The sequence below is a fragment of the Serinus canaria genome, chromosome 2 (assembly GCF_022539315.1).
Source record: "Serinus canaria isolate serCan28SL12 chromosome 2, serCan2020, whole genome shotgun sequence".
Lineage (NCBI taxonomy): Eukaryota > Metazoa > Chordata > Aves > Passeriformes > Fringillidae > Serinus > Serinus canaria.
In genome coordinates this window covers 8,262,395-8,390,684 of record NC_066315.1, presented here as the reverse complement: position 1 = coordinate 8,390,684, position 128,290 = coordinate 8,262,395, and the positions used below count along the sequence as shown (strand labels likewise).

General features: G+C 40.2%; 1 protein-coding gene across 5 annotated transcripts; it reads right to left on the bottom strand.

The window, feature by feature from the left end:
- Positions 1-15,314: 15,314 nt before the first annotated feature.
- On the bottom strand, positions 15,315-118,160 carry RBM33 (RNA binding motif protein 33). Of its 5 annotated transcripts, XM_050970315.1 has the most exons (20): positions 118,059-118,160; positions 117,915-117,947; positions 106,170-106,248; positions 101,152-101,200; positions 99,241-99,317; positions 96,448-96,739; positions 95,250-95,360; positions 88,315-88,486; positions 83,233-83,438; positions 81,126-81,432; positions 75,897-75,955; positions 59,810-59,969; positions 58,535-58,866; positions 57,793-58,035; positions 56,722-57,009; positions 48,144-48,782; positions 34,812-35,015; positions 33,246-33,434; positions 22,250-22,338; positions 15,315-22,067 (listed from the first exon to the last, which is right to left on the bottom strand). In XM_050970315.1, the coding sequence occupies exons 2-20, from the start codon at positions 117,940-117,942 to the stop codon at positions 22,019-22,021; spliced, it is 3,573 nt and encodes a 1,190-aa protein (XP_050826272.1). In that variant the 5' UTR covers positions 117,943-117,947; positions 118,059-118,160; the 3' UTR covers positions 15,315-22,018. The 5 variants fall into 5 exon arrangements, with proteins under 5 accessions (XP_050826272.1, XP_050826273.1, XP_050826274.1 ...); XM_050970316.1 differs by having other exon boundaries at positions 34,812-35,012; positions 117,915-118,152; XM_050970317.1 differs by having other exon boundaries at positions 81,126-81,282; positions 117,915-118,152.
- Positions 118,161-128,290: the final 10,130 nt, after the last annotated feature.

Below are 128,290 nucleotides of genomic sequence, written 5' to 3'. Positions count from 1 at the left end.
TGTGCCATGGGGTTCTCACCTGGGGCTCAGGCTCTTGTGAACCTGTAGCTAAAGAAGATTGCAGGGTAGGACCAAAGTGTCCCAGATATTCAAAATGAGAGAAAAGTCAGATTTCATCCTACAGGGTGCCTATAGGGTGGTACAAATTGTTCCTTTACAAATTGCTACTTTACAAATGTAAAAAAAGGCCAAGTTGGGACTCCCCTTTGAGTTTCTCCTTGCACCAGGGAAGTGTTTTGCCTGATCACAAGGTGTTCCTTTTTAGGGATGTTTTTTTCTCTTAGTAAGGTATTGTCTGTATTTTATTTACTGAACCAAGGAATGAAATACACCTAAATGTTTTTCCTCATTTGGGTGTAACTGAATGTGCAGGAAAATTGGAATATCTTCTCGTAGATTATACATCTGAGCTATTTTTTTCCTATTTATATGGATCTTGACAGGACAGAACTATTTATTGAGAGTTAAATAATGACATCTGCTATCAGGAATATCAAATCCAGTAGAAGATGTTTCATATTAAAATAGAAACTCATGGCCAAATTTCCTCTTGATGAATACAGACACAGCTTTATAAACTTCTTCAAAGTTTCACTCTTACACCAGAATAAAATTCAGCTCAAGGAGATTCCATTAACACTTATCCACATGTGCAAAAAGGGTCTGCTTTTAAAAAGTGTCTCACAACAACAACAAAAAAAGGCAGAAACAAACCCTCAAACCTTTCAGGCTTTGTTGCATTCGGTGGAATCAAAGTGACCTCTAGTGATTCCCTGCTAACCGTGCAGCTTGGCAGCTGCCTGTGCTGAGCTCAGGGGTGAGAGGGGATGTGTGCTGCTCTCTCAGCTGGTAAAAGTGCAATCAATACCTGATTAATGCAAAATTATGGCAATTGACAGCCTTTACAATAGCAATTCTTACAATTCAAGTGTAGAATATTTTCCCAATCTCTACCGTTCCTTTTCATGCGAGCTGTGCATTGTTAAAGGAGTGTTTTTATCAGTCTGTTAAAAATCAGCAACACAATGAATTTATTAGGAACTTATCATCCATGTGTCTTCTGGCACTGCTGACGTGCTGTTCTGTAGGAATAGACAGGATAGGAAGTGCACTGGATTTGGGAATTAACTCATTTGTTCCTATTTTTTGGAACAGTCACAGGCTGATCACAAAATTATTACCAGTTGTGTAGGGAGTGTGGAGTGTTGCTGTGGGGCTCAGCCATACCCATCCCCAGGTTCAACCAGAGGGATTATCACCTCTGCAAGGTCATCTTTCCCCTCCCAGACTATTAAGGTTATTTTTGAAAAAAGAGCATAGAGAGAGAGGATGTTACAATTCATCAGCGGTGGGGGAAATGAAAATTGTGTATCAGCCAAATTATGTCAGTTTACCATGAAAATCAATACCAAAGGGGGTTAGAAATGGGATGTCATCATTCAGAGGCAATGCAGGAGGAGATCTGTCAGCAGCAAGACGGCTGTGTTCTCTGTCCCTGTATTCCCCAGGGATATCTCAGGGTTGGGGAAGGCAGAAAAAATCATCGATTCCTCTGGCACAGGAGATTGGGATGGGCACAAAGGAGATGCTCAGGAGATGCTGAGCTCTGCTGGGACTCAGAATGTAGATATTTAAAAAACAAGCCTTTTATAGGTTAGATGTGTCAGTCTCTGAATGAGAGCTGGGTGAAAACCAGGACCCTATTCCTAACAGAGAGAAACCCACCCAGCTGCTTTGGTTTCCTTCATGTTTCAAAGAATTAATCTCTGACCTCTGATTCTTTCCTGCCCTATCTCTATGTCCATTAAAAACCACGAGGTGTGACACCTGCAGGAAGGAGGACAAGAACATTGTTTCTGTCTTGCTCTCTCTCCCTGCTGTCAGCTCTCCACGATGGCCATGCTGAGAGCAAAATGCAATTTAAATCATTCCCAGGGCTGATTTTGCATTCCCTGTAATTTTCACGGAGGCTGTGCCACAGCCACTGCAATGGAATGAGCTCCCCTGGTGTGGTCAGTGCCAGGCTGATCACCCACTTGCAATAAAGATCCTTTTTCCCTGGATGTGTCAGCACCTTCCACTCCCACCAGCCAGCACTATTTGGGGCATTCCTCAGGCACACTTCAGAAGGACTTCACATGGAAATGAGGAGTTCTGCAATGGGTGTTTCTTGACTCACTGTCTCAGCCTGAGCCTCTGCCTGCCCCACCAGCCCTGTTAGGGATGCTGGGGACCCTCCTGCCTCTCTGGGGTGTCCATGGTGTAAAACCAGGCTGTATTCCTAAAAATCTCTGCATTCTACCCCTAAATGCAAGGCTGGACCTGAGTGTTGGGTTATTGTCAGAGCATGATTTTACCTGCCACTGCTCAGGAACATCTCAATTCAGCCTCCTCCATCCTGAGGCATGAAGCAACTTGGAGTAAAATGATGCTTGTGTTTGTCCAGGGCCAGAAATCAGCCAGAGAAAACTTATTTGTCTTCCAAAAATGAATTCAGCCACCAGAGAGTCCCAGCCCAGGCTCTGCCCTGCCTGGGCAAACCTCCTACAGAGCCATGACTGGGGGCCAAGCAACAGGTCCCATCCACATTTCTGTGTGAAGTCAAATATGGCCCAATCTCTGTTTGCTTTTAAGGCTTAGAGCCTGAAAGAAAACATTTTTATTTGTTGTGAGCAGCAAAACCAATAAAAACAGGTGGATGAGAAAAAGCAGGGGGCTCAGCACGGGATGGTCTGGTGCTAACTGTGAATTATCTTTTAGGCTGAGGCATCTTTATTGGTGTTAAACCAAAAGAGAATCAGTTAATTTCTTTCACAAAGAAACATGCACATTTTATTAAGCTCCTTATAAATTTCATTTTCATTTTGGATTAAATGATATAATTTTAATGAAAGGCAGCAGCTAGAAAAATGCATTTTGTCTTGAAAGAATCACTTTCTGGTAAAGCACCATTTCCTATTTTTTAAAGCCAGGACTGTGATAATCCAAATACTTGCATAGCCTTTGGTTACCAACCCTGAAAGCTGTAAAAATATGATTTATTTTACACATGCATGCTGTGGGTTTACTTTTCCAGCTAAGGAATGAGAATACAGAAGCTAGTTTCACTTTTGTGGTCTAATAGGTCAGTGCAGATTTACCATTTTAAACATGTGCAGCCATAAATACAAAACAAAACAAATTGTTGCTGCTGCTGTGATCCAAACCCCAAATTAAAAACAAATACAAATTAGAAATCCCCTTTAGAAATCTCATCTGTCTAAAGCTGCTGAAATATTGTCTTGATGACAGAACTTCTCACATAACAACACTGCATAAATAGGTTGACCATTTAGAGTATTTTCACTAAACTTTTGTTTGTTTTGAATATCCTAAGAGGCATTTTTAAATTTGACTCTGTGAGCATGTGTTTGCATGTCAGTTCCAGATTGTGTTGTTTTTTTCCAAGTTATCTTCCAGCCTTCATTGTCTGCAGCAAAAATGTTAAACATGTGAACCTGAAATGTTAAAAAAAAATGAAATAAGGAAATTTAAATAAAACTTGCTCTTGTATTTATGCCATAGTAAATTTTGCACTGTTGAAATTGGGATCAGGAGATGATTCAAAAGTAGCAGAGTGGAACATTTAAATTCTTGGATTCTGGAAACCACAGAAAAGTGTAAAGCAGCCAGCTGGGTACCAGCCCACCCAGCTCAGCCTGTCCACAGAGAGTCTCACCCCAGCCCTCCACGGGCACTTGCTTGAAGAAGGAGAAACATAGTGGTGTTGAATATTTAATAAAAGGCTCACTGCTGCCTGAAGGAAAGTTTTCCTAAGGGAAGGAGTTTGGCATCCTGTTCCTTAGAAAATATCTGGCTGAATTCATTGGGACTGGAAGCAATGGTGGGTGCAGGAACAGAGGCTGCCCAAACAGCCTGGAGAAACCAGAGCTGCCCAGTGTGCACCTGCAGATTCCTCACAGCCATCTCTGGAGACCTGGGGTTTCTGCCTTGGTACCCCAGAGTGGGTTTAGAAATGTCAAGGAAGAAGCAGGAGAGAGGAGGGGCAGCCCTGGGGCTGAGGAGTCCCTTCAGCTCCTCCCCAGCAGCTCCTGCAGGGGTTTCCAAATGGAGCCAACCTCCAGACTTCCCTCAAAGTGAGTCAAAATATGATAACTACACAAGGTTCCCTGGTCCTGGTGGAGCTGCACAAGGTGCCAGGCACATTTTGGGTCCAAAAGAAAGAAAAAAAAAAAGTGTTTACCAACAAAACCTAACAGTAACAGAAAGGACAATGCCTGAAAACAGAGTGAGGCCCTTTGAAGGTGTTGAGATTAATGGCTCTTCTCCCTGTGTCTGTGGTTTAGCCAATTTTGTGATACCTGTAAAGTGTTGAAAATTCATTTCCAGTCCTCTTCAGGCAGCCTTGCACAGGGCAGAACCTGACACATGACTGCAGTCAGACTTCACCCCTGGAGAACAGCTGGCAAGCCCTAAGCAGCAGAGAAACCCAAATCTTTTTGGAGGTTCACAAGAAAAATGACTATAAACCAAGTTTTGTAGCTTGACTTTGCATAGGAATAACCTAAAGGCTGTTGGAATGCCCAAGTAAAGATGAAGCTGTGCAGGGATAGCTTCATTCACCCTGCAGAGAGGAGCAAGTCAAAGCTAGCTGAAGTACAGCTTGAGCAGCACTTTGCTGTGGTTTCCAGGAAAAAGCTGATACTGGACATGGGAGGAAGAGAGAAATGGCTCATGGATACATATGGAAAATCACTGGATCCACCACATAAATTCAATTTGTCCCTTTAAGCCCCTAACCAAGCTGCTCTGCACCCAAGAGCAGACAGGAAGCAGCACTTGGGATGACACATCCAGAGGGGATGATGTGACACAGCTCCATCCCATCAGCTGTGTTGGCAGGGCACCTGGGAAAGCAAAAACTCTGATTTGTGGCAGGGAGCAGAGTGCCTGAGCAAGCACAAGCCAAATGTCTTGACCCTGGTATTGTGCAAAAAACCAGCAGGTTTTAGATGAAAAAAGGATCAAAGCTGAGAGCCAAAGAAAGAATGGGATTTATAGTTCCAGAGCGGGTCAGTTAATGTAGAACTGTTCTTTGATAAAGTCAGCGATTTTGTTTTATTTTTAGAGAGAACAATTGATCCAAGGTGAGTTTGCAAGGATGCTACATTAGTATGTGCCACCTCAGCCTGAGAGGATGGAGCACAGCAGGGCTGATGTGCAGGCTGAGGGTTTGGCTGGGAGGGGCTCTGAAGAGCTCACTGTGAAAAGGGAAGGAAGAGACAAATGGATTTCCTCACACATTGATTGTTTCACTTACCTGCTCTAATGTCCTGGCAGAAATTTAGGAGTGTGTGATGGTGGGTGACAAGAGCTGACACAGCCAATAAATGTGACAAAATCCTCGCCAGCAAGCCTGAGACAACCTTGACCAAATAACAGAAATTATGCAAAAATGGTAATCAGAGGTGTTCCTTGTGGGTAAAAACAGTTATTCCTGTTAGAAATGGAAGGCAAGGAGAGAGACCAGAGTCCCTCAGGCATTAACCACATCCATGTAACCAGCAGGAATGTAGCATGCCTGTGCAAAAATCCAGCTTGATGGAAGGAGGTATCAGGTGAGGCATTTCCACCAGAGCTGGGGGGAAAGCTTTGGGAAGAAGCACATAGGAACAAGAAAAAAGGAGCTTTGAAGTTGAATTGCTTTGCTTAGGATTTGAGTGAGTCTGAAGATGATGGAGATGTAGGAAGGAAGTCAGGGGGTTGTGTGATCTGAAAGAGGAAGGGTTAGAGATGGGCCCTCTGCTGGAAGGTTGCTCATCCTTTGTGCACATTTACACTGGTCAGTCACACCACCCATGGAAAAACAAACATGGAAAAACACATCACATCTCTCCAGGAATTTCAACAGGTTTCACACATCCCTCTACAGCTCATTACTTGTTATTTACAGCAGTGTTTAGCTTGCACTTCCATGTCAGGAGAGGTTTCCAGGGCTGACCAGCCTGACCTAAGGGTGTTGGAGCAGCAGGCAGGAGATGGGCAGAGGTCAGGGTGACACTGCAATACCCATCCCAACCCAAGCTCTGGTAAATCAGGCATGTCCAGCCTGGGGGACAGGGGTTGGGCAGGAAAGAGCCCCAGGACAGATGTGCACACCTGGATGGGCTGTCCAGGTGAGGTGCCTGGGAGCTCTCACTTATGGCTGGTGGTGTTTTTGGTGACTGCACTCAGGGCTGGTGTGATGTGAGCAGGAAGTGGAGCTGTGACCTCAGCCAGTGTGGGCTGCTGAGGCCAGCCTCAGGCCAGCTCTGCTCCTGCCCAGGAGCATCACCCCAGCACAGAAGGGTGCACAGGGCAGCCCCTGGTGTGGGGTCCAATTTTGGGCAGCTCCTGCATGGACAAACAGAGTGCACAGCTCAGAGCCAGAGCTCAGTTTCCTCCCAGTATGATGAAGGGACTTTTGCCTGGCCAAACCTGGAGCCCACACCCAGCTTTTCCCTTGTCCAGTTTGGTGCCCAATTCACTATTTCTTATAGCAAATTTCCTTCAGTTCAGGAATCTGCTCCTTGATATATCCACAGTTATTATTGAACTAAAACCTTCCCTTTTTCCAGCTTCATTCCAGGTAAAGAAACTGACAATTAACCTGCTTTGGTTGTGAGTTAATTCATTTTATCTCCAGGTGCCTTTAATCTTGAAATTAATACCCCTAAAACATGGCTAGGTAGCATTCAACCTTCTTCCTTTAATTAAGTGTATAATGGAGCTCATTTAGAGAGCAGCCAGCAGTGTGGAGACCACATTGCAGGTATTGCCCCTCTTTCCCACCACAATCCCCTTTTCCAGGTTAGTATGAGTCAGGACTTCACTCAGCACCAGCTGACAACGTTGGTCCTAAAATGTCTCACATGGCTCAAGGGCCTGGTGAGTTTTGGTTCTGTGAAATATGAAGAAGAATCAGTGTCAGAGGACCCAGCTTGTGGTGTGTTGTGGTTTTTGCTGCCCTCTGACTGCAGGTAAAGGAGTTTCAGTGGCTGCAGTCTCCTCCTGCTCCTCCCACCTCTCCCTGCATTGATCTTCTGCTCTGCCAGAGGACCCTGGCATCCCTCAAATGCTGCAACTGAGCAAGAAACTGGAGATAAACTATTGTTTTCTACCTGACCTCCTGAATCTGGAGGAAAGGAGGCTCAGGAGAGACCTTATCACTCTCTACAACCACCTGAAAGGAGGTCACAGCCAGGTGGGAGTCATTCTCCTCCCAAGGAGCAAGTGGTAGGACAAGGGGAAGTGGCCTCCAGTTCCTCCCAGTTCCACCAGGGAAGATTTATACTGGAATTTAAGAAAGAATTGCTTCACAGAGAGGGCTGTCAAGCACTGGAACAGGCTGCCCATGGCAGGGGTGAAGTCCCCATCCCTGGAGGTATTTATACCACATGTAGTGTAGATGTGGTTTAGTGCTGGGTTAACACCTGGACTCAGCATCTCGGGGGTCTTTTCCAACCTAAGCCATTCTGTGGCTCTGTGACACTTTGATTTACACCAGGAGGAGGGCTGGCATGGCACAGGAGTGTGGCAGGAGCTGTGTCCTGCAGGGAGTGCCCTCCCAGCAGCCCAGACTGCAGCAGGCTGCCTTTCCAGAGCTGCAGTTTCCTTACCTGTTCTTTCTGCTCCTGTATAAAGACTGTTGGGAATGCCAGGAGGAAAAGAAAAATAAAAAACCCTACCCAAACCAGTGGTAATTAGTTCCTGTAAATGGGTTTCAGTCTGGTTACGTCTCTGGCTCAGTCTGATGCAAGATTTTTTCATGCCCTCTCCAAAATCACATGTTAAGACTGGTTCTCTGGGAATATCCTGGGACATTTGGTGTAAACAATTCTGATGTAAAACTGCAACAAGGTGTTCTTTGGGTTTTTGGTTTTTTTTAATTTTTCCTTAGGGTGTTTTAAATCATGGTACAAGGACCATGCTCCTGTGGGAAACATGATCTTGCTGTCCCTACCCTCTGCTCCCCTGGGAAGCTGGGCAGCTCATCCACCCCAGCACAGCTCCCAGCACACCAGGCCCCTCTCCTGGCACTTCTGGCCTTGGCATGAGCAGCCAAAACTCCAGCACAGCCAACACCTCCTTCAAATCCCTCCTCCCCAGTGCTGGTGCCCACCCCACTGCCCCAGGAGGGTCCACGTCCCTCCATCACCAAATCTCACTGGAGACAGGAGGAGGAAGGGGAAGGTGAGCCCTACCAATGGATCTCATAAAAGGGACTAGAGATGGGCACAGGCTCTTCCTGGTTCCCTTCTGAGGTGGGTCCAGGCTCCCCCATCCCTTTGGCCAGGCTAGAAGAGGCAGCACCAGGCAGGTAGAGGGTCAGGGAGGGGACTGGGAGGTCCTGGGGAAGGATTTCTCAGGGAATTGCACCATGGATTGCTGGCCTGGGGATGGGCAAAGGTGTGGCTGGAGGACGTGCACCAGACTTATTTAATTTTATGAGGCTGAGAAAGAAGAAAAGCCCTTGTGCCTTCATGCCCAGCATGAGTTCTGGTAACCAGGGCCAAAAATATCACAGAGCTGGCAACATCTCTTCACTGTGTCACACTGGCCCATCCTCCTTAAGATTTACATAAGAACATAAAGAAACCTAAAAAATCTGAGGACTTTTGTGGCACTTGGCTTTCATGTATCTTGTCATGGGTGACTTCACACCTCCACTCAGGAAGCAACCCCAATATCTTGTAAATCAACACCACCTTCAGGGAGAAGGTTCCCATCCACTGTGCCCTCTCTGCACTTTTAAATCAAAGCCAGCAGATTTGACTAGAACGTGCCAGCAATTTTTAAATTTGTTTTGATCTTTCTGATGTTTCAAAAATGCTTGCCTTCAACACCTTGGCCCCATGGCCTGGAAGGCCTCCTCACCCTCCCTCAGGTCTCCATCTTGGGGTGAGCTTCACCTTCAGCTGAGGCCTCCCTCAGCCTCCTGCCAAGCCCCGTTGGATGGAGATCCAGGTTTGTCTGTGCTAAAGGATCAGCTGCTGAATGCTCCCAAGTCCATGGGACCTGCTGGGATTCATCCTGGAGTTCTGAAGGAGCTGCCAGATGTTATGGCAGGACCCTTCACTGACCAGAAGTCCTGGAAGTCTCTCCTGATGGAGCTACTCAGTATGAAAAAGGTGTCTGAGGGAAGACCCAGGTGGCTACAGACTCTGAGTCCAACATCAGTTCCTGGAAAAGCTTCAGGGAGGATTATACTGAGTGCTCCTGAGAGGCATTTAGGGAATGAGACAATCACCAGGCCCCACCACTGTGTGGTCACACGGGGAAATCCTGTCCTTGGTGCTCGTGTTTCAGCAGACAGTGAAGCTGGGAGAGCTGCTGGGCCACGCTGGTGACCAGGAGCTTGTGAGGGACTGATGGTGGCTGGGAAGACAGAGGCCTTGCCTGGCTGGGTCTTTTCATTTGATGGGTTTGCTGGGTTTGCTTGAGGGGTTTTTGGGTTCTTTTAGGGTATTTTTAGGATTTAGGGGGTATTTATTGACACTATTTTGGTACTTCTGTGCTCAGCAAATCACCTGCTTCACTAAAGTGCCATGAGAGGAGGGGAAAGTGAGGATGGAGCAGGTGTGGGGTGCTCAGAGGATGCTGCCTCTGGGGCTCAGCAATCTCCTACAGCCTGCCTTGTGTGCCCACCCTGCCGGGAGCCAGGACATTCCTCTGGCTGCCCTGGGTGATTCGAGCCCCTAGCAGAGACCTTGGCACAGAGTCAAAACCACCTGTGCCTTGGATTTTAACCCATGGAAACAATTACCAACTTTGTGTGAGGAGTTACAAGCCACAAGGGTTTGAGTAGAATGATAGTGAATTTGTCACAGGGGGAAAAAGTAGAATTTTGGGGATTTAGAATGGGGGTTCAAGAGGCAAGATGGAGGGATCTGGGTGTGTCCTGTCCTTCTTCTCCTTCTTCTTGTCCTCCATCTTCTGCTGTGATGGTGACACTTCTGGATTGGTTTAGAGTAGAGACAGACTGTCTAACATGGGTGATAGGTTTTGGAAAATTATTGTAAATAAAGTTCATGTAGGTTTTAGTATAAAAAGCCAACACCACCCCAAGGGCAGGAACTGTGCCACAACCCGACCTGCTGGACAGACCTCAGCAGGGCAGAGAAAGAATGGAATAGATAAGAGAAAATAAACAGCCTTGAAAAGCAGAACTGAGGAATCTCAACTTCTTCTCTGGCTGTGGGGCTGGGAAAAAAGACTTTCTGACACCTCAGGGGTCATCTCAACCACAGACACCCGAGACCACCCCATCTCCTTGGGGGCCAAACTGAGGGGGAGAAGTCAAGAAGGCAGCACCTCTGAGCAGGAGAAGCCCAAAGTGGGGACACCTTGCACTCACAACCCACAGCACCTCGATAGTTCATGGGTTAAATTCTCATCTCAAAGGCAGAGCCTCACCAGAAACAGGCACAGGAAAGAGGAGGAATGAAACAGAGACTGATGCAGAGCCTCACTGGGCTGCTCCCTCACTGCTGAGGCTCCACCAAGCCCTGCTTGCACCTTGGTGACTCACAGCAGCCATTTGGTGCCCACAGTCATCACCTTCACAGACAGGTGAGGGATGGCAATGCAGGGACAGAGAGCTGTCAAGCTGCCAGCAGAGCCTCCTCCCACCCTCCTGAGCTGCCCTGAGAAGGTACCTGTTTCCCTCAGGCAGCACAGCACAACCCTGGATGGGCTCTTGCACAATAACAATTAATTAGAATTTCAGATACATCATTTTCAATGTATCCAAAGTGTTTGCATTGTCAAACCAGTGACAGAGCTAATAAAGCCAGGGAAATAGAGAGGCATTCAAGCCATTGCCATCATGCTCTTCTGTTTGACTTCATGTTCCTTGCATACTCAAAACATTTTGGGTTTGGTTTGTGTGTGTGTGTTTTTTATGGTTCCAGCACAATCTGCAAGGATGCAGGTTTAAAACTGGAGCACCACAAGCTCCTTTTTCTCCCTTCCCTTCCCTTCCTGACATGCCCTATCGGCACTGGCCGTCCCTGTAAAGGCCCGGCAAGGCCATGCACGGCCCGGACCGGACCGTCACGGACAGGCACTTCACTGCAACTGAACGTCCCTGGCAATGCAACGGCCCTTCCTTCCCTTCCCTTCCCTTCGCCTTCCATTCCCTTCCCTTCCCTTCCCTTCCCTTCCCTTCCCTTCCCTTCCCTTCCCTTCCCTTCCCTTCCCTTCCCTTCCCTTCCCTTCCCTTCCCTCCAGCTTTCAAACAAATGCACTCATCATATTTGTTCCTTGCAATTGATTGGACAAGAATTAAAAAAGGGCAGGTGCTTTTAGATCTTAATGCACATCTCTGCAATAAGAGATTCTCTTGCTTTGAAATAAAACAGGCTGAGAGACACGTGCCAGTTTTCATCAATAATGCAGGGAATATCTTCACTCTGGACTCATCCCTGCAAGAAGTTGTGTCGGGGTTTTGAACCTCCCCGGGAGCAGAAGGGCAGGAGGGATGTGCTGAGTCACTGAAGGACATCACCCCTGTGCAAGAAATCCCTGGGCCAGGATGTTGGCACGGGGCTCAAGCTGCCAAGATGTGCCACAAAAACTGCCAGAGAGGATCCTGCCCGCTCTGGGACAGCCCCTTCATCAGCAGCATTCGCAGTGTGAGGACCCATTTCACCTCCCTGAGAGGGGTAATTATTTCTTGTCACTCAGACTCAATCACTGAACTCCCCCCAGCTGCTGGCAGAGAACCATTTAGCCTCATTTACCACCCTGATGGCCTTTTAGCTCTCCCACATTTCACACGGGCTCTGCCATTCCGCCCATAAATTCTTCTTTAAAAAAAAAAAAATCATAAAAATTTATGAGGGAAAAAAAAAGGCATAAAATGGAGGCAGCTAAGAGAAAAGGTACTAAAATTTTCAAATGAAGATGAGGTTATGTACCCCCAGCTGTTTCAAGTGCAGTGATTGAGGGGCTGCCTGATGAGGGATGATTGCATTCCCCCTGCCCCTCACCCCCATTAAAAGCAGTGTGCATCCTCCCTCTGGGTAGGGCTGATTAACAGGGGCACAGAGAAGGCTTGGAAACAACCACATCTTCCCCATTTTGATGCAATCTTTGAATTGTCCTCACCCAAATTATTGAACACAAGCCCTTTAATAAGCCAGCACCTTTAAACAGTCTGAAAGTTTTAAGGCAGGAAGAACTGTGGGTATCACTTGGCAAAGAGGCCCTTTTGTGGCAATATTTAAGATGGAGAATATATAGAGAAATTATTTCCTCATCAGTTAATTGGGATTTGGCTTCCAGGACTGGTTTTGTCACACAAAACTCCAGGCTAGAAACAAAAAAGGACATATTTACAGTGCCAGGGTTCTCAAAATGTATCCAGTCCCCATGACTCAGATTTTGCATCCAGCTACTGTCTGCAGAAGTGCCAGTTTCAATGTTAATGTTAATAATGATAGCAATAATTAATTTTTTTAATAGGCAAATGATAAAAAGTGATGAAGAATTGACTGAGGGCTGAAAGAGCAGCCAGGCATCCCAAACCCCTGCATACCTTTTGAATCTTACCAAAACAAATGAAAGAGCTGCCTTCCACTTTGTTCCTTTGAAGTTTTTAGCTATTTCCCCATTTCTCAAGTCCTGCAGTGGGATCCATGGTGATGAAGGCTGTGGAAGGCACCTGACTCACTGCATAGATAAATGTAGGAAAAAGTCTCCCAACCCCTCCTCCCTCTGCTCTAACTGCAAGTAAAGACTGTGTGCTGCTGTACTGGAGCTCCACAGTTACAAAAGGCACAGCCTAATTTGTTTGAGACCCAAGAAAACATTCTAGATCCTAGAAAACAGGATTGGAAAAGGCTGTGGGGCCATTCAGTCCATCCTCATGCAGTCTAAAAATCCTTCTTATCAAATGAGAATCCTCTCATCAGTAATTTAATTGAAAGATTGTTAATTAGGTAACAATCAGTGGCACACAAGACTAGAATCAGAAGAAATAGAAATACTTAACTCCCATGTTCTCCCCACAGCATCCCCAATGCCAACAGCATCTCCACAGAACAATTTTCCTGGTCAGCATCTTTAATTTTTCACCAGTTGAAGGCACACATTCCCCTGGGATCTTTTCAGAACAGCACAGATGGGTGAAAATATTTAATGTGTATTCAGCAGTTACCAGAATTGACATCTGAAACCAAGGAGCAGTGGAATTGTGTGAGCAGTCAATTCTCATTGAACCCAGCTAAAGATGTTTTCTGCAGCTTAAGTCCTGGTCTTTGAAAGGCTGAATGTGTAGAGCAAAAGCAGAGGAAATCTTTGATAGATGAAGCATTCAAAAAATCTTCCCAAAATAAATATTCACAGGGTGTTACTCCTTAGGGCAGTAGGGAGGTGGTTGATTGGGCTGCAATTTTTGAAGTCCAGCATTAAATCTTCATGCCACACATACACATGCTAATAACTGAATTCTGGAAGTGCCTGATGCATACAGCCTAAACAGGCAGTATCCTTTTTCCTCATAGATCACCCCATCTACAGCTCAGATATCTGCAATCAATTCACTGCTCTAACTCCTCTCTTACAGCAAAAATCCTTATTTATTAATACCAGAGTGCATAGCTTTGCACTTTGCAAGATTAAATTTAATCTCACCTCTATTATTCTAATTCTCCAGCTCATCCAATTCCTCTAAGCTACTCTGATCCTCCTCCTCAGCTGAGCCCTCCCTCCTCTGCCTCCCAACACGCTTGGTGAGCACGCTCCAGCTTGTCCTGCTCAAATCATTACAAATTAATTAAGGTCAATCAAGACCAATTTCTGAAGCACACAACTAGGCATCTCAAGATTTGATTTTAAAGGTTTGTTTGCACCTCCCTTGGTCACTCCCTTTTCATCCTCTCAGTAAGCATTTTCTAGCCATGTTGATTTCATCCCTCTCTCCCTGGCTGTCAGCCTTCCAGCTCCCAAAGCACATCACTGCATGAATCCTGCAGTCCTACAAAATTACAAATTAAACATTTGTAACATTTTAACTTCTGAAGACCTACAGACTTCTATGCCCAATCCTCACCTGCCCTCTTGTAAAGGGAGCTTGTTCTTCCCCTGTGCTCTGCAATGTTCAATCTGTTCAGTTAAGGACAGGAGTGGATTGGAGTCAATCTCAGTGGTGCTTTACTAAAACACAAATTCCTGCCCCAAGACTACAGACTGATAGGGGCAGGGAAAAGTGGTCCAAGGAAGAGAGGAGATAGGACTCATCAAGTTTGTGTTTTGAGGGATATTGGTGAGGTTTACTTAGGTTTGGAGCCTTGTCCAAAGGAGGAGATGTGGAAGAGGAGATGCTGCAGTCAGATATTTACAGTGTGCCCCTACTGTTCATACATGACAAAATCACAGGCTGAAAACTGTAAGCAAAGCTGTGAGCTTTGCTGTGAGCAAAGCTGTAACTTTTCTCATAGAGGTGGCTATTCTTATGCATTTTTTCTGAATGCATTTTTTCCCTATTTAAATCACTGAATCAAAGGCAATTTTTTAACCCTGATGAGCCTCCTGAGGTCACTGTGTTGCTGGTTGCTGGTGCCCTCCATCAGGCTAACTTGGGCTGTCATTATTCTGCCCACATAACGAGGTTCTCCTGAGATGCACCCCAGTGATTATGTGACAAGCTAGCAATGCTTCCCTGGAAATGTACACACTGCATCACAAGTGCCACTTGCAGTGATGCCAGGATTTTTACATTTAACTTTGTGAATAATGTTAACAGACTACTAAGAAACCCCTATGAAGTGCAAAACAGCTGATTCTGACCTCTTTTCTGGATCTACAGCAGACCAGTGGAATTAGCCTCCATTTATGTTGATATAATTATGTTCAGGAAGAAACTGATGGTTACCAAACTCAGCTTGCCAAGAGCTCCTCTTTATGGCATGAATTAAGCAATATTTGAAAGTAGAGATCTTTCATTAGACATGTCAATATGGCTAAAAAGCACCAGAAAAGCTTTAACACTCACAGGCTTTCCTCCTGTATGGATGTTATCTCTTTAAAAAGAGACCTCTCTTATCTTCCAGACCCTTTGAACCAGCCACACAAGCATAAGTTCCTTTTACCCTCAGCCACTTTTTTTTCCCATCTGGGGCACCTTTGCACAGCTGGTGAAGAACCCTGTGCTACACTGCTGATGTAAAGTAAGCCCAGAGATGACACCATAATAAAAATGGTAAAACAATTCAGTGTGTGAAGCCTTTTTTGACTAGTTGGAAGTTGTACATGAAGCAACAACAAGCAGGAAATGATAAAGATCAGGTTTTATTGACATATTTTCGATACAATAAATATATTTACATGTTCACATTTCAAACATGGAAATACATGTAAAAAAACTTGTACACGAGATCATCTTTGTGTTTCCATTTTTACATTCACCCAAACAGGTACGACAAAGATCTCTCATCTTTGGAGGATTTGGTATAGTCCAGTATTACACTCAAGCAATCAGCAGTGCACACCTGGTGCAGATGATGCTGTAGCAAACACGAGGCAGATGCACCCCCAGTGCAGTCAGTATGATACAGTCGGCTGCTGAATTTATATCCTGAACTGCTAATAAACAAACTCTGCAATCCAGATTAGAGCAGTACATTTGAAATGATTCTCAGAACACCCAGCTACAGATAAATATGTATGTATATATATACACACACTGCTTAGGACTTTACAGGTTAGGAAGGATCACATTCAGTAATAGTAATAGGAGGTAGAATCGTCTCGACAGTGTTGGTATTTCTACGTGGCAATAACAAAAAGGGCTATTACTATCACTGAATTCAAGAACAGAGCTCCTGAAAAAGTGAAAAGGATAAAACAGTTGTTAATCCTGTTTAGCCTGGCTAAATGCTCAAGCATGTAAAGGAAATGTCTACATTCCCCAGCATGGGTAAAACTGCAAAGCAAAAGTGTTAAGTGGTGCTTCTCCAGTGCTCTGGGATGGGCAGCACGGCCTAAGGGGTGACACCTGTACCAAAGCAACCTCAACTTCAGGCACCAGAGTCTGCAAAGGAAAGTATGGTAGGGTGGATTTCAGGGCAGGACATCTTGGGTTCAAGTACCCTCTAAAGAGCTGGAAGTACAGAAAACAGAGCAAAAGATTAAATGCAATGCACTCAGGAAAAAAAGCAGAGAGATGAACAGGGAGTGAAAAGGGCAGGAACATAACAAGGATACAAATGGAAATGGAAAAATGAGGGCAAATGAGATGAAAATGAGAAAAAGCATAGCAGAGAGGCAAAGGGTACCACAGGAAAAAAAGAAGGTTGACTTATTCCAAGGGCTCCTTCATAAATAAAATTATATGCAATGGTACAGAAGATCAGCTGTGAATAAATAAGGGTTAGCATCTGGTCTCTGCTGGATCTGTAAGTAAAAATGTCTATTAATTAGAAGTTAAACTCCTGAAAGAAGTTTCATCATCTGAAAAAGAAAACCTGCAAATAAATGGTTTTGTTATTCTCAAAATAGAGATAAAACTGTAAGGTTCCAATCTCAGCCTGACAGACACTAGGAAAAAAAAATACCATGCATATTAAAATCCATTAGATGCACACAAAGAAAATCCTGAACAAACACAACATCAGTACAGAAGTGTTTGGAACTGTGATCTTCCATGTGACTACACACAACATTGCAATACAGCTACATTTAACTGTACACAGGTTCTTTTACAAAAGTATTTTTAATCTGCAATACTGTTTGAAGTTTAGATGCTAAAAACCACTGAACACCATTGCTGTTACATAAAATAAAGGCAGTGTAACCTGTTGAAAAAGTGTATCTATAAACCCCATTTCCAGTTAGTTAGAAAAATCAGTGAACCAAGAAAGCAGAGAGGAACACAGGCACCTAAAAGACCCCATGAGATTAACCTTCCCCTCGAGGTTTTCTTTAGTGCAATAAGGACCACACTTTCCACCAAAGCAGAGAAGTAGAAAAGGGAGTTTGTTTGTTTGTTTGAAATTAAAAAACCCAACCCTGCCAAAAGCAGCATTATAAAGAACAAAATGATCCTTCCCAACCATTTGATACCAGAAGTTGGCATACGCAAGGATCCAATATGAATCTGGTTTTGTACACAAGCCCCTGTGCTCATGTGGACAGTAAGTTATCTCCATGCTTAAAAATCAGGTTACAAAAAAACCTTACAGAAAATCCTTAGGATTTGTTACTAATTTAAGATAAAATACTTTCAAGTATTATGTTTATGAATTAATTAGAGAACAAGGCATGATTTAAGGTAACATTGAATCAAGAACTCTATGTTACCCTAAATGACCTTCATAATACAACTAACTTTCTGCAATCTGTTTAGGATTTGTTTTCCTTACATTTAACTTCTCATCTATCATGATGCTAAAAAAGAAAAAAAAACCACAAAAAATGCATTAAAAAAAAAGGTTTATGTCTCTCTGAACAAAAATGCCTTTTTGACAGTGAACAGGTGACACAGATTTCTACCTTCAAGTACCTTGACTTGAATCACAGAGACAGTACTACAAAAAGGACAGGAAAAGCACAATACTATGCCAGAGAACAAATCCAGGGTATCTCCCAAGCAGACAAAAAAAAAAAAAACAAAAAAAAAAACAACCAAAAAAACCCCACAAAACCAAAAAAAAAAAAAAAAACAGGAAAAGAAAAGAAAAAAGGCCAAAAAAACTCTCAAAAGAGCCCCCAGAGCCTCCCACCCCCCTCTCAGCCCAGGTACAAGGGTGACACACCCACACACACATACAGCCACACAGTTAATGAGTGCAGGGAAGAGCCTGCAGCAGCTTCCAGGGAAACTGCATCATTTCAAGCTACACAGATAAAAAATACTGTGCTTAAAAAAAGATAAAAAATACAGCACCAAGTAAAAGGTTTTTTCTTATCCCCAGTAGCTGATGTTAAATAAAACCAACTCCAAGGACCTCCAAGGTTATTCTGAAATAACCTTCAGTTTTACTCTCCTCTGTGTCCTTGCAGAGGAAACCTAACATTAGTGAATTAAAATGCTCAGTCTGCTTGGCATTTTAAAGGCTAGAAGGACTTTATAGAAAATCAGAAACCTGAAGCAAATCTTCAGATTTAAACAGGGAGGAAAAACTGGATATCCAGGGATACCATGCAGAGGGGGTGCCTGGATCCACTCCTCCTTCCCTAGGTCACACTGGACATGTGTGGGCTGAGGACAGCATCCCCCTGGCTATGGAGATGCTACAGACCTGTCCTGGTCCCCCTGCCTGCAGCAAGGACCCTGAGTGTCCCCAGCAGCACACCAGAGGCTGGTGTGGCACTGATAAGGTGTGGCACTGGTAACACTGGGATGCACCAACGTGCCACCAACCTGCCCCACATGTGAAACCCAAACTGTGAAACCAAAACAGCCCCAACTTTTGAGGACAATATTACACCACAGACCTAATTTGTACCTGCAAACAGCACAATGGAACAAACCCAGAGAGACCCCATGCCTTGGTCTGACAGTGTTTCCCCTCAGGAGTTAAAGGACAGAGTTGTTTTAGGGTTTTTTTTAATAAAAAAAAAAAAAAAAAAAAATAGAGCATTCAACTAAAATACCACAGATCATATGGGTACTTCAATATTTTAGTCAAGGCAAAATATGAATAGTTATAAAGTGAATTTTCCAGTGGTACAAGATGGAAATGAAATAATTTGAAAAAAAAAAAAAGCTGACTTCATATAACCACCTACTGGAGTTGCCTATTTAAATAATTATAAAATTATGCTAATAAAAACTGAACAAATAATACACAGGATATATGTATTGACTTACTAGCATCTTTATAAAAATTTGAAGATATACACAAAAACACATCAACATTTATGGAACCATATCCATTTAAATTTAGATAAGACAACACAAAAAACTAACAAATAGCTAAGATGTGGTTGACTGTAAGCACTTTGAGTAGCATTTTAATTTTAAAAGGTCAATATTTACATACTACATTAAATGCCTTCTCTTTTTTTTCCATTTTGCATTGTATTGTGAATTCACTACAAAGAAAGAACAAGATAATGGTTGCAACAGATCTTCCAAGAAAGTTAACTTAAAATGCTCAGATTTAACTCTGTGCTGGAAGAGAACACATCAAGAACACGTCTGTCTAGCTTTACCTCTACTTCCTCTGGGTTTTTTTGGGAGGAGACAACAAATGGATCTAAAGAAGCTGTATCATCCAAACCAGTCAATGCCAAGAGATCCACTTTTGTTATGATTTGAGAAATAAGAGAACACAAACATTTTAAAAAATGACTCACCTAATTGCTACTTTTGCTACTGAGTTTTTCAGGACATTAGAGAGATATGGTGACAACACAGGGTGTGAGTATGTATGTATGTGTATAATAAAACAAATATAGACATACATACATATGGTAGGTGTACATGTAGGAAGGTAACCAGGTACTGCAGTAAGCAGCTGAATTAATCCCCAGCAATCCACCCATACCCTGTCTATGCACCAGCATAAATCTCCTGCAACTGCTGTTAAAGAGGATGCATCTACTCATTAAACAGGCATTGCTCACGTCACTCCTTCATTTAAATAGATATGAGGCCATTTCGTGTCTTTATTCCAAAGCCACACATTTGTCTCAAAAAAAAAAAAAATTAAAAACCCAACTGAATAAAAATTTTTAAAACTTAAGTTGGCTGAACCTCAGGCTCTTTGGGATGGATTCAAAACCCAAAGCAGGAGCGTTTCTACAAACTTCTTTGACTTTTGAATCAAACCCATATTCTTAGGCTCCAGGAAACCCTCTAACCCCAATAATGTTTGCTTCTGACAGGACAGCTGATCAACTGCAGATGTTCCTAATGCTGAACTCAGCTGCTGGCCTGTCTGGAGTTTGCATCTACCCCAGATTTCCAGGCACGCACTACTGTAACTCCAGAGATGTCTCCTTGTCCTGCTCACTGCAGAGAAGCTGCTCCCTAACAGTGGGATGAGCAACTGTTTAATGCCTTGTTTTAAAGATCACCAGTTATTTCTTAGGAATAAAAGTGACATAACCTGAGGAGGCAGTGTGGGGGTCCCAGAGCTAATGGTGTGAGGAGTTAAACAGCCTGGGGCTGATCACTCTGCAGGTCTTTGAGGTTGGTCCCACTGGGCATTTCCTATCTGCAGCTCTGTCCTGGGCTTGGCTCTACCCTGAAGCACTAACAGCACTTTATGTACAGCAACTGTGGCTGTCATTGAACATTATGTATGAATTTTTTTATACAGGTGGGTGTAAACCCCACCTCAATGAAAAGATTCTCATTCTGTTACTGTGTCTTGTCACTAAGTTTCAAATGGACTTAAAGAATATTTCCTAAGCACCATGTTATTCTATATTATTTAAATGAACAGAGAGTAGGTCTACCTAGAAGTCTTTTGACAGTACTCATTCCCTCATTATTTTTGGTAAGTTTTACTTAATTGAAAATCGGGATCAAAAGTTGAAGAAAGCCAATTAGGTTTCTGTGCCATTAAATTGTCAAAAAAAAAAAGATACTATTAAAAAAGGTACTATAAATTTGCTTAGCTCATTCTTTCCAGCCTGGCATGCCTATTTTGGACCCCATTTGCAACTCTTTTATTTCATACCCATAGCGTTCTTCTGCAGTTACTCAGGTAACAACCTACATTTCTGCAAGTCCCCCCTGCCCCCTTCAAAAAGTAGGTGGAGTGCTTAAGAGTATTCCTAAAATAAAGCATGAAACAAAACATCATGGTCTAAAAACTAAGGAAATGTTCATAAAAACTGGAATCCAATATAAAGATGACATTTTAATAAGTTTATTCAGAAGTAACTGAAAAAATTGTTACTTTGGCAACCCCGTCTGGATGGCTCTAACCAAAAGGAAATATTACGAATTTTACTTTGAATAAAAGATAAACTCCTTAATGTTTGCATGGCATTTTTGGGAACTGACACGTTCATCAGGAGATTCACAAGGTCCTATAGTCCTTTATGTATCAGGAACACCACATCAAAACAAGTCCCTTCGGGTTTCTTACGGTTCAGCATTAAAGACAAAATAAATCTCAAAGAAAAAAACCTGATCAAAATAAAACACGAGGCAACCATGAAACACTAGGCCAGAAGAACTATCAGGAATGCACCACTCTTCCTGCATAACATTTTTGAAGTGACCCACCAAATATACTTCTTTTTCCTTTCATCTGGCAGAGTTATTTAAAACAACCTAATTACAACTCGGGAGTTCACTACCCCACGATGCTACTGAAGGGCAAAGATCCTTGTTTTTAAAAACCAAGGGAAAATACAGCAGTGTTATTCCTCCTACACAGGGGTTTTATGGAATAAGTGGAGTTGGAAAGAGAAAATGGAAGTCTATGTTGAAATAGAAAAATACACAGACTTATTTACAAAGATCAAAACTACAATTTTCCAGTGTCACCTCCAAAACTTCTCAGCAAACTGCTATTCAGCAAAGCAGACCATGTTCAAATCTATGCAAAAATACCTTCTGTGCTCTCAGGTATACAATGCAACTAATTTGTTTAGAAAAATGAGTTTTCATTCAAATACCTTGCACTGAAGATAAGAGCAACCATTATCAAATATTCTTTGCTATTCTTTGAAAGTTTTTCAAATCTTTTGCTGTAACCGTTCTCTCTCAAGTCACTGTGGTCACACAGTAGGATCCTGAAGAACAATGTCTACATGCATCAAAAGCATTTTGGGAAAAAAAAACCTCTATAATTCCATGTGGTTACAACAGAATGTGAGGAAACTGAACAGAAATTCCACCTTTGCAGATCCTCTTGAATTCACCTCTCCTGGAGGTCACCTTGGTGCTTTCTGGAGTTCAACAGAGCAGTTACAGACTGAGCTGACAGGGTTCCCAACCCAATGGATTCTCCTCTGTGAGTCTGTAGCTCCACAGTACACTGAGGCTGGTGCAGGGATTTCTCTGCAGACATCACTCCACAATCAGTGCCACGTTGATGTGGGACAGATCTATCATGTGCCTGTTAAAAGTTAAAAGAAAGTTAAATGTGGTGCTCAGAGTGATTCAGGCATGGAGCTTCCATGAAGGTCACTAATCAACAGATGCTTTATTGGATTAAAGAAACACTGAGCCAGAGGAGACTGATTTTATCTTCTGAAAGGAGGGAAGGAACCATGGTGGCAGCAGTGCTTAATTATTTACCTGTGGAATTTCTGTTGAAATGCTAAAGCATGTGCTGGCTCCTTGAACTTTGCTATGGCTTTCCGTTGCTGAGGCAGCATCTGTAAACTCTGCAGAGAGAAAAGCCAAAACGTATTTTTAATATTCAAGAGATCTATTTCACAACAGCCCCTTATTTTGCATGAAACCAACTGCAATTTTGCTGTATTCTTTATTCAGAAACAGATTTCTGTTCTCTTATTTGTTGCAATAAAAGAATAGACTGGAAAGAGACTTCTGAGACTGCAGTCAGGGTCCCAGCTGATGGTGTCTGACTTGGTGTTTTAAGCAACTGTACCACCTGGAAAACCCAGACTATCATCACTTGTTAAGGAAAGGTGACAACTCTTCAATCCATGCAGATGAGCCAAACCCCACAGCCAAACTCCCACCAAGTAAGAAGCATTCAACTGGTCAGGGCTCAACTGCCCACACAAACACCTGGAGTCATTTACCTGATGTACATTAAGGGATCAGAGCTTTCCAAAGGTAAAGCAGGGCAGAAACATTAAAAAGTGCTAAGTTCTCTCAGCTGCACATCCTCATGCTGTTTTTATAAAACAAGCGGCCAGCTTTTGGCAGACACCACCACAAAACCCCACTGAGATGGGTTAGGTCACCACATCCAAGTCCTCCACACAACACACATCTCCCCAGACCATCTGACACGTGCCTCCCATACCATGAGAGCAGCAGTTCACAAAGTTCACAAAGCTTTGGCTGTGACAAACCCCCTACATACTACTGAGTCCTCCAAAACCACAGCACACCTCAGCCAGGACTCTGGAGAACTCATGTCCTGATTCCCTGCTGGCAGAGGTCAGGCTGACCCCAGAGAGCAGTCCTGTGGCCTTGGCTATGAGGTGTTATCACACTGATGAAGATTAAAGCTTATTATATTAAAGCTTGTTTGAGTTAGCACTTCAGTTATAATAGAATAATTTTCCAAAAGACACTTGAGAAATTCAAGAAGATGAAGCTTTACACATTAAATAGCTACATATCCAACAACCAGTGAGAACATCCAGCATCACAGAATACTCAGGATGGAAATATGATCCTGAAATCCTGCTGCCTGTGAACACAGGCCAGAGATTTCAGAGTAATGAGGTTAAAACAGATCTGAAGGCTTCAATCGAAATTTCACAGTACCACAGTGATTCCAACCTCTCACAGAAAGTTCTGGATGTTTAATAGCCTATGCAGCAGCACATTAAAGACAGAATTTTTCTGATTCAGCTTCCAGTTGTTCTTACAGCTTTGGATGCAGAATAAAGAATTATTAACATTCTACTTTTCTCTGAGTTTCTACAGAATGGCAATACAGTTTTACACTGAGATATACACACACACAGACAAATGCATGTATATGGACACCTTAAAACTGTTCTAAATTATCACTTCCTGATGGATAATATAAACATAATTCTTTGCTACAGCATTTTGCCTGGAACTCAGCTGCATCCCCCACACTTGGATGATTCCAGCCCCCTGATGGTCAGTCTTCAGGATTTTAAACTTTACCTTCAAAAATTCTGTATCACCATCTAGACTGTTAAAAAAGTACCACAGATCTTTGGAGAAAGCAAGGATTCCTTGGGAAAAAACATACAACCCCACTCAACACATGTTGAGGGTGACACACTTTGGTATCTTAGTGAAAGAATTTTTAATCCCACTAATCTGTTCCCTGTTCATTCAATCTAATGGAGAATTTAGGCAAGATGTCATATGCCTAGAGGAAATTTGTTATTAAAATTGTCTACTTCTATCTTTTTTGAACACATAAGACTCTCTTGGTAAATGTGTATTTAACAAGAGCCATGGCACCTGATAAGTCCTATTTCTTTGTATGTAAGCCTGACAATTCAGCTTTGCCACTTTCTGTAACTTACCTATCTGTGATTTTGAAGCAATTAATTTTGCACATTCTTCTAACTGACAGGAAACATTCCTCTCTCCAGGAAAATCACAGATGTTTAGTATTTCCACCAGCCTGTGATTTCAAAGTGAAAGCTGAGTAAAAGTTAAAGGATTCAGCAAATCTGATAAGCATCAGTAGGGTAATTTTCATTTAATAGTTTTTGGAAAGCTGCTATGATGAAAAGGTATAGCTAAGTCACTGCTGGTAGAAATAGGATTTAACTTAAATAAAAACCACTCAGAGGATGATATTTATTTCTTTTTAAATCAGAATGCTCTTGACACAGTTAAGCACATTTTACCAACAAGAATGAAGTCATGCTTCAAAAAGCAGTGGTGAAAGACCCTGGATAAAGCTGAATTCACCTGCAGGTTTATCTGCAGGAATAAGTGACAGAGATGCTGAAATCTGTGTTCTCCTCCCTTACTGATCTCACTTTTTTATGATTTATAGAACTAGATCTTAACACATGGTTTCTTGACACCACTTTTCTTGCTAAAAAAGAAAGAACCATGAACTAAGTAAGACCTATCACTGAGGACTGTGCTTTGATAACTAAAATTTAAACACAGCCCTTAAATAAGATTTGGAAAGAACCAACTTTAAGAGTTGCCAACAAAAGTATCTGATTTACAACTAAAAACAAACAAACAGAAAACCTGTTCTGTTCAAAGAAGTCAACACTTTTAATAAGAGAAAAACCTGTCTGAATCACTGAAAGGATGAATATTTCAGTGAACAGTTCAACAAGAGGAGCTTACAAGAAGCCAGGGATGCACCCTGCATGTCCTGCTGCCAACTGATCCCCCCCACAATGTCAGGTCTCACTCAACTACCACAGCAGATCCTCCCAAAGCTTTATGCTCCAGACCCTTGTTGTGATCAACTGGAGAAGCTGCTTTTGGTGACTTTTCCCACAAGAACTGAGACATTATTGCATTAATATTCTTGAGAGGTGCAAAAACAAAATTTGATTTTGCAGTTTATACAAGCATGATGATGAATTATTAACAAGTTTCTCAGTAATTAGCATGTAAAAAATTGACTAAAGGAAGACATTCTGGTGTAACACAGACTTATTAACAAAATTAGGTAAAGCATCTAAATATTATTATAGATAACTTATTTATACTTTCTTATGAATTAATAAGCTTATTAACTGACTAGGTTGGGTACTGTGTTCTTACCTGTATTACTGCTTTATTTTCCAAAGCAAAAAAAAAAAGCAATCAAAACCCCAAAGCAATCAAAACCCCAAAGCAATCAAAACACTACATGCATTTTAATATTCAACTGCTTTTGCAACAAGGCATCAGTTCTTGGCTAAGTTTACTGAAAAAGCATCTTTATCAGATTTAATTTCACTGGTCAATACAACTATGGAAACAAAAATCCACCCATCTGATCCTTCACTGAACTGCCTAAACATGACCCATCACCCAGCTTGGGGTAAGGCAGCATCTTCTACTGCTGCAGTTACAAATGCCTGGATTTAAGACTGAGAATTAAGGACTGCAAAACAAGGGATAAACTAATGCTGCACAAACAACACTGCTCCAGTTGGAAACTGTATGAAAAATATTAATTTAAATGGGTTTGATTCAAATTCTCAGCCTCTGCTGCACTCAGACTATGTCAGCAAAAATGATGCATAATCACTTCATGTTTGTTAAGGTATATGAGGTATATACACCTTCCTTGGGTGTAGATAAAAAAACCCTTCTGGTTCTGTTTTAACACGAGACAATTACTAAGTTAAGTTACTCTGAAGATGTGACCAGAGTCTGAAATGCCACCATCTCTGCTGTGTTTTCAAACAAATCCTCATCTATCATGACTTGCAAGTGGGAACATTATGCATCCAGCTAACAAAGATTTATTTATGTTCTGATTTTGGGCCAATACCTTCTTGCTCACTTCACTACCTAAGCCCTGAGCTGTATGTTTTAAGAACACTGATGATAAAACACACAACACATTTGCCACAGGTGCAGGGCCTGAGCTGCTGCCATTCCATCCTGAGCAGACAGGCTATGGGCTGGGCATAGAAATTAGCAGCTCCACTTCAGCAGAAACCTGAAGTAAAATTATTGCATGCTTATCCTACTGGATTATTTCTGTCTTTTTGAATTTGGGGTGATTTGCAGTTTAGAGCTGCTTCTACATTTGGAAGATGTCAACAGTTACAGTCAGGAGAAAACATTCCTTGTGTACCCTGTGGTATTTTATTACCTCAAAATATTCAAGGCATTATCTCAAAGACTTACTCCATCAGCTTCTGCTTTTGTTGATTCCAAACAAACAAGCTAGGAAAATACATCCAAAAATTAATTCATTTTACAAATCTTAATCATGTTACCTTGCTAGTTTAACACACTTAAACTTCATCCTTTTTGAATAATTTGGCAGCTGTTTTGGGGTTTTTTTACAGTGATGACATTCAATAGCCCCTCTCCCCTTCTAAAAACACATTATTATTTGAAAACACAGAGGCACAAATACCACTGCTGATGGGCTCAGCCACAGCCAGTGGTGGGTCCATCCTGGAGTTGGGTGGTATTGCCTCAATCAGACACAGGGGAACCTTCAGGCAGCTTCTCACAGAATCCACCCCTACTACAAAAACACAGCCATGCAAATCCAACACCCATTTCTCAAAAAGCAATTCAGTGTGCTATTCTTAGACCTGAGGCAGCACCACACAGGACTAATGCCAGCTGCTCCCTCCTTTTCAAAGAACAAACATTCCTACAGCAATCCTTGGTCTTATGATCTCCATTGTAATAACAAAACACATGGTTCTATGTTTCCCAAAGCATGATACCTCAGTAGGAATTTGATCTGAGTTTGGTATTATTCTGTAACCTACAGATTTTGAAAGGCCAGTGGTGGGAGGCAGGGGAGGAGGCAGCTCTGCCTCTGGAGACCAACTGGTTCTAGTGAGCATTGCTTGATTTACTGGGAGGGCCCCCACTCTTCCTCCACAGGAGACTTCTCTACTGCAACCCCAGAACCTCCTATCATGAGCCCCTAGACTGAAATACCACAATCCTCCCAAATGTCACAGCTCTGAGAAAACAACTTCATTCACATCTTCTCTTTAAGTTGACCTAGTCAGATGTTCACCAGAGGATGAAAACCTCTTCTGGGACCCACTCAGGTGGAAAGGATTGACAATATACACAATAACTTCCAAGGGATTTCAAATGACTGGTTACTTCACAGATTTGGCTGTACATGTACTGTGCAGCAGCTCCTGATAGCAGCCTGAGGTCACAGGTATTCTGAGCATGTTTGACTCTGGAGGACAGAGATTACATTCTGACATATTTCTAGCATTAAAAATAAGAAGCTAGTTTAGAGTGAGGAAGAGTATTTTACATGGAAGGGATTTAGGAAGCACAGAGCTCATATTGATCTTGATTGTCTTCTTTTTCTGCTGAGGAACTGCCATGGAATGATGCAGATCTTAGGCTGAATGGAAAATTCAAGAAGCTCAGTATTTCATAATCATACTTTTGATTGAGAGCTTGCTTACAAGCTGTTATAAAACACACTAGTTGACTCAAAAACTTAAAAAACAATCAGCAACTCTGGCTTTTTCTGCACCTGAACTACTATCAGTGACTAAAGCATAATTATCATAAAAGGAGCATTCCTTCTCTGAAGGTATTTCCTTAGGCCTGAAGATCCACACAACCCTCAAATTTCTCCTCTAAGCTCTGCAATTAAATTTGCACTTACCTGTACAATACTGAAATAGCCACAGTATGATCAGAGCAGCACATTAAGGTTTAGTAAAGCTTCACTGCAAAACCAAGGGCCTTGAGAGAAACAGCAGGACATCCTCAAGTACAAAGCAAGAGACTGCAGAATACAAACACCTTGGACACCAGAACTCCCAGAGGTTACACAGAGTAAGAAGTGAAAAGGGAGATAACAGAGCACTGGGAGATGGAAACCAAGCAGGTAGGAATGAGACTGGAGCAAGCACTTGTTTCAGCCATAGGAGACACATAGGAAATGAAAGTTTCCTCCTTCACTTAATTTCTCTCACTAAGTAAATGCACTGCCCACCATACCACACATTCAGTTCACCAGTGGGTTTGGGATTAGAGATGCCAGTTCATACAAAGCTGCTAAAAACCAGGTCTGTGGAAAAAGAAAGCAGAGTTCCCCAACCAATATCATCTCTAGTGTGTGATCCAAGCTGTTCTGTAACAAGTGAAATAGCAGCACAGCAGGTACTGAACAGAACAATCAGATTCTATTTTTGCTTCCCTCCCATCAATAAATGCAGACATGTTTTTATTGTCCTCACAGTCTCCTGATACCTGAAGCATCTTTCCTGGCAGTGACACTTCCCAGCCACTACCAGCAGGCACAGAGGCTGGGACAGAATGTATTTATTTCACCCTCAGCTGTTGCAATTGATCTCTTCTACCTTCTGTTCCTCCTTTTTGCTTTTCTGACACCTTTGACTTCCTACTATTTGCCCTTTAAAAGTACTCAGCTTTCTTTTTCCATATGCAAGGTGTCATGAGGGGAAAGGCTGTTCTGTCCCTGAGCTGGGCATCTGTCACTCCCACACAGCTCTACAGCAAGGCTGAACTGGACAGGTTCATGATGGAGCTGCCCTTCTTTTCCCCCAGCCCCAAGGATGGAGCAGGACTGGCCACATCTTCTCCCATAGCTTCTGCAACAGCTGAAAATGTTTTCACAAGCAGAAAGACCACAGTGGTCCCCTGGTCAGGCTGACCTTCTGTCAGAGCAGAACCCCCTGCTGCCCTGCAGAAGCACCCTCATTCTGGGTGTGTGCACCCATGGCACTTCCCCTGATGCCTCTGTGAACTCAGTTAAACCCTGGGAATGCAGGCAGGGCAGGCCTGGCTGGGGCTGCCTTTACAGCAGCCCAGCACTAGGTAGCACTGTCACTCCAAGAAAGCAAAACCAGGCACATCAGCACTGCAATTGCTTTTCCAGAGCAGAAATGACAGTGTTAGCAGAGCAAAACCCTCATTTGTAGAACTAGTCAAAGTACACCTACAATCCCAACATTCTCCTCACCTCTGATATAAACAGAGGTGCTTTCCCATTTCCTCTTTTTTTAAGCATTAGAAATTATCATCTTAAATCTTCAAATACTGATGCTTTATGTTTGCATGTAAGAAAACATGATCAAAGATTATGATGATGATGGAATACCTCCATAGAACAATTCCCTCAGTACTCAAATTATCTGAAGATCTAGAAAACAGTCTATTCTACCTGCCACCATCCAAAAAAAACTCAATTCATCTGAGGATGGCAACAGCTAGCTGAACACAACCCTCTTTAGAAAATATAAACACTAAACCTGAATTCAAGAGCACAAAAAAAGAAAAATACAAGTGCTGTTTCTCATGACCTTTGCAACTTATTAGTAATCTACTTTATCAAGTGGTTCTGGATGGATGTGCATTGAATGTCACTGCTCCACCACCATCCTCAGGAGGCTTTAGTTTGGTGATGTGCACAGAATCTCCTGTACTTTCCAACACTTTGGAATACATAATTTTATTTATAACATGTAATTATTTTAGAATCAGCAATGAAATTTTATTGCAGGTACATTATTTGCTTCTGAAAGCTCATCCTCTCCAGAAAGAGTGTGACAGCAGAGTGTATGCTGGAAGGAAGCACTTCTAATTTCATCATGTTTGAGTTGTAAAAGGCAGCTGTAACAAAGGGGATGTTCCTGAAGCCCCAAAGATTTTCTTAAAATCAATGTCTTCAGAATCTTAATGGTATTTTTTTTTCCTATGTTAATAACAGAGCACCTTTAGTGAAGTGGGGATGAGAATCAGAATTAGTGATTAGGCAACAGAAGGTATTTCAGAGGTTATACATGGGAAAAGATAATTTTCTCCCATTTCTAGGGTATGGGAAGGGAAAAATGCCAAATTTCCAACTTCAGCTCTAAATATCCCCCATCCTGTCTTATGCATGCCCAGTTATTCCCAAACTGTGACTCACTGACACCTCAATGAAAGCTGATGGCAAAGCTGGGAGCACTGAACATAACAAACTGAGGGAAGTTTTTAACTTCCCTTCCCAAGCTTTGTGCAAGGTGCTTGTACCTTGAAAATGATACTGACAAGAAAAAGCTAAAAATAAAACCCCAAACCTTTTGGACCAGAAAAGCAAAGTAATCTCTTCCTCCTTAATCCATTGATAGATTATAGACTTTTCCCACAACTTTAAACTGTTATGCCAGCAAAGATTCACTTTCTGAGGAAAGACACACAGGATGATCACACTGTAACAAATTCAGGATATTTGGAACCAAGAGCTGGTGTGGGCTCAGTTGCTTTACAGATGTCCCAGCATGGAAGGCGAAGATGAAGCAGAGGTCCTCTACCAGGTGGGACAAGTGCTTGTGGTCTGTTCATCTTGTAAAAGAGCAAGGAGCTCCTTGGATTTCTTCCTCCCCTCTGGGACCTCTGTCTCAGCCACTCCCACCTTCAAGACACTATCCAGGCATGAAGAGAACTCCCTAAGTTTTGATTCAGATTTAAATTTCCTTTACAAATTGCAAAAAATAAGCATGAGTTCAACACGCTTATTTCCCCTAGAGACAAATAAAATGAAAAATCTTGATTTCAAAAGAGTTTAGTTCCTTAAGCAAAATTTTGGTGAAGATAGTCAACAGCTGAAAACAGGATATTCTACACCTCAAAGACTGAGTCAGATAGAACTGACTCTCCTTTCCCTTCCCTTACTATTTCTTCAGCTCCTTCAGAAACCAGCTAAAAACCTGGGCATCTTGGCCTAATTTCAAAAAAAGCAGCTAGAATTTCACACCTTGCTGTCTTCTCAACACTGCCATCTCCCCAAAGCCCTCCTATTTCAGTTCATCAAGCTGCAACACTTCATCTTAGAGGACCAGAGCTCTGCACTCCCCAAGATCTGTTTGCTGTGGTCCATGCCTCCCACACACACTGTCCTCCCACAGGAACCCCCAAAGCCTGGGAAGAGTCCAGGCCATGGGAAGAGCCCTTCCAGCCACTGCTGGGCTCTCTTCAGCATCTCCCTTCAGCACTCCTCCCTGCAATGTCCCTTACATGAAAACACATATACAAGGAAGAATGAGGAAATAATTGAGTCTCCCTTTGCTATCAGAGCCTCCTGACCCTCCCAGCTGCAGGGGATTTTGTGCAACACTGAGCACAAGCAAGAGTTAAAATATTCATTTACAGCCAGGAGAAAATCTACTTTTGTAATTCAGGATAATGACCTCTTTGAAAATCTAGCACCACCTGTATAAAACTAATTGCTGTGGGCAGCAACAATGCAGATTTTCAAACATTCTGTTTTCCATTCTTGTCCTCCAAGTCACTTAAAATTGTTACTGCATCTCCTCATTTGGTGCATGAACACTTCAGTGGTGCCACTTGTCAGGGTACCATTAAAAAACAAAATAAAAAAGCTAAGTATTACAAATGGTGGAACCAGTCTCATATTCCTCCTACAAAGAGCATCACTTTTTTCCTGCATATCTCACCATCTGTATTTGTGAAACATCATTTAGTCTCACACAAGCCAGGAAATTTCTAGCCTTCTACAAGTCAGACTTGAAATTCAAGTGCAGAATTAGCACAAGAGCATTCTGCATCATTAGCCAATTTCAAGCATCTTGTTCAAGCACTGCTTCCAGATTTCTTGTAAGGAAAATGGATGATGATTCAGAAAGCATAACTTCCAAAGGTACAGTTGATGCTGCTGCAAGAATACAAGTTCTGGAGGGAACAGATATGCATCAAATCCCACTAGAAAATTAGTCATTGTTTTTTCTCCTGTAAGTACATCCTCCTAAATTGGTCTGTGACATTGAATTGAGAGACCAGGGTTTGGAGTTTGCTATGAAACAGCAAGTACTGAATAAATTTTTTAGCACATTCTCAATAACTTCTCTCAGTTGTGAGATTTCATTGCAGGGTTTCTATTAATCTCCTTCTAATATTCTCATGCAAGATTTAGCAAGTAAACACTGAATAATTTCCTAGAGTACTACAGAACACAAAGGCACAAAGTATTTTGTGAGGGTAGTTTTGCTTTCCCAAACAAATTAAACATCTCTGAATTGATGACTTAAATAATTCAGCATTATTCCATTTACTAAATTAGGAACAAGTGAGGCAGAGTGTTCATTTTTAAGAGAGCAGTCTGTTTTGCAACAGAGAGATGATCCCAGTAATAAAGAATTCTCACAGAACACCTCCAATTCATGCATTACATTTGTCTGAAAATGTTGTTCCTCTCAAAAGGAAAGAAATTTCTCACCTGTATTTTTCATTATTCATTGACTGGTATTTTTAAATGCAATAAGTGAGAGAGGGCCTCCTAAGCCTTTCACTACTTTGAAAACCTCCTGCTTTCCTCCAGTCATTTAACTGACACATCAGTTCCAGGAGGCAGTTTGTGAACAGAAGCTGCACAGCAGATACAAGTGTGTGCATGTCATAACCTTGCCCACAGGCCCCTACCGAGGAGAACCTTCTAAAAAATTAAGGATCAGTAAATTCCTCCAAAGAAGACTGAAAAAGTAAAGGATGCTACACAGTATGAAATGTCCTCTGGGTCATTAGGTGCTTGTACCCCAGGACTGCAGTGACAGGAAAAGGTAAATGTCAAAAAGGAGAGTAGGTGCAAGTCAACAATAAACAAGGACAGCACCCAAAATACATCTGCTTTGATATGACCATCTGGCTCTAACAACCTCACAGAATGGACAGGCTTGTATTGCCTACAAAAACAACACAGATAGCACACAAACTCCAAAATGAAGGAGGATTTTGCAGCAGGAATGTGATGGTTAGCAAAATCCTACTGTGCCTCCTGTGCTGCAATATCATCACGTGCTTGCCTTTGCTACCAGGTGTAGCTTGGTGGGTGGGGGTGCCTTCAAACATAAATTACCAATAAACACACATTGTATTTAATGTCAGGGAATTAATTGAGCTTTCCAGAATGAAAGCCTTTTGGCACAAAAATGATAAACCAAGGTTGACCTACCTGAATGGGTCCCACTGACATCAGCAGGTTTTTCAGTTGGACATCAGTAGTTGATGAAGAAAGCCCTTCAACTGACACAATACAGGGCTGAGGTTTGCACTCCACCACTCGCAGGTTCTGTTTATTTGGCATCAAGCGTCCTCGGCCCATCTGGCCTGCTACTCCTCTGCCTCTGCCGTGCATAATGACCTGCCAACAACAAAAGTAACAGGATTTTGATTTACTTAACCACGGACTCTGTGTGCTGCACTTGACAGAGGATATAAAAGTTGGCTATTTACTTGAAGACTTGATTAAAGTCTTATTTAAAACAGCTTGTTGCTGTTCACCAATTTGAAAGGCCACTTACTAACATATTCCTCTGCTGCTTATGCAAACCTCTTTTAGCAGGATAACAAGGTATATATTGAGTTATATATACTGCATTCATCCTAGAAGCCTCAGCTCTAGCACAGATTGATCAATCACACAGTGGAGGATCTCAGACAAAAATATATAACCTAGTTTTCAACACTGATCAGCAGCATGTGTTCAGCTTACACATTTTGAGGATGGACAAAAAAGCCCAACAGGTGATCCCTCTCCTTCTATTCTTAACCCATAGTTAAATTTAACGTACTCAGGATCAGCAAAGTGCTTCAAGCACCTTCAATCTCTACTGCTACCAACTCTTGGTTTTATTGCATAAGGCTAAATAACTTTAAAATAACTATTTTCAAAGTTTCTCTCCCCTGTACTCTGGAGCAGGAAACGCATGGATTTAATTCTTGCAAATTAAATGTTGAACAGAGAGAGAGTGGAAAAATAACAGTGACACAGAGTAACAAACATTTAACAGAGTTAACACTTAACAGTGAGTCAACATTCAACAAGAGTTTCTTGATTCCTACTTGGAAAGCCTATGATGGGTGATAACTTTTCATGCCCTTCAACATCTGCAACAAAACTTTATTCTTCTATGAAGCAGAAAGATTATGGCCACCAGTTCAAAACCAAGAACTAACTTAAAAGCCAAAATGCCAGCTACCTTCAAGGAGTGTGCCAGCTTGCAAATGCAGAGAAGGCACACACTGCAGTCACCCTGACCCTTCCCTGCCTCCTACCAGTGCATGATCAGGGCAAAAATCAAGTTACAAGATCACCAACTGTTTTGAGTGGAACCAGCTTTGGGGATCCACAAAGAGCATCCTGAAACAGTTACTGTGTGCTCCTACATAGGCAGGAAACTTCCAAAATAAAATCTTAAGCACAATTTCAAAAACCCACTTGGTTTTAAAGCTAAAAATGGTTGGTTACCACCTCCTCCAGTAGCTGTCTCAGGACACATGCACTTCCCCAGGGAGTGCTGAGTTGGCCAGAACATCAGCAGATGAAGCAACCTGCAGGCACTGCCAGTCTGTGCTGGGTACAAACAAGTCTCTCTAGATTAAAAGCTTTATATGCAATTATGCACCTCCTGGGTCATGTAGCCCTGTGCTAGCAATTGACAAACAGAATGCTGGTTATTAATAGAGCAACACAGCTAGACAGTGAAACTTCTAGCACCAATATGCATCTAAAAATCACCTTTTTAGGTTGATGGATTCCCTGGATGTTTTTGACTCCTTGAGGAGCTGGTGAATGGATCTGTGCCTGCTGCTGCTGTTGGTGCTGCTGCATTCCCTTTGTCAATGTGACCTTCCGCACTGGCGGCTGTTTCGGCTCCGGGGGTTGCTGAGGCCGCTGGGGTTGGCCCTCTGGGTGAAAAAAGCCAGCATCCTCTCCCCCCTGCTGAAATCAACAACACAACAGCGGCTCAGTGTCCAGGCACTGCACACCCTTGCCCTGAGCAGACTCCTGCCACATTCAGCTCATTCAGAGAGTGTCCAGGGCTTTGCCTGCTAAAGCAAACTGGTGGCTGTGGCAGTCGCGTGCAAAGGAAATTGCACTTCAGCCTAAAATAAAGCCATGCTAGCTGAAGAACAGATTACTTTGTTCATGTTTTATTATAACTACAATGGTCAATCATGTCTTTTCATATACAAAGCAACAGGATGTTTTCACTTCTCTTCCCAAATCATTCTTCCTTCCAGGCTACATACGAACTATGGTGTGTGTTACATTTTTATTACTTCTCTTTTTTTTTTTTTAATATAATGAGAGACATACACATTGCAGAATGAGGAGCAAAGAACTGTGAAGAAGTTCCTGAACTACAAGAATCAGGAAAATGCTCTTCTCATCTTTAAGCCTTCAGCCCTCTTTAGTTAAAAACCTATTTTGAAGTGCATACTCCTTCTCCAACTTCTATACCACCAGCTTTTTAAGCAGTCCCTTTCCTTGGATACTGTCTGTACTTGGAACAGTTCCTCAAGGTGTTTTTTTGTTTCCCTTACAAAGCTCTTGTATTTGTAATCATAAACACAGTGAAACACCATCTCAGTGTCTCTCTCATCCAAGGTAACTCTTGCCATAACATCTCTTGGTGCAATCAGGCACAGTAAAACCTGTCCAGATTAGAACAATCACTGAAAATTCCAAGGAGCAAGAACCAGCAGAGTCTGACAAAGTATCAGGTACTTTTGCATCCATGACCTGCATTGTATTATTGCATGGTTTCAACAGCGGTATCTATACCTTGACAGGACTTCAACTTTAGACCTTAAATACTAATGAACATTTTATCTGTAGGGGGAAGGCTTTGACTAACTTCCTAACCAACCTCTGGTAATCCCATGAAAGCTCTCAAATAGAATGCATATCTAAGGGGAAAAAGTAAAATATTATGAAAGCACCTTTATTTACACAGGATTTTCTTTTCCCCTTCCCTTAAATATTCACAAGCCAGAACTCCTTTTGCACCTGTAACACATCATGAACCAGAGGGTTTCATGCAAACTGGCAAATTTCTTGAGGATAAGGAGACAAAACACAATAACACAATAGCAAGATAATTTTCATTGAGAATACAAATTAGTATCTCTCCATCAAAGAAAAGCAAAAAAATATCTAGTGAGGACTGTTTACTAAGCCTCAGTTAAGATTTGGTAAGAAATAATCTGCGGTATGTGGGTCAGTCTCATGTTTGATAGTCCAGTAGTTCAGAATTTACACCTCAAAATCAAGGCCTCTGCATGATAAAGTATATGCAGCAGACTACAATTTCTCAAGAACTCAAATCCCAGACAAATGAGCTTCAAACCTCCTTGCACTGCAACTCTAAAGCACAATTTGTCACAGGGAAAATCCTAAAGCTCAAGCTCATCATGGCATTTGTCCACAGTGTCCAAAACAAGAAAGCAACAGAAATGTGCATTTCTCTTTTCCACCTCTAATCACAAACAGGTTTTTTTCTCTGCTGAACTGAATGGCACCAAGTCTTCATGGAAAGTTTGATATATAAACCTTTGAGAGCAGCAATTAGTGAGAAATTACAAAGTTTCCCTTCAGTTTTTTTTCAACTTGTATTCAAAAATACAAAAGCAAGAGCACTCCTGAAAAATCCAAACACATGCACAAAACCTTACCAGCATTAAATCCTTGTTTTAATATTAGTTCTGATATCAACATCACCATAAGCTCTATGGCTTGATCAGATAATTTCTTTTATTCAACCCTACAGCAGCTGGAAGATGATGAAACTAAAAAGAACAAAAAAAAATTCTAGCAGGAATTTAAATGCAATAACTGGGAGTTAAAATCTAATCTCTGCTAAATGCCTGCTGTGAGAACCATAAATATTTGCAACCATTTCTTTCCAAACCAAAAAAGGATCCCAGCACATCAGAAGAGCATCTGAGAGCAAAGCCCTCAGGTACAAAACACATCCAACATGCTCATTACTGAAACTTCAAAAGCAAACAATAATTTCACATAAAAGTCTAGGATGGCCAACAGCCACCCCATATTTAACTACCAAGCTCAATTATCACCAAATAAAACTGTATAAACTGAACAGAGGCATTAGCACACCACATTGGTTTGCACTGATGAAAAATCTGATGGGGTTTGCTCCCTGCTGGGGTCTCAAATGCCACTATTGGTCTTTGCTGCTACCAAGATGCTTCTGTGAGCCTGAAAAGGTGGAAAGCTCTGGACTTTTCAATGATTTGATCCATTTCAGAAATAAGAAAACCTACAGAAAACAATAGAGGAAAGGGATGGAATGAGTTTTGCTTGTTCCTGCAAAAAGAATAAAAGGAAAGGCAACTGAACCAACCAATCCCTTTTTTAATATTACTGCTCTGAACATTTACTGGTTTTGAGATGACTTGAAGAGGGGAAGCAGAGACAGAACTGCAGCAGTGCTTCTCCAGAGAGGTCTGTGAGTCAGACATGGTACCCCAGGTCTAACAGATCTCAGAAAGTCAGCAAGACATTAATTCCTGTTCCAGGCAGTCTGGCTTCAACTGAAGATAAAAACCTGGTGGTTTTCACAAGAAATAAAACCCAAATGTGACTGCTAAGTGACATGTGCCAACAAGCAAAATGACCCAGAAGAAGCATTTCAGCAGTAATTCCTCTTTCACTGGTTAAAGACAGAACTGTGCAAGGACAAACACTGTCCCAGCCAAAACAAACAACCTGTGTAGTACCATGTAGTGGTGAATTACTCTCACCACCACCATTCTTTACACTTCTATGCAAGACAAGAACAAGTGGCCTTTCCAGGTACAACAATGAAGAACCAAGTCAAGCAAAACACCTGAAAAAAGCTTTTTAACTTCTGGACTTAAAGCTACAAAACCTCAGAATGTTATGGACAGGTCACCTGCTCATTGGACTACACTGCCATTTTGGAGGAAAGGACATACAGCTGTAAAGATGACTGTACATATGCTGACTCCTGATGTTCCCTCATCACACAGCAAATCACAGGCAAGCAATTAAGTCCACTAAAGCTGTACTGCAGCAGCTACCACAAATGACATCTAAATCACAAAAACTAAATTGCTAACATCTCTTCTACTTAAAATGTCTCAGGTCTCAGTCATCCTAAATCAATTTTTGGTTTTCCTGAAGACAATTTCTGTATTGTTATTTTTCATCAGCTTACATCATTGCCTTCCCCAGATTAAAATATGCAGCAACAGAAGGAGGTATTAAAGTTTTAAGCCTTCTCATGTCAACACACATTTTCTTTCCTAGAGTATTTCACAATGTACAGGGCTGCAATAAATCTTTCAGAGATGCATCTATTCATCATCATGGCCTGTCTCACACAATTTGATGTACAAAATGCTGATCCCAGGTAGAATACCTTAGTCGACCACACAAACCAGGGACTGATTGATATAAGCTCTGATTTTATACTTCAAATTTCTTCTAAAGTCCTGAGCAGAAAATGAATTTTCATTCTTTGTCTGCAAATCAATGATGGAAGAACGCTTTCCTCTTATTGTTTACTCCTTAATTTCTACATTATAAATCATCCAGTTTCAAGCTCCGAATTTTGAAGTTTCACAAAGGGTCTGCCTTCCTAAGATCTGGCCAGGAAAGAGTTCTCTTCAATGAAAAAGAAACTTTTCTATTATTCAATTAAAGCTGGAGCAATGAAAACACCTTTTTTTAAGTTGCAGGAGTTCTGTTCAGGGGAAGGTATAGAAAGTATCATTCAAATTTCAAGTACTGAAAATTGTGAGCAGCACCAAAACAAGTTAATTTCAAATACTGTGTGTATATAAACAAAGCTCAAAAGATTGAGGTAAAAGGATTTGATTTACATGGTGAATGTTTTTCAAGCCTCTGCTCTGGAAGAATCTGTAGTTTGACCTAAAACTAGACTAACAAGAAGAACTGATGCCATTCAATAGCCATGACTTTTAGAACCAATCCACTGATACCTATCAAGGCTGTTTTTCATCAGCCTCTCACTATACAGATGTATATATAGTCAGGGTTGTGTTTTGAGCAACTTAGAAAGAATTCTGTCAAATATGAGATCACAAATTCTAAAAGCAGAATTCTTTGAAGGACTGCTTGAATTTAGCAAGCTGCAGCTTCTGTCATAATCATTATGACAGTTTTATGATGAAGTTTATTTGCCACCAACATTAGCAGGACAAATTTATTTATAACAAATGCTTTAAAATGTACTGATAAAAATGCCTATTGATACTGTCAGAGCTGCTTGCAATTTGACAGATCAAATCTTATTTTCATTCTTAAACCCCATGAAGGAATGGTATCACCAACTTGCATTCTGTAGTGAGCAAATTGATTAATCCCCCTCTATAGAAATCTCAACTCTTGATTACACCTATCAGACGTTAAGCAGCATTATTCTAGAGTGACAACACTTGACAAATTCCCAAACCATTTTTCTCAGCCTTTGTGGCCCTGCTAGCTTGTATTAACCCTGATGAAAAATTAATTTTCCTTATCTTCTGCTAAACCCCAAAATCCAAATCCGCCAAACTGGCAACTCTTTCTGTAAAGGTATTATGAAAACCTCTAAAAGATTAATTGCATGTCTTCAGGTGACATTAAATTAATTTCTGTACTCGTGACAGACATTTGATACTCCGTACTGAGAGGACAGATAACATTGTCAGGATACACAGAAGGACAGTGGTGCAGTGTCCCAGGGCAGCCTCTTATGAATTCTCCTTTCGATAAGGCCATACTTCACTGTCATTGGCACTGTTAGTGATCTTGCAGCCCACAGACCTCACTGCACAGGTTTCTATTAACCACCACAATGCTGGCTCTATCCATGTAATCTTTGTAAAGCTAATTCAAAATCGTCCAATAGCAAAGGGATGTGCATGCTGGATAAGGGAATAAATAAACTCTGGTTGATTTGTGTAAAAATAACACAGAGAAGCAAAATGTTGTCAGCTTTTCTGAGATGCTTTACAACTCAAATTCTCTGTAGCACGATGAAGACTTAAATCTTGTAGGGAAATCTCAGTCCAAAACTGTACTGTGATTGATTTCTTGTAAGAAAGGAGGAACCCCTCATCTGTTACCAGTTTAAGTCAGTATTTCTAGAAATTAGTACCTTTAAAGTATCACAGTAGTTGGGGAAGGAAAACATCCTTTTGGTTATTAAATTCACCTTTACTTTCAGGAGAAGAGCTACATAGGTTTGCATAGGTTAACTTGTATTTTACTGATACTGCAACTGACTGTAGTGAAACAGACATCTACAAAGACAGCTGTGATCTCCACATAACAAAGAGAAAGAAAAGGCAAAAACCACACAGAACAACAGTGACTTTCATCTAATATATACAAGTATTTTTTCACTATAATTATCAGGAACACATATTAGAACAAACCCCTAATAACGTGCTATTTCTCTTTGGTGCTCCAAATGCTTTACCACTTTGATACAGCTGGCTGACAGACTGGGGACCTGGGAATAGGAAGCCTAATCACTTGCCAAATATCCCACAACCGAGTGACATGACCAAGCACTGTTTCTGAACACTTGACGATCTGTTTTCAATCTGTCAAATGCCAATGAGAAACACCTGGAGACCTTTTCTTTTTTTCCCAGGCATTCTAGGACCTTTAAAAGGTTCTTTTTTTTTCTTAAGAATAGCAGTAGTTAAGAAAACTGCTCTCCCACCAGGCTAGAAAATGCCACTCTATCAATAGACAACTCATCATTAACAACTGGTTTAAGACATATTAATGGGCTAGTTTTGACTGAAGTACACACAGCAATAAGCTACATCAGACTACCAAAGTGATGAAAGAGCCAAATCATTCCCAGTTCACACCAGAGAAAAAAGACATTTCTGATGCTGGTCAGTGATTCAGTTACTTTTCCCAGCTGAAAATTTTTGTATAGGCTGAACTTGACCCAAGCGAGAGCACCCAGACTAAGCAATAAACAAATATAATGCAGAAATAGTCCCCTTCCTGTGATAAAAAGACACTGCTACACTGCTTCAGTGAGCCATGATGTGATGAGCATCTTCTGTGCCTAATGGTGTATGAAAAGCCAGAACAGGAAGAAGAAAATGTCTTGCAGAAAATGCAGCTAATTCCACTTAATCCCATGTACTAACATAATTCTTAACTGAAGTAGCCTCTCATCCACCTGAAAGGAGAACTAAGGCATGGAGAAGGACTGGCCAGCTTCATGCACCCATGCTGCATGAAGTTTCACTGGGAGTGACAAAAGCACAGTTTCTGTCACATTGAATCAGTGTTGAATCACAACTGCGTGGTTTTTAGTTAAAGTACCCACCTGCTCATTATGAAAAAAAAAAAGAAAAAATTGTATGTCAAACCTACAGCAAAATCAAGGTTCTGAAAGGACATGTCTAATACTCTCAGAAATACCTTCATTTTTATGTGTCATCTGCAAGATATATAACGCAGCTAAACAATGTTTTAAGCAAGGTTTCCTGGTTCACTTTTCAGCTGCCAGTCTGAGAGGTTTCTGAACTGGGAATTTTAGCAAACACTGGACATGCAGAGAAAGACCAAGAGAAAAAGCTCCTGTTGGAAAACATCAGTGATACAAAACTTGTAAAGGCCCAAAGCTCCAAGAGGAGCACTTCCCAGCTGGACAGCAGCTATTGCACAGAAAGCCAGTACTGGATATCAGAAACCTGTACAATTAGAACTTCCCTTCTTGTGCTGTGTCTGGCCTTTCTAGTTCATGTTCCTTGAAACTACTGGCAAGTCAAATTCCTCTTGTGTCCTCCCTGAAGCTCCTGGTAAGTCTTAATAAAGACAACCCCTACTCCCTCCCACCCCAAACACTCCTGACTCAAGAGCCAAACCTCTGCCCTAAAGGCCTATTCCAAGTGGTCCAACTTCTCAACAGAGGGATGCGACTTCTCAAAATATTAAACTCTGCAACTCTGCAAGCTTGCCTCCCAAGTTAAGAGACTGCATTTTCATATGAAATCTGACTTTCTCTTTGTAAAACACTTCAGTGGTGTCACAGCTATCTTTATCAGGAAACTGGGCTCCAAGACACTCTGTAACACCAAGATCTCTGTAACACAGACATGAATTCTGCACTGTAACATTTACCATGGCAGAGAAACTCTCCTTTGAGACTTAACAAGAGTGACAAGCAACAAAGCTCTGCTTTCTGGGTGTTCAGGAGCAAGCTGCACTCTTCTTCAACATACAATTTAAAAGTCTCCTGAGGAAAAGGAGAAACCTGTTCTGCAGTCTACAGTAGAAAATACTTTACTGCACTTTAGATCCATCTTATCCATAGCAAAGATTCAATTTAGGTAAGTATCTCTTCTCCCTTTCACACAATTTATGGGAAGCCCATAAAATGTATTATCTGTGTCTGGTTTGGCTGTCACCTCAATTCTCATGTTTTAAGTGTGCCCACACATGTCCCTTTATTTCCTTTTCCCAGTAATGGAATATGTCCTAAAGAGTAGAGCACAGCCCACCTCCTGACCCCAGTGCATGAAATAAGAGATTCTGTCTCTACAGGGACCATCTTCACTGGAGGTCTGGGAGCACACAGCTTTTTACTCAATTCAAATCCTCCTGCCATGGGCAGGGACACCTTCCACTAGACCAAATTGCTCAAAGCCCTGTCCAATCTGGCCTTCAGCACTTCTAGGACGGGGCATCCACAACTTCTCTGAGCACCCTGTTCCAGTTCCTCACCATACTCACAGGAAAAAAATTCTTCCTAATATCCAAAATAAATCAACCCTTATACAGTGTGAAGTCATTGCCCTTGTCCTGTCACTCCATGCCCTTGTAACAAGTCCCTCTCCAGCTCTCTTGCAGCCCCTTTAGGAAGGTTCTGTAAGGTCTCCTTGGAGCCTTCTCTTCTCCAGGCAGAACAGCCCCAACTTTCTCAGCCTGTCTTCAGAAGGGAGGTGCTCCAGTCCCCTTACCAACTTTGTGGCCTCCTCTGGACACATTTCAACGATTTCATTCAACCAAGAAATTAATGTCCACTTGTCAAACATTTCCAGAGTGCAATCTTGCAGGTTATGGCAGGCAGCATCCTTCTTCAATAGCACTGACATTAATGCTGCTTCAGAGGCCTTGCTCAATTTGCCATGGTACCTGGGCACTCAGATAAGGCTCCTGCAGCTCCCCCAGCCCACTCCTAGGTGGGCTCTATCCATGTCTTCTTCAAACTCTGGGATACAAATGAACACCAAAGTCATTCTCCATTTCTTAAAAAGTTATAGGACCGCACAGGGCAAGAGTTCCTTTGTCAAGGGTTGGGGAAAGGGCTTCATGAACTTCCCACACAAATGCCACAATTCTTATGTTTGCAATTCCTGACATATTTAGATGAAAGGCGCTAAAGAGCTTTCAAGTCAAATATTTTTAATTAAACTTGAACACATACATGCAAGTAGAAACAAGTACAAACATTAAGCAAAGTTGGTTGATAAGGTTACATTATCAAACAACAATCATCTCAATCAGTATTTTTTTTCCATATTTAGAACTCCATATTCATCTCACACTTCCCAGTTGCTTGAAACATGACCGAAGTTGTCTATCTTCCATTTCCATCTTGGTTTTTGCAATCCAAGGACATTTTTTTGTGACAGGCTTTTCAAACAGAAGAACTTGCCAGCTCTTTTTTCAAGCTCTTCATACGAAGCATTTCAGGTTTTCAGGAATTAGGATCACTTTCAAGATACTGCTTGTAATGCAACAGGGAAAACCAAGATTTTAATGTATTTTTATCTATATATGCATTTATGAAAAAACCCTCATTGTGCAGCTTTCCACAGAGATAAAGATTGGTGTGTTCTTGGTGCAGCATAAGAACCAGCATTTTCAGGCCTTTGGGACAGACACACAGCTCTCTGAGCATGGCAGGACATTTTCTGGCTAAGAGAGAAATCATCCAACAACAACATAAGATGACAATAACACAGAGATTTTATGATATTGTAATTTACCACAGAACCTCCAACTAAATATAAAATGTGTTCAGCACATATTTCATATGATCTTTAGATATCTATGGTTATAGCTGGTACAAACCTGTTCTTCCAGGACTAAAACAACTCTGAATATACTGACGTAAGGAATTCAATTACGTTTGGTACTAGAATTCTTAACAGACAGATTGATAACAGAGAGCCCAAAGAGCACCACAAACAGCCAAGGTGTTAATAAACATGACTCATCAAGAGAGAATGAAAGATATTAGAGCTCAGAAACAGTAAAGCTATCCTGAAAAAGGAGAGAGAAATTCTTCCCCATCTCTCTTCAAGTATAATACAAATAGTCAGAAATTCAAAATTATAGCAAGAAAATGTAATTTGGTCACTAAGAAAATTCTTCTAAATATACACATTTGATATTGGAATAGATGACCTGGGAAATCTGCAATAATAAGATCTCAGAAAAATGTTGGACAAATCTGTCAGGAATACTACAGAGTTCATCCCCTCCTTTCAAGACAAATTACTTCAACAGTCTTTTCACCCTTATTTTCTATAATTTTATGATCACATTTTCAAGTAATTTATTAGGGTGTTTCTTTCCTACACTCTCATTGACTTTATACTTACAAGTAACTTTAGGATTGCCTTCAGGCTCCTCAGCAAGCCCAGCAAGTCTCAGATGCTTTATCAGTAAAATTTACAAGTATGAATACTCAGTGAATACACTGAGCTCTTGTATCTGAAAAGGACAGCTCTGAGGAAACACCACAAAAACAAAGCACACAGGATTCATTGAAAAATATCTGGGCCTCCTTGGAAAAAATTAAACCAAGAACAAAACCAAAAACAAAACAACAAAAAAAAAAACCCCTCAAAAATCCCCAAAACCCACTCCCCTTCCCCCGCAAAAAAACCCAATCCAAAACCAAACCAGCAACAAAAAAATTCTAAGTCCATGTGCAAAATACTGCCTATTTTTCCAGGAACATAACATTTAAAGGAGTAATTAAAATGGAAAATTATTCCCTTTACTGCCATTCCTGTGTAAATTATATGTATATTAGAAAGGGATGGGCAAAGTATTGGGGGGGAGGTGAAGGGTGGGATTTATTTAAAAAGTAAAAAAGCATCAACAGACAAAATCATTACTGACAGTACCTAACGTGTCACCTTGATACACAGACTTAGTCTGACATACTGAAAATGCTGAATCATTTTCTACTTTCATTTCCTGAAGCAGAGAAATTGTAAATTAAGGCATCTTATGTATCAGGAAAGCTGAACAAGTTAAAATATTCTTGGAATTTACATGGCAGTTCTTAAAATTCCAAAAGTAAAACCTTCTCACAAAAGAATACTGTGGAAACATGAAAGACCATTTTGTCTTCTAAAGACCCAAGGGATATTTCTACCTGCAAGTCAGAGATTTTCAGGAGCACTGCTGTGCCCAGCAACACAAACAGACAAAAGCTCAGCCTGGTAAAGACACTGTCCTCAGGAAAAGGAGCCATTCTCTTCTGACTGTACCCCACAGTTCTCACCAACACACCACAGTGCTTAAATGTTGCACAAAAAAACATCAGCAGCAACACCAAACCACTGAATCCTGGTTCTACAGATGGCCCTACTGAACTAATAACAGTCCTTGTTACCTGGTTCTGGTTTAGGCCAGCTTGGTCTAGAGGGAGTGAGTTAGAACAGCTCTGGCCTGGAGCAGCTCCTTCAGCTGAGAGCTCCCCAGTGGTGCTGTGCAACAGGAGAGACTTGCCAGGTCTTTACTTGAAGCCAGGAAGCTCCAAAAGGAACCTGCATTCTGTCTGATCATGAGCCATCTCACTTGTACAAATATATTCAAAACATCTCTGCACAAAAGAGCCCAGGAAAGGAGTACAAGGAATTAAAGAGCAAGGCCAGGGATGCTTAGCTGCAGGATAGAGCCAGTGCACACAGATAAGAGATACCAGCAACCCTTTGGCCAAAGGCAGGAGTAAGAGGAAGCACTATTACATGCTAAGGAGAATGGCTAGGGAAAATGAGATTTGGCTTTTGTGTTTAGTGCTCAGGCAAAAGTTGTGAAAACAAATTAAGCATGTGGCAGGACTAAAGCAGTGGAAACTAAGTATGATCTCCAATCGTGGTAGTAATTGGAGCCCAAGCACCTTTTAACTCTTATTTTAAATCCTGTCAAAAACTGACTAGATGATTGTCTGTCCTGATGTTCAATTTATATTTTTTTTTCCTTGTGTGGTCAAAGAAATAAAGTCACCGATTCAGTTTGTCACTAACTGATTAAAAATTAATCAATTATATTGATCAGTGTTAACAGTTAATTGCAATGCTTGCTTTCACTCTCCCACAGCTGGAAGGAAACTTAAGAACATGAAAACAGTGACAAAGGCTACATGTAAAGAACCTGCTTCACCTTGCTGAAACCTCAGTATCTGAAAGTGAAGGAGGACGGAGTAAATCTGCTTCTGTACACAATTAAAGAGGAGTTACACATGCATTTAATTAAGCCAATTGCTCTTGCTTACCATGACACTTATCTGAAACAAATCATTAATGGTCTTCTGAAATAGAGCACGTGATAAAAACAATTTCATTGTGAATGCTGCTGTGGGCACTGATAACTATTTGTTATGAGGAGCTGTATACAGTTGTGACTGGCATTGTTTTGTTTCATCACATAATAAAAAGGTGTGCATGACTGCTTTATTCAATTATGCATGAAGCACAAACCTGTCATACCTCTTGCAGGCCACTGGGATTCCTGCAGACATACTTATATATAAATATTTTTAGCTCAACAGAGTTAATTCCTTTCAGTTTCCTGTACTTTATTCTTCTGTACTTAAGTTACCATGTCTGAGGAATTAGAACTGAGAACAACCTGACATGCAGGATGTCTATGTAGTCAATAATGTCCTGTATGTTAATATTTGAAAGACCATACAGTCATTATGCAACTCACAACTCTGAGTGCAATTAAGTTTTATGAACTGTAGACAAACATTCATAAAAAGTAGTTAAGACTTTGTCATGTAACTTCCTCCCCATTTCTAGAGAGTAAAGCCTAGCCTCCAAGGCCTTGTTCAGTCCCTGTTACACTGTTTTTTGTTTTCCCTATAAAATTCTCCAAATAATTTTAAAAGCATTCTTCCAGAAAAACACCTCCAATGTGCTGCTACATCACATCATTCTTTCCTCCTCAGCATAAACCCAAGGACAGACTTCAAACACTGACAACATGATCTCCATGTCCCCTAATCTTAGTTTCTTTAGAGCCCTAACACTTAACTTGTCTTTTCATTAAGACAGAATAAATTTGATTGAGAGACTTTCTCACCAAAAAAACAGATTTTAAATAGGCACACCGTCATCACGACCATCATTGTGAGTCCTCCACACCAGTGCTCAAGGGACACACTGCAGATAAAAGACCCCTCATCAAGAGATAAGGAATCTCATTTAGATGCAGAAGTGAAATGGTAACGTTTTAAACCCAGCCTGTAACAGAAAACACCCCCCTCCAACACACTGCTTCAATTGGTTCTTAACATCCCTCCTCAGAAAATAAAAACCATCTTCCACTGAGTAGAAACCATACTAAGACCAACAACTGCACACAACTAAATCAGGTGGCCTCACTTACCAAATAAGCAGGTCCTTTTGAACCAAACCTTAATAATTAATAGTTAAGTCACCTAAATTCTTTTCTCTGAGCAATTATCAGACCTATCAACCTTAAGCAAAAGGAGCTCAACTCAGCACTCTTTCAGATTTCAGACTCCAAGTTACAACTTAAAAGAAAGGAGTATTTCAATATGATTTCATTGGTAACTGCCTGGCAGTAAAGCATTACAGGAAACACTAACTGTTTAATATCTGCTAATAAATTACAGTTCTGAAAATAAAATATATAGACTATTAGGTACACTAAACCTGTTACTTCCCTCACCAGCTCAGGCCCATCTTTTATTTCGGGATTACACAGAGTCAACCACACAGAAACAAACCACGAGGAGACACAGAGATGAGACGAGCCTTGTACACTTACCCCTCCTGACAACTTAATCACCCTGACTTTGCTGCCGCCATGGGGCCCATCACTAGCACTGTTTGTCCGCTGCATCACAGTCCTTTTCACCCCTGGCTTCTGCTCCTGGGGCCTGCCGGGGACCGAGGCCGCGCGCGCTGCCTGCGCCGTGGGCAGCGCCGCCGCGGCCGCTTTGCTCTGTAACACTTTCTGGGCTGCCTGAGGCTGACTCGCAGGGATCGTTCTAGTTTGCCTCAGCTGCTTCACTGGCTTCATCTGCTGTCCTTGGTACTGCCCGTCCCCTGCGCCCTGGGGGAAGTCTGTGGGTTTGGGGTGGATGTTTGCGACTACCGAGTCTTGCTTTCTAACAAGGAGTCTGCTTTTCACGTTGTGCCTGGTCTGCAAGCCGGAGTGGGGGATGTAGGGGCTGCCGTTGGTGGGGAACTCGGAGGAGTCCTCCTCGTGCTGCATGTAGGACTGCTGGGAGCAGGGCTGCTGCTGCTGCTGCTGCTGGGCAAGTCTCTCCAGCAACTCTCTCTTCCTGGCCCCAGCCTGCTGCTGCCGTCTCAGCTCCTTCTGCTTCAGGATCTCCTCTCTCAGGCGCTTCTGCTCTTCTATCTTCAAACGGTACAACCGAGTTTCTTCATCTTCGTCTGGGTACTACAAAGGAAAAACCAAATGAATTTATAAAATTCTAAACAGATGCCCAGCTTGCTCAAAACAACACAAAACTGTTTCAGATGTAGAGCATTTTAAATTTTCCCTGATACCAAAGCAAGGCTGTTAGTGGAGTGTATCTGCTGCTAGGGTTTATTTGCTATTCATTACAGACAAATAGCTCAAATCTGGTTTAGGACTTAGATATACTACTTCCTAGACAGAAAAGCTTTAATACCACTTGAGAAATCTGATCAGAATACAAAAAAAAAATTAATAAAAAAAGTTTGACAAATTGGAATTAATTTAAAAGTTTCCAAAACCAATTAAACTATTAATATAATTCAAGATATCAAAATATGTTTCAAATGGAAGGTAACAATACTGAGGCAACCCACTGTCACACAGGTTTTATCTTGCTCTTTTCTGACAAAGTAACAAAAGGTAGGGTGGTAAATGACCTGAAAGGCCCTGATTAGAACTATTGATTTTTCTCACAGAATTTTAAGCCTGATCTCAAACTCATTTGTCACACAATAATTGGTTATAATGAACAGCACAAGTCAATCTCTCTGACCTTGAACTCATGCACTCTCTTCAGAATCAAAATGTTGCCAAATGCAGTGTTGGAATATTAATGGTATATAGAGAATGCCTTTAATATTCCAGCCCTGGGCCTCTCTGAAAGTACTACACACCATCAAATAACCTTCCTAAAGATTCCTGAACTCTGGCAGAACGGGTTCTTATGAAAAGCTGTATAAATGGACAAGAGTCAAGGAAATGCAGATTCTCATCATCCTGGAAAAGAAATCAAATGGCTCTTGCAATAAAATCACGTATATTTTTCAAAATTAGGAAGCATACCTTTTTATTATATTATTTCTCTCTTTTTAACCATTTCAAATATTAAGTTAGACTTATAGAGAATGCTTACAAATGATAATGAGCACAAAATTCTACTCAAGATGTATCAAATCACTCCTAACAACAACCTCTTCAAATAATGACACAAGCTGGTAAATTAATGCATAGAGTGCTAAAATATTTCTCAAAAACTGGGAATCTGTGACAAACCTTTATGTATCTTGCACCAACTGGGTACAAACTGGTTTTGACACAACTGCCATTTTTTGAACATATGTGACCCAAATGCATGACTTGAAGGTTTGGGGTTTTTTAAGTGCTTTTAATCCTAGTGCACCTAGAATCCTTCCCAACCCAGGAAAAACCCAGCAGAACAGATTCAGCCATAATGTTGGTTCATGGATGTGACAGCCCTGCAGAGTCAGATTTGCAGTCACAGCACCCAGATGGACAAATCCTGAATGCTTGTTTCCTTCATCTGTAGCTGCTTCTTTCCCTGAGCAGGTATTGACAGGGATTATTCTCACAGTTACTAAAAACCAGCTCATTGTCTCAAATTACAAGTCCAATTACAAGCATCTGATTAGAAGCTAAAACAGTGGCTAAATAAGACTAACCAAATTGCATTTTTGAAATCTATATTTATTTTTTAATTGTAGTTGTAGTTCAGGGATGAGCTCTAACACAGTTCTTTGCATGAGAATGGTACATCCACCTTGAAGTTCCTATCTTTATACTTGTGGAACATGATGGTGGTCATTAATAATCACTGTGACAACTGAATTAAAGCTCTATGATGACACATGGTACAGAAACATACTTCTAGAGGAGGAAACCCAGATACTTCATCTGGTATTGGCTACTGGAGATGCTGGATTCCCTTATGAAATACAGGGAAAGATTAAGACCCTTAAATAAGAATAGCTTGCAAAGGATGAGAAAACACATAAGCTCCAGCTAGGAGGAGGATGTGCTGTTATGCAGATCCTGATGAAATTAATAAAATTTTCAGTAATTTTCAGAGACACTAAGTATCACAATTACCACTGTTGTTCAGAGGGAAAACTTGTTTCATTGAATTAATTAGTTTATTCATCTGCTTTGGTTTAGATTGCAATAGTCTACAATTTATTTAAACAAGCCTGAGAGATGCCATAAGCCAATACCAAGTTAACTTTTGGAGGCAGTCCTGTAATTTTTTTTCCCCTTATATTCAATTGGAACATTTCAGCTTGAGTCTTCAGGAGACCACCACTTCTACCGGTGCCCTTTATTATGAGGGATTTGCCTGCTCATTTTATCACCTAACAAGTTCTGAAGGCCTTGGGAGACAGAGATCACAATGTAGCAGGCTTAGAACAACAACTCAAAGGTTGCACACAGCACAGAGATGTGTGCTTTGCAGCACACTCAAATGAGTCCTGCCAGCACACAAGCAAGGAACATCCCAAGGGACTCTGACTAATACATCCCTGCAACAGCCCTTGGACAGATACACTATGCCATGAGTCCAGCTATGCCAGAATTAAACACAGAAAGATGTCTGACATAAACTATACATAAACTCAATTACCAACACACATGCAGTTCAAAGAAAGCCTAGTAGAATATTTAGGCATTTTGACCTCAAATATAATCTGAAACTTTCCTTTCTGGAACTAGACTAAAGAAATTAGTAATGATCCTAGGAAGTCAATCCCCTCTTAAAAGTTAAAATCAAGCATCAAGAGAACTGAGGTTATATGACAACTGCAGATCAGTCTGTTAACAGGCCAGAGGTAGACCTAAATCCTTCAAAAGCAAGGTACTACTACTAGTGTTAAATTCTAAACAAAATACCCCCACAGCTGGAGGAAGATAATATGAAGACCCTGTGATGATTAACAGACTATTTCCATTAGAAGTCAGCTTTCATGATTAATTAATTTTTTCAATTTAGCTGTACAATGGCCCGAAAGTACAGATTGAGAAGGACAGCAAATTCCTTATCAGGATGAAAACAGGGGCAGTTAAATCCCCTTCTCCTCAGCTTTAAGAGCACCTTGTGTACACCATTCTAGAGACTGGGGGTATATATGAGATGCACAGTACATATAAATGACCTAGAGTATGTAGTAAGGACATTCAGCATATGGAACAGGCAAGATATATATGAGATGCACAGTACATATAAATGACCTAGAGTATGTAGTAAGGACATTCAGCATATGGAACAGGCAAGATAGGGTCAAGATGAACACAGGACATAATGCCTATTGCTAATGACTTCCATCCCATTAGTTTAGTAAGCCCAGTATAGATTTCTCCAACAAGCAATAGCACTGCCCAGGAAAAAAATAAATAGGCAAGGCAAGCAAGCATTTTGCCTACAGAATCAACTGGGAGAAAGTACACATCCTCCAAAGTTCAAACCACTGTAATTTTCACATCCTGTATCTGGAAGCAACACTGTCTGTAGGTAAAAAAGCAGAAAAACGTAGAGCAGCCAGCCTTTTCACTAGATAAACTATTAAGCTTCACATGTTTTGGGTAGAAAACTCCCCAACATGAAGAAATGGTACCCTGTACACATATATGGCTCCTCCTTTTACAGGAGGCTGCAGAGTACAAAAGGCCAGACATGCACTTGGTTTTGTGGAGATGGTTTTTTTCTGCCAGGTTTTGAGTTTGTTTTCTTTTCTTTTTAAAGTGGAAATTCTCATCCATCTTTGAACAGCTTTAACACAATGCATTTCACTGAGGTTTGAAGGAAGACTGAGCCTTAGCTGCAGGTTTTTCTTCTCCCTTAAGATCCAAGGCAGTTTTGATGGGAAGCACCAAAAGAAAACCTTACAGGCTGCTTTCCTGAATCTAGCTGAAGAGCACCAGCAAGAAAGAGAAGCAGCAGTCCCACATCCTTCTTCTGGGGATCCTAGAATGGCACTGTTGACTTAGGAAAAGACAGCAAGGACACACTCAAGGGATTAAACTTTATACTGAAATTTAAGTCCTAGTACCAGTAGCTTGCTTTTCATGTAAGTGAATTACAAATAAATAAACCCACACCTTTTCAGAAGTCTGCAGGATTAATTGCCAATTAATAGAACTAAATGCTGAGTCATAAGAACCAGACACTGTTAATATTCTGGTTGGCTCCCAAGGAACAAAAAAGGAATCATGCAACCAGGATCACTTATGTGTCTCAGTCAAATGGGTGCAAGAACAGAGCAATCAAAATGATTTGATCTGTGGCATAAACAAACCTATTTAGCAGGCTTGTCTTTATTTTTTTAATCTGTAACATTAAAAACATAAGAAACTAGAATAATTTGTCTAAAAATTCATACCAATTGTTTGCAAAAGGCACAGTCAGATTCAAATTGCATCATTTGCATGCTTGTGTTCAAACCCACAAAATATCTGAATTAAAGGATACCTACATATACACACTGTACATTTCACATTGCTGATACCATCAGCTCCTGAACCCAAGGAAGGTATGAGACACCCCACAAAGCAGAGGTGCTGTACATCTTGGACAAACAGGGAGAGGGTGAAGAACAAGGTTACAAGTTACTCCAAGAAGCACACTGCCCACTTGCTAATTTCCAACTGGAAACAAAAACTGTGATAAGACTCTTACAAGCACAAGACAGGAGGCACCATTACAAAAATCTGGAAGAGAATATTGCAAGCCTTGTTAGAAAAGACAGCAATGTAAAATCCAACAAAATTTACAATTTACTGGATTTGGAAGAATGGAATACAAAGGTTTTCTTTCAGTACATCAAGGACATGATCCCCAGTGTAAGAACTAACATCAATACACTGATGACTATACAGTGCTCTACGAATTTCCCTCCAGTTCTGAGCTCCAATATCCATTTCTCCTACAGACACATCAGCTTTCTCCATTCTCCCTCTTCTTTAAACTCAAAAATGCTTAATACTGCCTTAATTCCTCTAATCCTAAGCTGACTTCAACAGGAGCAGAATTAGGCCCACATCATCCAGACTTTCCTATTTCAATGACAAAATGCTGTTTCAGACTAAGGATATACAATTTAAATCCTGGAGAGTAAAAGCTATTCTGAACAGGCATTTAAGGTGAGTATTTTGCAGCCTCACAGGAATAGGAACACAAGCATTCCATCAATATACAGTTTTTAATCTTCTATTCACTCACATTGCAAACCTTTCAAATATCTATATTTAGGGTGAGCAAAACCTCTAACAGCCACTATTGCTATTTTTTTGGGGGCTTCCTCAATGATAGGCCACTCATAAATACAGCCACTGACTTTAAGAAGAAAGATGCAAAGAAAAGTCTTAATTTTCCAGTTGAAGACACTTGCAAAATAACTTGCCCGATTCAGTTATGTGCCATACAGCTAGAAAAGGTGACAGAACTTAACTCTTTCTCATCATCATCCATAGCAAAAGAACAGGATGAAGTCAGCTAGATACAAGAAAAACACACAAAAAAAGACTGCAAAACATTACAATTTGCCTAAGGAGAGGTATGCAATAACCAACATTACAAAAACAGTGAAGGGAATTATTAAATGCTTGTAAAAGAACATTTTTAGTACAGCATTCCCATCTGTAAGTGACAATAAGCAGCAGCAGTGACCAAGACCACTGCAGTGGCACAGCAGAAATGGGACAACTGCTACTACACTGTTTGCAGCACCAGGCTCTGTTCCAGGTGTGCTTTGGAAGGACAAAGCTCTGTGAGCACATAGCCACACTCTCCTAATGCCTGCCAAATATAACTACAAGACCTTTACTAGGAGACTTCATTGGTTCCAAGACAACCCTGGTTTTTTTATCCTGCTTTGCAAAAACAGGGATCAGAATTTTATCAATGACAGTTTTGACAGAGAATAAAAATAAAGTTTTATTTCTAATACACCTAGAATTCACACAGGTAAGATTAGGTGGATTTGATAACCAACTAGAGCATGTTTAAAATGGAGACATGTTGACTGCTTTGGGGTTGTTTGTTTCTTTAGTTTTCTATTTAATTAAAAGAAATTTTTAAAATTCTTATCTTTTTTCTAAATACTGCCAGAGATACTTCGGAACTAATGCCTTAATTTTTATATGGCTACACTACAGAGTAACTTCAAGATGTTTTAGATGGGGAGGCCTATGGCTAATTTTTCAAGACTTACCTTACTAATGGCCTGAAATACAAGGCCTCTCTATGAAGCATTTTCTATGACTCAGATTATTCCAAGAGACTAAATTGAGGGGAAAGAGATTACTTAAATATTTTTCCAAAAAAAGGTGAAAATTAAAAGCTAAAAAAGGATTTTTTTTTTTTTCATTTCCATTGAAAAGCAAGTGCACAGGAGGTCAAACACTAATAGCTTTAGGTTTCTTTTGTGCCTCATTTATGGAAATTAGTTATGACCATCCCTAATTCAAGAACAAGATGAAAAGCTAATCATGAGCAGCTTAAAAGGAAGACAGTATTATCACAATTAAAGCTTTCAATGGCTGTTGAAGAAAACCTGGTCCTTGAGACAAGATTCATGGTTAACTATAACTATGAAGATTTACAGTTCTTCACAGAATAGCCTGACAAAGCACACAGGGTGCATTTAGCCATCATGCTCAGGATCTAAAGAGCACCATCAGTCCAATCCTACCCTGTCTCTCAAAGTAACAGAGCTCATGGAGAGTCTTCTCTAGCTTCCAGGAGATCTGTGCAGATCATCTGTTCACATGACACGATCCAGTGGAGCTGAAAACACTGGCATTTGATTTTTCCAATTGTGCACAATACCAGCAGAGCAAACAGCATCACTTTCTCCAAAATGGAAAACTTAAAAGCATCTCCACTTTTTTCCCTTACATGAAAAGGTTTCATAAAAAAGAGATGTTCTTTTTCAAGAGCAAGAAGCTCCCATGGACAGCACAGCTATGATCTCCTGCATGAATGCTCAAGGCCTAGTAGAGACTGAACTGCCTAAAAGAAAACAGCATGAGGAAGACAGATCTCCAAACAGCCTTCTTTTTTCCTTTGAGCCATACAGCATCATACAAAACAACAGAGAAGAGGCTTTCAGACTTAGAAGAATATGATCACCTGAAAATAAATTATAATTCCCAAAGATAAAAATAGGCAAAATGAGTATTTCAGAGACTTGTATCACTGATCGCCTTTACTCAAATTCTGCCTTTTCCTAGTAGAAATTACTCCTTCCCCCACAAAACAAATTCACCACAGCCTTGCCAACCTTCCAGACCTTTTATGTCATTGGAGACTATTTCTGCTGTTACAATAAAAAATACAAGTGTGATTCAGAAGGGAGGCCTCTAGTGGCACCTGAAATATTTGGTGGATAATACATTAAGTGTGCTTTCAATTCATAAATCAGACTAGAACAGTCTTTTAAAGGTGAGAGCTTTGTGGTGGGAGCCTTGTTTCTCGCTGCTTGGTTTTTATACCTTTTGTGAAGGAGCGTCAGGGATGGATGGAGAGACAGATTTCTGAAGCCAGGTCATGGAACTTGTGGTTTATTGTAAAGGGTGTGGGTGCAGGGGCCCTGCTGGGAGCTGCCAGCCACAGCCTGGAGCAGGCCCGAGAGAAGAGAGTGGTAAAGAGGATAAGAGAGAGGATGAGAGGATAAGAGTGTAACAGAGCGAGGTTCTCTTTACAATACAATAAATCTTCTTCTGTGTGGAATATTTTAATTCTCACTAACTAATTTAGTACAATATACAAATCTCATAGCATTTACATACAGCTTATCAGAATCATTACATTACTATACTGTGTAACATTTTAAACTCTAAAAACTACTTTTTGGACTCCTTCTGCTAAGCTAGTATGGTCTGCTCTGACCTTTGGACTTGTCTGCAAGCAGAGGATATTGTTGCATGAGAAGGAGATTGCCTTCAGCCGGCCACACCATTGCTTTCCAGTGGTTCAGTAACTAAGGTATCTCAAAGCTTGCTTTCATGTCAATCTCGCTTATAGTTTCTGTATTCTCAAAATCTTTTGCCAAGCAATCATATTAATAAGGCTTTCCTGTTTCATCTTCCCCAACACTTTTGTTTAACCAAAACAAAAAAAATCCCTTACCTCTGGTTCACATTTTCCTTCCGACTTTGCCTGGCCCACTGGGGTGATTGCTTTAGCTTTCATCTCAGGCCTTCCCTGGGAGTTGGCAGCAGCAGTGCCAGGCTTGGAGGCAGGCAGGGTGCTGGGAATGGGTTTGACCTGGGCAGCAGGGGCGGAGCTGCGGCGGGTGCTGCCCATGTCCATGGCGTGGGCAGGGGCGATGGGCAGCTCGCGCAGGTTGCTGTTCCTGGGAGCGGCCGACTGCAGCTGCTGATTGGAACGCTTGACAATATTCTGGGATGGGGTACTCTGAAAATAACAAAGGAAAAGAATTGCTGACTTCCACCACAAACCAGGCTGAAGTGATTTTGGTTTCACATTTTCCTGATTTAGTTCAGTTTGGGAAAACAAGCTTTGTGAAAAGGCACAATATGTTTAATGTCAGGGAAAAAATACAGAAATGAGAATATTTTAATAACCTTTCTTTCTAATTAAAAGCAAAACTTAATCTCACTTGTTCAACACCATTCTCAGAAACTGGATTCACTGTGTCATTTCCTTTCCTAATCAAAACAATTATGCTAAACTATAGTTTTATTGTCTTGAGCACTGCTCCAGGCTATTGTCCGACCCAACCTACCAAGCAGCAGAATATGTTGCATTGAAGGAAATTCACAAGACAGGAGAGGTATGATCTGAACCTGAAAACTGATCAGCAGTGGTACAGAGAGGCCTTCAAATCAAAAAAGTGTCAACAAAACTGGCCTCCCACACAATCACAGACTACCAGCAATTGTGAAGCCTTATAAAGCAAACCTCTCCTTCACCACCCCTTCATTGCTAGTTCTTGGGCAACTGCAACATCTCCTATTGGACCAAATCAAAAACAACAATGAAGACCAGAGGAGAAAAGAAAGATACACATGGTATTTTTTTAATGCTGATTACAAAATTATCAAGGCAGAAAATTAGCAAGAAATGGTAAAAGGAGGGGAAAGAGCAGGAAAGGAATAAACAGAACTGAAAACTCACGCTAGTGAGGTTTGAAACCTGTGCTTACTCATGGAGGACACTGTTGTACGTGGTACTTACATGCCTTGGCTTCATTGGACCCTGTCGTGGCTGACACTGCATCCTGTTGTTATTTGGCTGCTGCTGTGTGGCTTGCATGTGAGGCCTGAACTGTGGCTGGTTCATGGGCATCAAGGGCTGTGGAGGCCCTTGGAGATGGTGATGTTGCTGCTGCTGCTGGTGATGGTGTTGCTGTTGCTGCTGGTGATGCTGCTGATGAGGCTGAGGTTGTGGCTGAGGCTGTAATGGAGGATGCATGGGACCCTTCATATGAAAAAAAAAAATTTTAGTTTCAAGGTAATAAACTCCAGAAAAGCAGCTCCAGTCTCTCTTAGAACTGTAAGCAGCTACGAAGCAGGTTACACTAAAATCATACAGAGGAAAGAACAGACCAACCGAAGAGGTGTCTGGTCGTTCTACTCTTAAACCTGTGTAAGGCAACAGCTGAAGTAAAAAGAAAAAGACGAATTTAAGGGTTGCTGTCCTCTCCCCTGTTTTCTAATGAGGTTTATTGTGGCCCCCTGCCCATCCCCGAAGCGCTGCCCCGCTTCCAGCGGCCGCAGCCCCACGGCCCCGCTCCGCGCCCGGCAGAGGGCGCTGCCGCCCCGCGCTGCCCCGGGCCGGCAGGGAGCGAGACCGGACACGGCGGCGGGGAGAAGATCCAGAAGATCCATCACTCCCCAGGCACAGCAGCGATGGCACTGCAGGGCCATCCCCCTGGGAGCTGCAACGCTTCAGCTCTGTTACTCCCCCAGCCCTGTACCTGCATGCTGGGCTGCGTGTGCGGGGACAGGAAGGGCTGTCCCGGCGCCTGCAGGAACTGCTGCCGCGGGGGGATGAAGGGCCGCGGGGTGGCAGAGCCCGGCTGGTTGAAGTGCAGGATCCCCACCGGGCCCTGGGGCTGCATGCTGGGCCGCACCGGCCGCTCCCGGGGATACACCGGCTGCTGTCCCTGCTGGTTAAAGGCGGGCCCGGGCGGGCTGAACGGCATCGGGCTCTGCGTAGGAACGGGATGGGCGCTGTTCAGAAGTGGGGGAGGCGGTGGCGGTGGGGGGCTGCGCTGCTCAAACAAGGGGTGACCCGGGAACCTCGGATCTGTGGGAATGAGAGGATTGATTCAATTATCCAACCTGGTCTCAAGCATCTTCCTCAATATTAATACCTTGCCCAACCTTCCGGAGACACAAACACATTTTGGAAACATAAAGCTCTAGTCTGATTTGGAAAGTAACCTGAAATTTACAGAATGCAAAACTCTATGGGATGTTTTAATTATAAGAGCTACCCTCAAGGTTATATTTCTCTTGTTCCTGTCATTTATGTATAAAAAGAATCGATCCTTGAAAGACCAGCACAACTGGTACTCTGCTGGAATCAGCAAAACCTTTTGGAAATTCTCCTTTAATAAAATCAATTCCAGTGATTACAGTTTAAACCACAGAAGAACTCATAAAGCATTGACACCATTTGCTGACCAGGTATTTAGCACATTTTTACATACTGTACATGTGTAAAATATTTGCAAAATATTGTGTGTGTGTGTGTGTGTGTATATATATATATACACACACATATTACATGTATGTGGTATAAATATCCACTTACCCTCTCTTATGTTTGCTAGGCTGTATATTTTATCTAACCTTAACAAATTTCTTACACTACACACACGGTCCAGGCAGCTTAAAGAGTAACAAGAAACCCAAGTATATGGAGAGTACTTGTTATCCAAATCACAACAAAGTGCAACAACTTCAATGCAACAATCACATAGATATTACTTTTGTGTCTATATAAATATCTAGATTCATGGCAGTTAACGGTGAAGACATATTAAAAAAAGTAAAAATCCACATCAAAAGAAGTAAAAATATACTAGACAACCAGAATTTCTGGCATGGTCCAGCTTGACTATATCAAATGGGATCTTCCAGCCTTCAGGTTCTTCTGAACACATCATGTTGTGAGACATGCAGTCACAGTGCAGCCACTTTACAACAGGTGGGTATTAATTGTTAATGGGATTAAAAATGCTCACCTGCTAAGAAGAAAGGATCTCTGTCCTGAGGAGGTGGAGGAGGGAGTGGTGGAGGTGGTGGGGGTGGCCCTCTCCACTGGTCCTGGATTGGCAGCCTCGGGGCCTGGGAGAAGTTGGTAGGAACTGGTCCAGGTGTATGCTGCTGGAAGTCTGGAGGGCCCTATTTCATAAGGCAGAATTAAAATTAAGGCTACCATCCAGAAATTTATGTATTGTCTGCTATAACATTTTTTTCTCTCAAAAATACAATTCCTGTATGAATTATCTCCTATCACCTGTACAAACTGACAGCCCTTACTGAGTCATTCCTTCACAATGGAAGATATATTAAACCTGAGTACAGTATCTTGAAATGAATTCACAATGTTTTAATAATCACTAGCACCACAGGAATGCCATTTCTTCTCAAGCTTATTGAAATCCATGCAATTATTATTGACCTTCTTTCCCATTAATCCAAAAAAATCTGAACGTCTACTTTAGAAGACATTCCTGACATTTATCTTCATAAACCATACTATTCTTCATCATCAATTTAGCACAATGTAAGCTACAGGAGGGAGCAGCTTTACTTAAAAAAAAAAAGGGGGGAAGGACAATTTATGACATCCAGAAAATTAAAGAAATCATCTTTCTAAAAGAATTAGAAGAGAGTAACATTTCTGGCTATTCACAGTTTAGCATCTGAACCCTTTAAGAAAAGAGTACAAAATTTTCTTTCTTCCAGTACGGCACTGGATTTTTTTTTCCTTTTTTTTAATGCCTTTGCATATTGCAGGAAACAGTATGTTAATACAAAACCAGAACTCTGCAGAAGGCACATTTAATTGAGTAATTCACACTATAATTTTCTTTCCTTTTATATCAAAAGTTGACAAAATACCTTGACAACCTGTGATAGACAGAGTAAACTTTGCTTCACATAAATTGTATTCTCAACCATTTCCTTATTATGTAAATCAAGTAAGTAATGAAAATAATCTGTGAACATCCTTGCTTTCTATAAAGATTCTGAAATCAGTGGTGAGATCTGTTCTGTCTACATGTGATGCTCACCTTGAGACTTAAAACTTGCATTGCTGAAGACAAGCTTTTCAAAACAGATCCCAGACTGAAAGCTCCCTGCTAGACTGAAGTACTGTCATCAGGAAAGGGCCAAACAACTAAGCTGCAGTAGCTTATCTTTCATCTCTTGAGTTGACCTCACCAAGGGTATGCACAGTCTCACCCTATCATATTTGTACTGCACAAAGACTGGAATTTTAGGATAAGAATTTCTCACACAGCAACAATGGCCCTGGAGCATACTCACTATCAAAGCAGCACAAGACAGAGCTGCTTTTACAGCCTTCTACCAGCACAATACAACTGGGATTGGCAAGGCCCAAATAAGTAGATGAGAAGCACCAAGGATCAGATCCATTACTTTAAATCTGTAGCCTTCCTGAAACACCTGAATGGGGATATGTGAGATACTGAAACCTCTTATTTGGGACCAAGACTGTGACTACTTATGTCATTATACAGCCATCAACTGTAAATACATTATCATTCCTAGAGATTAAAGGGTCTATATCCCCTTGTTTCCAGTCAGCCAGTCTCCTGTGGGTATTTCATTCAGTGAAAAGACATTATATTACACTCAAGCATGACAGTCCTCATAACATACACACTGTTTGTAGGAGGAGCTCTACACTTCTGCAAGTGAACAGTCACAACACACAATATTCCTGCCGCCTTGGAACTGACTACTGCCTTTGAATTTCACAGGCCGTCTGCAAACAACAGCAGTTGGAGCAAAATAGAGCTGTTTGGGATGGAAAAAGGTGACATTTATTTGTTCCATAAAAACCTTCAGGTTTAGCTGAACAAGGATGTTGAACTGCTTTGCCCTTCCCTGGTGTTGAGCAGGACAGCACTGGCTGCCTGCCAAAAGATCAGCTGAACACAAACCTTGAGGATCCTGACCCTTCGCTCCCAAACCACACCTCCAGCATCACTGCACATAGGAGCTGCCAGAGCTACTTTCAGAACAAGGTTAGATGCATTCCCTCAGCTCAGAAGCTTTGGTGACAAAAGCCTATTTCTCAAAGTATTGCTCTTACAGCAAACCCAGGGAATACACACACAGCCCTTCCACATGCTGCACATCCTTGAGGGAGGCACCCAGCAGACCCACTCATTTTTAGCTATTTATAATTTAGCTGTTTAGCTATTAGTTTACCAGTGGATAATGCCTAAGGTCATTGCAACAGGAGCGTGGGAGAACCCAGTTCAACAGGACACTTGCACTCAAGATGGTTTTAACCTCTCATCTGATTTACAGCACGTAGTCACATGCTCATCTTGCATCTCGGGACAGAGCATGGTCTTGACAACCTTTTTCCCCCATTTTCAGAGAGCTTGACTCAGAAGCTCTCAAATTCCTCCTAGTTTTCTCTAGACATATGTCTACACATATCTTAGTAATTTGCAAAACAGCCAGCAAAAAACAAATTACGTGGAAACTTACTGAAACCTGGGCTAATAAATCTTAAGTGTCACATATCTGCCATCCGAGCTGAAGAACTGGCAGCAGCAATGATCTGTCTGGGCTTGGTTCCAAGCACCAAATGGCAGTGCAGTGATCATGGTCTCCTCTACCTGCTTCTTCCAAACTCCATGTATTCTGCCCTTGTTGAGGTAACAGATCCTTATCAGTCTCTCCTCTCACTCCCAGACTTCAGATTAAGTGCTAGGCTGAAAGGCAAGAGGCTTAGGCTACAACCTAAGCAGCCATCCCTGCTTCTCAACCTCATTTGTAACCTGGTCTCAAGCATCTTCCTCAATATTAATTCCTTGCCCAATCTGCCTTTTTGTTCTCCTGGTCCAGCTCATTCCCTTCAGATACATTCTCTCATCCCCATCACGTCTTTCACTCTGGCCACTGGTTCCTAATCCCAGCATGGATCCAGATCCCAGATTCCAGACTCCAAGCTGGTGGTCTTGTGTAGTGGCAAGCTGGTCAAGAGCTCCTACTTGCCCCACTCAGCCCCTGATTTCCTTGTCTGTACACTTACACAGGCCATCTCCCCTCTTTTTCCTGCCAGGGTAGCAGCAGGCACAGGTTGAAAAAAAATCCAGTATGTTTGTTTCAAATAAACAATTCTTTGTACCAGCCTTCCCTCTCTTGCCAACCTGTACCCTCATTATTATGCCCAGATTTGTCTCTTCCTAAGGCAGCCCTAAATTGCAAATGCATGGGAAGTCCTGTTGAATTTCACACAGCCCTTATGTACTGAAACATCCTCAGTGCAGCAAAACTCAGTTTTCTTCCTTGGCAAATGAGCAACAACAAAACATTTCTAAATAACTCACATGGGCACAAAAGTATTTTTCCACCATTTCAGTTTTGGAATGAAAGTATATTTGGAAAATTTCAACCAAAATGATTCAAAATGAGGCCAGCAACCAGCACAACATCTTGGTTTAAGCCACCAAAGTCTGTTAGTATTACACACACTGAGAGCAGCTTTTTATTTCTTTCATAAAGAAAGAAACCTTTATGAAATAAGCTTTAGGTAAATTTTAGAACTGAATAATACAAGGTCATTTTAAGTCCAATGAATAATACAAGGTCATTTTAAGTCCAAGAAAGCTCACACTTAAAAAAAAAAAAAAAACCACCCCACAAACTAATAACCAGCAAGACATTTTACTATTAAAATTGTAGCAATGCTGATTTCAAGCTCCTTGTAATCTTCTGTACCACAGGTGTCCAGCCTTTGGTACAGAATATCACAGGGAGCTTAAACAAGAATCAAAGCAGATTTCAAGAATCAAAACATTTAGTGCCCTCTAAATACCTGCATTGATTTAACATAAAATAACAGGTATCCAATTGTTATCCAAAAGCTGGTATCAAAAAATCCCCCAAAATGCTCACTAAGATAGATTAAGAATTTTTTCCTCTAGTTAGCAATATATGTCATATAAGTACATGACACAACACAAGTTGGGGTCAAAATAACTCTTAAAACAGTCCAAGAAAGAACAAGAAGGAAATATCTGAAGTTTGGAACTCTTCCTATTGGCCTCTCTTTTTTTCTGTCCCTAGCAGTGAAGAACTCTGGGGCTTTTTCCACTTTTAAAAATTCCAGATTCACTAAAAAATATCTACTTATTTGATTGCTGAGCAGATTTTAACTTTGCGTCTGACATTTTGAAAAACTACTAAATTATGACTGATCACATTTCTTGGCTGATAACCAAAGCCCAATCATGCAAAATTAATTGCAAAGACATTTGTTATTTGCTGAAAAATGAATTACAAATGTTTGCTTCTAAAAAAAAAATCAAAATTAGGTTGATTCTTTCCCTTCTTACAGACATGATAGACTGACCTCCACTTCTTTCCTAAACCAGCTTTGCTTCAATATCCCTAAAGATAAAAACTTCTCTGCTAAACAACAGTATAAACAGGGAGGGAGAAGCTTTTATTTTTATATCTTCCATTGCTGAGATTTTTCTTCTGAAAAAGCTCCCAGGATAATTCCAATAGGAATTCAGTTGTGCAACTGATTCATATCACACACTCCCTGTGAAAACTCTAACATTCAACTACTTCCAGACACACATTACTCTTTTTAAAAGAAGAAAATACGTCAATTATGATGGGTATTTTTCTAATTATGAGGTCTTTGTCTATTATTCTCACATGGCATTATGTTTTTTTACAATTCAATAGAAATACAACAGCACTACCACTTCCACTTTTACTTATGTCAAATTCAAATTGTCCTAAAAAGTAACATAACAGTTCTCCATTGCTTAAAGCTTTTGAGTGTGGGCTTTTTTTTTTTTGTGGTTTTTTTTTTTTTTTTTTTTTTTTTTTTTTTTTTTTTTTGTGTGTGTTTAACAGTAGTTAAACTACAATTTTAGTAGTGGATTATTTTACCATTAATGTTAAACTCTACATTCAGCAAGTATTTGTTGCTAATAACCTCTAAGTGCCCTCTGGTATTTGGTGGAAAAGACCACTCAGAGCTATTTAACTTCAAAAATTAATGAAGAGCAGGTGCAATAGCCAGGTTTCATAATGGTCTATTTTTTGATAAAATAAGCATACTGTAACATAGATGCATAATAAATCTTTATATGCACAGTAGTTACTCCCATTTTTCATGGTTTTGCTATCCGGACAGTTTCAAATTACACCCAAGTATTCAGTACACATATCAGCAGGAGTCCCTGCAAAAAACATTTTAACTATTACTTCACCATTATTAAATCTTTCAGGAAACTTCCTTACTCAGTATTCAGAACACCTATTTTTAAGCTAACAGGTTCCAACTTAAAAAAGAAAATTGCAAATTCATACAATCAGCCAGGGCTCCAAGGTTCTACATCTCAGTCCAACATTGGGGCCAGCTCTAACACTGAGGGAAAGGACAAAAATTTATGTGCCTTCCCAGTGAGATCCCACCATGCTGGTTCACATTCATACAGAAATGGTTACCATGACAGCTACCAAATGTCCATAAGAATGACCCAGCTGACAACTGCATCTTCTCCTGTTTTTAAGGAAAGCTCTGAACTCCGTAATTTAATGTATCCTCATACAATTTTATTTTGAAAATTCAAGAAGAAAAAAGGTGGTGCTTAAGAATAGAAGACCTGAGGTCTAGAAGGAAATTACACGGGAAATAGGATTCTGTAAAGATTTCTTAAGAGAACACCATCACAGACATTTCAGAAATACTTCAAAAGAGAAGATAACACCACAGTGAAGTGCTACTGACAGGTATTTTGTCTTAAATCTTTGATTTGGTTTACTCTTACCAAAAAATGTACCCACTCTTCCTCCCACACACACCATAATTTACTGCACTTCAGACTGACATTTTTATACAGTTCTGAATAACTGCATGTTGTACAATTTCCCCTTTTACTAATTTAAATTATTCAGTATAGCTAAGGCATAACCTACACCTCATCAATCACTTTTGGAAAAAGAAAAAGGTAATGCAAACTTGTGTCTACAATTCATTAGAGTTGTGAATAGCTCATTGAACATGACTTTCACACACTCATGCAATCCCACCTTCTGAAAGAACACGAGATAAGGTTACTTTAATCCTTTCAAAGAACTGCACTATTTTGCCTTCCTTTTATCCCTTTAAATATCCTTCCTAGTTAAGAAATTAACATTTTCTCTCATACAATTCTTACACAAATTGTACTTTTACTTTTCTGCATCTCTTGTTAATTACATGATGTTATCGCCAATAATCTATTCATGAAGCACAGATAACTTTGGTTACCAATAAAAGGGAAAACTTAGCATAAATTGCTTAGCACAAAGTTAATCTTATAAAGCAAGGAATAAAGAGGATCTAACAGCTATTATATGATTTATCAGCTTCTCTAAAAGGGTCAGTCCACTTTCTTCATGAGACTAATTAAATACCTTAACAATGTCATTGAAACGTCATGAATCTTTCAATAAAATACACCCTGCCTGTACAACATGTTTTCACTTATTAATCTCACTTAAAATGCAAAGAGCTAGGAGAACCCCATTGCCAGTTAAGCAGGGCCACACAGTTAATTCTTCTTATATGGTTTAAATGCAAAGAATAATGACCACTATAACCTATGACAATTAAAACTATAGCCATCTGTCACAAGATGTTAATCCTCTTATTTCAGCAGCCCCCAGACTTTTCGAAAAGCTTTCCTAAACTGCCTACCTCCTGTGCAAGAAACTGACTTTTCATCCTCTTGTGTAGGAAACCCTGCTCATATATCTTGGATATGGTTCAAAAATTTCCAAGTAGAAATATGTATCCATATCTTCCAGGAAATATGGGTCTTCAAGTTTCACAGTATTTTCTTTTAGTTTGCACAGCATACAGAAAGGAATGACTCATGGAAAATTTTTATTATAAAATTAATTTTGATACTTTTTAAATACAGTTTTAATGATTCAGTATTGTTCTTCTGATGTCTATGACAATCATGTAAGTCCATCAAGGTGAAATAAAACCTAACAAGCACCACGTTTTTTTCAAAAGACTTAGGAAAATATCACCTAATATTAAAGACACACCTTGAATTCATCCCAATCATGAACAGAAAAAGTTCAGGTGCCCATAAAAGTCCAAACAACAGTTTTATGCTACCCATATATGAATCTTTTCAAAGTTTCTGGAATATATTTTCTGAGGGGATAACATGGAGATAGCCAAGCACTGGTTCAAGTCTGTGGACTGCACAGATCCTGGCATTACAGGCAGACTGAGTCAGAGAGAATGGGTTGATATTTTCACCTGAGCTGAAAGTAATTTTTAATAGAAAAACGTACCACACAACTTGGATAAGCTCCTCTCTGACACTACACCACTCCCAAGAGATAAGAAAGAGTGTTAGGAGACTGAATCAGAAGTCCAGGTCATCTGTAAGAAAAATCACCGATGCTCTACTTCACTGTTTAGGGTCTCAAAGTAGAATTACCATGTCAGCCAACATGATAAACCAGTACAAGCAAGGAGAGAGAGGCATGGAATCCCCTGTTATTTAAGCAAACTCATGATCAAATAGCTAAAATAAGTAACACAGGCAATGCAGACAGAGATGGGTATTCCCAGCAGACTGACAATCCCTAACAGTTCAAAAGACTAAAGCTAAAAATTAGAACTATTATATACTAAAGGTGTCCCTTTTCAGCAAGTTTCAGGGCATCCCAGCAATACATCCAGCAGGAAGAGATTCATATTGCAAATGCAGACAAAACCACTCCCAACTTCAGTGTGTTTCTAAGAGAAGCACCAAAGGAGACGGGCCCATTAACAACCACTTCTCCAAAGGAGAACTTCTGCTTCAGAGAGTCCTTAATGAAATACAGAGAAAATGCACTGGTAACAAGATCCCAACTCTAGATTTAAATTCCTGATTTAAAGTGCTGATGTGCAAAATAACCACACTCCCATCCACCTACTTGGTATGGATGAAGGAAAAGTGCCCCCAGCAGAGACAGGCCATAATGAGAAATACTGTGACAGACAAGCTGTTGCAACTTGCACAGACTGAAGGGAAGAGTAAACCCAAACCTCTCAAACCACAAACCCAAGGAAGTTCTTTAACACTACATTGTTAAACTAATTAATCTGGAAGATTCAGTTTCACTTAAGTTTGCAATCCTCTGCAGGAGTGGGGTGTAGAAGAGTGCATGACTTTTTGTTTGGTACCCTCTAACTTTTAAGATCAAGTACAACACAACAAATTGGGGAAGGAGTGTAAGAGACAATGTCATTTAGAACAACGAACCCTCCCCTAAAAGACGAGGATTTCATCATCATTTAGTAAAAGACAGTAAAATCCTTCTGCACACATTTTGTGCTGACAACTAACACTTTTATGGATGTGTAAAGAATTAGGAACCCCTCCTGTTGCCAGAACTAATGAGATAAGATCTTCCCTTGCACTTTGAAGAAACTACTCCACAGAAACAGTATCATGGTATTTACGTGTATCTTGGTGGCCTGCAAGTCACTAACAATTAGAACAATTCGAGGCTACAATTAAACTGGATTATGAATATCAAATTCAAAATTTCTATATTACACTCCAAGCTTGAAGGTGCAGTTACAATTTACCTAAAAACAAATCTCAGAACCTCAATGGGACCTGGGGAAGATGCTTCTCTCTTTAACAAAAATTGTCAGGTTGCTACAAAAAAAGTGAAGAAGCAGGCAGCTTTATAGAAAACAAAAATGAGAATTGCTGCTAACCTGGACTTTGAAAAGGACCTGATTAGTTAGTAATCAAATTACTGGATTGATGGTTTTTAGTTCTGTTAGGAAATCTCATTTCTGAGATGTTCTGCACATCTCTGACCTTACGAACACACTGATGTGAGAAGAGTTTCCCAGCATGCCTGTAAGTACTGTTCACGCATTGGGTAAGAAGGCTGAAGATTTTCATCATTTTCGGGTACCCTACAGTCAACCCAAAATATCTTTCTGAATGGCCTTATTTTATTGTAACAGTAGTGACTTACTGCTTCATAATAAAATGAAGCACTTTCCTTTTAACATTTCAAAGAATTAGCTAGAAATGAAGGCACAGAAGGTGAACAAACACCAGTTTATAGATATATTGTTTTCATATTATGATGACACAAATGTACTGTTATCTTTTAAAAGGACATTTACTCATCTCAGTGAAATAGCTTAAGATAACTATACTATCATCTCATACTCTCTAGTACTACAATAGATACATTTTAGCTCTCTATTCAGTGTTTAAGCTCTAGATTACTCTTACTGTATTGTACTCAGCAGACTCTATATTTTAATTGGATTGCTTTATAAGTCTTGATTTCTGCAAAGTAACTCTTTAACAGTGCTTAATTAATGGCAAAGTAGCACACGCATAACACTTTTCCCTCTTTGCACTGATAAAAGTTTGGGCTTTGTTTACAATGGCTTTTTTAAAAGTTTCACATTCCATTCACAGAAATATACAAAAACCAAAGTACAAGCTATATATCAGATAAACAAAAACTTTTTTACTGTAAGGGTGCCTGAGCCCTTGCACCTTCCTTGGAGATATTCAAAAGCCATCCACACATGATCCTGGGCAACTGGCTTCAGGTGGCCCTGCTTGAGCAGAGGGATGGACCAGGTGACCTCCAGAGGTCCCTGTCAACCTCAGCCATTCTGTGACTCTGTGTTTAGCAGGTACTAAAGCTGAGATTGAAGAAAATCTACCATCATGAACACAGGGGAAAAAAATCAACAACACTACTTTTTCTTGGCTGTGCTAAACAGCAATCACCTTACAGAAAGATAAATGACAGTAAAATATAAATGCACAAGTTTTCTGCTCCACTTTACTGCCTACAGAGCACGTGCACACTGGAGCCAACATGACAAGTTAAAGGGTTACTGCATTTAGAAACCAGCTATTTCTCTCTTATTTAATAGCTGTTACCATCATGTTTAGCTGCTGCTGCTCCTCCTGCAGATGGGAATTCATTGATATGATTAAATTTGATGGTATGATAATGTATGGTAATCGTGATTAATCAGAAGGCCACTAGCAAATGGAGGATGTTGGGTATTATGTCACCTGCATTTTAAACTGCTTTCCCTCCATGGCAGCCTGACAATACTTGACAGCTGGAGAGATCTCACGCTGCATTTGCTTGCTACTACTTATAGATCTGATAAGAGAAAGTGCCCATCATTCCTTCAATATCTTAAGTGCTGTAATTACAGAGCTTTGCAATCAAGTTGTGAAAACTGTACCTGTTAAAAACCAAAGCCTTTTGCTAGCTGCTGAACAAGCTCTGTCTCACATCTGCAAGGGCTATAATCTGAAAGAAATGTAATTTGATGCAGCAGTCTCATTCAAACATGATTTGCATGAAATGCTGTGTAAAGCAGTATCCAAGAAATGTCAATCAACACCACCTGATACCATGTGTTCTGTTAAATGGAAACAAAATGCTTTCTACACTACCTGTGATCTGCCACTACTACAGAGCAATAGAGGGAAAATTTCACTAATTGTTACTCATTATAGTGAAGCCATAGCTAAAGCAAAATAATTGTGAGGAAGTAAGAGAGTCTTTTACACAAGTGGCTTTTTATTTCCATTAACAGTTTGTCTCCTACACACGTACTGCTGCAAACATGTACCAAATATCAGTTAAATGACTGCCTGTGGTCTGATGCAGGACTCTTTATAATTTGTCCTTACTATGTGGACTGTGAGTCCACATTAATAACAATTGCTAAAAAAACCTTTACTCACACGTAACAACTTATGACTGAATTTGAAAAAATTCCGTCCCTATCTGCATTTCCCACAACACACAACAAACACTTTTGCAACGAGTTTTGTTTTCAAAAGCACTGCAAATTTCTGCCTCTAAATCCTGTAAGAGGTGCTCCAGACCCAGGCCCACTGTAATACCACTAAGCCAACCCATGCTTGCTAAAATGATGGTGGGGTGATACCTGTCAGTCCAAGAATCACCTGGGAAAAAATATAAGTAATGTACCTTTTATAATTAATTTGTATAGCACTAATATATTGATTTTTTTAAAGAAATGTTTCAAACAATTGACCATGAAGGACAGCAACTTCTATTCTGAGCAATGACTAGTCACTTGTTTAAAAACCTCTCACAGATGAAATCAATAAAGAAGTGTTTAAAAACAGTGTCTGGAACACAAACAACACTTGAAAACTCAGAAATCAAACTACTGATTCCAGAACTGATGGAAAAATTAACCAAAACTACCTTCACAGCAAGGTAGTTGAACTACCCTTCACAGCATCCATTTGAGACACCACCTGACGTGCTGGAGATCAAGTGGAACCAAGCTGAATGAGAACATGGAGAAAGTTTACTAAGGTTTTTGCTGTTTAAGGAAAAAAAAATTGTATTCTTTGAGATAAAGATTATTTAAAAAACAGGTTCTAAGTTCCAAAAGCAAATAATGTCAAAACCTCCTGGGAATAAAAAAAGACATAAAACATTGGCTATTCACAAGGGCCTGAGGGTAAGTCATTCTGATAAAGTCTTAAAAATACTAAATAAAACATTATTTATGCTTTACAATTCAGCTACTTCAGACATGAATCCAAGAGTTATCTGAAAGACACCCACCCAGTGCACTAAGGAGTTTTATCAAAAGAGAAAAGCTTTGTGTATTAAAAAACAGCAAAGCCTTTCTGGCACAAATTAGTCAGGTAGATACTGGAGCCACTTCATCTTGTGCTTGGTGTCACTTCAGACTATTCCCAACTTCAGCTCTGAAACTCAAGCTGACCAAAATGGACCAAAGGTGTCTGTGGGCTGAGCACCTGCCCAGCTCACACCACACCCAGGGTGACAGCTTAAGGACAACAGCTGAATGAGAATTCATCCCAAGTTCCTGAGAGCTTTCCTGGCCAAAGGCACACAGCTCCATTAACAGGCTCTGCTCTCTCTGCAGCAGCTGCAGAGGAGGATCCAGGTCACGGACAGAGGGGGAATGGCCTCAGACCAGAGGAATCCCTCTCTTCTGCCTTTAACAGTGAGAGGCAGGTTCTCCCCAGCTCCCTCTTCTCTCCAAATGCCCCACACTCCAGCCACAAATCTGGATGCCAGGGATACCTTACAATTTCTGGCTGAAGAACACTGACACCCTCCCTCTGCCACATTCCACCCCAAAGTGGGCATGACAACACTTCTTTCACTTCTGTAATACTGCACATATGTGTCATGTAGTATTATTACTTCAGTGTCCGTAAGTTAAATAAATGATGTCTGAAGCCAAAAGCTTCTATACATTTTTCTTCAGGCAAACACTGAAATATTTCAGACATGGAATGTTCTGGTGGACTCAGCTAAGCTGATGGTCCAGATTTTTTCATCCCTTAACTTCCAGCTTCACACTCACTAATGCTCTGTCCTCTATAATAGTCAGTTAGCAGCAGCCTTTATATAAAATGTTTTGAAATACCTCTTCCATTTTCTATTTAATCTCCTCTTCCCTTGTTATACCCCATCTTTCTTCACAGAACACAGGAATTGAAAGAGAAATTAGCCAAGAAAACAAACACTGGATGAAGGACAGAAATCACAGTGGTCCCTCTTGTGTAATATAAAACCCTCCAGGCTCCTTCCCCTGCACTGGGGCATCCACAAGAATTAGTAAATTGGTCAGAAAACACAAGGAAAGTTCAGAAGAGGCATATGAGCAGTCTGTGGACAAAGGCTTTTGTGACCTTCCTGTAAATGGACCAGTCTGCAAAGTAGACTGCAGTTTGTGAGATACCAACTGTGACACTGGGACAGGAACTCTGGAAAAGGCCTCTTAACCACTTTAAAACAAAGGCAGAAGATAAAGCCAGACCTTCAGAAGGACTCTGCCAAAGAGGTTATTTAACCTATTCTTTCAACTGTTTAAAGAAAACATGTCACTGGCACTTGCTCAGGTCCAGGTTAATTCAAACCATGCTTTTAGACAGGATTACTGTGAACTACAGCCACGACTGTGCAATTCAGACAAACAATTCACACCCTTAAGTCCCAGATCCCACAAGTGCACTGTGTTTCTCAGATGTGACACACCTCAGATGCACCATTTATTCAGTCCCTGTCAGTTACAAACAGCTCTCAAACACCATTCACACCAAGTCACCTCAAATGCTTACAGAGTAACAGGTAAGACAAATTGCTTGATTCAAGATTACTGTAAGTGTTAAAATAACTCTTTGTACACAACACAGATTCATTCCCTTTTATCTTTTCCAGTACTCCAAATATTCCAGGAGTTAAGTTTTAAGAAAGAAATAACTGAACAATGAGCTCTACCTTGAAATACTAAAATTGAGATTCAAGATTAAGAGAATTTAATCAGCCCCCACTCTAAGCAGGTTCAGTCTTGATCAACACTTGCCTGACACAGCCTTACATTATTTCCTACAATTTAGGTCTCACACCATATGTTAACACGCTCATTACAACTTTGTTCAACCCTTCAATTACATCCTTCTGCAGAAGGTTGTAAGAATTAACCATTACATGGTTACAAAGTCATTTCATCAGCCCTAAATTAACAACACCTGGTTTCCAATAGATTTAGGACTGACAATTGATTAGCTCTGATTGAAGTTCTTCCCATATTTGGAGCACACGGTCTCTTTGCACTGAGAGGTTTCTCTCCTAGACATAAACTCAGAGACAAATTTTTCTTTCAGTTATGGCATTGCCCACTTCTGGTCTCTTCTTGCAAGAATTTAATTACTCTTCATGTTTCCACCTCTGTCACATTCAATGAAAAGAAACCATCTAGTTCAAAGTTCAAGGGGAAAGCAGACTGCAAATATTTGATTCAAACCCCACTATCTTTTAGAAGCAAAGCAATCAGAAAAATCAGTTAACTATTATCCTTTGATTATGCAATCTTAAAAACAGGAGCAAATTCAAGTTATTACCTATCCAGAGATTCTTTATACATAGGAAAAATGGCTGAATGAACTGTACATAGTCTGGAGTAAGTCTTTGATCTTTTTCAAATGGCTTGTCAAAATTGTCTAACCACTGCTGCATTGCTTTAAGTCAACATTTATACATAAACAAGTGAATTATAATAGCACAAAGGCATCTGACATGTAACAGCAAAAAAAGGTAGTTCTGCAAGATAAAACGTTAGTCAGAAAGTAAATTTGTCTTCAGCTCAAGAGCTAACATACTACATTTAATAAAACAAACATGAAATATGTACACAGTGACACTTAATTCCTAATCCTAATATGACTGATAACCCATGCAAAATTTATAAAGTACTTCATAGGGGAAGTCCACTGTATAAGTCAGTGAGCCATGGAAAGATGGAGCAACTTTCTCAGGGTCATGCAGCATGTTACTGCTGAAGTAGAAAAAAAACAGTCAGGGCAACCAAGTGACAGTGCCAGACCCTCGTAGTTAAGTCAGTCCTCCTCCTCGTCCTCCTTAGGAAAATTTAATTACACTGACTCTTTTCTGGTGCACTGCTTATATAAATAAAAAGACAGCAAGCAGTCAAGTTTTTCCTTCAGGCTAAAAGAGCAAGAATCCAACCAAAAAATGTTCAGTTTACTTTATTCCCTTTTAAAAACTGCTGCATTTAGATTAGTTAGGTTTGTAATACTTCTCAACTTGCAACCCCAAAAGTGAACAGAACTAAAATCTAATTTCACACTCAATTTAAATAAAAATTAATTTCCAATTTTTCTACGCTGATGTAAACACACTTCAAAGATGCCAATTACAATGCCTTTACAGATATTCCTTATCCTCCAATTTATTTTCCATCCCAAATTGTGTTTACTGGCAAATCAACTTAGTATCAAAGAAAAACAAATGCAAGACACTTGTTTTCATAAAAAATAACAATTAATACTACTTTCAAAATGTAAATAAGGTCTCCCCATAATACTTGAGACTGCTGAAGAAATTATTTCCTCTGAAAACCACAATATTTTTAAAAAAGCTCAAAAATATTTTCTTGAAGATATAACATGAATATACTTAAACAGTGGGTTTACAACCTAATTTTTTAAGACTTCATAGATAAATGCAGCAATGTAAAGACTGTTTCTCTGCAAAATACAGATATCACAATTCCTCAGTCATAAGTCCTGTATGAAAAGTATTCTGTATTAAAAACAACCAGGTCTGCACTGGGCAATCAAAAGTCACAGCAGGTTTCTGAAATTTGCTTCTTTCCAGCACATTTGATCTCTATGCCAGAGACACTACACAGATGTTCAGACATCTATTTTCCTCCTTCAGCACTGCACACATCAACACATTTTTTGTGTGTTTTATATATTTGGGAAGTATAATATACAGGTTTTTACTTGAAAATACTGTAGGTAATATTGCAACCTAGTTCTTTTGTTTATTTTAATACCATGCTAACCATTTCAACTAGAAATTTAGTATAACAAAACTGAAATTATGAGAAAAGTTCTAGAAGCATATACTCTTTCCATTCATAGTTAAAAAAAATTATGAAGTGTAATTAGCCTAGTGAAGCAGCTAAGTGTCTGATTTGTTTTCAAAATTAGAAACATAAAAGAAAGCAAGGTCATGCAATGCCAGTTCTATTTTTTTATATAAAAAAATGTGAGAGTGTTGAAATACCTTTAGTAATGATAAAAATGACTGCTGCATTTTACAATAAATACATATTACTGCTTTTTAAGCTTAGGGATTATTTCAAATAGCCTTTTATTATATCAAATAAAATAAGGATTCTATTTATACAGAAAGAGTCGAGTAATAAAATGAAGCCCATATTCCTTAAGACAAGATGCATTCATGCCTTTCCCACTGGAGAGACTGGTTCAACAATTTTACAGTTAAACAGAATTAATTCTACTCTCAAAAATCCATTGACCTTAAGCTTTTAACAAACATTTTCAACTGCAGAGTGTATTGTCAATATTTACAAATCCTTAAAATTATATTTCACTAGAACAGCTTTTATTTGCTATATTAATATTTCCTTGCAAATGTATGCTTATCCATATCAGAGAAGAAGAAACAGCTGCTACTCACAGGAAATCTCTGGGGTCCTACAGCAGGTCTTGGCTGGGCAGGAACTGGCAGCAAGGGCACTGAAACAAGAAGCACCTTTTAACACTATTTGTTTTACCTAAGAGTTGTTGTAGTTATTTCCAAAAGCATTTGCAATAAAAAGCCACGATTAAAATCTGCTACTTTTACTCTCACATGTCACAGTTCCTACAATTAACTTTAACCAACAGTTCCCTCCCCTACAACATGCAACAGGGCAATTAGGATTCTCCTAGTTAATTTACATAATTTAGTTCTGCTTTTTCCAGAATTAAATTGCTCCTTGTTGCAGGAAGGCAAACTAGAATAGTTATTCAGCCAAAGACATCCCTTAGACAAAGCTGACAGAGACACTAACAATAATTTCACGTTTCAAATAGAAGGATACATGATTAATTTGCCTTCTCAACTTCATGCCACTCAACATTTCCTAGGCATCTCCCAGTCTCACCACCAAACTACCACAAGAAGCATGGACATGAGAGACACTAACTGGTAAAAATCACTGTTCATGAGGGTAAAATGAGGCAGGCAGCTGCAATTAACAGCACACAAAAACTACTTAGTCTGTCTGGCCTTGCCACCACAGTGGTGTGTGCAACTGTGATCACAGAACTGCTGATCTCAGATGAAAGACAGTGATTGCATAGGGATACCAAGAAGAATCAGGAGACCTTTTCTTGAAAAAATAACCTCTAAAACTAGTATCTCAGGAGGATTAACATGGATGATTTGTCCTTACAACTGCACTTTGAAATGCTAGTCACAAAAAGCTATTTCCCAAAACATTTACTCAATGTTACAGCAAAATGCACAAAGTGCTACAGCTGGATCATCTTGGGAACTGAACCTATACTCCAATCTCAATACAAAGTGTAACAACAGCTCTCCTATTTTCCAGAGCACTTTTTATTTCCTCTCACAGTTGTTTAAGTAGTTAAAGATGCAAACATTTCCATGTTAAATGAAAGGCCAAGGAAGTTCAATAAAGCATTTTCAACCACACAATATGTTTGCTCATTTGCCAAAAGCTTTTAGCAAGATTCTTCTCCAGTTTGTTTTTAGCACTTCTGAAAGTGAGAGGGAAACACTTCCCAGGCAGGGTTAAACACTGACTTTGCAGACAGCTACTGTGTGACACTTCAGACCAGGAAAGATATTAAGAAATGCTTATAGTTTGAGAGAGAAGTGGGGCGCATTTCCCAACACAGAAGTTGGCTAAGATGCCTCAAAAATCCCTTTTCCCTTGGTAACCAAGGCACAAGAACTAATGCATTAGTGGTTTTTTTTTTTCAGTTCATGTCCATGTCTGGCTTCTATCCACTTTCATTAAGAACTTGTGGTTTGCTGGTTGAGAGACTGATGGGATAAACTAATTGCAGCAATCTTTCAGCACGGGAGGACTGTGTGCAAGCTTTGGATCACATTACACCAGAAAATGACTGGAATATTTTCATCCTGGCTTCTAATGAACATCTGTCAGTATCAAACAGCCACGGCCACACAGAAAAAATTTGGTAAGATGCTCTTGACAGACCTAGTCCTAAAATAGTTCAGGTATTACAGGTCAAAGAGGCACTGAGAAAAATAGCATAAGGTGGGAAATGTAGAGAAATGTCAACTGAAGTCTATTTCAGTATCCTGCCTCCAGCAGTAGCATATAAATTCATATATTTATATATTTTCAACAAATTAATTTAATACTCATGAAAGATAGCAGTTCAAACTCTGTGCCCTTTCAATCCTTGGACACTTGCTTAAGCAGCAAAGAAGTCTCAAGCCCTCATTTTCTTGATGTCAAATATTCCATAGGTGTGAAAAGTATGTTTCAAAAATAATACACAGCATGTTGTAAGACACTATTTTAAGAAGATTAAATTGCTTCTTGCTATAAATTCCAACACTATACTGGAAACGATGAAGAAACAATTCCCACACTGATTATTCAGGAGAATTGCAACGTGATTGTTCCCAAGACACCAAACAGTTTTCAAAAGGTAAATGGCATAGTGAGCTGCCATAAACTGCTCATTAGTTCATGTCAATTTTGGCAGCACCACAGGATCCCTGAAATAGTTACTTGTAATATAAACATTTAAGGGGAAAAATGCAACACCTATTATCACAGGTTAAATCAGTACTTCACAGTGCATCTGTGTACAGTTCTCCTGCACTAATAAATTGATCATACTCAAGTCTGGACACACATTCAGCAAAAATTGCTACCTACAACTCAAAAGTAATTTGCAGAATAGGACACAAAGAAAAGATAAAACTATGAGACAAGCTAAAATATATGGGATTCAAATGCCACAGGAGGCACAGCTGAACACCAACTGCACAGTACCTGCAGCAGGTATCCAAAGAGACTCATATTTTAAGGGTTTGATAGACCAAGTCCTTAATCATTTATGAAGCTTTAAAGACTAAAAATAGTACCAATCCATTTGAAACAAAACTGACTTGAAAGTAACTACTTTTTTCAAATCAAGATTCAAGGCTGGGCAGGGAGATGGTGGCCACTGTAAGGAGATTTGCCTTTGAAACATCAAAGGAATAAGCCAATGATAGGATTCTTCAACAGTATTTCTACTCCTTTTCAGGCTGAAGTAGCTGTCTACTCAGAGCTCTTATACATGGTATTTTATTCACATGAAAATTTCATAACAATTTACAGGAGGTTTAGAAAATACTGATACAGTTGATGCATTTCAAGACTAACTCAAACCAAAAAGATGTTTAAAAAGTGAATTTCTATGATCTGCAGTTAGGAAAAGCGTCCCTGGTGCTGACAATTAGAAGTGTGTGAGCTTTATCCTGCCATAAAATTAGAGAGGAAAAAATGCCAGTCTACATTAAACATGACAGCACACCATTAAAATTACCAGAACCTAAGTATGCATATCATGCACTTCCAGACATGGCATTTTTAGCTTCCAGGCATCACATTTTCCACAACAGAATCCAAATAAACTTTGCACCTATCTGACTGTATTCTCCAATGTGTAAAGCCCCTCATGTATCTAGAAATATGTTCAGCCCAGAAGGGGCAGGCCATCATCAAGAACACAAAGTCAATCTGATCTCTCATCCTTCCCATGAGCCTGAAAGAAATGATGCTGCAAGTGAAACACATCCTTGTCTTGCCAACCACCAGTCTCTGCCTACTGGGGCTTCAAGTAGATGGATTAAAGGAAGACTTTTTAAGAGGAAGCTTGGAACAGCACTTCTTACGCTGGAATTTCTATCATTTGCCTGCAGTGACTGCTTTAAAATTCACCTTAAATGCAAAAACCACTGAAGATGTTAGAATTATGCTCATTTATCTACAGAAAGCTCCTAATTTCCAACACATTTTCACATTTTCCTTACGTGTGCAAGTGTTTACTTTCATGAAACAGAACTGTACTGCTACAGATTAAAACTGAGATGGCCACTACTCTCAGTCACTGCAGGAAACTCAACTTCCAATACATGCTCTCTAATCAAGAAATGAAATTTCTACAGTGACTTACAAGATCGTATTTAATAGTATGCTGCATACCTATTAGCAGCCAAATTCAGTAGTCTTGCCAAGGACTCTTTCAGTAAAATGTATGGCACAAAGGGATTTCATATGAAGCAGCTGCCATCAATACACAGAGCAAAGAATGTCCTTGCTGAATGCAGGTTTCAACACCAGTCAACAACTGATCACTCACTCTCCAGGGCTGCTCAGTCTAAGAGAACACCTGAACTTTTACAAGCTAAGAAATGAATGTGCACATAAAGTCAGTAGATGTAAGATCTAAAAAAACCCAGGAACACCCTCCCCTTTACAAATCCAGTACTGAAGATCTCCCAACCTGCAGGAGGTGCACAACTTTCTGGAAATGAGGATGTGCATAAAGACTGAAAAACAGACTGTGAACAAGATCAAGCAAGAGACCTGCAAGCTACAGTGTCACAGACATAGTGGTAAAGCTGAGAAGAGCGTGAAGCTGCCCAGCAACAAGAAAAAAGACTCCTCAGACAAAGGAAGAAAATACACTGGGATACTTCTGACATTAGGCAAAAGCACAAACCCTCAGTAGCCATTCCCAGGATTACGATCACATTACTGCTTATCTAGATAGAAAAGATCTGGTATTGTTTCACAGGGACAGAGAAAAGGCATCTAGAATAGTCTAAGAGCAATTTTTGCTTCTCATTAAACAGTAACTTTCTTTGGTGGTGCTAGAAAACTGCACAGAAGGTACAAATCCACAAGTAAAGATTCTTTTGGAGTGTTTCCAGATAATCTGTCCTGATGCATAATTTTGTGGGAAGCACCACAGGGAAAAGCAAAATAAATTCTCTGACAAAGCCATATGTGAGCAGCAAAACAGACCTCCATACACTAGCAATATTCTTCCCTGACAAATTCCTGCTTTTCATTGGTCAAATCAATGAAGCAAAGATAGCACTGGCTTGGAGTTCTGCTGATGTGAAGGGGGGGGGGGGGGGGGGGGGGGGGAAAGACTGAAAACCTAATGGCAAATATGTATAAATATTTATGTATTTCTTTAGTCTGTCTTCTCCCAACATAATCAGAAATCAGTGCTATGCAGGTATCTTTTTTAACCCTCTTTGGGATTAAACACTTCCTAAATAAGCAGTACCATGAATAGCTTTGCTGAGAGCTACCCTAAGAAGCATAGCCCAAATGTTTGTGTTAACGTAGAGAAACACCTGTCTGCAAATCAAAACAATTAGAGATGTGCTTCTGTGAAAGGAGAATTGAGGGCAAGTATCTTGTCAAGAAAGGACAGCAACTGGTATCTTTCACAGACCAATTACATTGCAATGAGTGCCTCAGTACCATCTCACCAAAACTGTAGACAGTCCTGGGAAATTTACAAATTGCAGTATTTTCCTAGTTTTGAAAAATTACATTTACTGTTTTTTGAAAAGCACAAGCCCTTTTCAGTTTCCATTTTCCTGCTCTTCTCAGGCGTTACATTAGAATAGCAAAGATGGTAAAAGCTGAAAAGGCTTTGCTTGTTCAGTTGGCCACAGTCCAACAACATTATGTCTTACTTCAGGCAAAACATTTGTTTCAAGCTTCAAGAAAAAAAACCAGCAGCCTGAAGCACATTTCCATGAAGTGATAAACAAACAAATTGTTCCATCTCTGGCAAAGAATGAGATGAGTCACACTTGCACGACTGGCAAGGTGTTCAGAAAGCTCACCTTGTACAGGCGTCACCACCGTCCCCTTGAAATGCGGATTGATGTGGATGTTCTTCGGCTGCTGAGGGGTCACTGGAGGGGGAGTCATCATTATTCGAGGTGTTTCTATCTGAGGGGGCATATGTAGCCCTGGAGGAGGAGAAGAATGATGCTGATGCTGTAAAGGAAGCAGAGATTGTAACTGTTGCTGCTGCTGCTGTTGTTGCTGCTGCTGTTGCTGTTGTTGTTGTTGCTGCTGCTGCTGTTGCTGCTGGAACAGACTCATAACAGGTTGCTGGTGTGTTGGAATTAACCTCTGTGAGTGAGTCTAAAGTCAGACAAAAGAACAAAGTCACTAGGCTTTAAAGTTAAAATATCCTGACATAAATGAGCACAAAACCAAGACATCTCTGGAGAACAATTAAGGCCAATTATGAACAGAGAAACTTATTTTCCCTATAATCAACTGGATCCACTAAAAACCATCAGCACAGGAAAGCAAAGGAGCAATCAAAAACATTTATGTGAAAGAGAAGGCAACAAAGAGCAAAGAAGCACAGGGAATGCAGACACATTCACTCATTTTTAACAGTGAAACTGACTAGTTTCATAGTCAGGGCTCTGCATATGTCAGTGTTATTAACTGCAATAAGGTTTATGTGGAGATCACTAGAAATCTGAGTCCTAGTACCAAAACAAATCCACTACCTCTTGTCTCATGTATACAAGACCCTCTCTCAGATAACAGACCTAAAACTAGCAACAACAGTCAAAATACAAATTTAGATATCAGTGCAGCACAAATTCAAATACTGTTCAATATCAGTGCAGCACACCTATCCATACTGCTTGAAGAAAAAACTCATCTGAAGATATCTTTTAAAGGTATCCTTCCAAACACAGAAAAGTCTCTTGCTGCTCAACTCTCAGAAACAAATGGCCAAAATCAGTGCTAATAAAAAAATAATAATAGTGTCTCTTTTCAGTGACGTTCTTCTGTCTCTCAAGTCACTGTTACTAGAGCTCAGTCCTAGACCAGCAACTTCCAAGTGGCAGTGCAAGAAGAGACCCAAAGAGGCAGCATTTTAGCAACAAAAGGTGTGACAGACTTTCTTGTTTCTTTCAGTATACATAAAGCAAAGCAGCTACATAGTATGCACAAGACACTGTGATGAACACAAAAATATTTACATTTAAAATCAAAATAGATTGCAAGGACTGCAGCAAAACAGAAAAAAAAATTCAACTTTCACTGCTTAAAAAGCACAATATTTACTACTGCAGGGCTCTCAAGCACTGAGATATCCACTGACTCCTGCAGTGACCAGCACCTACTTACTGCTGTTGGAAAAAATCACCTTTGTTTAACACAGATGACCTTGTCCTGCGAAGATATATAAAGACTTTGTTCTACAATCTCAGCTTCCAGTATATTTTATGACAGTGAACAAAAATAAGTATTGACCTCTTGATCACTTGCTGGAGATGGTTTTGGTTTTTTAAGATTTTTTTGATGGAAAAAGTAAAGTTTTAATATTATGATACAAAGCACAGCAGAGAAATAGAAAGTAGTAACAAAGCTAAATTTCATTTGAAATCCCAAATTAATAACTTATCTAGTAGTGAAGTGCTGATTACTGTCCTTGGGTTTTATTTACCTCCACAGTAACATAGCTTATATGCAAATATATTTTTTAAAGAAGTATCAGCAAAAATATTACCCTGACAGAACCCAAGAAGTATTTTTCAGAATCATATTTTTAAACTACATTATAAATAATACTGACTGAACATGTTTCCATGTTGCATGCAGACTTCTCAGAGGAATTCAGTTTTTCCTCCATCCTCATGCAAACCAGCAGATAAGTCTGACTATGATTCATCAGTCAAAATGCACTTTTCATTTGGAGGTGTTGAGATTGCTCAAGGTGAAGCCAGTAACAGGACTAAGCACATACTTTACAATCATCATGTCACACAAAGCCCATACTGCTTAAGAGTGCCCTGAGAGAGCAGAAAGTCTGCACTGGAATATATATTCCATCTTTGCAAAGATTCGTGATTTAAAATGCATTTCTCCACAACTTCCTGTAAGGATGCTCAAAGAATACTAAGGATTGAAAGGTACCATTGATGGCTGGTTTGGCAGCAGTGCAGGCCTGTGATCCTTCATTCTTCCCCTATCATTATTCTCTCTCCTTTGGTCTCCCATTCCATGGCACATAACTGAGCCTCCTCTTCTCCCTCCTCTCCTGGAGCCGTATCGCCCCTGCTTAAGCTGCCTTTCCCTCTCTTCGAACTCACGGAGTGCTGCTTGGGCTTCTGCAGAAAGCTCTGTCAAGAAAGAAATGGGGAAAATTATTTTAGCATTGTGCTGAAAAGGTGGAAAACACAATGACAAATAAAACACTGCTAGAACTACAGAAGAATCCCTGCAACTAACATAAAATTTGCAGGCACTTTGATCTCCTTTAGGTGGCATGTTAACATTTTGTTAAAGACATCTTTAAAAGGAAAAAGCACAGATACTTCTGTCCTCTGCACAGGCAAAAAGCAGCAGATAAACGAAACAAACAGGAACAATAAGGTTTGGTTGTTTTCCTTTTCAAGATGGTATTGAAGTCTGCCTTATGCTCTAAGAGGAGGCTGTGGCTCCCCTCAAAGTACTGTTATCTTTAACATCTCACTTATCTGCAGATGTCAGGCAAGACAATCAATCTGCAGTAAACTCAACAGTAAAGGATCTGTTGAGTCTTCCATATAAACAGATTTTATGCACCAGACTCTTCTGCACATTGGTCTATTCCAAAGAAGGAATTTCTGCTTGCTGAAGTGTTTCTAGTATGTAACTACCTAATTTTTGTTTTACTGTTTGTAGTTCAAGAACCAACTGTACTTCACAAGTGGCAATTCCACTGAAGAGAGAGCACACATTAAAATCTGTGCTCAGGTCTAGTCAAACACATGGCTGCTGGTAACCCCCACCCAACTCACATCACAGGTAAACACCAGAAAACACATGGTACTCAGCAAAGATGACAAATTTGTCCAAATTTGCTTGGACAATGCTGACAACATTAAGCAAGAAATTATGCAGTAATAGACCCAGGTAATGAAATTACTTGAAAATACAGTAAAGGTCTACAACAGACTTCAGAAAACACACCATGAAAGTATAAGCAGAACCACTCACCAGGTTTCACTCACTTATATAAACTTTAAATCAAACATGGAGCTGAATCTTTTGCCATGTGCTAGTCAGATCCTTTGTTACCCCTAGTATTGATTGCTGCCTCTAACAAAGCAAAATTAAACTACCAAAACCAAATACACTCGTGACAAATAAAAGCATATTTTGAATTAATATGGTATTTACTTGTCAATACTACACACAGTGGCCATATTATCAGAATTAAAGTAATTAGTATCTGGCAGGAGACATTACTACTCTGTCTCCACACCACAAGATATCCTCTCCCAAGAATACATAACTAAATCAATTAGAAAACTCTAACAATTTCTTTTGAGTCTAAAGGCCAAAGCTACTTAAACCACCACCATCTTAAACATCTTCATAAGTAATCTCTCTTAGTCTTTGAAGTTGAGGATTGACAGAAGGGCAGAAAAGGGTGAGCACTGAGCATTCCCTCTGCAGCAGTTGTTCTTACTCTGCTACAAAAACTACCTGCATGACTGAGCTGCAAAGACTTTAAATTTGCACGTCCCAGTTTTCAGAAGTATTTAGCACCTCCAAAGCAGGAGCTTTTCAATTTTTAAAAGTTCTGAACTTGCTGATGGCCTGTAAGAACACAGCAAACATGACAGACTTCTAAAAGCCCAGGATCTACCCGAGTTTCCTGTTTCATTTTTGCACATTGGTGATGAGACAAGTTTCTCTACCTCCTTTTCTCTCCACTCTGACACCACAATTGAATGGCATAAAGCCTTAACAAATACTCTTATGAAATGCTGCCTTTGCCCTCAAGGCACAGCAGAGCCCAAGACATTCAGGCTTTAACAGGAAAATATTACAGAATGCTTAGAATGAGGGAAGGAACCACAGTCCCTCAATTTTTAGTATGAAATGTGCATTTCTGGCAAAAATTAAGAGAAATGTACTCTTGCCCAAAGCAATTAAAAGCATTAAATTCAAGTAAAACAACTGCCATAGCCATCTTTGGCTGCCAGGGATCAAAAATGCTGGTTAAATGGGAAAAACCATCCAGGCTTTTATTTCAAGTCTTCTTCCTCTCCACACCTGAAGCAAGTTGTGTTTCTTCAGAAACCCACGAACACTGAAGGGCAAATGTGGGCTTTGACCTGACCTGCCTGAAAGACAGAGCCCTACTCTCCATAAACCCAAGGGGGAAAATAGTGCCACTATGCTGCAAAAGAGGAACTCTCCATCCCCTGCAAAAGAGTAACTCTCCATCCCTTATCCAGAAATTATCCAATTCCTGCAGGGCATCCTGGGTGTTCTGCTGCTTGGAGAGCTGTTTTGTTTTCCCAGGAATAGGACAGGCAGGGTAATTTCTCTGACATCTTCCACACTACAACCCTGAACTCAGCAAGGCTGTAGTCTGGAAAATAAAGTTCAGTCAGTGCATCAAGTACCTACCAATGATGGTCAAGCAAAATAAGAAGCAAGTCCCTATTTAATAGCTTAGATCACATGTGAGGAAAGCAATTTTTAATGAACCTGGGAACAGAGCTAGCCTTCCTAAATAGCAAGACTATGGCCAAATCTCTCAGCCTGTTGAGCACACACTGAAGGACACTGAATAGAAACAACTCTAGAAGAAAGGATGGGCCACTCCAAACACAATTACTTCAGAGCACTGTGCTGATTAAGCTTGGGGAAGGGATGACAGCATCCATGCAAAGTCAAGTCTGTCAATCTTGGATGTGCAGCATCACTCTCTTTAAAATACATAAATTGTTTTTCTCCTCACTTTACACAAAATTTCTCAAATTTTTAAGGCCATGTCCTTAAAGGCACAGTCCACGTTCTCAGTTTTTCAGCCAGAGCAGGGACCAACTTTGGGAAAAAATCCCAAACAAAACCACACACAAATTCACATTCATCCTACATCTATGACCACAGAAGTACAATATAACCACTGGATTTTAAAAATAAGATTACATCAACATTAAGCATACTTCCTTCACAACATGCCTATGAGGGCAACTGTCCAACTTGTGAAGAATTCTGCTTAGACACATTAGTGCAGGTTCAGAACACTCTTGCTGAAGTTAAGACTGATGCCAGGAGCACCTCAAGTGCTGCATGTAGCTACACATCACCACACAGCAAAATATAATCAGCTCTACTATGAGGGGGGCTACATATTGAATTTGAGAGCACTGTGTCCCACACACAGAGATCAAGCAGAGAAGAAGGCATGGGAGATGGTTTTGCAAGGAGGGAAGCAACAGAAACAGCCCCTGCTTCCCTGAAAGCAACCTCAGACTGGTCAAGAAAAGAGGGGATGAGCAGAAGAAGAGATTCTCTTTCCTTCCCTGGGCTCTTCCAAGCACAGGCAGGTATTCAGTCATGAATACAGCTCCTCTCTGCCTAAGACTAGCCCAGCTCCTCCTCTGGGCTACTCATGCCCAACTACAAACACATATTAATGTACATATATATGCAGTATGTGGTCATGTCTCATCATCCATATCTGCAAACTGATTTTACTCTGTTCTTCTGGACACAGCGCACGTGGACAAATTTAGAACACTCACTTTAATTTCCCAGCCCTGCCTGAAATCTCAGACATGGGGCACCACAGTGAACATAAGCCAACTAAGCAGGGCATAACAAGAAGTACTGCCACAGTCAACTGACCTTTGTTAGCACTTTGCAACTGGTTCTGCAGAAGTCTAAGGGTTTGAGTTGTATATTTTTTAATAGCTAGAAAGGGAATACTTTAGTTTGGTAATACCAAAGACATTTTTCCTCTTCACATTCTTTAAGACCTAACTACATCCAGAGAATAACAACAATTCCCACTCTGAGAAGGCTTCTTCTACAGGCACTGAAAGAAGATAGGTACTTCTTATCAAAGGTGACAAACTTGGTATTGCTAGAAATCAATTGCAGAGCTATCCTACAATACCCATCTTCTGAACTTTGAAAATCTATTCTTTACATTATCTTGGATGAAGAAATGTTTAGGAAATATCTTAGCAACATTACTGAGAACACTGTATTTTTACATCTTTTTTACCAGCACAAACTTGGTCTCATCTTGACTGTACAATTCTCACACACAGTTAATGCAGTGAATCAGCAATTATTTTTCTAGTGTCTCTAAGTGTCAAGATTAATTTCACTATTGCTGGTAATAAAATGGTTTCAAATGACATCTTTAATCAGTAAGTAAGAATGCACTCCTCCAATAGAGACAAGCTGTCACAAAAGGTCACCAAAATGTGACAGGATGGAAATTACGTTTGTAACTTCAACTGAAATGTTAATTCCTCTTTAAGTGTTTTCTGAACTATGTTCATATTTTAGAGTAAGGAGACGTAGGTCTGCAATGAAATTTCATTTTTAAACCATAGCAGCTGCAAAAATTTGCTCTATAATCTTAAGAAGAATCAGATATTTATAGATGCAAACAGAATTTTTTGTGGTTTAACCTTCTACCACATGGTCAGTTATCTGGTCTCTATCAACAAATTATTAAGGAAAACTAGTATGAATAGAAACCATTTCACAGCAGCAATATTGTGGTTTTGCCAAACATTAGTTTAAAAACCTCTTTATAGAATCATCCACATGCGCACTCATCTTTTCCTTATGTCTCAGAGCTGCATCCCAGATCACTTAGAATTACATTTAGAAGTCTAATTCAAATCACTGTTCCTTTAAGAGTCAAGCTCCACTATAAAATTTTCTCCTTATTGGCTGGTCTTGTTTTTGTATTAAACTAAAGAATAAACCCACAGACAGATGAAAACAAATGCAATAGTCCTTTACCTTGCAATTATGTGCAGAAATTTAGTTATTCCAGAGCACTCTTGTTTTAAAAATATTCTGTTTTGTCAAGCCACCTTTTGTATAAACAATATGCAGTCTCTATGTGGTTTGTAGAAATATGGTCTTATGTTGCAAACACATTTGGAATGCACCTCAGCTAAAACACCCTTTGCTTTCACTACCATTCATTACAGCTCTGCAGAACAATCCATTGCCACAAAACCTCACCCAGAGTTTCTGGAATGTTTCTCCTTTCTCTTGTCACATCTGAGAGCCTGATGATCGTTCCTTCTTTCCGTTCGGTTTTGAAACGTAATCGTCCAGACTCTTCATCATCATCCTCCTCCTCATCAGACTCTTCTTTTGTTTCTTCTTGAAGTTCCAGAGACCCAATAGCTGCCTAAATCACAAAAACCAGAGGACATGCAGCCTCAAAAAACCAAGTCTCTTGTAAACAGTATCAAAAGCAAAGCTTTCTTTAAAAGGCCCCTTTTACAAATTTGGCTGGCATTACACATTGTGCTCATATTCATATTCATGTTCTGTGAACATTTAAGAGCGGGTGATTTTTTTTTTTAATAAAAATATATGTACTACATAATAAGCAATAAAGTAAAATATATTTAGAAAATAAATTTGCTGTAGTATTTAAGGGATTATTCAAACTCCAGTTAGAACCTCCACCTGATTAGTAGGTACTTCTGCACACAGATTTTTATCACTGAATTGACTATGATGCAAACCTTGGTTAGTACCAAATTCAAATAATAGGAACTGCAAAATCCTATTTTTTTTCATCTTTTAACAACTGTCAGTACCATGCTGTTAAAAAAACCTAACCAACCAACAACAAAGATAACCTTGTATCTCAATCCCATTCCTCTGGGTATGTATGCCTTTACTTTTCTCCTCAAATATTCCCAGTTTCAATTCAGTAACTGATGGTGAGAATAAGAATAGGATTGGATAAATTTGAAAATACTGTATTTGTATTCTGGATGCTATTGGAGTGCTTCTAGAATTTATTTTCTAGTTCTCGCTAAAACAGAGAACATTTTTTTAAATAAAACAATGATCCACATGAAATTGAGTCCCTCTCCTTCAAATGAATAGAAACTAAAAAAAATTCCATTTTCACATGTAGGCCTGATGAAAATGCCAGTGTTACACAAGTTATACTGGATTTCTACAGCACTAGAAGTGTTCTAATATCATGGGATTCTCCATAAAAAATGTTGGTTACTGTGTATTTGATTATTTCTTGTACAAGACTACTTGTTAGTTTCTTAGAGCCTGTTAAATTGAAATGCACATGCATTTTAATTCAATGCAAAGCCACTAAACACATCATAAATTTAATGCTGCTTGAGGACAGTTAAAAAATGAGCCAAATCTAACATGCAGAAATGGTTTTATCTTCTAATTAACCAGATCAGTGCAGAAATTTTTACGAGAAAGGCACAGCAAGTGTGAAAGTCAGGTGGACAAATTTTAAATCACAAATCAAGAAAGAATTAACGCCATAATTGTGCAAGAAAAGGCAAATTTCCTTATCCAGCAGCCTAACTTCATCCATAACCATAATAAAAATGTGTGAAGCAATATCAGAGACAGGGTGACCTGGCAAAACAGTTTCTCCTTTAAAAAAGACATCAAACCTGAAGAACTCAAGCTCCAATCTACTCCAGCTTTGGTCTGGTGAATAAATGATCTGTAGACTTAGTTACAGGGCTTTAATGGGCTACTGATCCCAAGTTGTGTGTTATCCATTCCAAACAAACTTTTAAGCACTCCATTTCCTGACCTCACAAAACTGCTTTAAGATATACAGCTAAAAGAACAGTCAAATTTTACAAAAGGTTTTAAGGTTTTCACATTATAAATATATTTATTTTGGTGTAACAAGCTTATCATAAAAAAAAAAAAATAAAAGCAGGTAAAAATAACAGGGAAAGAAGGAGAAAAAAAAAGACCTTCAACAAGACTGAAAGAAATCCAAACCTCAAAAGCAAACCCAACTGAGCACAACTGGTCTAATTAACATATCCACATATAATCAAAATACCTTTGAGGGCAAGCATTTGATACTTGTGGAACAGAGGAGGGATGTTAGCAAGGAAAGAGATGCTAACATGGTTTAATGAAAACAAACAACACCAAGAGAAAGACAGGGTTGGCATTTTACTTTGAAAAGAGGGACTCCCAAAAGAGCAAGGAGTAGCAATATCTCTATTAAATCTGTGTTTTCATAAATATCACAAACCCCACAGTTTTACTGTCTCACTTCTTCTTTTCAGAAACTTTTCCTTCAGGATCAGGATTTGGAAGTCAGAACTGGAGCAGGTGTTCTGCAAGACATGCTTTCTCTGCACTGAGTCTCCTGGCTTTACTCTAAAGCACAAAAACCCAGACACATCCAGGGCCCTTAAAATCTACATTGGAATTCTGGTTTTTATTAATCAAAGACTGGTCTTAGTCATTAAATCTCATCTGTGAGTACTAAATTTAATCATGCAAGGCTCTATGTGTAGCTCATACTTCAGAATCAGAACTAGATAGGGTAATGACAATTTTCACTGTCCTGAAAATTTTTGCTGTTTTTATTAAATGCTTTTTAAAAAACCCCTGAAACTGTGTTGCATTTTGACAATTATTCATTCTGGAAAAAAAAAATCTATTCTAAAAAGAAAACATCCCAATTTCTGACAGACTATCAGACAACTACTGACTTACAGAACAATAAAAAAAAAATTCCAAACTTTTCTAGACTAGCATTATTCTACTCTTACCCACTTATACCAATTCTGAAGTCTTGGTCTCACTTTATTCATCAGCATAATGCTCATGCCACCCATAAACCAGCAACAACCATACAAGCATTAAATATCAAAGACAAAAAAAAAAATAATCAAAGGAGCCAATGAAAAAGCAGGCACCAAAACAAGGAAGTGCTGGAGAATGGTAACTGACCCATGTCCAAATCTGATTACACCTTTTATTGAGGGATTTATGCAATGGAGACAAACATGTCTGACAGTCACCCATATGTTCTTTCCACACAGCTCCAGGAAAGGTTGGCTGAGCAGGAGCACACAACCTTCCCCTGCAGTTTGTTCTGTAGCTGGAAAACGCAAGATTCCTACATGATCTCTTCCATCTTCCAGCTGAACAGAAGAAATGTTTTGCCAAGATTACAGCATGAATGGATTCTATGTTTCTAAAAGACACAACTGCAGACACAGAATTAAGCCATATTATTACTTACAGGATTTGTTTTAATACCTGGTAATCATGAATATCTCTGCATAGATATTAACAGTCCTTGAATGGCCACTCGAGGTCACTGGACTGGACTCACCAGCCCAGGCTTCCCAAAGGGAGCTTTACATTTCCTACTATGACACCTTACACAAAGCTACCAAAGAGCTTTGCTGACCCTTATAAAAAAACAGAATGACCTTTCTTCTGCCATGAGGTCAGGGGCTCCTGCCATCCTCATTCAATAACTATGCCCTAAATCCCAGCCACTGAGCAGGACTCCTCGCACTGGGTTATGGCTGTGGAGAAGGGCTGAGTGTTCCTGCCCTGAGCAGGTTACAGACTAGCTGCAGGAATGGTAACAAACACAGCCCAAGGGAAGCTGCAGAAACACTGACAGCATGATCCCCCCAGAGATGGGATCCCCCCCAGAGATGGGATCCCCCCCAGAGATGGGATCCCCCCCAGAGATGGGATCCCCCCCAGAGATGGGATCCCCCCCAGAGATGGGATCCCCCCCAGAGACGGGATCCCCCCCAGACATGGGATCCCCCCAGACAGGGTCCAGGAGAGCTTTGTGCCAGACATTCAGAAGATGTGCAAAAACAACTAAATTAACGGTAAAACAAAGAACTTTAACTAACAAGCCATAAAAAAAGGAAGTGGAGACATCTGCTACAGGTTAACACTGAAGAAGCTGCAACTGTTCAATCCCAGGGGCCAAGAAATAACAGGGCAGATAGGAGGAGATTATACCTATTCCAAGGGCACCTCAATTCCACAGATGAAAAGTGGAACCAAAAAACAAATCTAAGTGCCTTAAAATATGTTTAAAAATTGGCTGTTTTGATTTGCACTCTTTTCACCACTTTCCTCCAGGCTGGCAGGTCATGCTTTCAAACCTGAACAACAGAACTAAAATGCAGAAGTTCTAGCTAAGCACAGATGCAACATATCAGACAGACAAACTGGTCTTTTTTTCCCAAGCCTTTATTCTATCAAAAGAAAAGCAGTATGCAGCACTTCTTTGTGAAATGCTTTCTTGACTAAAGTACTCGTCACTTCTTATCAGCATAACCCAAGACACAGTTTAAATTACACAATCATAAATCCTCTATCACTAACTTCACAGAATACTTTCAATATAAAACAAAGGCATTATGAACTCTAATTTCAGGAGATTTAATTTTTATGAACACTTCACGGAAGTAAGTAGTGATATTTTCCCTCTAAAATATTTAGGACACGATACATCATATGGCTGGTTCTGTCACACCTATTTGCTGATGAAACTTCTGGGTGTTGGGTTTTGCTTTATACCTCAGGAAGGCAAAAATCTTTTCTGAAGCACTGCTACATTTTTCAAGGAAGCCACACAGAGTGTTGTTTATTTATTAATTCAAGTTCTCAAATTTTAAGCACTGTTTCAAAAACAAACTTTACCTGCCTATTCCTCACTTCTCCCACCTGAGTGCCACTTGTAACAATTGTCTCACCTCCCTTATTCACTTGTTTCCCCCCATCATGTTCCAATTCCCCAGCCACTCAGCTTTTCTCTTTATTTACAAAAAGATTTCATGCAATATAATAAGAGGCTTTAGCTGGTTTTAATGTGGTAACACCATAAAATAAACACCACCCAACACCCTTCTCTGCTATTCAGATGCCAGATTTCAACCAAGAGATAATAATGCTCTTTCTTTGCACCACATCCATTACTGCTCCACTCTTGTGTTACAGAATGCCAACCCTTACCCCTGTTTACAAGCACTGAATGTCATGAGATTTAAGGAAAAATGCTGTTAAATAACACTTGAATGAAGAACAAAACTCTTCAAAGATGGAGGCAGGTATCTAAACATGCAATGAACAGAAGTGAATACTCTACAAAGGTTCTCTCCCATGGTGGTACTGTTTGGAGAGTGCAACTGTGAGCCTACTGCCAAATGGAAGTAAGATCCATACAAAATAATGAAGGAACAAAAAGATAGTACTGTTTTGGAAAATCTACCAACCATTAGAATAAAGCCAAAATGTAGAGTAACTGAAGGTACAGCCACAACATTCACCATATATGATGAACAAATTCCATAAAAGGTTCCTTTACAAAAGAAATTTAAAACTTGCATCAATGGTACCTTTTAAGTGAAACAAATTTAATTCTGAATTAGACAAATTTAGACAATTTTATTTTTAGAGAATTCTCACTCTGAAGTTCATACTCCCAAAATGAAGCTGTGCTTTTTTACAGCAATGAGTTTGGCAGGGAGTCCCAGCTATGTATTTAATTTTACATGATGTGCATTGTGTCCATCATCTCTGTGGCTGCAGACACCACAAATGCATCAGTTCACCTCCAAAACAAGAAAACAAAGTGTGTATCATCAATCCAGTGAAGGAATAAAAAGTGTTCAAGGATTTCACAGTTCTTTTGAAGGGCAGATATTAACACTTGGGAAGTAGGAAGTTAATGACAGGAATGTGTATTTGGTACAAGATATTATGCTTGCAGCAGAGGAGGCTGAAGGATGCAGGTGGTCTCTTTCAATGCAGATCTCCACCTACCAAAAAATGTTGTTTTACCAAGATAGGTTTCATCCAACTGGAGCATCACAGCACACCCAGTTGTGAGAACTTCATACAGAAATGCTGCTGTGTCTTTGAGGAATTAATTTCCTGATGAGTTAAAGCTCCAAAGAGGAAATACACTCTGACTACACTTCTCAGCAGGTAATCCATTCAATCCTATTTAATTAAGAACTGGAATAAAAGTAATATTAAAGCAGATTCCTGGTGGGGAAAGGAAAAAAAATCTTACATCAAAATCTTGCTGCAAATTAAAAATGGTTGTGATACTCTTGCCTAATAACAAAAGGAAAAACCTTGCCACACAGTTGAAGTGGCAAGATAAAAAAAATCAATTCTTTTATGAAAGCTTGCAGGTGCACAAAATACAACACTGCACACGCATGATACAGGATTTCTGTAATTTTTGCAAGGTAAATTAATCAGTTTATCTAGCCAGTACATCCAATAAGAAATCAGTTATGCCAGTAACCCAGCCCTGGGTTCAATTGGTCCAGGGGCTTCTTTCCCTTTTTTCTTGTTATATCTCTTGGGCATTGGTAGAACATAAGATGTCCTTGTCAGGAATTCTCTTCCAAAGAATAAGACTAAACAGAATTTCAAGAATGTATAGTAAAGATTTGTTTAACTGTGAGGGAGGGCAGGAAAAATACTAGAACCTACACAAATATGTATTAAAAATCTACAAGGCTGTAGATATATGAAAAGTATATAAAAAGCTAAAAAACTTCTAGGCATCACTACCAGGCTATAATTAGTGAATGCATACTTGGCAGACTTTAGCATAAGCTTTCTTATTGCAAATGAAGGAACTCTCTATTTTTCTCACTGAAGAAGATAAAAACTCACAGGAATTTCAGTCTCAACACAACTTTTAAAACAACCATCTCTTTGTCTGTCTAAAATACCAAACCTTTCATGCTTACACTCCTCCTCAAAGGGCGATACCCAAGAACTGCATGTACATCCCAACAGCAATAATGACCCATCTGGGAAGGGAAGCACCACAGCTCTTGGAGATTTAACAGACTGTGCAGTATTACTGTCATTTCCTACCCAAATGGGCCCCAGAAATTTCTAATGTTGAAGCCAAAACTAAATATGCACATTTTTGCCATTCCCTTATGATTCTAATCCAAAGGGGGAGAGGGGATCTGATGTATCTGACAATATAGATGATATCACAATTCATTTTACTCATAGAGTACTACCATACTACCACCAATAATTCAACACTGGGAAAGCTGCATCAGTTCTCACCCAGCATCAAATTGTTACAGAACTAGTTATTTAAAATTTCCATTAAATTCAAGACATACCTCTTCTGATTCATTGGCCATTGTCTGGGATTCTTCCAACTCCTCATCAGCTGCATACTCTCCTTGTTCTTCCATTGCTTGCTCATTATATGATTGCATGTAATCTTCATCCTAAAGCAGTAAACAGGAAGGAGAAAAGACACAAGGCCAATGAAGAGGTGGGCTCTGGCTGCATTGCTGCAGCTTCCAGAGTGGAAGAGAAGTACTGCATCTCTGGGAACAGTCAGCTATAAGTGATATGGCACACATACAGCATAATTAGCAGGGCTTTTAACTAGACAGTGATTTCAAAATTATCAAAACCAAAACAGTTTCCATTCATATCCCAGCAATGACATCATAAATATCCAATTTAATACTGTTTGTCCCAACTACTTCTATACATCTGCATCCACTGATTACAAATTCATGAAGCAAACACTGCAGGACTTTCTAGCCATAGCACATATACATTAACATCAGATTTCACCCCATCAAATATAAACATTCTTAAAGCATTCTGCAACGGCTTACATATGAGTGGGTTCAACTCTGAAAAATTATGAACATAAAACAAAAGCAAAATCTTGCTTAAGTTTGCTTGTATTTTCAAACACCTCACTGATCACATACAGTTTTGATTAAGATTAAATCATTTCATTAACAATTTAAGTCAGTGCATGTTCTCTAATATGCTGCTTAAATTATATTGAATTATGCAGGTGACATTTTCTGAACTAACCTCCAATCTCTTTATTCAGGTTTAGACAGCTCTCAGTTACAAAAAGGATGAACAAGCAGGACATCAATCACTTTGGGATATTAGCACCTTAAAGATGTCTTTAGCAGGTCAATAATCTTTTCACCTTGGAAGGACTTTATCAGATCTTGTCTAAAGCCTGGATAAAAGCTTTTGCATTAAGTACTTCTAACAATTGGCAGTGTATCTCCACCACACAAAGCAGTTTTCTTCCTTAAGGATACAACCCTCAAGGTCATGATTCTCAACTGCTTTCCAGCACGACAAAGGAGCATTACCTACCGCCAAACAAGCTGTCAACACAAACTTTGTCACAGCCTAGATAAAGAAACTGGCAGACAGTGATAATAGGTCTAATTTCCCCTCCTCCCCAGGGAGGTAAGCAGATTTTAAATCAGTCTAAAACCCCATGCACGTGAAGCAATGTTATCTTTGAAGATACAATAGAAGGAAACTCACTGGAAATTCATCTAGGGGTTCATTGATTTCAAGGTCTAGCACTTCATCTTCTTCTCCAGGCTCTTCCCCATATTCTATTTGGTCTTCTGTCAGTTCAGGATCATTGCCTTCATAATGTCCTTCCTCTGCATACTCTGAGGCATACTCTTCAGGTGCTTCAGATTTGTCATAACCAATTTCATCTTCCCCTTGGTCATACTCAGACTCGTGTTCCAGGGAGGGATCGTTGATGGACTCGTACGATGTCAGGATGCCAGATGTGGCATTGAGGCTCACTGTAACACCTGGAGAGCTGTGGGATAGGAGGACAATTCAGAGGCTGAAGTCTAACTGGCAACTACTCACTAAGATTCAGCAAAACAAAGCCAGCAAACGTAAAATCTCCAAGTTGGTGGATAGAATTATATCCCATATACTATTTGACTCCATGCCACGTTCTCATAATGCATACTAAAATGCAGCTTATCACCAGCTGCAGGCTATTTGACCAAGGGAATCAAACCAACCAGATGGTTTAGCAGGTCAAACTGGCAAAAGTCCTGCTTGGTAACCAAAGCAGACCAGATTCAATTTTAATTCCAAGACTAACAAAAAACCCACACAACATGACTATAACTGCATCTGTTTTCCCAACCTTTCAAAATACAGTAGTAAAATACTTTTTACTAAATGTATTAACATTGTTCATTCTTGATTATCTTGAATTCAAACTTGAATTTTTATGATAGATTCAATGTTCTACTTAATATAAAACAAATAGTCAAACTGTAATGTAAATGATTAAGACATTCTTAACTAGCACAGACACTGAAAAAAACCAATCAATAGAAAAAACTGGCAAGTTTATAATCTGCAGGCAGGCAAAGCAAAGCTCATGGTTTACTGTTTACAAAAGCCAGTGCCATTCAACACAAAAAAGCAACTAACCAACAGAAGACTAGTTCTTGATTTGAGAGCTCCGTGTATAAGGAACATAAAGAATTTTTTTAATTTAAATAACATTCCTATTATTCTCAATTTTCCTAAGTTTGGAGGAACAAGACCCAGGCAGCTTTGAGCTATTTGCATCTGTAAGAGAGAGAAGATTTAACACAAAAGTGAAGACATTATGCAGGATTATCATTATCCTCCCAAACACAGAAACAAGAGGCTGACTGGAAACATAGGGGAAGGGAAAGCTCTCTCTGGCAAGAAAACTGCTAAAAATGCAAAACTTGTCTACAGGAAACCTGCTTCCACTAAGCAGTATCATCACATTTGAGGTGTTTTATCACCACTGTGTTTGGTCACACAGCCATCCCTGCCACTCAGGTGTCTCAAGGACGACATACAGCAAAAAACAGCCACGGACTGTAACTGGGATTCCCCTTCTTGAAGGGAACAGTCCAACCCTCACTCCTGCAGGGAAGAAAATGGCAGCCAATGAAGAGATTGATGGTGAAGCATTTTATCACACCCTCATCAGTCCAACATAAGGACAGGAGTCCTTATCTTAATTACAGCTAATATAGGAGATCTCAGAGATGGAGATACACCTATGTATGTTATACATATATTCATAGCCCTTCAGATGACATGCCCTGCACAGCATGCAATAAGGGAAAGCTGGAAAAACAGGCCAGTAAAAGCAGCAATGGCACTGCATCACTCTGGCATTATAAACATCTTCTCTCCTACTTCAGTCCAGCTTGAAAAGTAAAAAACACAAGACATTCATTTTGACTTGCAATGCCCATAATTCAGCTGAGAAACTGTATTGCCACAGGGTAGTCACAGGGCAGGATCCCCAGTAAACGCCCATGGAAATATCTTAATCCTATTAAGTCTGTTCAAAATTTTCTGCTATGTGATTGTAGACAAATATTTAAGTCACAAATTCCCCTCCTCAGAGTCTTAGGAGGTAAGATAGGTTTTTTTAGAAGAAAGATGGCAGAAAAGGACTATGTGGAGTGATGTCTACAGGACTGATGCCTTTGGTCCTAAAAAATAAGACCAAGAAGACACAGTTAAGAGATAAAGGGTTTTTACCTTGGTATTTAATAAGGATCCTTATGGAGCACCACTTCACCAAGGTGGAATGTACCAAAATGCACACAACACACGATAGATCCCATATACAATTTATAGACCTTACAGATCAGCATATCTAACAAAGATGCCCCAATGAGAGGCTTGAATGAATAGTGTGATATCCTCCCACCCCGAGGAATTCCCCCCTGGCTGGGCCAAATCTCCAATTTACAGGATGAATTCGAGAGAGGACCTTGGCTTTCCAAGATAGTGTAGGGTTTTCCAGCCTCCTACTACAAGGCCTTTAGGATGTTTGGTCTCCTGGCCTAACACAACACTAGGACTATGATAAATTATCAGACTTAAGGAATTACAAGAATGCATGCTAAGTGTACTGAGGACACATAAAAGTGATATGATATATAAAAGAAAAGGCAAAAAAATCATCTGGCATCAGGAGAAGGAAGCTTACTACAGTAACCAATACTGAAGCAGTAAAGAAAGCCCTAAGTGCTTATAATTAATTCTATATGCACAGCAGCTGACACTATTTCTTCTTATAAGCTTTTTAGAGATTTGAATAAATTTATTAGATCAAAATAAACAAAAAATGATTTTACTGAAATGTTGACAATGCTACTAATCATTAGGCAGGCTGGCTAGGTAAAAAGCAAACTATTTTAAGTTTATACCAATAACTTTAAGTTAGTAGTTATTAGTTATCAGTAATAGGAGTCATTCATAGCTTTGAGTTATCCAAGACAAGATTCAAAAAAGAAATACCGAAATTCTTGTTCCTCTTCATTGTCACTTTGCAGAAGATCATCGTTCAGCTCTTCATCTGACAAGTCTGACTGATTCTAGGTTTAAAAAAAAGTCAATCATGAACAAAAAAGATACGAACTTGACTAAGTACTGAAGGCTAAATATTTTTTATGAATAATACATCCCAAACTAAGACCATATCTTCAAAGAAATTACATAATTCAATGAGAAAAAACACACAACACAAGATCACAAATCTTAAAATACATCTTTGACAATCCTAAGGAAATTTACAGAACTCAAATTTGCCTATCAAAGCTGCTTTTTCACTGATGCATTCCCAACAGCCAAAGGTGACACCTCACTTAAGACAGACCAGGAAGGAAGGAAGGTTAGCTCTTGCACACAGCCTTGTGACCTTGATGCATTAGACAAGTCAAGAAAACAAATGAATTGCAATTTCTAGAGAGAAGAGATAGGAGACTAGAGAAAAGGATATGATAAAGAAAACTGAAAAATCATGATTACTTGGTAAGAGAAGGAAAAAAAACATAAGAAAATACTGTGTCACCTAGTTGGTCTCTCAAATAAACAACTTTCAGTTGTTTCTTTTTTTATTTTGTTTTAAATAATTACCCCCTAGGGAGAGATAACTGCAGTTCTGCTGAGCAACATTTCCAACCTCTAAAGTAAGGCCAGAAAGGTTACACAAAGACAGATTTATCTAAAAGTACTGGGATGAGATTAAGTAGAAGGAAGTTTAGCCTAAGTAACTCAGGAATAACTTTCTGAGAAATCCATTATTACCCCATCACATGAGTCCATAGCCACAGATACTGCCCTATAACATGGCAAATTAAAAAGAAGAATAGAAAAAGCACAAAAAATGATAATACACTGAAGAATCAAGTACTGGTTAGTATTCACATATATCATCTTATAAGTAAGTAACTTTATCACCTCCATTCAATGTTAACTGCTTCTGGTTTTAGTAACTGTGTAACAAACATCTGCAGTCATTATCCTCCTGGAATTTTACTCTCTTGAAACCAGCACATAAGAAAAAGGAACTTCCTATCTTTAATAGGAAATGGTTACAGAAGCCGTAATAATTTCAAGAAGCTTAATTTCCAACACTTAAGAGGATGGTTATAAAAAACTACAACAAATAAAACTCAACTCTTAATAGAGCTAGGGTTCTTAACAACCTATTGATCTCCAACTAAAACTTCAAAAACTACCTTCAAAATTAGTTCATTTAGAAGATAAAATATAGAAAGAGGTGACCAGTCAATTTGATTTCTCAAACTTAAACCCTGTCTTCTCCTACTGATATCTGGCAAATCCAAAGACACATTTAGCTCTCTTCCCAGAGTTCAATCCTGGAAATAGGTACCAGCAGGAAGAGTCTCTAGCAGACATGAGGAAAACTTGTTGATGTTCCCCAGTTTTAGCTGCTACCATATTTTTCCCCTCACTTTAAAAGGGGAAATCTTCTGTTTATTCATCAACAATGAGGTAGCAGATCATGCACACTGAGTGTGAACTTTCACAGACAACGACTGCTTTTTTATTTCCTCTCTGGTAAATATTGCTGGTATTTTGACAAGTGATTTTTAAATGCCAAGAAAGTGGCACTTGGATTAAATTTTCCATCATGCTAATTAGCATTCAGGAGACCTAACCGGGTTGAAAACAAATTTTTCTCTAAGTTTTACTTTTAAAAGCCACATTTGGAGGTATTTCACAACAGGAAACAAAGCATTGGGTGCAGAATGCTCTGGCAGTAAGGCAGACCTCAGGACCTGTCAAGCTTTGGGGAGGTGACTATAAAATACATGAAGTCAAACCAAACACCTGAACTGTCTAAGGTGAATTACATGCACTTTTTAATATTTGCAACAATTCACTTTAATGCACATCTCTTACCTTTTTTCCAGTTAGCAAATCCTCTCCAAGCAAGTCATCATCAAGTTCACTGTAAAACAGTAACAAATTTAAGAAACTGAACTTTACAAAACAAAACAACAAACCTTATAGGGCATATGCCCTAAAAAACTGCCTCAAGGAGAACTGTTGCCAAGCCAGCACAAAGCCTATTTTAGCAAAGCATTCAGGGAATAAAAAGTTTTTACTTTTCAGTGAAACAACACATCACACATATTAAATAAGTCTGCTATTGCACAGGCATTTCATTTCTAGATGCTCTCCTTTCCATATTCCCTCAACTAAACACAACATAGGAACCTAGCCAAGGCCACAGCCAGCCAAAACACAGCCATCCTAGATCCTTCACTCCAAGGCCATTTAGACGCATTGTCCAAACTCCAAATTGCTGATTTCCAGCTCCCAAGCAAGGACACGAGACAGGCATGTCCTGAGGCCAAGACTCAGTCTACAGGTCCCCACGTGGCCCAAGCTGCACTCAGCAAGGAGCTGAGAGGCTGGGAAGCTGGCTGGTTTGGGAGCCTGGACCTGTCCTGAAAGGCAGGCTTAGGCCTTGATCTTTTATAAATACTTTATTTCCTCCTCCTCAAGTTGAGGGTAAGGTCAAACACACATTTTTAGGGTGACAAAATCAAATGCATGTTTCATCAGTTCTGTATTTGTGCCCAAGAATTCAGGAAGCACAGAAATATTGGTTTACAACACTTCTGCCATCACCGTGCAACTGCCCCATAAATACAATTCAGTGCTAGGAAGTACATTCAAGGTGGGCTAAACTTCAGAAAAACTGCCCAATTTCATCCCTCCTTCAGTGAAAGAATTATCTAGTGACAGGGATGACCAGATTCCCCTTCAGTAACAAATACTTGTTACGGACAAAAACATGTATTAGAACATGCATATCAATACTAAAATGAGATGCCAGTGATTTCAAATATGAGCTGTACTTTCAGAGGAGACTATTTCTACCTGCACACCTCAAAAAAAACAAAGAGAAACAAAACCCACTGCACCTCAGGGAGTACATAAAAACCAAATCATCCCAAGGGAGAATAGCCTATATGAACTGAAAAGGAATTTGTGTGAGAGTTCCTTAGAACTGCATGACAAATGCTTGAAAATGGGGAGACAATCCCAAACTGTAGATCAGTTGGTTTTCAGATGGATCAATCTCTTTCAGAGCCAATTGCTGTACAGATAACATAAGAGGGAAGGTGTAGTGAGGGTTGTAAAACTCTTGTGGGCTAGGAAAGAACAAAAAAGTCCTAAATAGGACATTAACATCAGTACACAGAATTTATCCACTGTTACTGAACTCAAATAGTTCCAGGAATGACTGAACATTAACAAATAGCAATTGTTTTGTGCTCAATGTAATAATAAACAAAAATTGGGAGATAAGACATATCACACATTCCAAAAAGCAAACTGACTAGAATTTCAGCCTTTTCTTTCAGAGACAGGAGACTCTCAGGGACAGAAACACTTGCAGAAGAATTTCCTACTTCAATTTTGTCTCTTAAAAAAAAAAAAAACTACTAATCTTTTCAACTGTCAGTAATCTGACAAATGCACCAAAATATTTGAAAATATTTCCAGCACTATGGCCCACCATTGACAGCTTTTAATAAAACTGCACTAGAGAAATTTCAAGATATGGCAAGAGCATATGTTGCAGCAGCATTCAGAGATAAAAACCAAGTTTGGCAGCAAGAAATTCAGATTAAGGAAAGGAATGCAAAAGAAAGTGAAAGATTAATTTAATTATCTAAACATACCTAGGTCTAATTACCACATTACTTAAAAGCATCCTTGATGTGATTGTTTAAAAACAAATTAAGATTTGATCTCTAGAATTAACTGCGAACATATTGTAGATTTTCAGAAACTCTGACCTATTGCTTGACAGTCAAAAAAATTAACACTAGGATATAAATGAAGTTTGTATCAGAAGCAAAACGTAGTTCAGAGGGTGCCCTTCAAAGCCTATTAAAATATTCATCATCATTCAGTATTTTCATTGACAAATTAGAAGAAAAGTGACCATGAGAAACTTTTTGAGTAAACAAAGTAACAGTGAAAAACCTGCATAGTAAAGTGGAACTATCTCAAGCTCCTTTATAAGCAGCCAAATCTGAAGTTGTCTATAGAAAAAAGAGGGACCACAAGGACTAAATCTGACCATTAAAGAACAAAGCAAACAGACAAAAGAACCACCAAGAAAGCAAACAGAAAACCCTCTGACACTAACAGATCTTAGGCCAGCTGAGAGATATAGACAAAAGTGAATGGTTGCAATTTGATATCACACAAATCAACATAAACTGGAATAAAAGTACACACCTATGCTAGTTCCAAAAGCATCTCACCCTTGCTATCGTCAAGACATGAAAGTCTTTCCAAAACCACAATACCAGGAAATATTGGGTTAAGATAATTTTGGGTTTGCTGCTCTCACAAGAAAAAGACACATTTTCCTCCCCTTGCTCAACTCTCAATAACCAATATTTCCCTCACCAAATAAAATCAGCCTTCTCAAATAGGAAAAAATAACAAAAAAAGAGCAGACAATAAAAAGTGGAAAGTTTTCAGCCAGCACAGAGAAATCAGTAATCTCAAAGAAGGGTCTGAACAAGTGAATTTCAACAAAAATCAGCTACTAAATCTGCCCTGTCATCCTGGAGAGCACCAGAAATGCAGGTTTTTCCCAAACCCAAGCTCTGGGCTACTTAATGAGATAAATGTACAAATTAACATGATAAAGACGTCAGACTGGCCCTTTCAAGTCTCCAATTTCATAAGCATGCCTCATTAAACAGGAGCAGTAGCAAGGACACAAATGTTTCAGGAAAAGAACTTGGAAAAAATGGGGAAAAGTATCCAAGAACAATGTTACATTTGTACTCCCAAATAACTGGGACCTTCCAGCTCTCAGTTAACACCCTCCAGGGTTTGAGAAAGGACAGAGATCTGAAAATTCAACATTTAAATATATATAAAATAAATATACTACTAATAAATATATTACTTCTATATCCAAAATCCTATTATTTTAATTATTTCAGTGACTGGGGGATGGGACTCAGTCAAGTAACAACACAATAGGAGCTGATGGTTGATGAAGATGTGTCACTCCTTCATCTCCCCTCCCCAATGATGCTTCAATTGAAAACAACACATGAAGGATTAAAACCAAGATTACTGTGTTCATCCAGCCTTTTTCCCATCTTCAAGAAACTATGTCCTACACTGAATGAGGCCAGTAGGTAAAACCCCCAAGCAATTACATTAGGCAACATATCCCTGTGCAGCATTTATAATTGCCAAGACACCCACAGAACTCAACACTTACAAAGAGAGCTTTGCAATTCAAAGAGAATAATATTAACCAAAAAAAAAAATATTCCAACACATACAAATATATCCCAACACATACAAATAGTATTCTATTAGATACGGTTGTAAAATAAGATTTCTGAAATTATCAGCAAGATGAAACTCTAGAATCTCCTGCTCTGCAACTGAAACCACTTACCTCACAATTTCACTACTGAATTTTTGATAATCTCTCTTTAATAAAATACAGCTAATAATAAACACAAATTAAAATTTTTACTAAAACTAAATGCTTTTATACTTCAAAGTCTCAGCTCAGTGAAAATACTCTAAAACTACTGTCAAGCCCTATTAAAACCAGCTTTGCAGAAGCAGTTTACCCCTGGGCAAAAGCTTCCAACTTCTGATGTAACAGCCGCTTGACTCTTTCAGATCTTATCAAGCGATGAGTAGGGCAGCTAAACCTGAAATGTGACCAGTCAGCAGCTAAGAGCCTACCCAGTTATGCAACAAAGGCCAAAAGTTCAGAAAATATTGTCATACAAAACATTCTGCCTGCAGTACTGATTTTAAGGTTTCTGAATAGCCAATCCTGGGGACAGGAGGCAGCACAAAAGGGACCCAGACTGAGCAAGTTATTTAACTACTCTCAAAGCAGAGCAGCTCCTTGGTGCACCTCAGCACCCTCCCTCAAACAGCTGCACTGGCCTGACAGAGAGCAGACACTGCTCATCAGCAAACAGCAGAACACCCTGCACACCAGAGCTACTGCCCAAATTCCTCAGTCACATACTCCTGCAGCAATGAAAACTACCCCTCAACCTAGCAGAACACCAAGGAAGAGGAAACTAATGCCTCTGGAATGACAGTAAATGTAGAGCAGTTGATTTACTCCAAGGGCTCAGCTCAGTGGAAAACTACTTACAGTAAAATTTGTTTACTACAATCACTTAAGTGATTATTAGAGAAGACAGAAATCTACTTGGAATATTTTTTTCTCCCTTTTTGAGTGAAAAACCACTGGCAAAGTCTGAACAAGTCTATTACTAAAAAGGAATCATAAAAAAATAACAGAAATAAGTGAAATCTTTTCTCCCAGAAAGAGCAGATCAGTGTAGCTAGCAGCTTGATTTCTGTCTCATAAAAGAGCACACATTCTCCCTCAAAATAACCCAGAGCACACACACTTCTCTATCTTTAGAACAGTCATATTGTTAAAGAAGCCAATGCCTAAGCTCTCCTGCTCTTCCCCAACTTAAAACTGAAGTAGAACTTGGAGGATAGGAATTTAAACATTAAGTAAAGTAAGAAAGATTTTAAAAATTAAGTTGGGCAAATTCAAGTACTAGCAAATTACATTTAAACCACCTAGGTCTACAAAATATTTAAAAGCAAAACCAAAAGATTAATTGCAAAATTACACACCACAAATACTTTGTATTTATCCTATTTTAAAAGGCATCTCTACACAATGCTCTATATTCCTCAAGGCAAGTACATGTTTGGCACAATCTAACATTGGCTGACACATGCAAAACAACCAACATCTTCATTAGAATCTAAATGTGCACTGCTCTGAATGTTAAGAGTACAAAATGCCAGAATGGGAAAACAGAACAATGCAATTCAGCACACAGAACTGAACATGGAAATATTCTACCTACCTATCCCAGTCGTCATCTCCAGCTCTTCTTCTCCAAGACCTTTCTGCACCAGGCTTATCGAACTGATCAAAGTCATCATCTGAAAAAAAAAAAAAAAAGAGTGACTACATTAAATAATTCTTACTGAAACTGAAGCACAGAACAGAACTCTCCAACTAGTTAGAAAGTGGTGTGTTCATTGACAGCACTGGGCACACTTGGGGAGTAACCTCCCAAAGATGTGCAAAATTCAGAGTTCTGGCTCTCCATTCATTCACAAAAGTCTTATAAATTCATATAACTACCCAATACAGCAATACAAATACATTACCTAACCCCCCTACCCCTGTTTCCTATAAAAATGGATTAAAAGGAGTCCAAAGTTCTTTTTACACCTGCACAGTCTCTTGGTTGAATTAAGTCAGTGGGCTTCCAAATGGGTCTGTGGTCTTCTGAGATCACAGTGACCTTTTACTTCTGCCTTGTTGGCAGGCTTTGGACCCCTTGGCTATAGCTCAAGTTTCAGGGCCCAGCTGCAGGGTCAGTTTCTTCATTTTCACAATAGCTCCAAATATTTATCCTGCTTCTTCAAACACACTAAGACAAGTAAGTGATTTATATCTTAGCCTTAACTACTCTATCTGCTAATAATTAACTATTCCCCATTAATTCTATTCTTCTTGGTATACTCTTAATCATTATAAATTGTTTTTAACATCCTAACTAAATCTAGCTAAACTCTTAACTCTTTCAGTTTCTTTAAACCTTTGATTCAAAATTAAAGGTTGCCAAAGCAACCACACAGATGGCATTTTCTGGGTGGGTGTAGGAGTGTGCACGTTATTTAGAAGATGCAAAAAACCTTTTTCTACTCTTCAATTAGCATGAAGAAAACAGATGAATACTAGCACAGAATTATAGCATCATTAAGGTTGGAAAAGACCTGTAAGATTGTCAAGTTCAACCACCAACTCAGCTCCACCACCATGTTCACCACTAAACCACGTCCTCACGTACCATATCCACATGTTTTTGGAACCCTTCCAGGGAGGATGACTTCACTTCTGCCTGCTCCAAAGCTTTACACTCTTTTCAAACATGGAGTCTAAACCTCCCCTGGCACAACTTTAGGCCTTTTCCTCTCATCCTGTCCCTTGTTACCTGGGGAAGAGACAGACCCATCTGGCTACAGCCTCCTCTCAGAGAGATAAGGTCCCCTGAGTCTCCTTTTCTCCAGGCTGACTCCCCAGCTCCCTCAGCTGATCCTTGACAGACTTGTGCTCCAGACCCTGCACCAACTTCCCTGCCTTTCTCTGGACACACTCCAGCACCTCAGTGTCTTTCCTGTAGTGAGAGGCCCAAAACTGAACACTAGATTTGAGGTGTGGGCTCACCAATATCAAGGAAAAAGGGATGATCACAGCCTTTGCCTTGCTGGCCACAAACACAAACCAAGGTGGCCTTCTTGGCCACCTGGGCACACTTCTGGCTCATGGTCAGCCACTATCAACTGACATCTCCATGCGTCAACAACAAAAAAAGCCCAGAATGTACTACACAGCTTTGCCTCTTCTCACTGTTGTGACAAGGATCACCAAGGGAAAGAGAGCATGAGCTAAATCACCAGCAACATCTGCCAGTGAAGGTCATTCCAGAAACAGCAGCTCCCCAGAAATGCATGGAACTGAGATGCAGTGGAGGTAACATCATCTGCCGGATCTTTGCTTGCCTTGGAGGCCACAAGCTCAACCACTAACACTGAGCCTGCAAAGGCACTCTGAAAATAGGAGTAAACATCAGGACAGCACAGGGCAGGTCAGCAGCAGCAATGCAGCACAAGAGAGAAGTCAGATGGAAAAACCATCACTCCTCAACTGCGGCAGTAAAACCACCAGAAGCCACTCTGTACCTAAACATGCACTTGCCTTCCAAGAAGCAACTGCTGCTCCATATTTCTCTCAATAAATACCCTAATTTAGCCCACCACTTCCTCTTGCATAGCTTAGTTTGCAAATGACAATTCTGCTACTTAAAAATGTAAAAACTTCCATTTCCCTGCAAGAATATGCAAAGGTCACTTGCTCTGTTCAGACATCATGTCTTGTCACCAGGAAACTGGAAGCACATACTCTCACATACACTCAACCTCCACTATCCCCTTCTCTGACTACAGCCCAACAGAGAATGCACACCTGGACTCACTCTCTGTTCACATATTTTAACAAATTGGGTAAGAATCAAACAAGTGGACAAAAGCTATGCTCAACATGGAGGGAAACCTGCTGCAGTGGAATGGCCTCCAAAATACAGCAGGTCAAGCAATCCAGTCCTTGCAATCTGACACTGAATTGGGACTGCTAAAATGCCATAAATCCACTTACCCTTCTCAGTCTATTTGCATTCAACTCTTTGACCAAGTATACTGCCAAGGAACAACTGTTTTATTGAACTGTGTTTCTTGTTTGGTTGGTTTCTTTAAAAAAATCTCCAAAACCAAATCTGTCTTCAGCTTTTTAAACTCAGCCCAGTATCCTTAAGCGAATATTTCCCATATGCAATGACAAATCTATTCACTCCTCACTTCATCTTATCAAAATATCAGTGTTGGTGACTGATGGAAGTTTAAAAGAAAGTAAAAACATTAAAAAGAGAAAATCTAGATCTTGCATCATCACTATATTAAGAATATTCAAACCAGAAATTTCAAGCATAAATAGCTATGAAAGAGGGTCAGTAAGAATTATGATGCAATATAAGCCAAGCGTAGCAACTCTTTTATTTTGAAACAGTAGCTAGAAATAATTCTCCTTGATGAGCTTCTCTCCTTTACTATCAACAGACATGTCTATATTTTAATTTATCCTTTCTATTTTAACTGACTTGTATAAGCTAAAACCATTGAAAACAGTTGTTTTACATTTCTCTGCTCAAACATCTACATATTGCAACCTCCTATTCCAATTCCTATTTCACTCACAGAGGCAAACCAAACAAATACACAAGTATTTCCCATCTTCCTCTTGAACACTAAATTAACTAATTCTGTGGTCTCTGGGGGAAAAGAAAAAAAAGACCACATCACTCTCTTTATGGTCATTCAAAACCATGCTGCAATGCCTGTCTTAGTGCACTGACATTTTAAGGGCACAAATATCCTACACTGACACTATTCCTACAGCTGAATTACAGTAATCCACTGACTTGATGTAACCACCACCAAAGATTGTTTTTTAAGGTAAAATAACTGGTTTGACAGCAACCTAAATAACAAGTGTCCACATATTGCCTAACACAGCTCAAGAAAATGACGACCATCAGGAAGACTGTAAATTCATTTTAAGCTATGCCTGCTTTCAAGATAGATTTATTTTTTCATTTCAGGCACCCCTTTAGCACTAGAGTTGCATTATAAACCAGAAGCACTTGAAGATCTGAGCTTTTAGCACAAAAACCTTCCAGAGATGGACCTTCACATCAGCCAGGTTTAAATCTAGACAACACAAAATTACAAACCAAATCCTTCTTCTGTCCACATATAATCTGTCCACAGCACAGTGAAATACTTTTTGATACAACTCATGGTTGACTTTTCCAACCCAGATATCAAAGTTTCACAGCCATAAAAATGTTTCAACCTATTACTACTGCTAGCGAAGAAATTACAGCAAAAAATAGCCCAAGTTTCTGAACCTGGCAAGTGTGGACCTGAATTCTCACCATTCAGCCAGCATCATGAACCTCCATGCTCCAGCCCTTCCAACCCCTCCAAATTTCTCACATCTCATTCCTTACTTATGAGCAACTTCCACCAAAACTCAGAGCTGAATCACATTAAGCAAAGCTCTTTTCCCAAGTGCCCTCTTGGGATGCAAACAAAATCTTCAAAAATGACTGGTCCATTTGCCTGTAGTGATCACACCTTGCAAGAACTGCTCCACACATCCCCTTCACCTCCCTGTTCTCATCTCTTCTCTCCCCATCTCAACACACATGATATAAAGATCTTTGGGACAGAAGGAGACAGCTTTCCTTTCTTATGCTTATTTGTTCTGTGACAGCGGACACTGACAATGAATGTTACAAATTATGCCATTTTGACATTAAGGACTGTAAGAGCCCAGAGCAGGTTGTACCTTTCCTTTAAAAAAGGAGGTCACAACAGTTACACACCTACAAACAGCCTTCTGTGCCAGCTTTATTTGTGAGACAGCAGCTCTGAAATGGACTCAGGCCTAGCACCTGCAATGTGCTGTAATACCTAACAGTTCTCATGAGGCATCACTTTCTCTCCATTTCTGAAACCACACAGACATTTATTTTTCTTTGACCTGTCTAGGCAACAACATTGTAAAATACCAGTAAACAACAATCAACGTAACATTTATAGCTGCTTCTCCTTGAGAAACTTCTAAGTCAATGTTGGTGTCACGGGTGGTTAAATGCCTGTAAAACATTAACTTGTACAGAAATAAAACCATTCAGCACCAGCAGAGTTCACAACCACTGAGAACAACAGCCAAAGTTTAATTTTTTTCTAATAATTCTCAGTATTACTGTGTGGAAGATAGTAGGAAAAAAATAGATGGTGGAAATCCATGAGAATAAGGTTTTAAAGCATTCAAATGCCTATGGCAGGGAAGAAGTTCTGTATCTCTTCCAGCAGTCGTACACAGCAACTGTTGCTAAGACACGCCAGGCACTGGCCACGGTTCCTCCTCCAGCAAAGCTCATCAAGATGATGTTTGTGCATCAGCTGGGTACCAGGTGGAAGATGCTGATAGATGATCACTAAACACATTAAGCCCCTTCCGATTTCCAGGCAAAACTAGTAATAAAACAAAAAAAACTCCACAGCAAACCAAGGGAGACCTATCCAACACCAAAAAAAGCAGTACCTGAGTAAGGAAGCAGAACAGGCCAGTTTTAGAGGGAAAACCAAAGCAATCCACCACTTGGCTCTTCCTAAGGTGGCAGGGAAGTTTCAGGATGCTGCAGAGATGGACCAATGCTGGCTGATTTGTCAGACCAGCCTGCCATGCAAGGCCAGCTGTGAAGCACAATAAACACAAACATACTTGGGCCCCCGTGGCATTTACATTCTCTGAAAAATCCCTTTGCCCAGGATTTTTCTCCTGGGAAGCTGAGAAGTCTCAGAGAAAAGGAAAATAATATTATCCCACTTGCTTCTCTTGTGCTGTGCTCACATGTGGGATGTGTTTGGAGATTGTTTACCCACAGGTGATTGTTTCATTGGATTCAGGAGTCAGTTGTTTTGACTCTCTGGCCAATCAGGGCCAAGCTGTGTCCAGACTCTGGAAAGAGTCACAAGTTTTCATTATTATCTTTTTAGCACTTAGTAAGTATCCCTTCTTTAGTAGAGTTTAGTATAATATTCTTTAATATAATATAGCATTATAGAGTAATACATTAGCCTTCTGAGAACACGGAGTCAAATGCTTCATTCTGCTTTCATTGAGGCATCTCCCAGCAAATACAACAGGCCCCACACTAAAAGGTTCCTATTTTATTGATATTTACTCTGGTGCTGCACAAGCAGTGATGCAAGTTGTTCTATACAGATTAAGTTCTGGTTTTAGGTTATATGGTTAAAACTGGTATCTTTTTTCCTGTTCTATGAGAACAGATCATCCACACCAGAAATCCACAAAATACAAGCTTCGTTTCTTCTCTGGCTGTGCTGATGGCAGTTTCTAACTCTGTGGACACCCCTTCAATAAAGTCCTCACTAATTTTTTTTGTGTAAAATGGAAGTCTTAAGCTGCACAGTCAAGTCTCACAAGCGTAGGAGGTGAATCAGCAGAACACTGCAGAGCTCTTAACATCTTAAAATGGTACTAAGAGCCTAAAAAGGTAGTCACACATAGCAACTGTTGCTACGATGGAGTATTTTACTGCAGTGACATGGCCAAGACTTCTGGAGTAAGGAAAACATTTGACAACTGCATTTTTAGTCCTCCCAGACCTACACCTAAAAGCTTTCTGGAACACTAACCAGGTGCTATCTCACAAACCTGTACACTTCAAAATTCTGTGTTCTGGTTTGCTTCAGCATTACACTTTCACAAACACAAAGCCTATTGTCATTTTAGGCACTGAAGACTTCTCCTGATTGAAAACAAGATGGAGATGCCACAATGATCCTATAACTCAATGGATAAAAAAGTCCTACATACTCTTTATCCGACAGGTCTCTCAAAGAAGTAGCTAAAACTCACTGCTTTGGGGCAAAATAAAAATAAACCCAGCATGATTCTTTGATAGGTAAGGGAGCTAGTAAAAGAAAAAAAAAAAAAAAGAAAATAACAGAAAATTAGAGGAGAAAAGGTCATTTACCACATGAAAAACACAATTTCTCTGTTCTTCAAACAATACTGAATATAACAAGGCCATCTTGCTCTATCCCATTCAAAACACTAAACATGACAACTTGGCAACATTTCAAGAGCAAGACTCCAGCTTAAAAACATTTTACCAGATTGTCTTTATGTAATAACATATTTCTACAAAATAATTTTCTTCATATTTTCATTGTTAAAGGTTACACAACACATAGGAATTGTGAAAACTTGATTTTCCACACCTGAGTACACCATGTAAAAACAGCTAAACAGTGAACTGAATTTTGGTATCTCTTGCCATACAACACAAAATAACAGGTTTCATGAGCAACCTCATGAAACCTGTACATTGTCTGTAGCACAGCTGGCAATGTAACTGTACTATAAAAAACAGTTTAACAAAAACTTCTGGTAACAAATCCTGACAGCATCTGGCAGGAAAAAAACCATGAGGTCAACAGGAATTTCTGAATCCAAGTGTGTGCCACAAACCCAACACTTCATGAAGCCCACTACAAATTCAGTCCCACTTACTACAAAATAATCAACATTTCTACACCATGACAAAAACCATTCAGTCTTACTACCACATTATGCATAAATACACCACACTCAAACACAAACAGTTTAGTTTATCTGTTCAGGGACAGACACCAGACAGCCTTGATAGTGGTAAACAATTACTCATAGAAGCTTTAAGTACTTGGTGACTAAGTATAACAACCTAATAACTGCCTAACACGTTCCTCCATTAGTGTACTTCATGTTTTGTTTCCCAATTATTTCTGTAGACAAAATTTAGCTTCCTCAAATAAATAAACCAAAAAGAAAGTTCTACAGGAGAGAAATGATTTTTATCTTCTTATAATCAACTTTTTTTAATAGAGTTTGTATGCAAAGCAAGTCACTAGCAGTATGCAAAATCAGAACTAATTATGCTATGCTGTCTGGAATTCAAATTTTCTAATCAATGCTTGAAAGAAACAGGGCCTCCTCTTCCTTTTCTTTTTAAATTAATAAACTACATCTAAACCCAAAACCACCAAGTCGCAAAAAAAAAAAAAAAATTGAAGTCTGATTGAACTAGAAAATAAATTTGCTTTGGAAAACCAAAAGTGCCATAGTCTTTGTATTAAAAAAGCAGTGAAGGAAAACTGAGAGCTTAAATGAAATCCACATGTGCTTGGTTCCCAAATGGATTTGGACACTGATGAGAAACTGCAACTCTCCAGAAACTCTCCAGTATCTTTCACAGCAAGCAAAAGTTATAGTTAAAACTGAGGCTGCACTACAGCACAACATAACAGGATGAATCATGTCACTTGGAGTTTTTTTGGTCAAGACTGTGACAGCCATCCTCTTAAATAATCTGACAACAAATTCTATGTGATCTAAAATCTGAGGTTTAGTATTTGATACAAAAAAGCTTGGCCTGGCTTTTGTAAAAACAACTGATACTAAGGCTATGTTTATTTCAGATGACCTGAAAAGAGAAGACATTGAGAAGAGTGAGACCTTGTCAAAAAAGCAGAGATTAAACATTGCTGTGTTTAAAGGACATCTCCCTGCCTCAAGCACACTGAAGTAGGACTGGTTTTTGGCGCTAGCTCTTAGTACAATGCTACATACAACACAAGTGCACTGGTTCTTGGTACACCCTGAGCATATTATTTCATGAACTGTAAAATCTTTAGACCTCTAAGACTTGGAGAAGTTTTAATGTGTGCATCACCTAGGCACAAATGCAGAATCTATTTCCAGTCCCTGGAGGCCACTGCTGAATAGCCTGAAGCACAAGTTCAAGTGAATTTGTCACCCTGGACAACTTCTACTGCATCCTTGGACAGTGATCCACCACACACAGAATGTACCACACATGCTGTGCTAGCAGGATCAGTTTTGCTCCACTTTTTATCAACCGCTTCACAAGAGGCTTTTAAAACCCTGACATTGCTGAGAGTGCAACAGCAGACCTCAGACATGCTCAAATGAAATGAAGCTGCTGACAGCCTCAGAGGTAAAGAAACACCCATTCTGCTACTCTCCATGCAGGACTTCCAGCAGGAAGGAACACATCTGTCAATGGGACCCTCTCCAACTCCTCCTCCACCCCATCTCATGTCATGACTCACAACCCCAACACATCTCCACCCAAAGTCTTCCAGACCACTGATGTTCATCAGAAGTAAACTAATCCGAAAAGAAAATTTACAATAATTTTCCCTTACTGCAGTATGGCAGACAATGAAAAGATTCTCCTTGCTTTGTTTTGAACATGGTTTGTTGTTTAACCTGTAACCATCTCTCCCTAAATGAGACTAATATCAGCTGCACACTGACTCCAGAAATATCAAGATAAATATCAAGAAAAAAAATTCAGCATTTATACAAAATGGTTGTTACCCTATATGATCATTAAACCGTGTAATAGTCCAGGTTTGAAGGAACCCTCCAACAGCACCTTGTCTCCCATGAAAAAGGGAGCCTAGAGGAGATAATTTATCTAGCACCATGTCCAAACATACCCCAAAAGCCTCCTGTAACAGAGGTTCCATCATGTCCCTGAGGAAATTTTTCCAGCAACTGATTATCCTCCCTGTTAAAAGAGTCTTTCTTGCAGCAAGTAAAGCCTCTCCTGGTGCAATTTGTAGCCACTGTCCTTTGCCTGCTCTGTATGGATCCTTGTGAAGAGATAGCCTCCATCCTCTGTACTCACTGTTTAAGATCATGTTACTCAATATTCAGTCTTCTCTCTGGTTCTGGTTTTGTATGTAAAATTGGAACAAAGTTTGGGAAGCAGCGCCTTATCAATGAGCAACTAGGAGCCCTCAAGGTCCCTCATCACTAGCACACCCACCTCAACTTTTCATGTTTCAACATGCAGCCATTCTACAACTTCAAGCAGGCTGGATCAGGTTGATTAGCTAAAGAATTTGCAAACTATTATGCAACTGTGAATTACTCCCAGAGACCTCACAGACCATCACTTCAAAACTTTCTAGTTTGTGAAAGCCAACACCAAAAGAGCCTTAACCTTCATCCTTAGAAAGCTTTGCTGCACCAACACATCTGGTCACAAAAGTACTTGTGAACGATTTATTCTAAAGAATCACACCAGTTTTTCCCCAAAGCTTTAAAAACTATAAATGAGCAATGAGTCCATAAATGCTGTCCAAAAGACACATCACCTTCCTTCCATCAAAAACATTTAAATGTTCAGCCAACACAGACATTCCACATTTCATTCTCAGTCCTGTAGCATACCCTTACAGAGGATGTGAACTTTAATCTGCATCTTCAAAACCAAAGCTATCTAATTTTGTCAGCTGTTATGTTACAATGTCAAATTAACACTAATTTATACTCCAAATACTTATTTTGTACTATTTTACCAATCATTAGTCTTTTTTTTTCTTTTTAAGAAAACAGTGGTGTGCTGTTATGCCCATATTTTGAAGTCTTTTCCTCACCCCAAAAATTCAAAAACTAAATCCCAAACATTAGCTTCTACAGTTAAAATTTTAAATGACCAAAATCACTTAGTTTGGGGCTTCTTTCACATGCTACCACCACGGACTTTAGATTGCAGTCCCCTCCCAAAACCAGCTGCATATTCCATTTTTCTAAGTTCTAAGTTTTTTTGACTGGGTTTTAAAACAACCCCAACCAGGAATTTTCCCTGAGTAGTCACATGGACCACATAAGTGTGTGACCTGTGGGTTCCTCCATTCAGCAAGTGTTGCACCAAGAGTAAACAAACACTGTCTAGATGGGGCAGGGATCATATTTAAGTGGCCACCATTTCCTGATGAGCACAGTGTGAACGCTGAACAAACAACTGCTTGTACCCACTTAAAATAAAGGGATCCCAATTCACCCTTGGACACAAATGGAACTCCACAACAACAAAAATCAGCCTTGAAATGGCAGTTTCACCTCTTTGTTGAAAGTGTCTGCTGCAGCACATGAAAGCATGTACATTCAACTTGAAGTGGTTTTAAACATGAGAACCAAAATGCTTCAAAAGTGAAACTTTCCTTAAATTACTCTATCCTCACAATACCACAAAAACTAAAACTTCCATCTAGTACATGAATGGCAACCTTACTTCTACATCACAAGTGGAACCACAGACCTGAACCACAGAAATTAGCACAAGGACTTTTGAAAAGTAACTCCAATATTGCAGAATATTTAATAGTATTATAACAACGCCCAAGGTATTAAACTATTTGCTGTTTTACCAGTAGTGCTGTCCTTCCTAGCCTTCTTCCCAAACTCAACTCCTAAATTTGGGAATTTCTTTGTAACATTTACCTTTATGTATGGCAAGACTTCGCATAAAAATGTAATTATTGTTATATGTCTTGTTACCCATCAAAACAACCATGGAGCACAGTCAGACCCCTCACTTGAGTAAGTACTGAACCAACCACCCCTCTCCTCCTAGACAACAACTTACAGAGACTAAATCACCAAAAACTTTTGTACAGACAAGGACAAGTGGGTTAACTGACCACTCTGATCAGTCTTTATAAAAACTGCTACTCCTAATGAAAGCAAGAACAGAAACACACAAGTCTTTTTAACTGCATGTCTCCTGAAGACTCCGGAGAGAGCCCTGAAAGACTTTCTTTTAATCACCCAACCAAATATTCTCATTTTAAAGTTTGCTTAATCTGAACTACAGAGCTGTCTATTAAAATTCTGCATGTAGAAGTATCCGTATTCATGCAGAAGCACAGTGGAACGAACACCTGAGAATCTTGGAGTCAAACACTGACTTCATTTTACACTACTCAAGTGAGATCCTCTACTTCTAGATAGTCTATAAAATAAATTATAACTACATCGCAGATTAAAGACGTGCTACTCAAGCCACACACCTGTACATGTAAAAACTATGTGAAAAAATACCAACCATCCCTAAGAGGTGTTTAGAGGAAGACTGGACGTGGCACTTAGTACTGTGGTTTAGTTGATACGGTGGTGTATGGCCCTAGGTTGGGCTGGATGATCTAAGAAATGTTTTCCAACCTAAATGATCCTGGTGATCCTATGAATGTCTTTCAATAAAACCCACCCACGTCCCCCGACGGCCCCGCACCCGCGGCGAGGCCGCTGTCTCTACGGGCCCTGCCCCGCCGAGCGGCCGCAGCCCCTCCCTCCCATCTCCGGCCCCCAGGACCCGAGCGGCGCTCCCGGGACTCCGCGGTGCCAGGGCCGCTCCCGCTCCCCCGATCCGCGCCCCCCAGTCCCGACCACGCGGGACGCGCCGCCTCCAGCCGGGCCCGCAGCAGCGTCTCCGCCCCGGGCGGGCCCTTCAGGAGCCCGCGGTCCCCGCAGCCTGCCGGCCGCGCCGCCCCGAGCCGGCCCCGCTCCCCCGGGCGCGGCCCCGAGCACCCACCTGCGCCTCCTCCCAGCGCGGCAGCCATGGCTCCTCGCCCGGCCCAGGCGGCGGCGGGTCGCGGCAGCGCCGCGGTGCCGCCCGCCGGAGCGGCGGGTGCCGGTGCCGCGGCGAAGGATTCGGGCGAGGGGCCGGGAAGGGCTCGGATTCAGCGCCCGGCGGACCCCGCTCCCGCCGCCGGAGAACAACAAACTAGCACGACATGGCGGCCGCCACCGCTGTCGCCGCCGCGCTGCATGCTGGGACGGCGGCGGACCTCGGGCCCTCCCTCCGCGGCGGGGGCGGGCGGGCGGCGCGCGCCGCTGGTTGGTCACGCCGGCGCCCCCGGCGCGTGCGCGGAGCGGGAGGGCGGCGCGCGTGCGCGGCGGCGGGGCGGGCGTGGCGCGTGCGCGGGGGCGGTGTGAGGGCGGAATGGCGGCCGGGGCGGGGCATGCCACAATGCGGGCTGGGTTTGCTCTCTCGGCTGCGTGTGGGGCGGCTGAGCTGGTGCAGGCTTCCTTGGCCTGCACAGACAGGGGAAATGGGAGGGAGAGACTCCCTCACGTGTCTCTTGCGGACGTGGGTAACTCCTCGTACCACCGCTGAAATGCGCGGCCCGCACTGAATCACGGGCTCAGTTAGGTTGGGAAAGACCTCTGAGATCATCGAGGCCAGCCCGTGACGGAACAGCAGCATAGCAATTACAGCGCTGCACTGAGCGCCACGTCCAGTCTTTCCTTAAACGTTTCCAGGAACGGTGACTCCACTCCTCCACCACCCTGGGCAGCCCATTCCAATCTCTAATTGCACATTTTGTCTTCCTGGGCAGCCCATTCCAATCTCTAATCGCACATTTTGTCCCACCTAAACTTCCCCTGCTGCAGTTTAAGACTACTTCCTCTTGTCCTATCGCAGGTTGCCTTAGAAATGAGATCAGCTCTCCGCTGATCACACCCTCCTTTCAGGTGGTTGTAAAGAGTGATAAGGTCTAAGTCTCCTTTTCTCCAGGCTGAACACCCCCAGCTCCCTCAGCTGCTCCTTGTCATTCTTGTGCTCCAGACCCTGCACCGGCTCTGTTTCCTTTCTGTGGGGCCGCTTCAGCAGGTCCAATGTCCTTCCTGAATGGAGGGTCCCAGAGCTGCACTCAGGGGCTGTATTGAGACTTTAGGAGTCACAGGTCCAGCTTGAACCGCCGAGTTCAGCTGCCTGTTGGGTGATAAAAATCCTCATGAGTTAATGAGTTAAATACACCATGAAGGGGATGGCTCCAGGTGTGTTTGGTAGATGTGTGGTCCCCCATCTTTCAAGGCTTGGGCATGCAAGGAAGTTAACGTGTGTATTAATTGAAGTGAAGAAGTTCAGATCATGTGGTTTGTGATTCCCCCGCTCAAACCTCACCTGAGTTCATCTCCCTTCACAGTTCACAGTTACAACACGCTCAGTTTAGTTCACTGCAAGCTGCAGCTCTCTTCCTGCTGGCACTCCAAGCACTGCCCTCCTGCTTGGCTACTTGCCCCCCTCCCATTTTCAAAGGACTCACTGTGGCTGCTGAGTATATCAGTTTGGATCACTGATCAGAAAAGTAATTACCAAAAAGTTTTCCTTTTGACTTTTCCTTCCTGACTTCTCCAAGTTTTAGTAGGGAAATCCAGACTTTTGCACAGACCATGTTAAATGCAAAATAAAATTATGTCATGTTATAAAACAAACTTCTAGGTTATACTACTCATAAGGAAACCAAATCTGACCTAAAACAATTTAATGGAGCCTACTATAACAAGACTAGTTCAAGTAAACGGCAAAACTTTCCCAGGTGGACAAGTCCTCATGGAAATAATTAACAATGTTAGTATTTAAATTATCAGCGTTATCTGATTAAACCCTCGCTAGGAGAATAGGGAAGTTCTCATGTCACTTTGTTCTGTGCTCCCTGCAGACTTGTCTCTACATTGCATTTGATCTCATTTTTCAGGTTTTCTTCACAACCATACAGATAGAGGTTTATTCTTTATGTATTCCTACAAACTCACTGCCAGATTCTGCTTTAATGTGGGAAACAGGCTATCAGTAGGTGATGCTTGCTGATCATTTAATGTGTAGTTTGTCAGTCCAGCTCTGACTGCCTGACATGGGGGTGATAAGTGAATACAACAACTACCAATGGTAAAAACCCACGAGGATTTCAGTGAGGGGCCAGGAGTTCACCAATTGCTTCTTGGTACTGATCTTTCTTTCCTGAAGCTGGTTTGCAGTACAAAAGGGTTTCCTGGCAAGGGAAGGAGTTTCCTGGACCCTTTAAAGGCTGGGTGGGGCAACTCAGCCAGACTCAGCTGCCGCGTGTTACAATTCACAACTCTCCTGTCAAAATTCTCTGTATATCTTTTGTTTGATGGTGGGAAATTGTTAAACATTAACAGTGGGCAGCTTTGTGGAATTCAGATATGTAGAAGAGTACATTTTATGGATATTTTATGCTCTATATTTTTGCCCATTTTATTAGCAAATGGTTTTGACTGACAGTCCAAACAGAAGCCAATTTACCGTTTTCTTAACAGACCAATTCAATGTTAAAGAAGAATAGCAGGACACTTATCTATTATTTTGGTCATATATAAACACTTCAGCCACTTTGCACAGCTCTGGTACAAAAAAGTGGCCATTCCCAAATGTCTGAACTTCAGCAGGTGTTAAACAGGGACCTAAATAGTAATGACAGAGACAGGTGTGGTGACTCTATTCATCTTCACTCAGAACTTTGTATGAATTTTCAAATTCCAGAAAATCTAGATTCTGTATAAAAAGCTCCAACTTTTTCTATGCACTACCTACATCATGCTATAAATGCAAATGTGCTCGTGTCTTTTCAGTGAGTTAACACACGGCTTCTGGAACCCATGAATTAAAATTATTGTATGTGAATTAACCGTCATCAGTTTAAAGAATACTTTTGGAAGTTCTGCATAAATAGCATATTTGCCTCTGCATCTTTCAAGCGAATCCTGTTGCAGTCAGGAATGCAACAGCTTGTCTTGCAAGGGGATGAAGTAAATGACAAGAGAGAGAATTCAAGATCCAATAATCCTGGTTCTGCATTCACTGCATTACTGGAGCAGGTTGCTTTGCGTTTCCTGCCTTGGATTTCTTATTTTAAACCTTTCAGTAAAAATTGTTGTGTCCTAACTTCTCTACATTAACCCATTTCTGCAGTAATAGTCATTATCACTTTATTTACAGTGGGTTTGGATGTTAGCATTTTCTTTTAAAAATAATTTGTAACTTATTTCTGGAGCAGAAATAATATTTTGAAAAATCTTTTTTATACTTAATTCATTATTTATTTTTGTACTCTAGAATGGTTAAAAATCAGTCAGAAATCCAGTACAGCAACCTTCCAAGTTTAGTTCCATGAAACACTTGGAATTAATATGAGGGTGTTTAGAACAGTTTTATCAGCAGCAAATGGTTCATAATTCCATAGACAAAATATACTTTTTACTTACTTTTGAACCACAGTTACCTCTTTGTGTGCTTGCCTTCTAGTCTGGCAAAACCAGACTGAGTTTTCACAGCGTGGCAGGCTGGGCCAGATGAATGATCCAGTCTGGGTTTGGCTCATAACCTCCTTGTGCTGAACCTCTCAGTGACACCTGACATCTTCCATCCAAAGTTAAACCTGTCTGGGTAAAGTCCTCCAAACCAGACACTCAACAGTTCTTGGGTTATTTCAGCAATATCCTGTGACGCAGCAAATGTTCTGTTGCACCTGACAGGAAATTTTGGATTTAAAATATACAAATGAGGGGTGCAAAAGCAAATTTGCTCTCTATTAGGTGTCAGTGGTCCTGATCTATGACCTGTTGGCAGTGACAGCAATCATAGGAGGCAGCAATACCTCTTGAAAGAGAGACACAGGTGAAAGGTGCTTTCCCTTGGAAAGCACCTTCCAGGCCAGTCCCTGGAAAGGCAGAGGCAGATTAGGAAATTGCAAAGACTTAAAAACTAATAAATGTCTTACTTAAGGGAAGAGAGCAGTATGAGGATTAAAACAAAGTATATGAAAAACACTGGTGATAAACTTTGAACAGAAACATTTCTGAGTATGTTATAGCCCCATGACTAACTGTAGTTTCAGAGCTTTGGGCAGTGTTCATGTGTATCCAATTTTGGTTTCACTGTAATTTTTCTTTCTGTTCCCTCCTGCCTTCTTAGTACATATTTATCCCCTTGTTGCAGCTTATCTGCCTTGTAGTCTGCAATCCACTTGATGCATCTTATTTCAACTGCAACTTCTTCAGAGCAACATGACCCTGGGACCCCTTAAGCAGCTGCAAGGGTGAAGAACAGGAGAGCTTGTGGGCTGAGAAATGGCCTGAGCAAGCAATATGTCAAGTGTGTTATTGATGTGTCATGTGTGGAGTCCCTAGAGAGCTGGTCAACCACCAAAGATCAAAATCTCAACAGAACACATACCTTGTTGTAGTGTAAAATGTATATACATTTTTACCAGCTCCACCTGGCTGCAGGGAGGTTTCGGCTGTACTTTGGGTTCTGAACAGAGAACAGCACTCAGAAGCCTGGGTAGTGCTCTGGACCCCAGTGTTTGCAATATATTTTAGGAATCTAGTGAAAAGAAATCAAGAAACTCCAAGGAAATCCAAGTGTTAAATGTTTCATGTATTTTATTTCTAATTGAGTTTTTTTTTTCAGTCTGAATGCTGGAAATCTTACTAAGCTTTGCTTGATTTTGTCAGGATTCCATCTGGTGTCAGGAATGGCACGTGAACCAGGGTGAAGTTGACAAATGTAAGGCAGTCCTTCCTTTCAAGAATAACTCAGTGTAGTGGATAATGTCTAAGATCCCCCATTCTTAGGTAAAGGGAGTGGTACCCCATGATAAACACATTGGAATAAATAAAAGTTAGAAGTGTTTCCCAAGACTTCCTGACAAGGAGCCAATGTACAGCATTGTTGGCCTTGCCCAAGTGCTGAGCTTTGGGAAGAGCTTGCTTTCTCTGGACACAGGCCAGGCTGTAAAAGAGCAGAAGGACATGTGATGGCTCTAGGCAAACCTCAGGGCATCACAAGGAGCTCCTGTGGCTCAGATTCCTGTGACGTGACCCATACCTGTGAGCAAAGCACAGTGCTCTGTGGAGCCCCACTGAACACTGTGCACAGGTACCAAATGTCAGCAGTCATGTACGAACTTCCAGATACGAGCTCATGTTCCTAAGAACTCCTCGTGCCAGAAGGCTATAATCCCGTTAAAAGCCTCTGGGAACTGCTGCAATGCAAATAATAGTAGCAATAATTAGCTCTGCTTTAATTGATACTGTGTATTCCTCAAATGTCAGTGAAAATTTGCTTTGCTAAGCCAACAACTTCTCCCCTGGAACTCTGCTGTCTTTACCAGAATTACACCAGGGGTGAGTTTGGATCATTGTAGGTTCCTGGCATAAATTATCAGCTGTTGATTCTTTGCCCTTTAAAACTTGGCAAGCATACAAGAAGAGTTTGCCAGACATGCAAGAACTAGGTCTATGCATTTATGGGTAAATCCTCTGGGACTATGCACAGAAAGGAGTACAATTTGCTAGAAGTAGCCAGCTGTGAAATCCAGGAACTCCTGCACACAGCTCAAGCAACTTAGAGCATATTTAGCCTGGCGTCAATACCAGCCGTTCCTGGAAGCAGTTTTTGCACCCTCAGCTTTATGAAAGTAGAATGTGATAGCAATAAACCCTGTAAATGTGTGGAAATGCTAAATTTACAGAATAATCCTAATAGGGATGATTTGGAGTGGCATAATCTAGAGTCAGTTTATGGTTTATCCCAGTGGCTAGGAATTGTCTCTGCTTAACATTGAGAGTGCAGGTCTGAGCACATCATTGACATAAATTAGTAAAGATGCACTCCAAAGCTCTCAGCATCTTCAGCATGAACCATGTCCTCATCTTGACCTTTTGTCTTACTGTGCACTGAGAATTTTAATGTCCCATCCTTCATGGACACACATCTTGCCTTGTAGGCTTGGTGTAGCTCCATGATCAGATACTCCTCAGGGCTTTTTTCTAAGATGAGGATTAATGTTCTCTGCCTCTGGCTGTGTAAAGGTCAGAGCTAAGCTCGTTGTGTAACCTCCTTCACTCAGTTACATTAGATGGGCTGAATGGTGCCTCTTAGCTGTGGGAGACCTCTCTTGGTCAAAGTGAAGGGGAATAAGTCCCAGCCACAGAGTCTCTATTTTTATAGAACTGAGAAAGGTTAGTGCTGTAGCAGATTTCCCAACATTTTCCACATTTACCAGGGCAAGACTCCTGGCTTGGAGAGCTTCAGTGTATTATAGAACCATGCCATTTCTGTGTTTGCTGGGCCTAATGGGTAATGGGTTTAGGCTATAATGGGGTCCTTCAAAGACTCAGAGATACAATGCACCTGATTTTATGGGTTTTCCATATGTACAAAAGTGTTGTTGCCAAACAGACTCAGGAACAAATCACTCTAGCACATTACTAATAAGCCAATTAGTGAAATGAAGCATTGCAAGTATTAGACTGCTTTATGCAAATATGTTTGTGTGGAAAATTGAATCGTTTGAACTGGGTTTTACATTCAGGAAGACCTTGCCAGTATGATATGTGGTGATAGTTGCTATAGCTGTTATTGATCAGTTTCTCTTTTCATCCTGATATGTGTGGATTCAAATGTAATGAGTGATGTGAGCCTTAATGAACACAAAGATGCTCAGGATTTAGACCTTATCATGTTTTTCTTTCAGTAGCTACATTTGGTCCACAGGTTTTGCAACACTTTCTAACATTAACTTTGGTTATACTATTTTCCCAATACAGTGAATAGCAGAACCGGTATTTTATTTGGTCCAAAATCCACAAATTTTTTACATTCAGCTGAATTCCTTACAAGGAAGAATGATAGAATTAGGGCTTATGTATCAAATCAGTTTGATTTGGGAACTTTAATCTATCTACTTGATCCAACAGGTTTATTTATCACAGCCTGTCCATGTTAAGCTGGGTCCCCTTTTTGTAATGAATTCCTGGCAGCCCAGGAGCAGGTTATGGAACATGACCCATTATATTGGGCTGAGGTACAGGGAACCTATAGAGATGCTTTATCCAATGCACAGGTTGAAGTGCTATCTTGTATAACAAATTATTGACTTCATTGTACATAGTACTAGGATTTAATTAAGCGATAAGACCCATCATAGTGGCCCTTTATCTAGCAGATAAGGATTTACCAAGCTTACCCAAGAGGTCTTTATCTGAAAGATAAGAAAAAGGTACATAAGGTGCCTTCTGCTTTTAAATCTTTAATTGAAAAGACCTTATTTTTTTAAGTTTTAGGTTGTTTTTCTTCATTACTTAGTATTAAAGTTTCAGATGGATTTTTGTAAGGGAGGTTGTATTAGGGAGGAATGTTAACAATTGCCTTCACTGTGTGAAATTAATAGGATTTATGTCATTTTTATTCACATGGTACCAGCTCTCAGATGAAGTAGAAATTCATCCTCTGATTTCCAGGAGATTTTCCAGTGACTTTATGATCCCATGGCCATAAAAAAGATTCATTCGTTGACAATTTCAGAGAGTTGTAATTGTGATTATGTTGTGAAGTTTAGAAAAAATTGTGATTTCACAATAGACAAAAATGGAAGAAAAACAATTTAAAGACAGTTTTTTTAATGACTGTGTTGCCATGATGGCTAGTCCTTTACCTATGTGATGTAAAGATATGTAAGCAGAAAACATATAAAGAAATTAAAGCTAACGCAAAGAACTGGCACTGGAAACACGCAAATAATACTACTGGGAAATAACACACTGGAAAACACAAAACAGTACTACTGCTAATGCTCAGTAGAGAAAAACACAGAGTAAATTCCAGAGAAAGGAGAGAGGAGCATATGTTTTTTATGAGAAAGGCACACATAAGGGCCACTGCATGGTTGAAAACAGGACAGGATCTTTGGATTTAGCTGATTTAATCCCTAATGTTACAGACACTTTTTTAATAGAATTGTTTCATAAAGGCTCAAGCTCTTTTTGGGAGTAGCTGGGCTGTTGCCTCCCCCCCTTGGAGGAAGGCTGTTGTGCAACATCCGTACACTCATAATTACCTGGCACCTTCCAGTTTACAGTATGACTGTATCCCTGGCCAGTCCATACTTGTTTTTTCTTCCCTGCTGATGCTATCTTTTAGCATGGTGACATTTCTTCCTTCCCAGTGTTTTTCATTCCCATCCCCATATAAGCCCAGACATCAGTCAGCCTTTACCACAGTACATGGACAGAGCCTTCCTTGGACCATTCTGTCCTTGCTGGTCCAGAAGTGACAACCACCAATTGACTCTGTGCCCCTTCTGGGACCAGGGACGTATCAGACTCACTGTTCGTTCCACCTCAAGTTGCTTTGTGTATGCTCTGTGAAATTCTCCTGAATTTCCAGGCATCCAAGAACCTAAGCTGCCACATACTGGAAATCCAGTAGGTTACTGCCCAAAGCAGTTGTCTACCACATAAATTGATAGTGTTGGCAGCTCTGCTTGTGAAAGACCCCCTGTTCCCCAGATTGTTAATCATCCTGCTCTGCACCTGTTCCAGCTTGAATTCTTCATGCTTGAACAAGGGCAGTAAAGCAGAGTCTGAAGGGATCAGATTGTATTAGAAGAGCTTGGAGCAATTCAAGCCAGGACCGAGTAGCAATTATAATGAGAGATACCCTACAGGTTACACGAGAGGCACATTGCCTCAGTGGTGAGCAGAAGTTTGTAGTGCTGCTTTGAGCCTGATGTTCAGGAACCAGGGGATTTCATTTCCATTGTTGACAATATGACACCTTTTATGGGCAATTGATTCCCATTCTTAAAAACTATCTGGCACAGAGGCAATAAGTGAGTGGAAAGGTGTGAATTAAAATATGTACATAGCTAAATATGATCACTCAGGTATTTGCTTAGATCTGAAATTCCAGCTCCAAAACTGTCACTCCAACTACCCTCCAGTAATTGCCCCATGAACAATTCTGCTGTGTCTTTTTATTTATTTATTTGCAGCTTTGAAAACTGATTGAGCTTTCTGCCTCTGAGAAAGCTATAAGTAGGGTCCCTTCATTTTAATATACCACACATGGAGTTCCTTCACATTAGTGTAACCTCTCATGCCTGCAAGTCTTTGAAACAGGTTTTTGCTGCCTCATACTCCAGAGAAGCCAATGAAGCTGCATCCACTGGCTTCAGCAGAATAACTTTCCCACCACACACTTCATGTTTATTTCATTCAGAAAAAGATTTTGTCTGAGTGTTGCTCACAGGCACTTCTGCTGTCTTCTTCTTCCCTGACAATGTGTGAACAAATCCAACACCCCTTCACTTACATGTATTTAAAAATGAAAATTATTTTGCTTAGTACATTTGAATGGTATCTTATAAAAATGGATATTTCTTCCTTGAAATCACACTCCAGCAGGAGCTGCCCCAGTCAGCAATGTGTGCTCTCTTTCTCTCTGTAGTTGTTCCATTAAAGTAGTGTGAAAGCTACAACTGTGTGTCCACTGTCATTCTGTGTTAGAAGTCAGGGGTAAGGTAATGATATGCAAGGTTGATCCATCTGTAATACTTTCCTTGGAAGTACAGTTCTGCTGTTTCTACTGTCAGCCTGTATTTAGAGTGCAGAGAGGGCTGCATGACTTGAAAGCAGCAGTAGGCAATTCCCAGTTTAAGCCTTAGATATTTACATATTTATGCTCACTTCAGCAGAGTAAATATGCAATGAATAAATCCTATTATGTTTGAAACTGTACTTACAGTATAATAAAACCACAGTACTGTGGTGCAATCTCAGGTTTTATTTTGGTGTCAATATGGGCATAAATTTTGTTAATTATATATTGTTAACATTACAGTCATCATCCAACAGTAATTAGAATACCTTGTATAATGTGAGAAAACAAGGAAGAAAAAGTCCTTTAATCTTTAAACAATAATTGAAGGAAAAACATTGCCTGCAGGTAAAACAGTTCTGATAGAAATGTCCAGTCCACCAGGGGTGACTCTATAGCTGTTACCTTTGTTATTACTGGTTTTGAAGTTGTGTGCATCTGGATGGGCCATCTAATGCCAGAGATTTTTTTCAAAGAGCATTGCCAGGTATTGCTGATACAATGCCATGATACACATACAATGATGTGTCACAGCCATATGCTAGTGCTGAGTTCTGGGGAAGAGATCATTTGACACCTACCAAAATTTCTTAGAGTTTATATTCTGGAAAAGGTGGCTGGCTGCTGCTTGTGTTTGTGGGATCCCTGTAGCAGTTATTGCAGCATTATGCTAAGATGAGGGATCCCTGTCAGAAGAGAGGCAGTCTTTTCTTGTAACA

Coding starts and splice junctions, on each gene's coding strand:
- RBM33 (XM_050970315.1), bottom strand. CDS start 117,942: ATGGCTGCCGCGCTGGGAGGAGGCGCAG. Junction 106,249..117,914: donor CGCGCTGGGAGGAGGCGCAG/GTGGGTGCTCGG, acceptor TTTTTTTTTCAG/ATGATGACTTTGATCAGTTC. Junction 88,487..95,249: donor TGGCCAATGAATCAGAAGAG/GTATGTCTTGAA, acceptor TTTGTGATTTAG/GCAGCTATTGGGTCTCTGGA.